General features: G+C 43.9%; 2 protein-coding genes and 1 long non-coding RNA gene across 8 annotated transcripts; 2 read left to right on the forward strand and 1 right to left on the reverse strand.

Annotated features, from left to right (window-relative positions):
• The first annotated feature begins 8,742 nt into the window (after positions 1 to 8,742).
• Positions 8,743 to 76,270, forward strand: CREB1 (cAMP responsive element binding protein 1). 4 transcript variants are annotated; one of them, XM_084818769.1, is made up of 10 exons: positions 8,743 to 8,996; positions 30,687 to 30,855; positions 31,013 to 31,067; positions 33,782 to 33,903; positions 35,764 to 35,910; positions 46,364 to 46,464; positions 49,861 to 50,003; positions 52,502 to 52,684; positions 62,154 to 62,304; positions 69,760 to 76,270. In XM_084818769.1, exons 4-10 carry the CDS (start codon positions 33,790 to 33,792, stop codon positions 69,902 to 69,904), a joined length of 984 nt encoding a protein of 327 aa, XP_084674895.1. In that variant the 5' UTR covers positions 8,743 to 8,996; positions 30,687 to 30,855; positions 31,013 to 31,067; positions 33,782 to 33,789; the 3' UTR covers positions 69,905 to 76,270. The 4 variants fall into 4 exon arrangements, with proteins under 4 accessions (XP_084674895.1, XP_084674885.1, XP_084674867.1 ...); XM_084818741.1 differs by lacking the exon at positions 30,687 to 30,855 and adding an exon at positions 50,835 to 50,885 and having other exon boundaries at positions 8,816 to 8,996; XM_084818749.1 differs by lacking the exon at positions 8,743 to 8,996 and adding an exon at positions 50,835 to 50,885 and having other exon boundaries at positions 30,783 to 30,855.
• METTL21A (methyltransferase 21A, HSPA lysine) lies at positions 75,917 to 89,138 on the reverse strand. 2 transcript variants are annotated; one of them, XM_084818784.1, is made up of 5 exons: positions 89,050 to 89,138; positions 86,039 to 86,335; positions 82,653 to 82,764; positions 80,671 to 81,664; positions 75,917 to 78,831 (listed from the first exon to the last, which is right to left on the reverse strand). In XM_084818784.1, the coding sequence occupies exons 2-4, from the start codon at positions 86,183 to 86,185 to the stop codon at positions 81,267 to 81,269; spliced, it is 657 nt and encodes a 218-aa protein (XP_084674910.1). In that variant the 5' UTR covers positions 86,186 to 86,335; positions 89,050 to 89,138; the 3' UTR covers positions 75,917 to 78,831; positions 80,671 to 81,266. The 2 variants fall into 2 exon arrangements, with proteins under 2 accessions (XP_084674910.1, XP_084674919.1); XM_084818793.1 differs by lacking the exon at positions 75,917 to 78,831 and adding an exon at positions 79,667 to 79,806 and having other exon boundaries at positions 81,339 to 81,664.
• Positions 88,962 to 114,288, forward strand: LOC146358739 (uncharacterized). Of its 2 annotated transcripts, XR_014785581.1 has the most exons (5): positions 89,003 to 89,225; positions 91,226 to 91,375; positions 92,130 to 92,256; positions 112,447 to 112,541; positions 113,059 to 114,288. It is a non-coding gene; the product is annotated as an uncharacterized LOC146358739 (long non-coding RNA). The 2 variants fall into 2 exon arrangements; XR_014785582.1 differs by lacking the exon at positions 91,226 to 91,375 and having other exon boundaries at positions 88,962 to 89,225.
• Positions 114,289 to 120,753: the final 6,465 nt, after the last annotated feature.

The raw sequence follows: 120,753 nt of genomic DNA on the forward strand, positions 1-120,753 counted from the left end.
GGAACGAATGGCTGACAAGCAGCTGCATGGCCAGGTGTGGCCCATTTCCTGGGTGCCCCATGACCAATCAAGCAGATGAAAGGCCTGGAGGTGGTTCTGAGTGTTACATTTGCCTTTGGTAGCTGTTCACTGGAAGCCGCAACATGAGGTCCAGAGAGGTGTCCATGCGAGTGAAGGAGGCCATCATTAGGCTGAGGAAACAAAATAAACCCATCAGAGAGACAGCAAAAACACTGGGAGTGGCCAACACAACAGTTTGGAACATCCTGAAAAAGAAGGAATTAACTGGCAAGCTCAGCAACAGCAAAAGGCCTGGAAGACCACGGAAAACAACTAAAGTGGATGACTGCAGAATGCTGCTCATGGTGAAGAGGAACCCTTTCACAACATCTAGCCAGGTCAAGAATGCTCTCGAGGAGGTAGGCATGTCATTGTCAACATCTACAGTCAAGAGATGGCTTTATGAATGTAAATACAGAGGCGTCACAACAAGGTGCAAACCACTGGTAACGCTCAAGAGCAGAAAGGTGAGATTAGCCTTTGCCAGCAAACACCTAAAAAAGCCTGCCCAGTTCTGGAATAAGATTCTTTGGACTGATGAAACCAAGATTACCTTGTACCAGAATGATGGGAAGAGAAGAGTATGGAGAAGGAAAGGAACAGCTCATGATCCAAAGCATACCACATCATCTGTCAAACATGGTGGAGGCAGTGTTATGGCATGGGCATGTATGGCTGTCAACAGAACCGGGTCACTGGTGTTTATTGATGACCTGACTGCTGATACAAGCAGCAGGATGAATTCTGAAGTGTATAGGGCTCTACTTTCTGCTCAGATTCAGCCGAATGCTGCCAAACCGATAGGACACCACTTCATATTGCAGATGGATAATGACCCAAAACATACAGCAAAAGCTACGCAAGAGTTTCTGAAGGCAAAGAAGTGGGATGTTCTTCAATGGCCAAGTCAGTCACCTGCTCTCAACCCAATAGAGCATGCTTTTCACTTCCTGAAGACAAGACTGAAGGCAGAAAGACCCACAAACAAGCAGCAGCTGAAGGCAGCTGCAGTAAAGGCCTGGCAAAGCATCTCGAGGGAAGAAACTCAGCATTTGGTCATGTCAATGGGTTCCAGACTTCAGGCAGTCATTGACTGCAAAGGATTTTCATCCAGGTATTAAAGGCGATCCTTAAGTTTGAAATGACGTTGGTTTGTTCCATTACTTATGAGCCACCAACGATGGGTGTGTGTGTATGCCACTGGCTGTCCTTCCTGAATGGTTAGTGCCCCACTTTGGTCAAACCCTTGAATTACAGCTGAAAGTCCTGACTTCGCTCCCATCTGGGTGTGTTTCCTTTCAACTTCAATGTGGTGGTGTGCAGAGGCCAACTGCCAAAACAGTTACCCTTGTTCCAATATTTCTGGCCCTGACTGTATAGGTGGTATTGAAAAATATGCACTTTAGAGGTAATAGAGAACCCCAGGTGCCAGCTCCCTACCACCACCATCACCACATTAGGGAATCAGATTCTGACTAATCAAATGGCCAGTGATGGCACAGTGCCAGGAGTTTAGAAGCTCCAGAAAGGGAACACAACTCGCATATCAAAATGAATGGCCTGAGGCTGCAGCCCTCTGCCCCCATGTCAATAGAATTATCAATATCTGAGAGCAGAAGTGGGAATTCCATGATGAATAACTTGGATGGAAGGATATTCTGTATTGTTTGTATAGCACCTGACCTTCTCCTTTTTTATTTCTTAGATATTCTCTTTGTTCCCTGTAAAGGCACGGAAAACATTTATGGTTTCATTGGTTCTGACCCAGTGGGCTTTGGTTATTCGCACAATTGCAATTTCTGAACAATTTCTGTTGTTATCTTATTTTTCAAAATCCGTAAGTTCAAAAAAAACACCTTTGTCACGTGACAAGCCATAAAACCTGCAGCAGGTGCACAAAGATTGAGGCCTGAAGAACACACCTTCGAAGGATCACCAAGGAGTCCACAGTTAAGGTCAGTGGTGCAGTTAGGTAATTTTAGACTCTAGACTTAATGTTCTTACAGGGGTCCTGCTCTATAGATGCTAATATGTGTTAATTCACTTATTTCAAAATGCGATAAGCAGCCTGCTGTGTTTGGAGACCCTGCTCATTCTGCTGAGTGGAGTCCTGGGCTAAAGTAAAATATGAACTTAGGTGTCCACAGTTCTAACATTCTGGGTTGCATAATTCTCACCCTACCAATACTGTACCACAGTGGTGTATTGCTATAATTAAGCAAAATGATTACTTTTTGAAACTACATACAATTTGCTGTGGGAGATATAAAAATTCCAATGTGCCATATCTTGGTATACACTGCCATCTGGTGATAATACATTATACATTTGTTAAGAAAAAGTCAGCATTGCATTTAAAATTTATCCTCTGACAGCATGCAACAAATAAATTAAAAAGAAATGGGTTTCTATTGAGCTCATAGGTAATTTAGACATTTTTTATCATGATCAGTGGGTGTCCCATGTATGTGCTATCCTTGGTTCAATTATTCCTGAAAATCTTGATCCAGCTATAATAGCGTACAATATCTCCTCTGCGCTCAGGAGGCAAGGGGAGAACCTTGATACAGGAGGGTAGCCTGGCTGCTGTTTGCTTCCAAATGTTCATTTGCCTGGGAGGATGACTGATCTAATATAAGTGTATAAGGGGCATCCTTCTCCAAAGAGATTTAAAATATTTTAAAATAGGATAGAATAAAGGTAACGGTTTACAAAATGATGGGATAGGAAGGAAGAAGAATAGTTTTGCTGTTCTGTAATACACACACTTGCAACAAAATGTTGAAGTATATCCCAGGTTGTTAAGAGGAAGTGATCCTGTCTAGGGATCCAGTCAGCTTGGAACAGGAACCTTATATACTTCAGGGATCATGAGGGGGAACTGGGAGGAGGGAAGGAAAAAAGATACCCATTTTCTTATCCTCTTGAAATCTTCTCCCACTGTGCCATATAATGGTAAAGGGCTCAAATTTAAGAATACCTACCAACCCCAAACCTAAACTCTTTAGTGCTATATAGCAGGAAGAAATTTCTGTAGAGAGGGAAAGGAAAAAAAACCTGTCCCTTTTACTTTCCTATTCTCCTGAAACTTCCCTGTATACCACATGAGGGGAGTTTTAACCTCACCATACACAGACACTCATCTCTTATTTCCATTTCCGTGATAGGGACTTGAGTAGGCCAGTTCCTGCTCCCATTTTCCTTCCTTCCCCAGTTCAAACCCTCAACATTCCATGTCTCTTCAAGGCCACTGAGCATGAACAATTCTGGTCACACCGTCTGTTGCTGTTTTTCATTTTAATTAATTTACAAATGAATTCTACACACCTGGAGCATCCCAAATATGTAGAAACTACTAGTCTTTGAGGGGGACCATTTTGCTACCAAACTGAAAGGTATGGGATTAGAAGGAACAAACGGGGAACTGCAACAAAATGTCACAGGATATCCCCAGTCCCTAACAGGAGTACTCCTGTTCAGGGTTCCAGCCAGCTTGGAACAGGACCCTTGTGCTGTTGGAGCAAAGGACACCTTTTTCCTTCCCATCTTCCAGAAACTTTCTCCTGCTGTGGTATATAATGCTAGAGGCTCAGAATCAGGATTATTACCCACTGAACCCAAGCATTTTATTGCTCTGTATCTGGGGCAGAGTAAAGCTTGGGGGGAATTTTTAGCCTCATAATACACATCCCTCCAACTCTAATGTTCACTTCCAGGATACTATAGGTTTTTAGGAGCTCAAGCAGGTAAATTCCCTTTCTCTCCCTCCAGTTTCCATATTTTTTCTTCCAACCAAGACCTTCAGTATTCTATGGCTCAACTGCCCTCGGCTGTAGACCTAATTTCTAGACTCACACAATCTGCCTGACTTCTAGTTGCTTTAGACCGAATGTCTCCAACATGGTCCCATGGGCTCCAGTGTGTCTACAGACACCTCTCTTGGCACCCACCAGGTTCCCTGCCCCTCCAGTTTTTTATTTTATGTCTTAAGATTTTTTTAATTAAAAAAATTAACTGGGATGTTGGCATGCTGCAAAATAAAGTGCTGCCCTCCAGTCCCATTTTTATCTAGATTCAGAAGAGTGGTTTTGTGTTTTGGCACTCAGACTCCTCCTTTACCTTATACATAGGTTCTTGGATTCTTTTAGTCTCATCAATTTGCCTTCTGGGAAATAAATGTTTTGTGACTGGCCATGCCTGCCACGGCAGCCATTTTAGGAATGAGCAAACCACCTGGCATCAATTTTGTGAGAGCACCCACAAAACTCTCAACATTCCAAATGTGCCCAACACCAACCCAAAAATGTTGGGTACCCCTGGATTAGACCTTTTTCCTCCTCCCCATGACATGTGAGAGCTGCCCATAGAAAACAATGGAGAAATACAGAAGTTTAGCATAGCTGAGATTGGGCAGCAGCAGCATGCCCCCTCGACCCCCACACAAAAAAGTATTTAGTGTTCAGTGTGAACCCAGAAGTTGCCCCTCTGCACAACTGAGATGATTTATTCTAAATTTCCTAGGGCACAATCCTATGGGGATAGTTGGCCACCTCCGAATTCAGAGTCAACCAACTATCCAATGCAGGGTGGGCAGAGCGCAGAGGAGATCTTCTCCTCCGCGCTCCAGACGCCCTGCATTTGCAGCTAGACGGCTTATTTTGGCTATCTAGCTGGAGCGCCTCGGAGAGTGGGGGGGAGGCCAGACGGTGCATAGGAAGCGTCGTAATGGCGCTTCCGTCGTCCTATCCCTGCCCGCCCCCAGGAATGCCCCCTTTTCCCTGCTCCATGCTGCTCTTCCGAGTGTGAAGCCAGGGACAAAACGTTCCGCCTATGAGGCGGTGGGGGAGGGGGCAGGGAGGCATTTTTCTGGGAACCAAAGCTCAGAGCACTGGCTCTGAGCTCAGTTCCCAGAAAACAAAAAATCCTATGGCTGTGAAGCAGCTTTCTAGCAGCCATAAGATTGCACCCTTAATCTCTATGCCTTCAACATTCTGTAGGCCCCAGGCAGTTTCTGTAGGGGAATGTTAAAAAGACATTTTGTTTATTAGGGCACAATCCTATGCAGATAGGCAGTCGCCTCTGAACTTGGAGGCAAACACCTATCCAATGCAGGGCAGGAGAAGCACGGAGGAGATCATTCCCTCTGCGCTTCTCCTGCCCTCCATTTTTTGCTAGATGGCTGATTGCGGCTGTCTAGCCGAGGGAGGGAAAAGCGGGGGAGGAGGCTGCCGTATGACACATTGGATGTGTCATACAGGCATTTCCACCCTCCCTGCCCCAGGACGCCCTCCAGGAACGCCCCATTTCAGCCACTCCACACTCCTCTTGCAAGCGCGGAGCATGGGGCTGTTCCGTGCTGCCTCGGAGGCAGCACGGAAGTGGGGGAGGTTGGTTTTCATAGAATCATAGAATAGTAGGGTTGGAAGGGGCCTACAAGGCCATCAAGTCCAACCCCCTGCTCAATGCAGGAATCCAAGTCAGAGCATCCCTGACAGATGGCTGTCCAGCCTCGTCTTGAATGCCTCAAGTGTGGGAGAGCCCACCACCTCCCTAGGTAATTGGTTCCATTGTCGTATTGCTCTAACAGTCAGGAAGTTTTTCCTGATGTTCAGCCGGAATCTGGCTTCCTGTAACTTGAGCCCATTATTCCGTGTCCTCAAGCGCGGGCTCTGAGGTCGGTGCCCGGAAAACCAGATATCCTATGGCCGTCAAGCCGCTGACTAGTGGCCATAGGATTGCTCCCTCCACTTACTAATTAATAGATACTCATACATACAAGGACGAGTGATTCAGCACTGGGGTTGCATAATGGAAGACTAGACAAATACTGAAGAATTTTAATTAAAGCAAACAATAGATGTTGAGAAAATTGTGCAGGCATGGTGGTAGGGGAGGAGTTCTGTTCCTTGGGGTTTGAGTTCAAAATGTTTGAGAAACGCTTTCATAGAAGATGGAGAAGATGCTTCTACACGAAGGCTCCTAGTGCTATCAAAAGGCAATGTGGAGTTATTCAGTCTTTTCTTAACTGATTTTTTCTGAAAAGAAAAAAAGATGGCAAAAGCAGTGGGAAAACATGGGAGGGCAACAAACTGATAATCATGTCTGGACTCCCAGGTAAATTCCGTGATTGAAGCAGTGCAACTGCACAATAGAAGCCTCATCTGCATGCAGCAGACACCCATGGCACGGAGATCCATAGGATTGCACTCCCCTTAGAAGGAAGCCTCTGATTCTGGAGACTTCAAGATATGCAATGCCCTGCTGGGCTGCTGCTGGCAGGGCAGGAGGAGCAACTGAGGCGATCTTCACCTCTCCATCCTCCTGTTACAACTAGAGCTGTGCACAAATGGCCTCTTGAAATTCCCCACCCTATTTGTGGGCAGAGAAATTGGCACACGGGGGAGTGGGTTCACCAAATTTCTCCAGGGAGAGGAGACATTCTCAACAGTTTCTCACAGGTAGGGCTCACCACTGGCAGGGATTTGTTGCACAGCTTCTTTCTTTTTGTGTAAGGGATTTGTTTTTTTTGTCCCGCCAGTGCAAGAGGCAACAGCATCAACTGTGTTGGCAGGCTGGCCTCCCATTTTGCAACTACTACAATGCAGGTGTGAAGGAGGCGGTATTGTATCTAGCTCTAGGGAAGAAGTGGAGCTAGCGCTGTGCCTGTGAGATCATCCTCTAATTCCCCTAAAGTTTTCTTCCCCTGGAAAGAGGCTTCTCTTTTTCTGCTTCTTTCTCAAGGTGCTTTCTAATTTATTTTGGGGGTGTTATCTAATAACTGTGAGGTGGCAAGGATACTGTGTGTGTTTTCTTTCTGTTACATGTTTCTTCATTGCTTTGCAGCCTCCCAGGCAGCCTGTGCTTCTGGATTTGAAAAAGCCCTATGGGATGTCTCCCCCCCCCTTTAATTGAAGTGTGGGAAGCCGAGGAGGCTACAGGCTGCCACAGAGATGACTGTACAATGAAAAACAGAACACGTGCACACGCCTCAGCCACCTCCTAAGTAAAGAACTCAATCCAACCCATGAGAATTTATCCAAAATTTTCTTCACTACTGAATTTCTTTTCAAAACCCATTTCTTTTCTATCACATTGAATTAGAATGGTCTAAAAATATGTGGGAGAAATTTTCGGGAGGGCTGGAGAGGCCATACATCTTTTTCATATCCTGGCCTCTCCCTTCCTCTCGCTTCCGCACCCACCCTCCCCCGGAACATGTTTTCTCTCCCTCTGGGGCTGCATTTGAAGCAACTGGTACGGTTCTTTTAGCAGCTGCTGTGAAGGAGAGGGAGAATTGGAAAAGAGAGCCCCCTCCCGAGGAGGTCTTAGCAGTGCCTACAGAGTTACTCTCTAAGTCCCTCTCCCTCTTTGAACCCCCTGCTGTGCTCACAATCACAGTAGCTAAAGGCAGGTATTTTTCCCTGCAGGATTTCAGCATGGTAACAGTGCTCTTGAAAAATGCCCCTTTAGCCAAAGAGAAACTTAGTTGGGCAGACCAGGTGGTGGAATTAGGAGCACTACCTTTTTTTGGGGGGGGGGAATCACCTGACCCTGGGCTTTTATTTTCTTTAACCAGAAATTTCCCTTTACTAAAAGCAAGTTCTCCTTTAAGTAGGAGGGGTGATTTCACAAACTAGTCTTTAAAAAAAAAATGGCGGTAAGAATCAGTGGTTCAGGTTTCATCCTGCTCCATCCTTATTCTCCATCCAGAGTCACTGTAAATCAAACGTTATTTTTGGTGGGAAGAAGCTGGGAAACGGAAGTGTGAAGATCAAGCTTGCCTGTGGCCTATGTGGCTGCGTTGTGCCCGGATTCTTGCCATGCCACCCAGTGGCTGGGCCATTCTCTGTCATACTAATAAACTGGAAGTAGGCACCATCAAGGATCAGCACGAGGACCCCTAATATCATATATTGTTTGTGGTTCCTGAATGCGGATATTCGCGTACGTGTGTGTGTGTGACCGTGTGTATACGTACGATTCCTGGTCGTTGTCTAGAGAGAAGGGGACCAGCTGTGGCGCAACAGCCCGTGCGCGTATGTGATCACAACTGGGCATCGAGGGAGCCCGAGGGCCCGCTCCTTCTGTTCCCGTCAAGACGCTTCCCGGAAGCCTCCGTCTTCCAGTCTCATCGTGCCCCGGCTTGCTTTTGCCACAGCGCCTCGGGCTTCCCGTCCCGTGCGGAGGCGGCCTCGGAGCTGCTTGCCTCCGCCCCCACCCCCGACAACTTCGGCCCTTTCCGTGAGGGAGAGGCGGCGGAAGAAGCGAGCGCCGCGCTATTTGCCTCGCCCCGTTTCTCGTTCTTCGATGCCGCCGTCGGTTTTGCTCGTTCACGTTCGGGCGTTTCCGCCGCTGGCTCTAAAACGGCCGTGGCCGTTGACAGGGAGGGGGAAGCGAGGTGTGTTTATATCCGCCGGGGAGGCATCCGTCGTTCGCTGGGTACACTTTCTCTCGCCCCGCTCTCTCGCGGTTGGCTGTTTTACCACTGCCGTGGATCTCTCGGCCTCCGGGCCGCTGAGCTGGGCGGCTCAGGCTGCCGCTCGGCTCGCGCCGTGTCCGCGTCGGGAGGCGCCGAGGCCCGTGGCGGCCCCCTCCCCTGCCGCTCGCCTGCCCCTTTCAGCCGCGGCCCCTCAGCCCCCTTCGGGCATTTCCGTGGGGGCCGTTCGGCTCTTTCCGTGCGTCGGAGAGAGGGAGGGAGGAGAGCCGAGGCATGCTCGGCGGCGCTTGCTCCCTGGCTGGCTCCTCTCTCTCCCTCTCAGTCGGCCGCTGCTGCTTGCCTGTCGCCGGGGCTGGGAGAGCCTGAGAGAGCGTGTGTGTGTTATGTGAGTGACGCGGCGGAGGTGTAGTTTGACGCGGTGTGTTACGTGGGGGAGAGAATAAAACTGCGGCGAGAGCCTAGGCGCGAACGAAAGCAGTGACGGAGCAGCCTGTAGCCGGTAAGAGGAGAAAAGCACAGAAAAGCACGGAGAGCGAGCAGGAGAGAGACAGACCAAGAGAAGAAAAACGGGGAGGGGCGGCGGCGGCAGGAGGGCCAGCAGCGGCGGCCGCTGAGGCGGGGTTGTTTGGCGGGCGGGTGGCGGGGAGAAGAAGGCGATCGAGGGGAGCGGGCGGTGGGAGATCCGGGCCTCGGCCTGGCGCCGCGCAGCAGGAGGGGCGCCGCTGCTGCTCCCCCGCCCCAGCTATTTTTGTTCCGTTTTTTTAATTTTAAGATGGAACCTCTTAATTTCTCTCCCTCCCCGCTCCCGCCCTTTCCCTCCCTCTCAGCCTCCTCGCTGCCGCCGCGCCGCCGCCGCCACCTCCTCCTAGCCGAACCCGGCCGCCGCCGCCGCGCCGCCGGCCCCGCGCAACGAACAAAGAATAATGGCGGATGGAGGCGGCGGCGGCCGGGCCAGGCAAAGCGAGGCAGGCGGCGGAGAGAACGGCGCTGCCGCCGCCGTTGTGCTTCCACCGCAGGGAGGGGGCGGCTCGGCTGATGTCCGCGGGGGGAGTGGTGGGGAACAACACACGACCCCCTCCCCTCTTCTGCTCCCCTCACGCCACTGAAAGAGGGAAATGGCCTCAGGAGGGCCTGCTCCAGTGCCCCCCCTTTCCCTCCACCTTCCTTCTAAAATGTGAGGCAGCCCTCCCCATCCCTTCTGTGGGGGTGAGGTGCTTGGCCGTAGTCGTGCTGTGTGAGGAACGCGCGCGACAATAAAAACGGATCCCCACCTACAACAGACGCTCCTTTTCTGCGGTGGTGTAATTGTGGAGCGCCTGTCTCGCTGCCCCATGGAAAGGAGGGAAACTCGTGCTTTCTTTCTCGCTCCCTTTAGTGTACAATATTCATCCCCCAAAAACCTCTTGTCCCTCCTCGGGACTCCCTGTGTGGAGAGTAGAGACTGATCTAGTGCCTCCCCTAACTGTGCCACCCCCCCCCCCGTGCTCTTTTCTCGGCCTCCACTTAGCCGCCCCACCCCAGAACACTGCGTTTTCCCGCCCCTCTAGCCAGGAAGATCCCTGGCACTGTCAGCAGGGACGAAGGGGCAGCCTAGCCGCTGCTGCTGGCAGAGCCTTGATGCTTGGACCTGCAGCCCCAGAACCTGCCACCTGGGTCTAATGCTCTTCACAGCCAGATACAGGGTCATTTGGAGGGCGGGTGTGTGTGTGTTTTAAGCAACTATTTTATTACAAAAGGCATGGCTTTAAAGTTGTGCTCGAAAAGTGCTTTGAGGTTGAAAGGCCTTCAAAGTTCCTTTTTAATAAAATATTTTGGATCAAAACTGTATTCTTGAACACTTTGTTTTCCTCTCAGCTCTGTGTCTGCATATTATGAAAGCCTGGGCCCATTGAAAGCAAAGTTGTATCATCTTCAGGAAGAACAGGTTTAATCCTCCAGGCTCCAGTTTCACTTTTTTCAGTTCATTTGTTCAGCGCTGTGATGCATGGCCACATGCTGAGGAGAGTTGCATTAAATGATACAATTCTGGCTTTATTTGTTTAATATGTAGAGTTTATTAGTATAGCATCAGTTTACATGGCACTGGCAAAGTAACATAACAGAATGGCCCCTTACAACCAAGGGTAGTAAATCTGGGGAGAGAGGAGAAATGGAATGAGTGCAAGCAAATATAGTTAGCACGTACTTAAACTTCATTTCAGTTGTGGATGGGGATGAGCACAGCAATCCTGAATGGGTTTGGGAGTTTTGTGGTGAGCAGTCTTCCACTTCCAAAGGTCTGCTAGCTCTCACCAGCCAAGGTGGGGGCGGTATTTTCATTTCTGTTTGCTGGCAGAGTGTTCTTTTTGTAAAATTTCACTCCCATTGAAACTAGTGGGAAGGACATTCCTTATGCTTAACGCTGGTGTAAGTGAGGTAGCCAATCCAAGGGGACATCTGTTTCAGGATTTACCACTGGTGAAAACATTGCTGGTGGTAATTCAGTGCCCATGGAGCTTTCTGGGCTGGATAGGCCAACTCACCAGCAGAGAGGCTGTCCTGCCTCATCCCAATCCCCCTCAGCCAACCTTCTGTACCGGTTAGGATTGCTCTCTAAAGGGGTTAAGCCAGAAGCATTTACGAAAGAGGTGGTTTTTGAGATGGGCGTTGAAGTTCTGGAATTTTTATTTGGTGTTCTATAACATAGGATAAGTTAACAGAGTAGGCCACGAAGTGAAATGACTAAATTTTGCAACGATAATGCATTTTATTAGCTTTCAGGGAAATTTACTTGATACTGAAAACACTGAGGCTGATACCACTTTATTTTTTCATTACATTTCTATACTGCCCAATAGCCAAAGCTCTCTTAATGAGAATGTTGGGGAGGTTTCATCAAACTTAAAATGCGAATTAGTTACCATTGTAGACAACATTCTGGAAATTCACTGCAAGTAGCGGATTTCATCGCATGGAATCTATGCCGCCCTGAGATCTTGATGTTACAGGGCGGGATGCAAATGTTATAAATAATAACTAATGAATACACAAAATTGGAAATCTCAGTCTACAACTCCCTCTGATGTTTGCAGCTCTTAAAGTTCTAGTAAGTTTTCAGCCAAACGTTAGACTTGTTTGTTTTTCTGGCATTTGCTTTTTTTGATTCTTCAGACTATACCGAAAATGCAACTATTTCCTGTATTTCTAGAAAGAATTTTTACTTGCTTATTAAAAAAATAAGGTTAGTTACTTTAAAGCAACCTCTGCAGAGGCTTGGTGGCACTTTAAAAACAAACAGATGGCAGCATATTTCTCATGGACTAAAGCCCATTTTTATTAGTTACTGTGGGCTGTATTCAGTGGTGGCTTTGCCTTCACAGAAAGCATTTCCGCTTGTGCAAGTTGCTATCCTCAGTGTTCACTCCTGCCCACTTCAGCCTCCCTTTCCCACTGAAAAGCTGCTCCTGAGAGTTGAGCAACCTTCTGGAATAGAATGGGGTCTGGCGCAGAGGGCTGCAGCAGGTTGGGACTGGTGAAATTTGGATGTCAAATCCAATAGTGTCAAAGGCAAATCACCACTGGATGCAACCCATGAAATGCTATCCTCAGTTGGCAACTATATACATTGGTATGGGGGGGGCCCTAAGTGGGCTAAAAGGTCGTGAAATGTAACATACAATTACTGACTTTAAAAAAAATTAAAATCCACAGGAAATACCTTTACTAGGGCCAACCAAAATGCCACTTTGTGGCATTTTGATTGGCCCTAATAAAGGTTCGCCTAACTGGATTTTGGATTTTCTTTCCCTCAAAGACCACCATGGCCACCTTTGTACTTTAAAAAAACCTTATTTTCACCTATTTAAAGATTCTACAACAGTTACTCAACTTCCTCCAAAATCACCTTCTCCAATAGCCATTTTAGGGTGCAATCCTATTGGGATAGGTGGCCGCCTCCAAACTCGGAGGCAACCGCCTATCCAATGCAGGGCAGGAGCAGTGCGGAGGGGATCGTCCCCTCAGCGCTTCAGCCACCCTGCATTTGCAGCTAGACACCTCTAGCCATGGGAAGTCTGAGCAGGGGCGGGGCGGACACTGGATGATGCATAGGAAGCATCGGAACGGCACTTTGGCCTGCTCCGAGGAACCAAAGTGCTTGTCCTCTTACAAGTGCAGGGCTGATCCGCACTGCCTATGAGGCAGCGTGGGAATTGATGGAGGTCGGTTCTCAGGAACCGATCTACGCTGTGGCCGCATAGCTGCTGACTAGAGGTCATAGGATTGCGCCCTTAGTCCCTTAACTCTTTGGAAGAAACTTGTCAGAGAAAAAAATATTTTAAAACCCTTTTAGATACCTAGTATAGTGGAAGGAGGAAACTGTCTAGACGTATCACTATAGTAATTGAAATCCCTGCAGTCTTGAACAGAGAGGAGGAGTTAGTTTGTCTGAGGGCCACATGTTTAGATCATTTGATTCTTCTGTCAAATAGATTTGTCATTTATCCATATCTTGGGGGTTATCTTCAATACTTTAGAGCTGTCATTTGCTTTGGTTAAGTTAGTGGCAAATGTTCATATCCCAAACACCATATACCTAGTATGCATTCAGTGATAGCTTTCTTCACACTGCGAATTCATTTGTTTTCAATTGTCTCTTGATTAGATACCTGGGGAAACTTGATAATGTGGTATATCTAATAAGTGTTTGACACGCCCCACCTCCCAGTTACCAACTGAAGGGCATTCAACTTATCAAATTTCAAATATCTTGATTGCCACTATGTTGTAGCTGAAGGTCTTTCACGTGACCTAATTCTGTATGGATCTCAACATGGGGAAAGAAGTTGTTGGAATCTTCCATCCTTTTGCTAAATGCAGATGTTTCTCATGAGGCAACATCCAGTGAATTAATTTCCATTGGATTGCCTATTTTGTAAGCCATCAGTTGCCTTCAGGCCACTTTTACTTAAGGGAAATGTCTGTGTAATGTAGGAACACAGACCACTGGCATTAAAAAGGCCTTGGAAGGATAAGGCATTTTTGGCAAGTTATATTCTGGAATATGGAGCACTAGTGCAGGAAACCTGAACCAGTGTTAGAGTGGTTTTCCCTAGTACCGCTGCAGGTCTGTAATGGACCATATGATTTTCTGGTCTTATAAAGGAATACAGTCCTTCCCTGATCTTACATTTATTTTCTGCAAACTTTGCCACTTTTATGGTTGACATTTCCGTGTTTTCTAGGCAATCTGCAGGTGTTTGAAATAATTATTAAATGTAGCACTTAAGTCATGCATAACAAACTAATATTGGAAAACCTGACCTACATACTTTTTAAAAGCCTGGTCCTCTTGTCTAATAGTCAAACTTTAACCCCTTACCATAGGATCTACTTTTTTAACTGTATATTTTCATCTTTCTCCTCGCAGCCCAAGATAACCCTCCAGAAAAGTAGTGTTGCTGGTGTGACCCACTTGTGGGTTGTTGACGATCAGTGTTACAGTCCAGTAGGTTTCAGACTTTTTGCCTTCTGGAAACCGTCGTCTTGGCCTGCTTGCCAAGATTCTGGGATATGCTAGAGGGTGCATAGAGTTGTAACCAGACTTGTTAGTCCCCATTGTTGCCCTAAATGAATTGACTCTAAAATAGGTGTTTCTCTAGTTTCCCCTCTTAATTTCTGCCTGCTCAAATCCACCCTCCCTCCATACCATCCATTCCATGACGTAGCATGCAGAGAATCTTGCATGCAGTGACATATATGCAGCCTTCTGCTTTAAGCAAAAATCTTTGTGGTGGTGGGCACGTCCAACACTTGTCACTGGAATAGGAAATAGAATGAAACGTCTCTGATCCCTCATAAAAGCACAAATGGAAACACCATTAGAACAAAGTAACACCTCTTCCCAAGTCAGGTTGGGATGATGGAAGGGGGAACAATCACCCTACAAATCCCGTGTGAATCAGTGAGTGTCTTTTGCTAAAGGGCATTCAACCCATCTTTGTCTTGGTGTCATCTGCTTCAGGATCTTATCACTCCACTGAAATGTGTACACTCTTTCCAGATGTCTTGCAGTGTTCGAATATTGCCTGTGACAATTTTGAGAACTACTGCCCCAGAAATACCCAGCACTTATACCTTCCCGATAAAAAGGAATATTGGTAATGCCGATAAGCTGTCTTTAAAAGAAGCTTATCTGCTATTGCTCATCTGTTGGGAAACCCCTAAAAATGCTAGGGTTTCCTGAAATACCAGTCACAACCACTGCTCTTGTTAATACATTTTAACAGGCGTTATGATTGTACTCCAATCAGGATGATCCAGCTGCATATCTAAGCCAGTAAACATGCATAATCACTTGGAAGTAAGTTTTTTGAGCTTCGTGAGACTTTGTGTAAATATCATAGGGTCATACATGTTCAACTAAAAGTGATTACACTTGTATACAAATAACTTTTAATTAGAATTGCATTCATAGTTGAACTAAATACAAACATTTTTATATCCATGGATGTCTTTATGGCAGTCTCTGGTTTAACTTGATGTAGACAGAGATACATGATTCCTTTAGTCCTATTTTAAAATATAGTGAATGTGAGCATCTTTTTGTTTGGTTTCTAATCCTTATCGATATACAGTACTGAGGTTTTCAGGTTTCTCTGCAGACATTTGAGCTAGCACTCTCCAATAAAATGAAAGCTGGAATTCTTATTGAGTCAGTTTCCTACATACTTGGAAAACGCCGCATTTTCCATTTGGCTCAAATTTCAGTAGCCTATAGTAGGTTTTCATATGTGGTGCTGGAAAAAGATACTTGCCCACTGGCAAGTTTTCTTTCTGTGGCTTCCCTAATAAACCTGTATATGTAGCATACATATTCACGTAGTTTTGTAAGTTGATTATTTTTCTTGCAATCTGAAACTGATAAGGAATTCAGTTTTAAGTTGTTTTTGTTCTTATTGGCTGTATTCAATTCTATCCCTGAAGAGATATAGTGATCAAGTTTTTCTCTCGTTTAGCTGATTTGGCAACTATATATATAATGAGAAAAATACTAAAGTAAAAAAAAAAGTGTTCTTATTCTTAAAACTTCAATTCTGAACCCATTTACTTGGAAATGTCATATTGATTGCAATGGAATATGGCGCCAAATAAGCATAATTTAGATTTCAGTCTTTAGACACATTTAGATGTTAAACTTCTTCCTTCTGCAAGTTATCTCAGCTTCCATCTCTGTTCTCGGACATATGAATATAACAGCATGTGAAGTATACGATCATGGTTTTTCTGCTGCACCAAGTAGCATGATTGTGGGTACATTCCTTCACCCTATTTAAGTTCATGGAAGTTGCTGTTTGCCAATAGCTTTGACTGCCCAGGTCCCACAATAGAGATGTGAACATGCTGATAGGCCAGCCACAATGTCACTTTTTTAAACTTTTATTCGTGTATATGAAAAGTATAGGCATATTAAAATCAGTGTCCCATGCCAGATTGATTGTAAAGTGACAAAGAAGATGTGGTGGATGGCACCCTAAAAAATAAGGCCATTATTAAGGTCACATATCACTGCATGGCAACGGCTAAGCTAGTTTCAGGAACTGTCACATCTCTGAAAATAATGAACTAATTTGGACATTAGTATTCCAAAACAGTATTCACCAAAATGAAGATAAGCAGCTACTAGAGTAGCAGTGGAAATCTATCTTTGGTGGGTAAGGTGCTATGAGGGCTCGAGTGATAAAAACACAGGAAATTACAGCTTTTGATTTTGCTGTACCATATTAACTATCCCACATAGCTATTTGAAGCCCATCACAGACTTGGTATTTAATCCATTCCCTATAGTTTATACGGAATGGCCATATCAGATTGATATTTAAAAAGTTATGACCATAAATAGAAGACACAGTTATACCACTTCATATACATCCAGGATATGAAAGACTTGAACTGGGAAGAAGTGTAACTCCTGATCAGGTCTTACTCTGTACCTGAAAAAGGGCACTTATTCAGAACATATTGTGAACATAAAACAAACTAGAGCACTGACATTTTGTATATTTTAATTGTATTAGGGATGTGCATTAGATTCGGCCAAAGTTCGAGCCAAATCGGGCACCTTCAGACCTTTTCTGGTGCTTCCTGAGGTGAAGTGGGCTTCCCTCTGAAGTGACCAGAACCAAACCTGGCCCCTGCACAAGGCTTTGTTTGCAATTTAGCTTTGGAAAGGCAGATGGTGTGTCTCCAAAAATAGAGTATTTTGCATTTGTTTCTCTAAACACTCATGGGGGCGAGGGGAGTGAGTGGTGATTGAGTGACTTACAGGTCCACCTTCTAATTGTAGGCACATTTTACCAGGGGCTCTCCAATCACCATGCTTTGGGGGAGGGCAAGGATACAGCCATGAGATGGTCATTCGTTGAATACTGTCAGGCTTCTCTATGAAAGTAAACTGATTTTCAATCATAATAGCTCCCTAGCCACTGCAGCTATTATTCTGAAACTTTGAAAGTTTCTTTCTGTATACACCTCTATAATGTGGGGCTTTTTCATACGAAATCCCCCCCATTGTGGGGAGGGAAGAGAAAGAGCATGACACACGCACTCAAATTTTGAGGACTCCTCTTCCACATAAACTGCTGCACCTATCCTTCTGAAACTTCGCAGTTTTACCTAGGACCACCTCTGTGCTGCTTGATTTTCAGAGGAATGGTCCACAAGATTTCTGAATCTCAACTTGGGTCCGCTATAGAGATGTAAAATTTCTGGAAATGTTGAGGCATAGGAAAAATTAATTTTTTTCCTCGAGGGTTTTAGAAAAATTGAAAAATGAGCAATACTTTTGTTAGCGCTCTTTACAGATCCTAAAGTCACTTTGTTGCTTTAAGACAGCCTTCCCCAACCAGATGCCCTCCAGATATTTGGGACTTCAGCTCCCATGAGCCTCAGGCAGCATAGCCAGTGGTCAGGAATGCTGGGCCTTGTAGTCCAAAACATCTGGAGGGCACCAAGTTGGGGAGGGCTGCTTTAGGAAGATAAAGCAGCCTTTCTATTCCTAAAGTTATTTTATGTTTGACTTACAATGATAATTTTATGAGCAAACTATTTTAAAACTTTTAAAAGTAAACTCAGTTACTTCAGACAACTAATTATTGTCTGAATAGATTAGAACTACATTAAGGGTGCAATCCTATGGGGATAGGCAGCCGCCTCTGAACTCGGAGGCGACGTCTATCCTATGCAGGGCAGGAGCAGCTCGGAGGGGATCATTCCCTCCATGCTTCTCCTGCCCTGCATTTGTGGCTAGACAGCCGATTTCAGTTGTCTAGCCGCGGGATGGCGGAGCAGGGGAGGAGGCTGCTGGGCAACACACAGGACATGTCATACCAGCATTTCCGCCTTCCCCGCCCCAGAACTCCCCATTTTGGCTGCTCCACGCTGCCTGTGAGGCAGCGTGGAAGGGGGGGAAGGTCGGTTCCCAGAAAACCACATATCCTATGGCCGTCTAGCCAGAAGGATTGCTCCCTCCATGACTGCTACAGCATCAGAAACACAGGACTCTATAGAACAAACCCAGGGTGTCAAGAATGCACATTTACTGTGAAGAATACCCAATGGTGACCCTACTCACATGCTGGGAAACTGAGCATAAATGTCTATCAGTAAAATACACTTTAGATCAATAATTTTAATAAGGAATTAAAGAACTAACTATGCTGGGAATCTTATAGAGAGGATTAAAATACTTTCCCCCATGGTTTCATTATTTCCAGACATTTTACATTTCTAGTCTTTCTATAAAAGTGCTCTTATTACATAGTTTTTAGAAATCATTTTGCGGGGAGTAAAGGCTGGATTACAATATATAAATACTTGTCTTAAATTCTAAAAGAAAATATTTCATAATCCAAAGCTGTTCAATTTGTGTGTGTGGAGGCAGGGGGGTCCTCAGGGGAAAAAAATGGGAATAACCTGGGTTTTCTGGGTTTTTTCCAGGCCTTCACATTTCTAATACAGTACCCAGGTCAAAAACCTTTGAATATGTACAAGTAGAATCAGGGCATTTTCTGAAGTGCGGAACGGGTCCAAGTCCTCTAGACTTGTATTTGGGATGTCACTTGTATGGGCACAGATATGAAGCTACAAGTAGTAGGTATTTAACATCGCAATATTGGCATCATGAAGAGAGCTCCCCGCCCCCCCCCCCCCGAATTCATGAAAACACTGTGAATGTTAGCATCGCTTTACCTAGTTTGTAATTCCTGTACAGATACATTATTGCCATCATATTTTTCTTTACTGCCTTTAAGGCTACAGCCTTCCAATAAAAGGAAAGCTGGAATACTTATCATTACAGTAGTCCATGGCCTGCAAGAAGTGTTATCAGGCTTGCATTGGTTGCTCACCCAAGTCTGTACATGTTTATGACCTCCAAGGGTGACTACTACTAGTTTCTCCAAGTTAAGCAAACAGCAGCCTTACGAAGTATGCTTGCGTGTTTCAATGAGAGTGAGAAGGCTTGTGTATTATTTGCTCCATATATGATGTACTAACCAGGAGGTAATTGCTAGGTTTATTCCTAAGTAACTGAAAGCCTACTTCTAAGCAGTGACTAGGTCTAATTCTGTAGAAGTGAGTAATCTCCCTCTAGTGCAGCCCAGGGAGATAGGAAGGTACTCTTGCATAAATGCAAAAAAGTACATGTATTTGCAGGGCAGAATGAAAATGCTGGTGAATTAATACTGTCAATGACCATTGTTAATCATCCTCTCTAGCAGTAGAATACATGAGGATAATTTTGCCCCTTGCTTTCTTGGAATGGTTCAGTATTAAATGTGCTATAGGGAGAGTCCTTCCTTTTGAGAAAGAAACTGCCTCACATCTGTCTTAAATGTGTTTTTGTTAACAGCAGCATCCTACCTTGCAAATACTGGATTGCCGAGGAAGAGCACCAAGAGTGCAATAATACCAACCATATATCTAAGAAGTGATTACCTGGTTTTCATGGCCTTTGAAATTATTAGTCTGCTTAAGCCTTTTAACTGTTGTGCACAGAACAAATAAAGCATTGAGGCAGCACTCATGATTTATAAGTATGTACACTGTCTGTTGCTGAATGTTTCAGTGTCTGGGATTTTCCTATTTATGTCTCCTTCCTGAAATTTTAACTCTGTTTTTAATTTGACCCTTTAACTTGTGACTCGGCATGTCACCCATATGTTGACCACACAGATGCTTCGCCAGTTTGCAAATGTTCAAGCTCTACTCTAACATACTACCTCTCCTTTGGTGCTTTGCAAACATGAGAGTTATATTAACTAATGTCTACAGGGCTCTTAATTACACACATGTTCTTATTTATGGGTCCATAAAATATGTAGGGTACAATGCAGCCAGTGGTAAGCACTTCATAGTCCTGTTGATTTAATTTAAATAGGATGACTAAACACATGTTTACATCCCTCCATTCTAGAAATGGGGGTCTTTAAAGTGCTTGCCTTTTAACTGCTTTGTACCCTGCACTGCTAGTAGGTAGGCATTTACATATACAAGGGTTGCATCCAATAAGAACAGCCAGTCCACTGATCTGTAGAAAACTGGTAAGAGGATGCATGCTGCTTATTCACTCTTTCCCCCCGAAACACTTCTCTAATTGGCAAGTTTGTCAAAGAGGGCGTGTCATCTCATATTGTGGTGCTTCAGTCATATTCAAGGAATGTTTTCCCATTGGCTCTGCACGCGCACTTTTAACTACAATCTGTTGATTTCTGAAGATTTGATGAAACAAAGTGTGATATCCTGACTGTACTATACTATTGGCTGACAATTTTTTTTTAAAATGGATACACCTACTCCCCTATATACTTTAAAGGTCTAGGCATACTTTTTGCTCAGAGCCCTACAAGTTCTTAAGAGGTACTGCCAAGCGCATCATAAAATGTTCAGCTTCCTGTGTGAAAGTGGAGGAGACAACAAATACATCAACAACTGCATTTTGGTGTGCTACCCATAGCATTTGTAAAATGTACATGCTTGCAATCATAATTGAGTACCACTAAGATTTATGTTCTTCCATAAATTTCACTTAGATAGCTGTGCCAGTATGAAAGGAAGATTCTAAGTTGTGTTTATACCAGCCAGTTCTTTTCTTGAAGGAGGAAGAAAAAGCTATCCTTTGTTCGCCTCGTCTGAGAACATTCTGCTCCGGGTCTTTGTAATTATACAATTTGCACCTGCAAAGACCAGGGTAAGAATGAATACTTACTTATGGAATACTCAGTCTTCCATAAGTAGGGGAAAAGTTGGGTGTTTATGCATTAGTATCTCCATTAGCAAGAAGGGTATCTGCTTGCTGATTAAATCAGTCTTCCAACGAATTGAAAAAAGGCTGCAGTTTCTTTCTTGATCCCATTTGGTGCTCAGCTGTCAATGGGTTGGGACTCTAGCCTGTCATTTCAAATGTTAAACTGGAGTTCTCCCTGCCAGCAGATCTGTTCATGAGCAAGCACCCCAGTTTGCCATATAAAATGTGTGTGCATGCTGGGATGCTTACTTAGAAGCAGACCCAATAATCCTTGTGATGATTGGACAGACTTCAAAGGAAGTGCAGTCCTCATTACCCAGGACCTCCTATAGCAGCCTTCTCTAATCTGGTGCCCTTCAGATGCTTTGGACTCCTATCATTCCCAGCCAGCATGGCCATTGGTTGTAGTCCCACACATCCGGAGGCCATCAGGTTAGGGAAGGCTGCCCTACAGTCAACTCCCAAAGTGGATCATTAAGTAGTGATTCCACCTAGGCTTTGATGCAAAGTGTAAAAGCTTTCCCTGGCCCACATCCCTGGGACAGAAACCGGAGCGAAAATGCCATAAGTGGAACAAGGAATGATGTTGCAAGATAAGGCTTGGGAACTACCACAACGGAATGTTTTTTCCTGTTGGAGGTAAAAGGAGCAATCCTGTAGCCACGAGACACTGTCTAGAGGGCCAAAGGCTTTTTCAGTTTCTGAGAGCTGAGGCTGGAGCCAGGGCTCTGATCACCATTCTGAGAAACCATGCTCCCTGTCCCCTCATAGCTGGCACGGTTCTCTCCACGTCGACTATGTCTCCATGTTTGGAAGCCAAGTGTAGAGGTGGCAAAAGGGGGGTGGAGGAGGGGAGGAGACCACAGAAGCCACTTTACGCAGCTTCCTATGCGCTGCGCAGCCTACTTCCTTCCCTGAAGCCGAAATCGGCCATCTAGCCAAAAATGCAGGGCCGACAGAGCATGGAGGCAGGGATCATTTCCATGCTACAGTCACCCTGCCTCGGATACTCGGCAGCCTCCAACTTAGGAGGCTGCCGACTATCTCAGTAGGATCGCGCCAAAGTTGCTTTAATTTGAGTCACATTTTTTAAAATAAATGGGACTATAACAATGTAGTTTTCCCTCATGCCATTAAAAAGCAGGTGCAAATAACTGCCATTTATCGATTTGAATTTCTGAAGTAAAATTACTGACAAAATGACATTCTGCTAATACACCATTTAAAAAAAAGCCCCACCCTCACAAAAACAAAAGTAGCAAACAAAAATGAAGAGGTTCTAGGCAGATTAAATCAATTTATTGTCATCTGGTGAAAATGAAATACCGACGTCTGGAAGGTAGAGTGTAAAAAATACTAACGTTAGAGAAATCATAAAAATGCTTCTTCATTTACATAGAAAAGCTTCCTTTAACTCAGTGTATCTAGCTGGGGAACACTGGGAATTGTAGGACTTTTGCTGTCTAAGCATGCATAGGATTGTGCCCTACGGCCGCAATCCTATACACACCTGGGAATATTCCCATTGAATTGTACAGAACTTTCCAATGAATTGGATTGCATTGTAACTAGGTCTAACATGCTTCTGTCCAGATTATTTAATATTGACCTCACTGCTATGTAAGAGGCATTTAGTATTTACATTAAGAATAATGTAATTTTTTAAAATCCTTACTATCCACCCTAACACTGTAGGTTTATTACTAGCTGATATGTCTGCAAACAGTTGAATATTGCATTCTGTCCATGGCCTTGCACCACTAGCATCTCTTCTTGTTTCTCCCTGCAGCCTATTTCATTATACATTAATATTGCTCATTAACACTGCATTGAAACAGCAGCTTACTTCATGGCCAGTATACAATGCTATCTTATGCATGCTTACTCAGATGTAAGTCCCACTGAGTTCAAAGGAGCTTACTCTCAAGTAAGTATGCATAGGATTGCAACCTTAGTGATGTTAATGTTAAACTGGAAGGTGAGGAAAAGGTACCAAAAGGAAGAGGTACATGCAAGGCTGGAGCTTTGGCACTACAGTGCCTGTTTTGGACTGTGCTACCTTTGCTGATCCTGCTAGACGCTTGTCTGCCATCTGGACTACAATGAACAGCACAGAGATCACTATATGGTTTATGGGTGTGCTTGACATTCAAAGAAGTCTCTGTCTGGAAGCAAGCTGAAAGAGTTTATCAGAGGAGGAATAGTGTGATGAAATACGCTTTGTTGCATAGTTTGTAATGCAGGGGTGGGGAACCTGTAGCCCTCCAGATGATGTTGTACTTTGACTCCCATCAGCCTCAGCAAGCATGGTCAATGGTCAGGGTTGATGGAAGTTGTAGTTCAATATCTGGAGAGCCACAGGTTTTCCATCCCTATGTGAAATTTCAGGTTTCTATAGGATAAGGAGGGGCAGGTTGCAATCACCACAGAGGCAAACAAAACAATATCTAACAATATTTACTTCAGAATGTTTGGAGAATAATAACATGAAGAAAACAATTAACGATGAACCAAATACATTCAACTCTTATTTCAATGCACAGTTTGCTGTGAAGAGCAGTGCGATTGTTGCTGGACCAACAACAGTTGCTTGTCCCAGTCCTCTAGTCCTTGGGTGCCTGTCCCTGTGTGGAGGTGCACTCTTCGTTGAGCTGCCGACTGTCTCCTCCACCACGCTGCTGGCTTCTCTGTCCCTTCTTCCCTTCTCCCCTCCTTCACCCCCTTTCCGCCTCTCCTGCCTCTCGGCCACCAGCCGCCCTTTTTCCTGTCAAACCCCTCCCTCCATTCCATGCCCCTCCCACTTTACTCAGCCCACATTCCAAGGCCCTTAGAGACAGACATTACACCTATTGTGTGTCACTGGTTGAGGATGGGAGACTGTTTTCCCTTTACCTATTCCAAACTCTGAATATAGAGATAAGGAAGATTAAAGACGTAGATAAAAAAATTGCTTTTATTACTTTTGTATAACCAGAAAAACTACCAGCTGCTCATCCGCCTTAGTATTCGATCATATGTATTCCCAGCCATGTTCAGTCATCATATGTATTCCCAGCCATGTTCAGTATGAATTGATACCCAATCAACATCAACATATATCAAAATGATTGCAGCACTTTAGGACTGAAAATCTGATTTACCTATATAGATTTAAAACCCAGTTCCCAACATTCTACCTTACTCTCCCAACATCTTGTCCCACTCTAATGTTTGCATCGAGGATGATGGTGTGCAGATAAGAGTATGTTTGATTCTTAATGGCTAGGGTTACCTAACGGTATCCCCGAGTGCACCCTTTACTGTCCCCCATATGATGGCTATCCTTCATTCCAGTGGAGAAAAAGTAAGCACCTGCCTTTAATGTTTTGTCACAGTTTATCACTTCTGAAGCTGGATAGTTCATCCACAACCAGCAGGAGCACAGTGATGGGGAGCAATGTCCCTTCTGAAGTTGTGAAGGAGGGGCAGTGTTTTAAAGACCTTCTTCCACTCTCCTCAACACCAAGAGACAAGTTTGGGCGGGGAAGAGGCAAAGTAAACACTGCTTCTTTCCTCACCCACATCCTAAACAGAGCTCCCAGTTGAGGTGGGGGGTAATTCCTTACTTCCTCTATGGAGGCCATGCTTGGTTTTGGGAGAATGGGATATAGGGCCAGGTTTAGTAGGGCTGGAATTCTTCATCCTTCTCTGATCTTCCTCCATCATATAGTAATACAGGAAACTGTCTTGTATCAGCTCATTAGACTATTAGTCCATCTAGACCCATTTTGTCTCCTCTGTTTGGCAGCAACTGTCCCAAGTTCTCCACAGAAGTCCTGCTCCCTGATTAACTAGAGATGCCAGGGATTGATCCTGGGATATTATGCATATGAACCTTGTGCTGTACCACTGAGCTGTTGTCCCTTCCCGAGGACCATTTGGGCTTACAGGGTTGTTGTGAGGACAAAATGGAGTGGAGGGGGATCATATACACTGCCTTGGACTCCTTGGAGGAAAGGCAGGATATAAATTAACAAATATTGCTAGTGTATATGTAAAAGCTGGCTTGGGGAGTTCCATCATTATCTTATGCAACTTTCCCCCAACCTGATGCCCTCCAGGTGTATTGTACTACAACTCCCAGCATTCCCCAGCCAGCCATGGAACCCAGGATGTGACCTGGATATATGAGGGGTTGGGGCTGTGCAGAATCAAGCTCAATTCCCAATGGTTTCATAGAGTACAATGGGATAAAATTACAATCTGGGACCAAGGTGTGAGGGACTATAAGGATAGCTGCCCTGAGAGTTCTGTGAACTGAAGGGTGACATAAATATTATAAATAAGCAGGCTTAGCCACCACAGCAATGTTACCCTGATTATACCCCCTTTTTCCTTATAATTAAATGTCTGCCATACTCTCCCATGGGAAGATGAAAACATAGCACTTGAGGTCAAGATTAGAGTGGGATCAAAAGCTGCCTCCAATCCCCAATACGGTAGGTCTGTCTCCACCAAGAATTCTATAAAGGATGCAAGGCTTCCCGAAGTCCAAAGTCGTAGTGATAACCTGTTTGGACAAAGATACCTTGGTATATACAACACATTGGTCAAGTGTAAAGATTTTGGTCATGCACAGCCAACCATGACCTAACATATGAATATAAAACCCAAGTATTACCAATCATCGGTTTTATCCATCGTTGACCTACTAGGAACATAGCAAAAGTTTTTCAAGTGATGGGGTATTTTTAGTATGCTAGAATTTACAGTATATCCAATGCTAGTCTTTTCAGCACATGTGGAATTACATGTGGAATTTGATACCTGATGTGTCTCCTGAGCCCTTTTCTATCCTTTGCCTAATGAAAAAGTATATACTCCTTTGCTGGCAAATACTTTTCAAAACTGCAGCTAGTGCCTGCCAAAGAGCTGAGTGTCCAAGAGATGGAGTTTCTCATACGTGTATGACTGTGAGCTGTCTTTAACTGTGATTAAGGGTTCAGGATTGAGATGTGGGATTGTATATCCCTCCTCCTGCCCTCAGCATCTCCCCTCTTAAATGCAAATTATCTCAGCTCTTTCCTTTCCTGCTCCCTGTAGCTAGCATCCAACCTTAGTTTCAAATCCTAGGTAAGGAGCAAATGTGATGGGGAAGTGAGGACACAATTCCATGATCCAGTCCCTGATAGACAAAAAAGGAAAAAGGAGAGGTGAACAACAAAGCTGATGGCAAAGGATAATTTTTAGAAATGCATTTCAACGAACGTCTTCATCAACTGTGCAACTGTAAACATCAGTAGACAAAAACTAATTCAATGTAACAACAGCAACACCATTCTGAAAAAGACACATCGATAATAGAAATGATTACAAAATGGATAGACCAGACATTATTTATTTTATTTGTGATAATTGTATACTGCTAAATCTAACAAAATCCCTAAGCAGTTCACATTATACAAAATTTAACTTTTGATTCAAACATTAGGAGGGCATCTGAAATCTTTTTAAAGGTACTATTAATAACAGATTTCTAAAACAGGTAATTATCAAATAACATGTGAATTCCATGTATATGTGGTATGTAAAAGTCTGATATTTCTGGACTAAATAGGTGTGCTGAAAATATTCAAGTCCACTAAACTCTATAAGCCAAAAGAAAGGGGGTGACTATATATAAAGCATGCTGTGCGAGGGCTAGCACAAAACATAAGAAGCTTCCTTAGATCAGATCAGACTCTTTGCCTGTGTAGCCCTGTATGGTCTATGCTGACTGGTAGCAGCTTACCAGGTCCTTTTCACTGGAGATGCCAGGGCTTGAACCTGGTATTTTTGGAACGAGAGTGTGTGCTCTGCCATTGAGTTCTGGGCCCTCTCCAAAGCTGAAGCAGAGTGAGACGTTCCTAGTCCATGATGTAAAATAAAAGTTAAAACAGGGTGAGCTCAAATTCCAAAATGTGACCAAAACATCCCTTTAATACTGTTTTAAAACCTTAAACCCATCAATTATCCATGCTTCTTTCCATCTGGCTGTGCCCAGCAAGAAGAAATTACAAATTCTACATGTCCATGTATGTTCAGAGTAAAGATTTTGAATTGAGAACCTTTGTACTCAAAGGTTCTCAATTTTGTAAGGAGAGTTGCATATAGTGGTTTTCATAATTTGTTCTGTTAATATAATTTTTGACTCTTGGTGATGTAGAATTTTCCTCTGCTTCAATAGAAAAATATTTTATGGTATGTTTGTGTCATGTCTCCTTTTGTAAAATCTTTGCTGATATAGTATGCGGCTAAAAAAGTGAATGTTACTAAGAATGGCAATATGCTGTATTATTTTTTAAGATGTTATTTCAGTTAACATAAGCTGGACACATATAAACAAGTAGTGGCATGTAATTCCACTGTTGTTGCAATGGGGTACAACGAGGGATTGGGGATTCCTGGAACCTCTAATGCACCCACTTTTTCCACTGGTGTCACAAGCCAGACAGATGTAATAGCTCTGTCTCATGAACCTTCCCAGCCCAGTACTCATCCCCACTCACTTCTCAAGTCCTGTGCTATGCTTGCTGCTCTGCTCAAACCAGCAAAGATACCCTGGAGCCATATCAGTGCCAGTGAGAAATACATGAGAGATACAATCTGAAATAAAGTGAGGTCAAGCACAGCATGAAGAGGCAGTAGCCCTGCAGACACCACAGCTGTCTGGTTGAGAGTATCAACAGAGGATCTTGAGCCAACTCTTGCCAGGAAGTATTACTTCAAAGTGCACAATATGGACAATTTTTATTGGCACAGTATTTGGGTTTTCTAGGCACAGAGTACTGCCACCACTTAAGCTGTAGTCAGCATTATGCTACTTCAGTGGCAATTGGAAAGTGTAGTCAGATTTGTTAAAGTAGGTATCTTTGTGCTTTGTCTAGTTGGAACAAAGTCATTTTAAGGAATGATGTTCATATGGGAGATCTAACATTTTTGAATGCTGATAAATCCTCATCTTAAAATGTGCAAGCTTTTTCCTAACCATATATTTTTCAGTTACAGTTTGAAGCAGCTTGCTTGCAAGTAGTTATATTTAAGCTAGTGAGGTTTTGTTTGTGGGTAATTAGTCCAAGCATGGTAATATTTTGGATAGTAAATACTCAAAACATAAGAATAAATGTGTTTTGTGTGTGTATGTGGCTTACATTGGGTTGTACTATTATTTCATTCAGTCAGTAGGAACTAAAACATCAATGTCTTGCTAAGTATACGTTCTTGAATCTGTTTGCCTTACCTCCAAGTTAATAAATTGAAACGTTGTGATTTATTTTGTGAGATCAACAATGCAACACTCTCCACATTTATTTTATATTGTAATGCGCTAGGGGATTGGTGGCAGGCTCTAACACCTTTTGGCTCAGCTGGGGCATGTCATGGAATGTTTAATAATATTCTGTCTGCTAAGGGAAGTTGTCAGCCACGGAATCTTTGTGTTCAGCTTTGTGAGTTGACAAAAAGGTCATTTTGCCTAAGAAAAATGCTTGCACCTGCTTAAAGGCAGAAGCAATATGGGCAAGCAAGCTCAGTGCTAAGAAGTCTCAGGAGGCAGACAAGCTATACGTATACCTTATTGCAATTAAGCCAAAGAACGTGTACCTGAAGAACTCCACTTCCCCCTTGCTTTGTTGTTTCCCTGTGTCTATTTTTGATAGTAAGCTCCTTGGGTAAGGACTTGTCATACCTGTTCTTTTTAAAGTGCAGTGTACATAGTTGGTGCTGTGTAAATAACAATATAGCTAAGGGTTCGATAACTCGTGGTAGCTGGAGAAAAGGGGTTAGGATAAACTAAAAGGTAGGGGACTGAGGGCCAAAGTAGACATTACTTTAATTACAGTGTTCGCAACCATGTCTAGCCTTTTTAAAAATAATTAATAGCGGGGTGGGGGAGGTTCACATTTTAATCACAAATGGGAGCTTTTTTTCCTAATGCGGATTACTGTGTGGGCAGTGCAGTTTTCTTCGGGGTTGTAGCTGTGGAGGGAAGGGTAAAACCTCTTCTCTGTGCATGTTACAGACAATCCTGATGAAAATCGGGATAACCCCTCCCTCCCCCCCTCCTTCCTGAAAAAAACCCCCAGGCATGGTTGCTAACCATGCTGTTTAAGTAGTTTGCCCTAAGAAAACAGTGCTATAGTTGAAAGAGGTAGCCAAGGAGAAAGTGGGTCTGAAGCAAACCTCACATAGGGCCTAGAAAAAAGTAAGACTGAGCTAATGGGAGGGGAGGGGAGGTGGAATATTGTGATTAATAGAGCCGGGGGGGGGTGTCATACATTTTCCAGGTCCACACCTTTTGGGGCTCCTGTACCTTCAAGAGTTGCATAGGGTGGAAAAGTCTGCCTGGGAGGGCTTTTGCTTATCACAGCAGAAAAACTATACTGTTGCAATTCTTTTATGCAACTATTATATGTACAGAGGCTTTTTCAGGGCATGGACCTTGAAACCCCAAAAGGGCAGCATTCCCCAGGAGGCCTGTGGGCTAAAGAAGCTGAGAGGAGAGGCAATTTCTGAACCAGGTGCTCTGGGCGGGCCCCCTCCACGAAACATGAAAAATGGGAATGTTGGGAGGCGGTAGTGGCACTGGGCCTTGTTTCATATCTCCCTCTTTCCCATTGACCCACCATGGCACTTGCAGTTTTGCCTTTTCATCTTGAAAAGTCAGAGCTGCTACCACAGCAGAAGGTGGTGGATGAGGCAAAGAGCAGTCCAGACATCAAATCCTTTATTTCTTTCATTCAGAGTTATAACACACACAGCCTTACATCTCTGCTGTTCTTAAAAGTTTCAAAGGTAGACTTGCTTTAATCTTTTAGAATGACCTTTGCACTCCACTGTTCAATAGTGCTCTAGGTTCTCCTGGAAATTTAGAGAAGTGGCTCCAAAATATGACAAAAAGGCTTTGCAGGAGCATCCCTTCAGTGGAGTTTCGCTCATGAGACGTTTCCACTGGCGGAAGGAAACTGGCAGTTTCTAGCAATTCCCCCTTCCTCCTGCAGCCCCCACAATCTGGAACAGCGTGGGAGATGGTGAAGGGGCTTGCAGAGGGGAGAGGGGTATCAGTGAAAACCATCTTCGCCCTCTATTCCTCCAGCAGGAATCTGCTCGATTGGAGTCCCTTCTGCATATGGAAGGAGCTCTTCAGCTCGCAGAGCATTACTTCAGTTCCAAGCCAGCATCTGTTAATGGTAGCAGCAGTCTTTTGTAGTCAAATACAAATTTGCACACTGACAATTAGTTTGTAAATAAACATTTTTAATTTGGATGTGTCCCAAATTGGATTCTGATCATGTACTTATTTTAGCATTGATATTTTGATCAGTAAGGATTTCAGTACTTATTAATCACAAAGTAATTTCCAGTGTTGAGATGTAAAATAAATAGTGACTGACCTTACAGTATTCCATTACCATTGAGTGAGGCTGCAGTCTTATGCACGCTTTCCTGGGAGTAAACCTAATTGAACACAGTAGAACTTAACCTCCAAGTAAAGATGCATAGGATTGTGCTGCAAATGACCCATCAAGCACAGTTGCCTTTTTCAAAAGATAATGCTCCCCTCTCCACATGCACATCCCTACTTCTGTTTTGGGTCTCCTTGCTTCCTTTGCAATTTTGGTTTAAGTGGACAATTTCTACATTCCTTCAATCAGCACTTTTTGTGTTTTTCCTGCTTTTTCAGCCTTTTATGGCCATTTGAGAAAGGGCTAGAACAGCATTTCCATCCTGTCAGACTGGGAAAAATGAAAGCAATATAATGCTTAACCAGTTATTTTCATTTATACTTTATATCAAAATTTGATTCTGAAATATTTGGGGCTGGTGCTTTTCAACTATTTAAAAGAAGAAATGAAGGAAGAAGATGCATAAAAACTATGTGATTTCTAGGGCTTTGTAGATTTCTCAGTCATGGAGTTATCAGCCTTGTTCATGCTTAAAGTACCAGCATCTCCAGCTCTTGGAGGCATCAAATCCCGTGACTCTTGTATAATGTCAACCCAGAAGTGTGAAACAAACTGAAATGAAGTGATAGCAACAATAGAAATTTCCTATAAAGGTGAGCATTTTCCTCCTTGATTATCTGATAACCTACCATCACTTAGAAACAGAAATAACATATATGCCAATGATTTGTTCTAGTATTAATGCACATTGTGCAATAAGAAGTGTGTTCAACATATTTCAGGGTTTCCTTTTCTCATTAACCTTTTTAGAACTTGCCTTGTCCAAGAATGTGTGGTTTCGAAATTCAGTTCTTGAGTTACAAAGGTAAGAACAATGAAGTATTTGATAAATATGTTTCTAAGCAATCAAGTAGTGATGCTGGGTTATGCTAACAGTCATACTGTACCAGAGGAAAAGATAATAATATTGATCTAAATAAAATTATCTTTAGCACCACAAAACTAAATCCTCACTTTCTAATTTTATTTGAACCTTTAATCTGTTCAAAATCTTTTCTAAAGCAATGCATGACTTGTCGTTAGTCTCTCAATCCAAGAGACTATTTCAGTTCAATCCATAAATGGCATTTACTACCAGTTTTCTTAAATTATCTTACAACATAAATATAAGAATTACAATATAATAAGTTAAAAATAAAGCAGTCACAAAAGACAATGAAAGAAGAGGCAGTCTTTAAAAACAGTGACTTCCAACCACCTGTAAGCCAAAAGTATATCTAAAAAGTGATTTTACTGCCTACCTCAAAGGTCCAATCAAGTGGATATTATTATTTCTAATGGGAGGAAATTCCCATCAAAGGCCCGCCATCAGAAAGGCCTTCTTCCAATAGTGGCCATTGTCCCCTCTGATGGTAGTGCCACCCACAAACAGGCTTCATTTCTGGATCTTAGAGCACTGGGAGATATAGACTGGAGAAGGCATTTCCTCAGTTATCCTGGACACATTAAATTTGGGCCCTGAAACTAACTGATAACCAGTGGGTTTCTTGCAGTACAGATTATATTTCTACCAGAGTGGTACTAAAGACACTGGCCTCGCCTCATTGTAGACTCTCCTTGTGTGGCTTCCATTTTCAGTTTACACTTTAGTGCAAACCGTAGTTTGCTATGGCATACAAATTGATTTATCAGTGCATTCATCATGACATGGACATCCTAGTTTGCACTAAACAGGAAATGAAAAGTGAAGCAGTGTGCAGGAGGAGGGAGCATACAAGGACACTGCTTACTTTCTGTCCTCCAAACCATGGCTTGGAGGATTGTGTGAAACTTTCCAGTGATGACTATTGCAAAAGTTGTAAGACAAGGATGTTAAGGTATAGAGACTTGATTAAAGGATACTGCAGGGCTGAAATGCTTTTTCTAAGTGTTCAAAGCAATAGAGACAGAGGGTCAGGTTACACAGAGAGAAGGGTGTGCACAGTCAGGAATACATCCTAGTTGTAATTTCATAATCCTTTGCAATCATGAGGCTGAAAATGTTTCCTAAATGAAACTTGGATTGAGATTTAAAGGAAGATCAAAGATTTCCTTAACCTGGTGGATCAGGTCCCCATTACAACTAGGTGGACTAGAGATGACCACCTGTTTGTGAGAGCAAATGGAAAAAGCCCACAGTGTTCAGGAAAGTAGTTAAATACCTTCATTTGGATATTAATACTTTTGAAACAATTGTCTTATTTTCATGTTTTGTGTTTAGTGCTAATATAGGCATGCAAAGTGAATTTTAAGTTACATAAAAAGCTGTTAAGGTTCTGTATATTAGCCCAAGAAATATATAAGAAAAACACAATGTCTTCTTACTATTTTATGGAAGCTGTTTTATTTTAAACTAGAGGGTCATGTGCTTCTTTGTTTACAAAGGTGGAGCTCACAGTCGGAGCCAAAACCAAGAGTAAGAAATAATATTGCCCCGCACAAAATGCATTCATTTAATGTATTTTTCAGTCAGTTTTCCTTGACACCTGAAATCTGAACATAGTTTCCCATGAATACTCAACAGTGAAATGTCCCCTGCTAACTGTTGCAGAAGTGTCTGCCACCAATTTCTCCCCCCTCCTCAAGTTTCATTGCTCTTTTTGTTTCAGGGGAAACACTCAGACATCTGATCATCTTTTCCCCTATGGCTAGTGGTGAAGTTCTGTTGGTTGTAGTGGGCTAGTATTTATTCCAGTGAGATATCACAAGGGTTCAGATTTCCTAAATATTAAACATTTCATTGAAACCAAATCCTTTCTAGCTCTCTGGTTCATAAATCATTCTGTTTAATTCTGATGTCGCATTAAGAGGAATGTTGTGAAAGGTAACATGTCGTTCCTTGGCATAGCCAACCAATCTTCTACAAGATCATAATTGAGCTTTTTTAGTTCATGCCAGAAATTGGTTGGCATTTTGTTGTAACTCTGACTTTGCAGATGCATTTTTGCCACCCAGGTTGTTAAGTAATTCTGGTTTTAATGTTACTTTGATATTTTATATGACTAGCCCTGTTGATCTTGTGTTTCTTGGATAAAATACATAACATGGGAAGCAAACTTAAACCCAATGGATTGTATCCAGACAAAAGCATATGAATGGAGCTGGTGGAAGCTGACGTGTGTGTCCCCCCCCCCCCAGTAGGAGCCCCTGCATCTCCCCAAAAGGCTCTCCCAAGGATCAGGGAGACTTGCTGAATGCAGGGGGCTTTAGTCTGGAGAGTGAGAGGGAAGGGGGGAATCCCCCAAAATCTTGTAGAGGCAACTTCTGAAAGCAGGTAGAGTTGTGCTTTTGGTGTGTGTACCTCTTGATTCATTTACAGTGTTATCTCTAATTTCCACCAGAACTGAAATAATTACTTTATACCAAGATCAGTAAATATGTAAACAAGAGTTCTAGAATAACATAAATTTTCTGGTAACTAGTTAATAGGACACTTGACATCCAATGCAAACTTTATAATTTAAACTTAAAAATTGAAATTACAAAGTTATCATGAAAGAGTTAAACTAGTAATAATAATGCAAATCATTATAATTGTAGATAACTAAATGACCATGGAATCTGGTGCAGAGAACCAACAGAGTGGAGACGCAGCTGTTACAGAAGCAGAAAACCAACAGATGACTGTACAGGCACAGCCACAAATTGCAACATTAGCCCAGGTACAAATGTGTTTGTACTGATTTGCTGTGTGTGCTATTTTCTCCATCCCCACATTCTCTAATTTTCCATTTCAAAACAGGCATTTTCCTTGACTTGTTTTTAAAAATGCGAAGAATCTGCCTGGTTGATCTGACAACCCAATCTCTTAAACGGCATCAACTCTGTTGCAGTTTCCCCAGCCCCATACTAATGCTCCACTCACGGAGAGTATTACTACCTAGGGCAGTGGTCAGGACCAGCTTTGCCAGAGTGCCAGTCCAGCACCAAATAGTGAGTTGATAGGCTGGACACACATGCCTGCGCACACTTTTTCCTAATCCCTCTTCTGGTGCTAGGCATGACCAGAGAAGCTTCTGGGGAAAGAATGTGAGAGCAGTACTCCCATCTGCCCTACTGCTGGCATGCTGCCACTTTCCAGCCACGTTTATTCTGAATGAGATAGTAATCAGTCAATTTCAGTGAATTATGTCATCATAAAACTGATTCAATATTGAAGCAAAACCCAGAAAAGTATTACAGTTGATTAATGTTAATAACAGTAACATTTCTTATGGAATCTGAAAAAGTTAAAGGCTGTAACTACATTAATTGCTACAAAATTAACTCATGTCTGAGCTGCCACAGCTGATTTCACAATGCTTGGGCCTGGTTCAGATGATTGTATCTTAGCTTATTAAGGTGATTTATGTACAAACCCTTTCCCGTGCACACCAGCTTTCCTCTCCTCCTTTCATGGTGCATAGCAAGAAACCTAGAAGTCTCTAATTAACCGTTGTTTCTCATTTCATCGGAACTGGGAATTTGCAGTTATGAGCTTTGAAACAAGCCAGGATCTTAAACCACAGTTTGAAGTTGGTTTAAGATCCTTTCTCGTTCCATAGTTGTAACCATAGTTTCCCAGTTCTGACAAAACGGGAAACTGTGGTTAATTGGAGACTTTCAGGTTTAATTGCACTGCAAAGGGAAGAGAGAAGGGGCTGTGTGTGCAAGCAAAATGTTTGTACACATCTCCGTTTATTAAACTGAGATATGGCCATCCAAGCATAGCCTTTGAGTAACAATCTTGTGATTGGACAAAAATAAACATTTTGTTAAAAAACACACACCAGTATTAATAAAATCTGCTTCACGAAATTCCAGTATGTGTGGTATTGGGCTAGTAAGGTTACTCTAATAGAGAAGTATTAAGAGCACTTTGTAGTGCTCACTCATTCTTGAGTAGATTAGACTGAGAGGTGGCAACTTGCTCAATAGTACATTTCATGGATGAGCAGGGATTTGAATTTGAGACTTCAGGATTCAAACCCAACACTCTGGCTGATGACTAGCTTGAATATGAAGCTGATACCAAAACTGTAGGAGGGAAGGTATATACATTTTCTTTGGCAGTTCTCCCCCAGAAACAGCCCTCTTCTGGTGCATGATGGGCTATATGCATTCACAAATTCTGCATGGGCCATGTGGGGTTCGTATGTGTAGGGTTCTTAGATGTCTAAGAAGGTTGTACACACTGAATGTTTGCCAACATTGACTTTTTAATTCTGCGGGCTATAGATCTACAGCAGACAAAACTCTTACTCTTATACTCATCTGTATTACTGGGAATACATAAACAATTTTAATGATATTTGTTTGTTGTATCAAAGTAAGGCATGTATAACTGTTTGCAACTATGTATTTTCATAGTGGCTTTTTTGCAAGAGTTATTTATTGCATGAAGGTCATTTTTGCTTGATAACAATTTCAAGGTTCCATCCAAATATAGCTAGCTATTGCAGTTGTCCTCCACAATGGGAAATTGCATTCTTCTAATGCTATAGCGTTTTTTTCAATAATGAGTCACTCTCTGTCTTTCCTAGGTATCTATGCCAGCAGCTCATGCAACATCTTCTGCTCCCACTGTGACCTTAGTACAATTGCCTAATGGGCAGACAGTTCAAGTCCATGGCGTTATTCAGGCTGCCCAGCCATCAGTTATTCAGTCTCCACAAGTCCAGACAGTTCAGGTACATGTAAAGGAATGTTTAAAACCATGTTATCTCATAAAGCATCAAAACACTGGCCAAATTGTTGTTTACAATTCATTAGTCAGCATGTACCTATGGCATGTCCATTTAACTTTTTGAAAGGAAATTCTTAACAGTCCCTTATAGTAACTCTCCTTTGCTGTTTCAAAGATAATAGGTAATTCGTGCTATGTAAGACGAAAAAGTGACTTCAAAACTGCATGTTCAGGACAGGTTGAACATCAGGAAAAACTTCCAGACTGATAGAGCAGTACGATAATGGAACCAATTACCTAGGGAGGTAGTGGGCTCTCCCACACTGGAGGCGTTCAAGACGAGGTTGGACAGCCATCTGTCAGGGATGCTCTGACTTGGATTCCTGCATTGAGCAGGGGCTTGGACTCGATGACCTTGTAGGCTCCTTCCAACCCTACTGTTCTATGATTCTAGGTCTGGAGGCAAGATTCCTCATAGCTCCTGCTAATTTTTTTAATCAATTTTTTATTATGAGTTTTAACAAAACAGACAGGCAAAAAAATAACAAAACCAAAAACATTAAAAATATAACAACATATTCTAAAATCCTCAGTGTCAAATATTACAATAGGGAGAGAAAAATGATAGAGATAATAGGTTACATGTTGTTGTTGTTCAGTCGTTAAGTCGTGTCCAACTCTTCGTGACCCCATGGACCATAGCACGCCAGGCCTTCCTGTCCTCCGCTCTCTCACATAAACTTCAGTAAAAGCAGACCCAATATCCACATATAAGTCCATTTGCAAGTTATGCCTGTATACCACTCTTTCAAACGTTGCTGGTGTTGTTAAGTCTTCAATCTATTGCATTATAGGCGGTGAACTTTTATCCTTCTAGTATTGTAGAATTAGTCTTTTAGCAACCAAAAAGTGCGAAAAATCAATTTACGCTGACCGTGTGTTACATTCCAACAAGCAGGTAAGCAATTTAAGAGAACATTTACATCAGTAAGTATTAAAAAGCTTTCCAACACAAAATTTATCCATGTAATAACTTCCTCCCAAAAGGAGGCAACTATTGGGCATTTCTAAAACACATGAATAAGAGAAGAGTTAACTTCATTACACCTCCAACAATTAGCCAAGTTTGACAAACCTTTATTAAAGAGACGTTGTGGCATCCAATAGTCCCGAAACAAAAGTTTTTGCTGAATAAGGCGTAGCCGAAGGTCTCTAGGGATATCCGATACAGATGCCAAAATGGTGGTCTGTTGATTAGACAAAACAGGACATTCCAATTGCCTGTTCCATTCCTGCTGTAGACCACTTGTATCATATTTATTCACTGATAATAAGTATTTGTAAATGTGAGTCGTAGGTCGATATATCTGGTCAGCTTCAATAAGTGTTTCCAATAGCAAGGGAGACTCCGAGGCAGTAAAAGTGGCAGGACCGAATCTAGATATTAACGCAAATACTGCCATTCTGTTGTAGCAGGCAAATCAAATTTATCTTGTGAAGTTGAAAAAAGCAAAAACTCATCATCAACACGCAACAGTTGATCCAGGGTAAAGATCATTTTATCTGTCCAGGTCCACCACAAATATATTTTCATTCCAGTTCTTAAATCTGGATTCCCCATAAAGTCAATTTAGCATGGCAAAATGGGTCAAACTATAATTGGCATGAGATTATACGCCACACATCTCTAACTGCCAAGATTGTGGGAGGAGCTCTATCTGCCTTAAAATGCTGACAACCTAATGCCATTCATTTAGAGAATGGCTCCAGACAAGAAGATTCCAACACTGATCAAGGTATAAAATCAAATCTGAGTGGAAAAGACCAAAATTTAGTACAGGTCAGCAAATAAGTCCCGATGGTATGTAGCAAGATCCGGAAAACCAAACCCGCCTTCATTAATTGGAAGTTGCATCCTTTTCAAAGATATTCTTGGTGGAAAGAAACCCCATAAAATTTTTTGAAACAAAGCATTAAGTTTTTGGAAATATTTGCCAGGTATAAATATGGGGATCCCATGTATAACATAAATGATTCAAGGTACATTATTCATTTTAAGTATATTCACCTTACCCCATAAACTCAACTTTAAAGATGCCCACCTATCTATATCTTGTGAAATATCATTAATCAACTTATATAAATTTAACCTAATCATTTGAGATATATCTCTAGAGATAATTATTCCCAAATAAGTAATAGACTCTGGGCACCTTCAAAATTGCCAATTGGCTAATACACTAGAGTATACCCTATCTCCTATTGGCATTATTTCCAACTTTGACCAGTGAATTAAATAGCCAGACAATTCACCAAAAGTATTAATCAGTTTCATCAAAGCTGGAACTGACGGCTAGAATTTCGAGATAAACAACAAAAGATAATCCGCATAAAGTCTAATTTTGATTTCTAAGCCAAAATGGACAAATCCATGAATACTACTATTTTGTCTAATAGCACACGCCAGGGGTTCCAAATATAAGTTGAATATTAATGGGGAAAGTGGGCAACATTGTTTGGTGCCCCGTCCAAGGGGGGGGGGGGGAGCCGAAAATAAAACATTAGTCATTATTCTTGCTCTTGGAGCCAAATATAAAATTTTAACCCATTTCAAAAATTCTATAGGAAAACCAAAATTAGTCAATGTGGTAAAAATAAATTTCCAATGAATTTTGTCAAAGGCCTTTTCTGCATCCAGGGAAATTATGGCTACCTGGTCAGTTCTTTCAGAGTTTAAAGCGACTAGATCAACAAATAATCTAAAATTATCAGCCCCCTGTCTATTTTTAATAAACCCCATGTTAATATTTTCATATCTATATTAATTAATGATGTAGGTTGATAGTTAACACGATAGGTATGATCCTTGCAGGCTTAGGAATCACAGTAATATAAGCATCATTTAACGATTAAGAGAGGGAGCCCACCTTGAAAATATGGTTATAGAGGCAGCACAACTTTGGAGCTAAAAAACTGGAGAACGTTTTATACCACTCAATTGGGAATCCATCCGGACTGGGTGGATTCCCAGTGTTCATTTTCATAATTGCATTCATAATTTCCTCTAAACGCAGAGGAGCTAAAAGGAGCCGTTGTTGTGAAGAATCTAAATGTGGAAGATTGATCTGAGAAAAAAAACCATTCATATCTTGCTCTGATATCTTGATACTGGTACTGTAAAGATCAGAATAAAACTTCAAAAATTGTGAATTTATGTCTATAGGAGAGGTATATATTTTGCCAATCTCATCTTTAATAGCTGAAATGACATTCTGATGTTGATGCTGTTTAAGATGATGTGCAAGAATCTTACTAGGACTTTCACCATTTTCCCAATATTTCTGCCGTAGAAAAGTCAGAACAAATTCCGCCTGCTGTGAAAGAATATTATTCAGCTCATGCTTAGTATTCTGTAGCTCTTGATAAAGTTGTGCAGTGGGGGAAATGGCAAACTGAGTTATAAGAGATTTTAGCTTCTTATTTAAAAACATCTGTTGAGTTTTTTGAAGTGTTTTTTTTTATAAGAAGCATAAGAAATAATTTGGCTCCTTATAAAAGCTTTACTGGCCTCCCACTCAATGGCACACGAACCTGCCATACCCTCATTATTAAAATACTCTGTTAGTTCAGCTAACATCTGGGTTTTAAACTCCTCATCACTGAGAAGAGAAACGTTAAAGAGCTAAAAACCGGGAGCCCTAGGAGTGTCAGAAAATTGCAGTTCAAACATACTGGGGCATGATCTGACACTACCAGTGTGTCAATCTTGCAATCTTTAATTTGACATACTAAAGATGTAGAGATCAAAAAACAGTCTAATCTAAAGCAATTACGGTGAACTGGTGAAATAAAAGTATGCTCTCTATTGGCAGGAAGTAAAATTCTCCAAGCAGCAATTAATGTTCCATCATGTAAGCCTGGAGTGCTAGTCTCACAGCAGATTGGGTCTTAGGGGAAGGTGTACTCCTATCTACCAGAGGATCTAAGACCTCGTTAAAGTTCCCACCCACAATCAAATAATCATAAGCGATATCAATCAGATTAGTAAAACAATCATGAAACATAGCCAGAGAATCAATATTTGACCCATATACATTGATCATAGCAATTAAGTTACCCATATACTTCCATGCCAGAATCAAAAAACGCCCCTCAGTTTCAAGAATCACCTGTTGAACTGAAATAGAAAGTCGCTTATGAATTAAAATTGCAACCCCTTTACACCGTGTTGAAGTATCTGTGACATAAGCCTCACTAACCCCATCCTTTTGCAACATCTGTCCATCTGCAGCCATCAAATGGGTTTCTTATAAAAAAAAAAAAAGCCAGGTCAACATTCAGCTCTTTTAACTTGGAAAGAACTCTTTTCTGCTTGTTTACATTTTGCAGCCCCTTGACATTCTCTGAAGTCACATTAAGCATTGAAAAAGCAAAAGCAAATTATTTGTCCTTCTGCCCAAATAGATCTTTCCAAATTTACAAAGAATAACTAAATTTGTATAACATAAGTGGTATGACAACTACGCCGCAAATTTAACCAGCAAGAAATAATAATAATAATAATAAAAAGGAATAAAAAACAAATGGGTATTTTAAGTAATATTTTATCTGGAGATACACACACACACACATGCACATACACACACATACATAACCTTATTAAACTAAGTTTAATGTGATAGTTCTATATTGTTGTTGTTGTTCAGTCGTGTCCGACTCTTCGTGACCCCATGGACCATAGCACGCCAGGCCTTCCTGTCCTGTGCTCTCTCCCGGAGCGTGCTCAAGTTCATATTCATTGCATCGGTGATGCTATCTAGCCATCTCATCCTCTGCCGTCCCCTTCTCCTTTTGCCTTCAGTCGTTCCCAGCATCAGGGTCTTTTCCAGAGAGTTTTCTCTTTGCATTAGGTGGCCAAAATATTTGAGCTTCAGCTTCAGTATCTGTCCTTCCAATGAGCAGTCAGGGTTGATTTCCTTTAGGATTGACTGACTGGACCTCCTTGTAGTCCAGGGGACTCGTAAGAGTCTTCTCCAGCACCACAGTTCGAAAGCATCAATTCTTCAGCGCTCAGCCTTCCTTATAGTCCAGCTCTCACAGCCATACATTACTACTGGGAAAACCATAGCTTTGATTAGACGGACCTTTGTCAGCGAGGTGGTGTCTCTGCTTCTTATTGTGATGTCTAGATTTGCCATAGCTTTCCTCCCAAGGAGCAAGCGTCTTTTAATTTAATGGCTACAGTCACCGTCTGCGGTGATCTTGGAGCCCAAGAAAGTAAAATCTGTCACTGCTTCCATTTTTTCCCCTTCTATATGCCAGGAAGTGATAGGGCCAGATGCCATGATGTTCGTTTTTTGAATGCTGAGTTTCAAACCAGCTTTTGCACTCTTTCACCCTCAACAAGAGGCTCTTGAGATCCTCTTCACTTTCTGCCATTAGGGTGGTATCGTCTGCATATCGGAGGTTGTTGATAATTCTCCCAGCAATCTTAATTCCGACCTCTGATTTATCCAACTCGGCATTTCTCATGATGTACTCTGCATATAAGTTAAATAAGCAGGGTGACAATATGCAGCCTTGTCGTACTCCTTTCCCAATTTTGAACCACTCGGTTGTTCCATGTCTGGTTCTTACTGTTGCTTCTTGACCCTTGTACAGGTTTCTCAGGAGACAGGTAAGGTGGTCTGGTACTCCCATCACTTTAAGAATTTGCCACAGTTTGTTGTGATCCACACAATCAAAGGCTTTAGCGTAGTCAATGAAGCAGAAATAGACGTTTTTCTGGAATTCTCTTGCTTTCTCCATGATGCAGTGAATGTTGGCGATTTGATCTCTAGTTCCTCTGCCTCTTCTAAACCCAGCTTGTACTTCCGGTAGTTCTCAGTTCGCATACTTCTGAAGCCTAGCTTGTAGGATTTTGAGCATAACCTTGCTGACATGTGAAATGAGCGCAATTGTGCGGTAGTTTGAACACTCTTTGGCGTTGCCCTTCTTTGGAATTGGAATGTAAACTGAGCTTTTCCAGTCTTGCGGCCATTGTTGAGTGTTCCAAATTTGTTGGCATATTGAATGCAGCACTTTAACAGCATCACCTTTTAGGATTTTAAATACCTCAGCTGGAATGCTGTCATCTCCACCAGCTTTGTTGTTAGTAATGCTTCCTAAGGCCCACTTGACTTCACTCTCGAGGATGTCCGGCTCAAGTTCAGTGACCGCACTATCATGGCTATCAGGGACATTCAGATCTTTCCTGTATAGTTCTTCGGTGTATTCTTTCCACCTCTTCTTAATCTCATCTGCTTCTGTTAGGTCCCTGCCTACTTTGTCCTTTATCATGCCCGTCTTTGCACAAAACGTTCCCTTGAGATCTCCAATTTTCTTGAAGAGATCTCTAGTCTTTCCCATTCTGTTGTTTTCCTCGATTTCTTTGCATTGTTCATTTAAGAAGGCCTTCTGTCTCTCCTTGCTATTCTCTGGAACTCTGCATTCAGTTGGGTATATCTTCCCCTTTCTCCCTTGCTTTTCGCTTCCCTTCTTTCGTGAGCTACTTGTAAAGCCTCATCAGACAGCCACTTGGCTTTCTTGCATTTCTTTTTCTTTGGGATGGATTTCGTTGCTGCCTCCTGAACAATGTTACGGACCTCCGTCCATAGTTCCTCAGGCACTCTGTCTATCAGGTCTAATCCCTGAAATCTATTCCTCACCTCCACTGTATATTCATCAGGGATATGATTTAGGTCATACCTGAACGGTTTAGTGGTTTTCCCGACGTTCTTCAATTTAAGCCGAAATTTTGCAAGAAGCAGCTCATGATCTGAGCCACAGTCAGCTCCAGGTCTTGTTTTTACTGACTGTATGGAGCTTCTCCATCTTTGGCTGCACAGTACATAATCAATCTGATTTCAATATTGACCATCTGGTGATGTCCATGTGTAGAGTCGTCTCTTGTGCTGTTGGAAAAGAGTGTTTGCTATGATCAGCGTGATCAGCCCAGCCGCTTCACTCTTTCTGGCGCTACTTGGAAATACCCTCTGCTCTTCCCCAGTAGTATATTGGACACCTTCCGACCTGAGGGGCTCATCTTCCGGCGTCATCTCTTTTAGCCTTGTGATACGTTCCATGGGGTTTTCTTGGCAAGAATACTGGAGTGGGTTGCCATTTCCTTCTCCAGTGGACCACATTTTGTCAGAACTCTCTGCCATGACCTGTCCGTCTTGGGTGGCCCTGCACGGCATAGCTTATGGCTTCACTGAGTTACACAAGCCCCTTCGCCACAACAAGGCAATGATCCATGAAGGGGGATAGTTATATATAACCTATGTTTAATAAAAAATATGTAAATAGATACACTGAGGACCACAACTTACATATGCAAAAAGAAAAAAAGGGGGGGGGCGAGAATAAAAAGAGAAAAAGGAAGTAGAAAAAAAGGAAGAAGCAATAGAATGTGATGCAGTTAGGTCTGGCCTGTTGCCCAGAGTTGATATCAGAGAATGCCAGCGCAGAACCAAAACAAGAAATGAAAATACCAGCAACGCCCCCCCAAAAGTAGCTAAAGTCCAAACTCAGGTTGCTGAGGAAGACAGATCCTTAGTTTTAATTTAATGCCAGTGAGAAATGATTCTGCAGCATCAGAACTTAAAAACTTCTTTGTCCTTCAAAAAAATGCAAAATGTGGTAGGATAGTTGATGTGGTATTGCAAATTAATTTGCTTTGCCAGGTTTCTCGCCTTGGTAAATTGTCCTCTATCAGCAATTTCTTTAGTATAATCAGGAAAGAGCATAATCTTATAATTGGCTGGCCCCGACTGAAGCTCTCCTTTCTGTCTCGCTGTATGCAGCAGATATTCTTTCGTGGAGGCCCATAGAAAATGAACGATAACTGGCCCCGCATAGAACCAGGAACACGATAAGCACAGTCAATATCAAGTGGAAAATAGGAAGGCAAAGCCAATAACTCACGCAGAAATTTATTCATATACTCAGCAAGATGAAGATCTATAGCCAAATCTCTGAGGCCAAGAATACACAGATTAGCTCTCCAAATGAGGGCTTCTAATTGAGAAATTCAAGCAAAGAATACATTATGAGAGGCATCCATTGCAGTTTCATTAGCAGTGATTTGGTCTTCAAGTGCGTTTTGAAGACAAACATTCATCAAATCTACAGATCCTTGAAGAGTAGTGATGGAATCCTGAATCAGTTTCAACTGTTCGAGCTGCTTTGACTGAAAAGACAACTGCAAAGACATACTTTTTTATTAAAATAAGCAGCTCCTCTCCCTCCATCACTTCTTTAGAAACCTTTGCCAGGGGGCCGACTGGTGGTGTAGGCAGCATTCCCAAGCTTTTCTTTCCTTTTGGTGTTACCATGCCCCTGAACTCCAGAAGCACAACAAACAGATATAAATGCAGAAAACAAAAGACCAAAGCTTTTGGTAAATACTCAGATAACATGACAGTCTCAAAGAGGTACTTTTTAAAGCTAAAACTCGGGAGAGACGCAGCGAAGATCCGATCACTGTGCCATCTCCACTGGAAGCCATAGCTCCTGATAATTTAACTTGGCTGCACTCTCCATTTGTTCTTCCCCATCTCCATGGGGTATATCAACCAACATGAGGTTTCTAAGGGATATAGGCAGGATCTGGCTTGAGCCACAGAAATTTTTCTGGAGAAATGTACCGTGGCAAGAGGAGGCTGCTTGCAAAAGGAGACCTAGAAGCTGTTGGCTTGGCCTTGTACGGAGCTGTCAAAGTGTATGTATGGGGGAAAAGAGCACCCAGGGTGGAGTTCAAGATGATGGATTCCACAGAGCGGCCAGTCAGTCCAGTGTGTGAATGACAAGGGAACAAGGGGGAACTCTGGGTTAGCCAGAGAGTGATGCAAGGCCCAGTGCCTAGGCAGTGGAGCAGCTGTGGCAACAGCAGCAAGCATGACAGAGATTGGAGCTGCAGCCTCATCTCTTATGATCCTGTGTGTCTCCCAAATTGACAAGACCCAGTTGTCTTGTGGGGGGGGGGGAGTGTGCGCAGCCTGACAGGCATCAGCCAAGGAGGATTCCCCTGTGGCTCTGGATTGAGGCCTAGGATCAAGGGTACTAGCTTGATAACCCCCTCCCTTTTATTTCTGAAACCTTCAGGGGAGGAAGAAGTAGGTGGAAGACAGGCACTCTCACATTTGCATTCTGGAGCAGCCCACCACAAGAAAGGAGTAGCCTTTTCCTCAGTTCCTGGTGAAAGGGGGCATGTGGTTATATGACTGAAAGATTTGTATGGAAGAGATGTTGTGTGAAAGACACGATGCATTTGCCTGTGCATTTTGAGGTGTAACGCTCTAGCCATTTTAAAATAGGTACTGTAGTCCCTGGATCACAAAACAGTTCTCACCTTTGGGTTAGATTTAAAAGGCTTCAGTAATCCATGGTACTTTTAAAGTCTGGGTGCTTGATATGGTTCTTTTCCTAAGCAGGTTCCGAAATACTCTCAAATTCCATTGCTATTTAACATTAAAACAAACTATTTCGATTGCCCTTATGTGGGTGTCCTAGAAGCACCGGTTGGCCACTCTTAGAAATGGGATGTTGGGCTAAAGAAACCTTGGGTCTAATTCAGGAGGGCTCTTTATATGTGAGATAAATTTCATAACTTATTTTTCTGCTATTGAGAACCAACAATCATCAAATAAACATTTTCTTCTGTCTGTACTTCCAGTCACTAAAACTAGAATTCAGATTTATATTCTTTGACATGTGAAACCCACCAGATTTCAGATGGCATGCAGGAATTTCTAACTACAGTGAAACAAGATAAGAGGAAGATAACAAAATTGTTTGGAATTTAGAAGGGACAGATTAAAGGCAAGAATGCAGTAGGAATGTTGAAATATAAAGCCAAATGTTTCACAATCCTTCATGGTTATACTGTATATTGTGTAAAACCTGAACTGTAGTTTAGAACCTGTAGTTCTTGAGCTATTTATGTCTCACAGATTAAGGCAACTGATGTTGTCATTGTCTATACAGATGGGCTTTTTTCAATTTAAAAATAACATCATTTTGTTTTGTTTTTTAGTAAGCAGATTTTGCCACAGTTTTTCTATACAGTGTTTCATATTTAGCAATCATCAACATGAGCGAATGCTAGCCAGACTGGACCTGATAAGAGTCCCATATCTGCCATCTGCTTCAAAGCACATCTCTTGTTTTTAACACCCCCTTGATGTCCCAGAGGCTAGAGTTTATAGACTTGCATATTCCCTGAGCCCCTGTGAAACAAGCCTCCATGTTTCAGAATGTCCAGAAGTTATAGGAGATCATAATTTCTTAGACCTGCAGACTTTTAATGTATAGCGAATGATGTTTTGATGCCAGTTTGATCATATTCTCGCCTTTAAATGTGCCCCTTGTTAAATATGTTTAAAATGGTAACGTTACTGTGCTCTACTGTGATCTAGATCTCCACTATTGCAGAAAGTGAAGATTCACAGGAATCTGTGGACAGTGTCACAGACTCCCAGAAACGTAGAGAAATTCTTTCCAGGCGACCTTCCTACAGGTAGGAATTTAATTTCTGTTACCTACATGCAGCAGAACAGCATATGAAGGATTTGCTCATTACCCTTAGGGATGCCTTCCTATAATTAGCATCTGGTGACATGCCAACCAGAAGTCATTTGAGTAAGGTTTTTTATTTTATTTTATTAACAACTGGTTTCTTTGTTGTTCTACAAAGTCCAGTACAGAATTTACTGTGTCATACTCAGAGTGTTTGTAAAATGCTTGTTAATGGTAAACATCTGTCTGCTTAGAGGAGGGAAATGTGACAGACTAGGGTATGACAGCACAGACCCTTTTCTGGGTAACCAGTTTGTGAAGAAAATACATATAAGAGCAGAAGATTATTAGCATTACCATGCTAATACCAAGTTACCATAACTTGTTTTATTTTATGCAGTCTAGCATTCACAATAAAGTAGAACAAGTCTCAAAACAAGTCCCTGACACCTCACATTTTTGGCCCATCTGTTGGTGGAGTTGCACCAGCAGTGGGGAAATTTATTTACCTTATTTATTTATTACATTTTTATACTGCCCAATAGCTGAAGTTCTCTGGGTGGTTCACAACAATTAAAACTATAAAATATAAGACAATATGCCAGTGTATCCCTGATATTAGCCTGGTAATGCCATATCTCCAAAGTCTACCTGGGCAAGAAACCAAATCTTAAAGCTTTCTGACCACTATAATGTTAGCACAAGTTGTTTCCTCAACCTCTTACTTCTCTTTATTACCCTAGCTGGCTCCTTCTTTTTGCCTGAAATTCTGACCACATCTTTCCCATCTTTCTTTATCTTCACAGGTTCTCATATCCCTTCCACATTCAATAGAACAGCCATCCCCAGGCTGGCGCCCTCCAAATTATTGGACTGCAACTCCCAGCATGGCTGGCTGGGGGATGCTGGGAGTTGCAGTCCAACACATCTGGAGGGCACCAGGTTGGGTAAGGCTGTGCTAGAAGCTTGCCTTGTCTTAGAAATTCCTTCAGTTTATTGTAACTCTGTAATATCCATCCTCTCTTTGGCCTCTTAATAATCTTCCTAGTTCCCTTCACTCTATGGTACCTAACCTACTTGCTCAAACTCATCTTTTCTTGGTCCTTTCTTGTACCAATCCATTCTTCCCCTGAATATTCTCACGTTTTATTCTGCTGCTTCTCTTTTCAAAAAACTTCTCAAAACATGTATTTTCTTTTGTCTTGAGTTGATGTCTAGGCTCAGCACATTCAGCACCTCTCTACTTTTTATTTCTGCTTCTCTTCTACTCCTCATGATCTGCTTGTGTCTTATCTGATTTAGATTTTGAGCTACCTTGTAGAGCACCTAGCCTTTTCAGTGCTTAAAAAATACTTGTTGCTGTTGTTACTGCTGCTGCTAGTACTATTGTCTATACCTATTTAAGGTGGAGATTCCTGCATCTTCTAAACATTAGTGAAGACAGGTACCAGATCCAACTATTGGGTACCAGATCCAACTATTCAGAGACACCTTTGCTCTCACTGACCAGATTCACATGATTGCCGTGGCTTGTTGTGGCACATTTAGGTTATGACAAGCCATGCTGCTCAGAGGCACCATCCTAAATATTCAAACTGTGGCTTGTCGTGACATCCAAACCTGGGGACTGTGGGTTATGCGAGGGTTGAACGACCCTCACAAAACCCCTGGTCCGTTTTAGGGTTACGTGAGGGTTGTTTAACTCCATATGATCTGCTTGTGTCTTATCTGATTTAGATTTTGAGCTTACCTTGTAGAGTACCTAGCCTTTTCAATGCATAATAAATATTTGTTGTTGTTATTGTTACTGTTGCTGCTGTTTAACCCTTGCATAACCCACAGTTCTCGGGTTCGGAAGACACGACAAGCCACCTGCTTGTCCACATGTATATTCCAAGTGGCTGCCCACTCATGCTGCAACCCACCATGGTTTAAATAAAGCCATGATGGGCTGTTTGATCATATGAACCGCCCATTGATTATACACTTTTCATATTATTATACTGATGGAATCTAAACTGACCTAGCACTCACAAACCAGGAAAGATCTGGAGTCATTTCATTTCATTTATTATATTTCTATAATGCCCTATAGCTGAAGCTCTCTGGGCGGTTCACAAAATTAAAAACCATTAAAACACATTATACAAAGTACAAAAAAGCATTTACATAAAAACCATATGAACAGATAGCACATACACAGACAACATATATCTAAAAACAATTTGTTAAACTATCAGTCAAAGTTGTCCAGGGCCTAATTAAAATTCATTATATGCTGCTAAATGCCTGAGAGAAAAGGACAGTTTTAACCTGGTACTGAAAGGATAAACATGTTGATGCCAGGTGGGCCTCATCAGGGAGATCATTCCATAATTAAGGGGACCACCACCAAGAAGGCCCTTTCTCATTGCCATGCTCTGAGCCGCCCTCAGAGGAGGGACCCGGAGGAGGGCCTTGGATGCTGAATGTAGTGTACTGATCGGTTCATGCCAGGAGAGGTGCTCCATCGGGTATTGTGCATATTCCATTAAAACATCAATTCAGTGTGCAGTAGCAGTGAAAAAGCATAGAAAATTCTATGCTAGAGATTGTTAGGAAAGGGGACTGAAAATAAACCTGCCAGTATTCTAATGACCGTACAGAAATCTACATTACAGTAGCTTTTGGAATACAGTGTATTGTTCACGTCCTTCCATCTCAAAAAGAATATTGTAGACCTGGGGAAAGTACAGAAAGGGGCAACCATATGATTGAGAAGTTGGAGCAACTTTCCTATGAGGAAAGGCTAAAGCATTCAGGACTTCTTCACTTAGGAAAAAAAGACAACTAAGAGAAGACATGATAGAAATTTATATGATTGTGCATAGTGATGAGAAAGAGGATCAATTTTTTCTTCTTATTATCAATAGGACTCAGGATCACCCAATTAAATTTATGAGCAATAGATTCAGGACGAACAAAAGAAAGTGGTTCTTCACACACTAAATCATTGACCTTTGGAATTCCCTGCCACAAGATGTGGTGATGGCCACTGGCTTAAATGGCTGTAAAAGAAGATTAGACTAATTCATGGAGGATCGTTCTATCTATAGTTATTAGCCATGGGGCTAAATGGAACTTGCAGATTCAGCATCCACATAAATCTGAATACCAGTTGCTGTAGGGGTAAACAGCAGGAGAGGGCTCTTGCCTTCATCGGTAACCACTATTGGAAATGATTCTCATTCTCAGACCCTTGATCTGAGCCACCAGAATTCTTCTTCTGTTGTTATTCAACTTAACTCCAGTTCTCTTCCCTACATGTTGCTACATGATTTGGTGCACATTGTGCTTGCCCAGAAGCATGGTCACTACTAGAATTGGGTAAACTTTCCCCACTATTTTTCCCTTTTAGAAAAATCTTGAATGACTTGTCCTCAGATGCCCCAGGTGTGCCAAGGATTGAAGAAGAAAAATCTGAAGAGGAGGCAGCAGCACCTGCCATCACTACTGTCACAGTGCCAACTCCAATTTATCAAACCAGCAGTGGGCAATACAGTATGTAGTTTGTGTTTTCCATTCCGTAATTGGGGAGGAAGAGCACATCAAAGTTTCAATTTAAAAAATAAAGGATGCCTAGGATTTATATTATGAATTTTACCGAAGTGCACAAAAATGTCTAAAGCCCCATGTTTGCCACTGTCAGGATTTAAAATGTCATGTCAGGGATGCTGAAAATGCATAATCAGGAAATGTATGGAAAGAGGCCAAAAGACAGTAGCAGTCCAGTCCCGCGAGCACTGCAGCAGAATAAAAATATGCGTAATTTTGGTTACAAGGATTCCACCTGCTGAAGGCCAGGTCCAGTCCCAATTCCTTTGGTGAAGAAATGGGGTGGTAGTAGCACATGAGGGGACTTGAGCAGCACCTGAAGAAGGGAGCAGGGCCAATGAAACCTGTTAATACACTCTCCTGAAGGCATTTTTTCTGGGCAAACGTTTCTCAGAAGGTTAGCACAGCCCCTTCACCTCTCCCAGCTGAAGGTATGCTACCAAGGGAAGTGGGGTGCCCGTACATAGGACAGAGAAATGCCACTTTGGGAAGCTCTGTTAGCAGGTGCCATCCTGACAGTAAGGGCCAGTTGACGCAAGCAGTTGAAATGATAGTTTATCAAGTGATAGCTGACCCTGGTTCTGTGATCATTGCTCTGCAGTAGCTATGGCATGCAAGCACGCTTTCTTGTTCTTGTTGAGATGATCATGGGAGGTGCGTTGCCATGTGGATCATCCTTACCTGGTGAACTTTCAAGGCTGGGTGGGAGGATTGAGGGCATAGTGCTTGTGATTATTATTTGTCCTGGTCCCCAGTGTGGTCCTGATTTTCTTTTAGGGACTGGTGTTGCTGATATCCACCATCAATATGGCAATGCTGTGCATGCAGGTATTGTCTGCATGAATGGATTGGTGTATATGTGGCGGAGCTGAAGAGTCTATGCTAGAAGCATTGAATGAGGGACCATGTATGAACGGTATTCCTGCTGCAGTCTGAATGAGATGTAGCAGACTGAAGAACTTCATGAAAGAGGATAGACTGTAACGAAACAGAAAGGAAAGAGGAGAATCTGTGGGCCTGTTTGCATGTAACGGTGGCAATTTCTGGGGTAATGAACGATTTGCTGGGTTTGGGGCTGCGCGCAAGCTTTTTCCAGTTTGAATATGCAGACCCAAATTAGCCTGATTGTAGGTTGCCTTGTGACACGCGAACCCAGACACGATGGGTTATTCATGGGTTAAACAACCCAAAGTTAACCTAAGAACTAATTGTAGATTAAGTATGGGTTGTTTAATCTACAAATAATCCATAGGGTAGTATCCAATGGTAGTCCTGCCCAGATTAGGCCCATTCACTTCAATGGGTCTATTCTGTGTAGGATACCATTGGATACTGCTCATAGAATCCAGGTTCTCATTGGGCTGATCGGAGGTTGCTTATTTAAATTGAAAGCAGCTTTGCTGCTGTTACATGCAAACTGGGCCAGTATATGAGCAACAAAAAGAAACTGAGATGAAGAGGCAGTGGAGGGAATAATTGAATGGAGATCTGTCTGAGAAAAAGGTGTAAATAGAAGAGCAGAACACATAAGCATGTAGGGTAGAGATGAGAAGAGAGTAAAATAAACAGTTCTTAACCATTGGAATGAACAGAGCTTGCCATAGGCATGTCAGAAGTAAATTGTTAATTCTGATGGTGTTTGATTAGTTATGTGAGTGAATATTTGTAACTAATTTTCTGTTGCTAATTGTGCATTTTTTTGCATTATTTGAAAAGGAGTCATACAGTAAATACTTAATTAGTAAAGATCAGTATTTGAAGTATTGTTGAACTGTTAAAATACAAATGTGAGCATGCAATATCAGTTTGCAAGGTAAATACACATATCAAATTACACTTTTCTACATGTTGAACAGAACTGAAAATATGGTTTTTCCAAAACTATATTAGTGACAGAATTTGTTTGCGTGTTTCTATGAATGCTGTCAAATGTATTTCAGGTCTGTCAAATGTATTTCTTTTGCCCATCAAGTAGCTGCTTTCATACTGCAGAAAGACAACCTATCTAAAGCTGCGATGCTATACACACTTTTCTTGGGAGTAAAGTCCCATAAAACTCAATGGTGCTTACTTCTGGGTAGACATGTATAGGATTGTACTGTAAATGAGGGTTTTAAAAAAATGCACGGGAAGTCTCAGCCGCAACACTGCTGCAAGAAACACAAACACAGCAGTGGCAAAATGGTGAGAGAGTCTTTAACACTGCCTTATGTAGTGATTTCTGTCAACTGCTGGGTTTGCTGTACCAGGACAGTGTCTGCCTTTATTGACAGCTGCAGTGGATGTAATTACGCAAAGAACCCCAGTGTCATATACTGAATAGGGCATGAAGCCCAGGGTCTTAAAACAGTCTTACTTTCAAACAATGTATGTGACAACAGTTGTGTGTGTGTCATTGAGGAGGTTAGCATTCCAAGTGCTGACTTGCGCCTGCCTGCTTTCAGTTGCTATCACCCAGGGAGGTGCAATCCAATTAGCCAACAATGGCACAGATGGAGTACAGGGCCTGCAGACTCTAACCATGACCAATGCAGCTGCAACCCAGCCTGGTACCACCATTTTACAGTATGCACAGACCACTGATGGACAACAGATTCTTGTACCCAGCAATCAAGTTGTTGTACAAGGTAAGAGAATTCTTAAGTGATTTGTGCATGATTTGCATTAGGTACATTTCTTTTGTGAAATTATTTTTTCCACAGAGAAACCTCACACGCATAGGTAACAACAGCCTGTTATTTCAAAAAAACATTTGTCCTTCAAGGTTTGGTTTCTGGTGCTGCCAAGTAGTTGTCAGAAGCGCCCTAGCTGCCTCTTGCAGTCCCCACCAACAGCTAACTCAGGACACAGACAACGAGGAATTCTTTCCAAGACTTTATTCCTTTATTACTTTATGGCTCTTTTAGAATACTAGTCGCTAGCGCCAAAGCAAGGAACAGCACTGGGGAAAGATAGCAGAGTAGCCTAAGCTTCAGGTAAGGCAGTTGGTCCCCGTTTGAAGGAGAATCACAGGAAGACCCTGAACTTATGGGCTATGGAGAGATCCTCCCTCTTTCCCTTGGGTCCTCAGGACATGACCGTTGTATGCGCTCGGTCTGACTGTCCGTCTGTGGATGGTGGATGGAGGAAAGGCGGAGTGTCACATGGAGAAGCCCAAGTAGCTCCCTCCAGAAATGGGCAGTGAAGTGGGCTCCCCTATCCGAAATGAGACCCTCAGGCCATCTGTGGAGCCGGAAAACATGCACCAAAAAAAGCTCCGCCATCTCCCTGGCTGTGGGCAACCCAGAGCAGGGGATGAAATGGGCCATCTTAGAAAACAAATCCTCCACCACCAGAATAGTGGTCTTACCGTGTGAGCGAGGCAAGTCAGTGATGACGTCAAAGGAGAGCAGTTTCCAAGGTCCTGAGGGGGTAGGCAGGGTGTGAACCAAGCCTGTGGGCTTGCGTGAGGGGGCCTTCGCTCGCTGGCAGGTTGGGCAGGAGGTGACATAGGTTTTGACGTCCCAACACACACGAGGCCACCAAAAATCCCGTGTCACTCTGTGCAGGGTCTTGGCGAAGCCAAAATGCCCAGCTGTGGGGGAGTTATGGCACTGATGGAGGACCTTCTCGTGGAGGGGTCTAGAAGGCACATAGATCCAGCCAGAATGGTAAAGCAGGCCACTTCGCAAAGAGAAGGGGATAGAGTGGGGGAGGCCAGAGGCTAGCCCCAATTCCTCCACTTTTGTGCAGACAAAAGCATCCTGAGCCTGTTCAGAGTGAATAAGTTCCTCCCAAGACTGAGGCACCGCAGCTGCCGCCAGGCTCTGGGGGGGAAGTATCAAGGGAGGGGGATTTCCCTCACCCCCTGGCTGGAGGTCCAGCTTACGAGAAAGAGCATCTGCTTGTAGGTTGTCGGAGGCCTTCACATGGCAAATCTTAAGGAACCGGGGGGGGGGGGGCGGGGAGCAACCACCTAATCTGCCACTGGTTTAAGGCACGGGCTGTCTGAAGATGTTCCAGGTTGCGATGGTCTGTTCTAACTTCAAGTACTTGAAAGGTTGTCACAGAGAAGAAGGCCAGGATCTCTTCTTGATCATCCCAGAGTGCAGGACACGGAATAATGGGCTCAAGTTACAGGAAGCCAGATTCCGGCTGAAGATCAGGAAAAACTTCCTGACTGTAAGAGCAATACGACAATGGAACCAATTACCTGGGGAGGTGATGGGCTCTCCCACACTGGAGGCATTCAAGACGAGGCTGGACAGCCATTTGTCAGGGATGCTCTGACTTGGATTCCTGCACTGAGCAGGGGGTTGGACTCGATGGCCTTGTAGGCCCCTTCCAACCCTACTATTCTATGATTCTATTCTGAAACTTCAACTGGGTGCTGTGCCCCCTCCAGAAGATGACACCTGGTCTCCAAAGCGGACTTGATGGGCAACAGTTCCTTCTCCCAGATGGTATAATTCCTCTCAGACATGTTCAGCTTCCTGGAGTGGTAGGCGCAGGTTGCAACCCACTGCCCCCCCGATCTGGCTGAAAAAGCACTGCCCCCACCACAAAGTCAGAGGCATCAGTTTGCACTACAAAAGGCTTCCTCGGGTCGGGATGTAACAGGATCGGCTCAGAACTAAAAAGCTTCTTAAGTTCCTCAAAAGCCTGTTGGGCAGATGCCGTCCAATGAAAAGGAGATTTCCTGCCCTTAAGGAGGTCCGTGAGAGGAGATATCAGCCGAGCAAAGCTGGGCAGGAACTTTCTGTAAAAATTAGCAAACCCCAGAAAACGTTGCAAGTCCTTCTTGGTGGATGGAGCCTGCCAGGAGAGGACAGCCTGGACCTCTGCAGGATCCATCCTGATACCGTCAGCTGAGATAATGTAACCAAGACAGTCCAAAGAGGTTAGGTCAAACGCACATTTCTCCAGCTTGGCATAAAGATGGTGCTCATGGAGGCGCTGGAGGATGGCGGAGACATGGTGCTGATGGGAGTGGGGGTCCTCAGAAAATATAAGTAAATCATCGAGATACACAATGAGGGAAGTGTTCAAGTAGTCCCGGAAGATGGCATTCATAAAACACGAAAACGTGGGGGGGGGGGGGCTCAGGCGAGCCCAAACGGCATCACTAGGTATTCATACGCTCCGTACCGGGTGCCGAAACAGGTCTTCCACTCATCCCCCTCCTGGATGTGAATCAGATTGTAGGCGCCACACAGGTCCAACTTTGTGAAAATCTTGGCTCGCCCCAGGCGCTCCAGCATCTCTGGTATGAGGGGGAGGGGGTACTTGCCGGGGATCGAGACCAAATTCAAAGCTCTGAAATCGTGCACCGGGCAGAGTTCACCTGATTTCTTGTGCACAAACATGGTAGGGGCACAGGTGGGGGAGGAGGAGGGGCGAATGAAGCCACGTCTGAGGTTTGTGTCCAAAACCTCTCGCAGAGCTTGAAGCTCTGGCTCCGACATCGAATACAGCCGGCCAGCGGGGATGGTCGCCCCAGGAATGAGATTAATAGCACAGTCAAAAGTGTGGTGGGAGGGGAGCTGGTTGGCCTCCTTTTCGAAAACATCCTGAAAAGCAGCATACTTCTCTGGGAGGATCACGGTAGCTGAAGAACTGCCAGAAGCAGACGAGGAGGGGGAGGAAAGGGTTAAGGCCTGGACTGGGACTGGCACCTTGGTTGGGAGGCAATGCTCCCAGCAGAAGGGAGACGCAAACTCCACTTGCTGAAGCCCCCAAGAAATCTGAGGATTATGCTTAGAGAGCCAGGAAACACCTAGCACCATTGGGTATTGGGGAACCTTGGCCAAGTGAAACTGAATCTGCTCAACGTGGGACTGGGCGCGCAGAGTGAGTGGAGCTGTAATCTGGGTCACCGCGCCCGAAGAAAGAGGATGCCCATCGATGGTCTCCACTGCCAAGGGGGCAGGAAGAGGCAGGGTAGGAATCTTGTGGAAGAGAGTGAACGTTTCATCCATGAAACTGGTCGTAGCCCCAGAGTCCACTAAAGCTAGGGCCTCCACCCCACCCCACTGGGAGGAGCAGAGGTGAATGTGCAATAGCAGATGGGAGGGTGGGGGGGGTTGCGGAAGGCACCCACCTGGTGGGGAACCGACCCCCACACTGGAGACCCCCAACAGGCTTGGGGGGCAGCCTAGTCAGGCCTGAGGAGGAGGAGGAAGGAGAGGAGGGGGAGGCAGTGGGGCTGCGGGTCTAGCATGGCAGGTTTTGGCGAAATGTCCCAGCTTTCCACACTGAAAGCATCAGCGCTCCGCACGCTGCCGCTCTAGTTCCTCCGGCAGCAGCGGGGCTCGGGTAGCTCCCAGCTGCATTGGGGTCTCCTCTGCCCCCACCACAGGGGTGGGGGAGGGGGCAGGAAATGTGGGGGAATGGGAGGAGGGAAATCCCGGCCCCGGCGCCCCATCGGGTCTGCCGGCGCCCCTCCAGCCGACTATCTATCTGGAGGCAGGTCTGAATGAGGTCCTCCAAAGTAGGCGGGCTAGGCGTGCGTGCCAACTCATCCAAGATCTCGTCGTTCAAACCGTCCAAAAACTGAGCCACCAGCGCGGCGTCATTCCACTGTAAATCCTGCATCAGCAAGCGAAAAGTTGTCGTGTAGCTGGAAAGGGAGTTCTTGCCCTGCCTGTGGCGGCGAATCTCCCGAGAAGCCGTCTGCGTGCGCAGGGGGTCATCAAAAAAACTGGCCATCGCTGTCATGAAACCTTGATAGTCCCCGAGCAGGGGGTCATTAGCGAGAAGATGTCTCGAAGCCCATTTAGCTGCCACACCTGAAAGTAGGTTAATGATGAAGCCCACACGAACCTGTTCTGTCAGGAAATCCTCAGGTCGTAGGCGCATGTACAGCTCCAATTGGGCCCAGAAAATCTGAAAAAGTCCTTTCTCACCAGAAAACTTCTCTGGCAGAGCCACCGGGCACTTGCAGTGGGGGGGAATCTGAGGTGGTGGGGGTTGAACTGCAGCTTGCAAACTCTGTACGGCAGTCGTCAGTTGAGCCACTTGATCATAAAGAGCCTGGTTCTCTTGCGCGAGAATTTGCACCGCCGGGTCCATGCAGCCTCCAGAGGCAGTAGGAGCAGAGAGGGGAAAAAAAGAGGAACAAGGACCAAGCTGTCAGGAGTGCCCTAGCTGCCTCTTGCAGTCCCCACCAATAGCCAACTCAGGACACAGACGACGAGGAATTCTTTCCAAGACACTATTCCTTTATTACTTTATGACTCTTTCAGAATACTAGTCGCTAGTGCCAAAGCAAGAAACAGCACTGGGGAAAGATAGCTGAGTAGCCTAAGCTCCAGGTAAGGCAGTTGGTCCCCATTTGAAGGAGAATCACTGGAAGACCCTGAACTTATGGGCTAGGGAGAGATCCTCCCTCTTTCCCTTGGGTCCTCGGGATGCAACCGTTGTATGCGCGCAAAACGACAGCTACGCCACCTTTCAGCGCCCTCCGTCTGTTGTCGCTCCTGGCGTCTGCACTGAGCGTCCAGCAAGCCCCCCTCCAGCGCTCTCTCACTGCCAGGGTCACTATCTATCCCAGGAATGCTGGCAGGAGGAATCTCTGCTAGCTGCTGTGCTTGTGAGAGATGAGTGAGCTCCTCTCCCACGGATTGCTGTTCCTCCTCAGAATCAGAAGTGTTCTGGGGCTCTATTGGCTCTGTTTCCACCCTGACAGTAGTCTTCAGCAACAGTGACCTATTAGCGGTGGGAACATTCTTTACTTTTGGAGCAAAGAGTTATTTAAAAGCGAATTTAATAGTAGAGGGTGTCCAAACTGGAGCTTACTTGTTCTGCTCTTGTGGCTCCTGGAAAAACCCAGTAATTAATTTAAGTGGAATTGAATGTGCCCATTCACTAACAAAAAACATATGCATCAGCCAAATTGGGCAGGGGGGTGGGGGACGGGAAGAGTCAATAGCTTTGGAGAATAGTATGCAGAAAATTCCCCTTCATGGATCACTGCCTTGTTGTGGCGAAGGGGCTTGCGTAACTCAGTGAAGCCATAAGCTATGCCGAGCAGGGCCACCCAAGATGGACAGGTCATGGCGGAGAGTTCTGACAAAATGTGGTCCACTGGAGAAGGAAATGGCAACCCACTCCAGTATTCTTGCCAAGAAAACGCCATGGTGCGTATCACAAGGCTAAAAGATATGACGCTGGAAGATGAGCCCCTCAGGTCGGAAGGTGTCCAATATACTACTGGGGAAGAGCGGAGGGTATTTCCAAGTAGCGCCAGAAAGAGTGAAGCTGCTGGGCCAAAGCCGAAAGGACATTCAGCTGTGGATGTGTCTGGTGGAGAAAAGAAAATCTGATGCTGTAAAGAACTATATTGTTTAGGAACCTGGAATGTCAGATCAATGAATCAAGGTAAGCTGGAGGTGGTAAAACATGAGATGGCAAGATTGAACATTGACATCTTGGGAATCAGCGAACTAAAATGGACAGGCATGGGCGAATTTAATTCAGGTGACCATTATATCTACTACTGTGGGCAAGAATCTCTTAGCAGAAATGGAGTAGCACTCATAGTCAAGAAAAGGGTGGGAAAAGCAGTACTGGGGTACAATCTTAAAAACGATAGAATGATCTCAGTACGAATCCAAGGCAAACCATTCAACATCACAGTAATTCAAGTCTATGCCTCTTCCACTGAGGCCGAAGAAGCTGAGGTTGATCGGTTCTATGAAGACCTACAACACCTTCTAGAACTAACACCAAAAAAAGATGTCCTTTTCATCATAGGGGATTGGAATGCCAAAGTAGGAAGTCAAGAACCGGGATAACAGGCAGGCATGGCCTTGGTGTACAAAATGAAGCAGGACAAAAGCTAATAGAGTTTTGCCAAGAGAACACGCTGATCATAGCAAACACTCTTTTCCAACAGCACAAGAGACAACTCTGCACATGGACATCACCAGATGGTCAATATCGAAATCAGATTGATTATGTACTTTGCAGCCAAAGATGGAGAAGCTCTATACCGTCAGTAAAAACAAGACCTGGAGCTGACTGTGGCTCAGATCATGAGCTTCTTATTGCAAAATTTCGGCTGAAATTGAAGAATGTAGGGAAAACCACTAAACCATTCAGGTATGACCTAAATCATATCCCTGATGAATATACAGTGGAGGTGAGGAATAGATTTCAGGGATTAGACCTGATAGACAGAGTGCCTGAGGAACTATGGACAGAGGTCCGTAACATTGTTCAGGAGGCAGCAACTCAATCCATCCCAAAGAAAAAGAAATGCAAGAAAGCCAAGTGGCTTTCTGATGCGGCTTTACAAGTAGCTGAGGAAAGAAGGGAAGCGAAAAGCAAGGGAGAAAGGGGAAGATATATCCAACTGAATGCAGAGTTCCAGAGAATAGCAAGGAGAGACAAGAAGGCCTTTTTAAATGAACAATGCAAAGAAATCGAGGAAAACAGTAGAATGGGAAAGACTAGAGATCTTTTCAAGAAAATCGGAGATCTCAAGGGAACGTTTTGTGCAAAGACGGGCATGATAAAGGACAAAGAAGGCAGGGACCTAACAGAAGTAAATGAGATTAAGAAGAGGTGGAAAGAATACACAGAAGAACTATACAGGAAAGATCTGAATTTCCCTGATAGCCATGGTAGTGCGGTCACTGAACTTGAGCCGGACATCCTCGAGAGTGAAGTCAAGTGGGCCTTAGGAAGCATTACTAACAACAAAGCTGGTGGAGATGACAATATTCCAGCTGAGCTATTTAAAATCCTAAAAGATGATGCTGTAGAAGTGCTGCACTCAATATGCCAACAAATTTGGAACACTTAACAGTGGCCACAAGACCATTACATTCCAATGCCAAAGAAGGGCAATGCCAAAGAGTGTTCAAACTACCGTACAATTGCACTCATTTCACATGCCAGCAAGGTGATGCTCAAAATCCTACAAGCTAGGCTTCAGCAGTATGTGAACCAAGAACTCCCGGAAGTACAAGCTGGGTTTCGAAGAGGCAGAGGAACTAGAGATCAAATCGCCAACATTCGCTGGATCATGGAGAAAACAAGAGAATTCCAGAAAAATGTCTATTTCTGCTTCATTGACTACGCTAAATCCTTTGGTTGTGTGGATCACAACAAACTGTGGCAAATTGTTAAAGAGATGGGAGTACCAGACCACCTTACCTGTCTCCTAAGAAACCTGTACGAGGGTCAAGAAGCAACAGTAAGAACCAGACATGGAACAACCGATTGGTTCAAAATTGGGAAAGGAGTATGACAAGGCTGCGTATAGTCACCCTGCTTATTTAACTTATATGCAGAGTACATCATGAGAAACGCTGGGTTGGATGACTCACAGGTCGGAATTAAGATTGCTGGGAGAATTATCAACAACCTCAGATACGCAGACAATACCACCCTAATGGCAGAAAGCAAAGAGGATCTAAAGAGCCTCTTGTTGAGGGTGAAAGAGGAGAGTGCAAAAGCTGGTTTGAAACTCAGCATTAAAAAAACGAAGATCATGGCATCTGGCCCCATCACTTCCTGGGATATTTATTTATTTATTATTATTATTATTATTATTATTATTAAATTTATTAATCGCCCATCTGGCTGGTCACCCAGCCACTCTGGGCGATGCACAGCATACAATAAAACAATAAAATTCTACAATAAAAACATTTTCTAAAATACCCTAACCCACCCCAAATGCCTGCCTGAACAACCACGTTTTTAATGCACGATGGAAGCTCATTAAAGAGGGAATAAGGGGAAGAAATGGAAGCAGTGACAGATTGTATTTTCTTGGGCTCCAAGATCACCGCAGATGGTGACTGTAGCCATGAAATTAAAAGATGCTTGCTCCTTGGGAGGAAATCTATGGCAAACCTAGACAGCATAGTCAGAAGCAGAGACATCACCTTGCCGACAAATGTCCATATAATCAAAGCTAAGGTTTTCCCAGTAGTAATGTATGGCTGTGAGAGCTGGACTATAAGGAAGGCTGAGCGCCGAAGAATCGATGCTTTCGAACTGTGGTGCTGGAGAAGACTCTTACGAGTCCCCTGGACTGCAAGGAGGTCAGATCAGTCAATCCTAAAGGAAATCAACCCTGAGTGCTCATTGGAAGGACAGATACTGAAGCTGAAGCTCAAATATTTTGGCCACCTAATGCGAAGAGAAAACTCCCTGGAAAAGACCCTGATGCTGGGAAAGATTGAAGGAAAAAGGAAGAGGGGACGGCAGAGGATGAGATGGCTAGATAGCATCACCGATGCAATGAATATGAACTTGAGCACACTCCGGGAGAGAGTGGAGGACAGGAAGGCCTGGCATGCTATGGTGCATGGGGTCACGAAGAGTCAGACACGACTTAACCACTGAACAACAACAACAACAACAACATGCAGAAAATATGGAGACAGGCAAAGAGAATAGAGGATAACTAGCTTGACAGCAGTAGTATATAATGTGATAAGGGTGTTGGAACAGGCAGGAGAAAGAACAGCAATGGCTTCTGGCAAAGATTGGGGGATTGGGAAGAGGACCCGAGTGTGAAGGGGCAAGTAGAACTTGATGGAAGAAGCCAAGGAGATGAGGATATCCTTTGAATCACAGAAGGGATCTAGGTAGGAGATGTACCTAAGAACTTGGGCGGCGGGGGGGGGATTATTCAAAGTGGAGTCAGAAAGGCAAGAATAGGCAGGGATGGGCAAAGCAGCAACAAGAAGTAAGAAGGAGAAAGAGGCTGAGAAGGACTAAGAGGGCGGAGAGACAGGGGCAGGGGCTTCATTGGCATGTTACGTAAACCCATGGGCAGCCTTTATACATTTGCGGGGTGGCATGAGAGCCATATGGAGGGGGTATCTATCACACGTGTCACTTCAGGTAATGCAGGAATAGGTCTGCAGTCTGAATGAATAGTTGTTATTCAGGGTGCGATCCTATGCATGTATAGACAGAAAAAAGTCCTACAAGTCCCAGCATCCCTCCAGCCAGCCATGCTGGCTGGGGCATGCTAGGAATTGGACCACTTTTTAAACATGCATAGGATTGCACCCTCACACTGTTTTTTTAACAGTGTAGTCTACCAGAGCTGTCAAATCTAATGTTCTTTTCCCGGATGCTTTTTTTTCTTAGCTGCCTCAGGAGACGTCCAGACCTACCAGATTCGCACAGCACCTACAAGCACCATCGCACCTGGCGTTGTTATGGCATCCTCCCCAGCACTTCCCACCCAGCCAGCAGAGGAAGCAGCACGAAAGAGAGAAGTTCGTCTAATGAAGAACAGGTTTGTGTTCTGTGCAGGGCCACCTGGAGACATATTTCTGCCTGAGGCAAGCCAGCACATCCCTACCCCACCCTACCCCAAAATCCTACAAAAGGATTTATTACAAGATGGAAGTGAGGGTGTGGTAGAAATGTGGCTGTGACTGAAAAATACATGCAAAATGAAACTGTTAAAGGCAGCTTCAACACATTCCAGTCTGTAGCCTTCACAATCAAATGCAAGGAAGTTGAAGTCTATAGTACCTTCCTCCTCTAACCACACCCACAAATTACCTTGCCAAAAAGTCAATCAAAAAAGGAGAACACATATTCTCGGAGAACATTGCCAACAATTTGAGTTTAAGCTAGAGTCTATGCAAAAAGGAAAAACAGATCAACTGGAAGTCATCTGTACAAAATATATATCATCAAATTGATTTCAGGCCAGACAGCAGAATGGTTTACATGGAATTACCCAACTTTGCCTCAAAACAAGCCTGACCGGTAGGTTTGGCCAAGGAATAGTGACCTGCCATGAGGGAGAGAAGAAGAGCCATTTCCCCCTAGTACTAAAGAAATAGCTAAACAATAACCAAAACTGCCTTGGAGTAATTTAGCGTTTCACTCACTATCTGACAATGTAACATTATTGGAGCTTCACAGGAATGTTGTCTTCCTTTGGGTAGAGTAAGCCCCAGTGGGATTTTCTCCTAGATAAACATGCATAGGATTGGGCAACATATCAAATCTGTGGCCAGAGAAACACCACCTGCTGAAATTCTCCCTTTTGTGCAGTGGTGGGTACAATCCTATGTGGAGAGGCGGTCGCCTCTGAACTCTGAGGTGACCACCTATCCAATGCAGGGCTGGCAGAGCATGGAAGAGATCTTCTGCAATCTGGCTGCCCTGCACTCATGGCTAGATGGCCAATTTCAGCTGTATAGCCATGGGACCTCAGAGCCAGGGGGCGGGGGGGTGGACAATGCATAGTAAGCATCATACCAGCACGTCCACACGCCCTGCCTCTCTCTGTCCCCGGGAATGCCCCCTTGTGCCCCACTCCATGCTGCTCTTGTAAGGGGCGAACCGCGCCTCTTACAGTATGGCGGGGGAGGGAGTGGGGAGGCAGTTGTCTGGGAACTGGCCAGTCCTATGGCCGTCTAGCAGCCATAAGATTGTGCCCTAAGGTTGCAATCTGAAACATGCTGACTAGCTACTAAAACCCATTGAAGACTGTGAGGCTTATTTCTCGGTATACATGCATAGAATTGCACTCTTAAATACCCAGTGCAGAATAATAATTTAACATGGCTGTGTTTGAAAAAGCTGCACCCCTTATTAATAGGTTTATTTGCAGGAGTATCCAAACAGCATGGGGTCAGAATGAAGTGGAACCCTGTGGCTGTTCTAGCTGGTCATGTTGGCCTGAATCCAGTATACCTTCCAGCAGTCAATTCTTTAGAGCAGCGGTCTCCAAACATTGTTGATCGCGTGCCCCTATCAGGGAAAAAATGTTGATCACGCACCCCCAGTATATGTATATTTACTTTATAAATTATATACATGTACTACTGTACTAATATATTGTGTACATTATAAAACATACACAAAAAATAAAAATGAAACAGGATGAGATAAAGATGAAATAAAATTTAAAAAATACATTTTAAAAAATTGTTTACTAACGGTACAACCCCCGTTTTTGATCTCACTTTAAAAAATATTATTTTTAGTGGGAGCAATGTGATTGAATATGCCTCATTATTTTTTTAAAATCTTGGTTTAACACTTTCTTTTCTTTTTCCACCTTGCAAATCTGATTTATTGCTTTATAAGGGGCACACTAAACAAACTGCATCTTACAAAATGGAAAAGCATTTTGCTCTCAGAATTTAAAGTAAGCAACCAAGGTTTGCTTTCTTTCTTTTTTTGAAAATACTTTTTATTCTATTTTTTATCTTTATAAATGAAATAAACAATACCAACAACCTAATCAATAACTACAATTTCCCAACAATACAATATTCTTAGGAGGACACAGCAATAACGAAAGAGGAAAAGGTGGCGGGGGGGAGAAAGAAAAAACATTGGCAATATTACAATTCAATACAGTATAAATAATCAACCTTACATTTCAATACCATATCATCAGTCTTATAGCAAGGAAGCAGGCCTACAATTCATTTCCAGTAACCATATATTGCCCTTCAGCTAACATATAATATTAAAGCTTTAACAATTTAACCAGCCAAAAATCTTACTAACCAATAATAATAGTAATAATAATAAAAAGGAAGGAGATTTAAAAGGATTAATAATAATACTAACAAATCACTAATAAATTTTATAATATTATATGATAATCTTAAAATCAACCTTACAACAATCACTAATATATTTTGTACTAGATATATAAATGAGTGTGCACATTTCTATACACCCATTTCTATACATCCATTTTAAAAAGAAAGGATTTAAAGAAAAAAGAGAAAAAAGAAAAAAATGAGAGAGGATAAACAAAAAGAACGGATATATATATGAGCAGTTATCTCTGGCCTAGCTTGATTCTTCCAGACTAAACATAACCAATTAGCAAAACATGTTTGTAGATTCTAGTTCATGGTGGTGAAGCAGAAATCTCACGCAATTTTCCATTTAGCCACGCCTCCGCCATTTCATGATTTAGAAACTTCTTCATCTGGCCTTCAGAAAAAATGCAAAATGTAGCAGGATTTAAATGATATTGTAAGTTCATTCGTTTTGCCAGATTTTTCGCCTTGGTAAATTGCCTTCTTTTATCAGCAACCTCTTTGGTGTAATCTGGAAATAACATAACTTTATCTTGTTTCCAAAAAAGGTTTCCACCCTCTCTTGCCAAACGCAGGATATAATTATTTATGGAGATTCTTGCAAATTGAACTATAATCGTATAACCAGTCCCTTTGGCATTTGACACACGGAATGCCTGCTCAATATCAAATGAATAATCAGATGGCACAGGGAAAATCTCATGCAGGAACTTATCTACAAAAGTAGACAAATTTGCATCAGTAGGTAAATTTTTAATACCAATGATACGTACATTTGTCCTTCGTACAGAAGCCTCCAGTTGAGAGATTCTGACAGATTGTTGAAAAAAGCTTGTGATGTTGTTTCATTCCCTGCCACCTGATCTTGCAGCTCATTAATCTTCACCTCCATTTTTTGCCAAGAAGTGTTGATTAAATCCACAGCCCCTTGCAGGGTGGTGATGGAATTTTGAATAGTATCCAGTCTCTTAGCCTGTTCGGCAAATTGCAAGGACATAGTTTTTATCAAAGCAAGTAACTCCCCTGTATTTTCGCTTCTCGGAGCCTTTGCCAAGGAAGGTGTGTGTGGGGGGGGGGTAGGCGGAGAACCTTTTTTTCACCTTAATGTAGTCATCCTTCTCTTCAAACAAATCTTGCAGGTCCTCAAATGTTGTTGATATATCTTAATCCATTCCTCAAATGTTGTTGGTGTTTCTTAATCCATAAACTACAATGGAGCACCTCAGCCCTATTTTCTCCTATTTAAATAGGAGGTTCAAAACAACTTTGAGCAATGATTAAGCTCTGGCAGACTAGCTCTGGAGTGCAGCCCCCCTGCTAATACGCAGAGATAGCTAATCTTCCGAAACTCAATCCAAAGCTGCTCCTGCCCCCCCCCCCTTTCCATTCCAGGGGAGAGATTAAAAGGTTTTTCAACCTTTTAAAAAGCTGTTTGAGATAGCGTCCCACGGAAGCTCCGCGGCATGCTGCAAGGGCGACATTGTTTAACAGTTTAACAGTTTAACACTTTCTGATGCAGCAATTCGAAGGTCTGGTTCTGTTCTTCTAAGATACCTGTCCATTTTGTGAGGGTTAGTTTAGTTAAAATGAGACAATCTATAAATCCACGAGGGCACCACTTTCAACATGCAAGGATGGGAAAAGTCACCTTGCAAGGAGGGGAAAGGCGTGCTTGACCGGGCTCCTGTCTGCGCCAGAGCTGGGAGTCCTGGTCACCAGCCCCGCACACACCCTGCACAGAGTCCCCACTCCTTGGCTGACTGGTGGCTTGGCCTGGTCTGTTAACCCTTCCCACTCTCCTTTGGCAGGATGGAAGCTGAGAGGAAAGTGCCTGCTTTCTTCTTGGCTTCATTCTGCGAAAGGAGAGTGGGAAGGGTTGCTCTCCTTCCCGCTTTCCTTCAGCAGGAGGGCACCACGGCCCCGAGCAGTTGCTCTGGGGGTGTGTGACAGGATCCACAGGGGTGCGTGAGCTGCCTGATGCCTACGAGGTGGAGGGCGGTGGCAGGATGGGATGGGAGCCGAGGGGGAAGCTTAGTGACTAGCCCAGGAGCTCCTGCTGTTGCCGTTGCCACCTCCAACCCATGGCAAAGTGCAGGAGCCACATTGAGCAAAGCAGCCGCCGCCGCCGCCCGGGCTTTGCTTGCCACTTGGTCAAATAACCTGCTGCTGCTGGTTTGTTTCTGCACCTTTCAGCTTTCGCAAGGGGGAGAAGCTGCTCTGGCTGCCCAAAGAAGGGCCCCATGCTGCATCCAGCTCCTTTGTCTGCGCCTGAGGAAAAAGAGGCTTCCCGGTGACTAGAGCCGCCCCGCCAGCTCCTTCCCTCCTCGCCTTTTCCCCTCCCTTCGCCTGAGCGGCTCAGCCTTGACAAACGAGACAGCGAGCGGCTCCTCCTCCGCCACCACCTCCTCTCCCCTCGCGCACACAAAGGAAGTGGAGGAGAGGAGGGTATGCTGCAGCCCCCGGGATTACTGAGGGGCAGAGCAGGGCTTAAGCGCAGAACCCAGGGCGGGAGACGAAGGTGGCGCTGAGAAGCGAGCGGCCAGACTTCTGTCCCTGTGGCCGCAGCTCCCTCCGCTTGCTGGTATCAGTGGGGCTGGCACAGCAAGTGCAGCTTCTTGCATGTGCCAGTGCTGGCTCAGCATTGGAAAGCGGAGCTGGTCGCGCCGCCTCCTGTGGGGTGGGGGAGGTGAGCTTGAGGAGGTGCTTCCCCCAAGCTGCCTGAGGGTGCAGCTCATGCCTGTTGAATTTTTCGGCTGCCGAGCAGCAGGGAATATGCCCACTCTGCTAAGGAATGGGACTGTGCTTATGCCTTGCTTCATAGTTACTAATTTGAGTCTTCCTTGACGTCCCCCTCCCACTCATTCCCATAACCCCCTTTAAGGATACTTTAAAACAAGTATAGTGCCAGTGTTTTCCACAAAACATTTTTTAATGTTATCCCCCTCTTTCTCCATTGATTGCTACAAAACTACGCCACCAGAGGCCACCTGAAACAGCCTTTTTGTGTTATTCTTTCACTTATGGGAGGGTGAGGCTCTGTCTCCTCAGGGGTCTTCAGCAAGGCTGGCCCAAGATGTTTTGCTGCCTGAGGCAAAGCATAGGATCCCCCTACCCCCACTCCACACACACACATTCCAGGCACAGAATCTGACTGGATTACCAGTGGAAGCTTACTGCAACACTGGTGATGGGACAATGTCCGCTGCTGCACGTGAGAGCAGCAGAGTAGATAAGAGCAGTGGGTAGGCAACATGGTGCCTGTGGGCGCCAGTGTGCCGCCCCCCACCCCATACCTTTCTTGGCATCTCATTTTTTAAAAATAAAAATCACACGTTTTCTTACTGTGAAATGGAGCTTTATTGGTTTTTTTAAAAACGGCAACTGTGGGTTCAAATAAGTTGTTTGGTATGCTGGGGCTCAGACCCCACCTCTGCCTTGTACTCGGTATTTGGGGCAGGTTACTTGTCCTTTGCCATGGCAGCCAATTTGATATCAGGGAAGATGAAAATTTACTAGCTGAATTTCAACAAAAACCTTTGCTTAATTGGTGGATGGGATTGAAAAAGTGAGTATCATGATTTAGTAAGTGCAGCCAATGATGCACTTCTTCCATTTGGATCTACGTATCTTTGTGAGATGTCTTTTTCAGCTATGACAGCCATTAAAACCAAGTATCGAAATAAACTGAACTTAGAACCAGACCTTTGAATCGCTGTATCACAACATGTTAAACCAAGGTTTTCAAAAATAATGAAGCATATTCAATCATATTGCTCTCACTAAAAATATTATTATTAATATCTTTTTAAGTGAGAGCAAAAAGGGGGGTTGTGTAACGTGATAAAACAATATTTTAAAAAAAGTTTTATTTTATTTCATCTTTATCTCATCCTGTTTATTTTTGTGTATGTTTTATAATGTACATAATATATTAGTACAGTGTTACATGTATATAACTTATAAATAAATATACATATATTGGGGGTGTATGCTCAAAAAAATTTTACTGATAGGGGTGCGCGATCAAAAAAGTTTGGAGACCGCTGCTTTAGAGGAAGGGTTTCAAAATATTTTTGGTAGACTCTTGGCTGGCATCCCCCAAGAGAAGGAGCAAAAGTTGGTAATGTCAGACGCACACAGCAGTTCGTGCCATATGTCTTCCTTCTGCCAGTGCTGCCCCGCCAGACAAACATGATAGTAGGAATGATGGCTGGGTATCTGTTGCTATTGCTTCTTCTTCCACCACAAGGCAGGCAGAGAAAGGCCAGCAACAAGCAGTGTGTGTGTGTGTGTGTGTGTGTGTGTGTTGCATGCGCGTGTGTTGCTGCTGTTGCCCAGCTTAAAGGAACAGGCCAGGGATCCAAGTTTCCCACCACGAGCTCTGAGGGGTGATGCCATCACTGTGGCTCTGAAGTAAAGGCTGGAGCTCTGTCCCCGCTCCACTCTAAGCCTGCTGAACACCAGCAGGCCTGCACAACACAGACCAGGAGGTTGGTGGCTGGCGCACTTGGACCCAAGCACTGCTTGGACCACACTGCCAAGCTCAGAGAGGGGAGGCGTGCGAACCATCTGCTGTCTTCGGTGGCTGCCTCACCTTGGCCAGCAATAGGGCCAGCTCTGGTGCTGTGTTAATTTGGATTGTGTCTTCGTGCCTAGAATGTTACTGATTTGTAAATGCATTTGTAGTTGAGGAAGTGGGATTTATGGCTGCTTGTTCAAGTGGATCTTCACTCTCTCTTCCTCCACTCTGTAGAAAGTTGTCTGAACTGCATCATTTAAAAAAAGTATATACATAGTCACTAACCTTTGAGCAGCATCTCATTTGTAGAATTAGGCTTCTTACAGCTCTCATTTGGCAAGAGATTTAGTCTTTAATAGCATGTGTTATTGTATTCCACTGGCCTCCCACTGCTTCCTTACTCAGCCCTGATTGATTCCAAGCACCTTCACTATTACTCATTCAAGAGGCCTTTTACTTACATTTTTTGTTTAACCCAGCAGAAATGTTGAACTCCGTAAATGATATCGCTTACCTGTCTGGAAAGGAGATGTTTGCTCTAGCCCCCAAATTGTTATGCCATTCAGTTCAACCTGTGTTACCACTATTTAAAATTGGTGAACCATATTTGCATATTGACCTGAATCTGAATGTCCTGTTTTGCCTGCAGGGAGGCAGCACGTGAGTGCCGCAGGAAGAAAAAGGAGTATGTCAAATGTCTAGAAAACAGAGTGGCTGTGCTTGAAAACCAAAACAAGACACTGATTGAAGAGCTAAAAGCACTTAAGGACCTTTATTGCCACAAATCGGATTAATTTTAGATCCCCATTTTTGGTTTGTTAAAGTGGGAGAAAGACTGGTTTGGTGACAGCCAGAAAGACAAAGTGAACTTTTTATTTTCTAAACATTTCTTTTTTTTCTACGCGCAAAACTGCCTGAAAGCAACTGCAGAATTTAATTCGTCTGTGCTTTGCATTAAACTGTGAATGTTGGAACAACTGCCTCCACTTCTCCCCCCTCCCTCCCTGGCCCCAAGTTATTTTCATCACAGTGCATCCCGAGAGTGAAGAAAAAGAACAGACTCCTTCATCTCCCATCCTCTCCAAGGAATAACAATGCTCGTTTGTGAAGTTATTGAGGGTGGGGGTATTTCATAATGGTTTCAAGAGTTAGTTCTGAGCTCATCTGAATGCCTTAGAGACAGTCACCCCAGCCTCTGCCCTGATGTATTCGGTGGGCCACATGCATAACCAAGGTATGATGCACTGAGGAAGCTATGGTTGCCAAATTGTTGCATGGTTTCAAACATCCATTATCAAACTGTACAGTTACAGCTATGTGGTGGGATGATGCCAAAGGACATGTACTTCAGGTGTATAGGTATGCAGTAGTAGGAATTAAATGAACATATAGAGAAGAGTTAGGGAGAGAGTAGATAGCTCACCTGTACATTCTATCTGGTTTTTTGAAGCTTTTCTATACTGTAAAGATAATAACATTGATTTTCTGGCATTGTTTCATGTATGCAGTCTTATGAATGCACATGAAGAAATCACCAAATACCTTTGATATTCTGATGGGACACGAACTCCTGGTAGAATAGGAACAGTAAAGTTTACAGCTGAAGTTTAGAAGATAGTGACACTAGTATAAAGATTCATTCATTAAAGTGCTACTCTTTTGTTTTGCTCTGTCCAGAGGAGAAATTATCCAACCATTAGCAGAAGCATAGCTGACACAGTATACGCTGGGCGAAGAAAGAAAAACTTACAGCCATCCTAATTATATCATTGAGACACTAGTTCATAAAATTGCCTCTCTCAATACTTTCCAACTTTTCTGTCATGCTTAAAATCTCAATGTGATAGTCTCACAAAGGAGTAAACGTTAACGCTTTTGAGTGCAGATGACACGGTAAAGAAAAATCTTTGTTAAAGGTTCACCTATTGTGTACTTCAACAGTGTGAAAAACACCCAGTGAACTGACTTCTCAGACACTGATAACCCAGGCATGCCAAGTGATTTGAGTAGGACTCTGTGATTTAGGGATCTTCAAAATTTTAGATCAGACCGTGCAAGTTCAAAAAGAAAGCAGCTACCCTTTCCCTAAAATGCTGTGCAAGAATCTTAAGGATAACATAATTGTAGCAACCCCTCAGATAAATGATAGAATTTCCATTGTTTATCAAAATGTATATGATTGCTGGAGAAAAGTTGGCCCTACAGAGTCAGAACGGGATCATTTGGGCTAGAGGACATAATTTATTTTGAATCTCTTATCTCAGTCATTTTGATCTTCGTGTATACAAGCAATTACTTATACAAGCCTAGACATAAAATAAATCTATTCCTGCTAGAGTATTAATGACTAGATCTTCTGAAACGTGATTTTAAAAAACAAGGCATATTTGGGAGATTTTATCAGGTGAGTTGAAGATCTGTAACAACATTAGAAACTAGTTTTATTTAAGAGAACATTCCATGAAAATTAAGAGCAAAGTTTAAATTTAATCCTCACTGTTTTATATAGGGTCAGATAAATTAAAGTCAATTTCTGTTTATATGACATGTCACAAAGTAACATAATTCTTAGAACTGAAAAAGAATTTTTTTAAGCAGCCTTTAACAAGGCCTATTTTATTTGCTAGGCAAACTTGCTTTTCTTCCTACTATTGGTTTAGAGAACAAAGGCATGTGTGTAAACAAAGGCATCTTACACACATCTTTAACATGTGTGTAAGATTTTATGTCTAGATTGTAAGCCGTCTTCGGCAAATTGGATGAGGCAGAATAGAAATCTATAAATTAGGACTGCCATTCTGGAAACACTTTTAATAATCTTCTTTAAAAAATAAGGAGATTCTTGCAAAGATTTGGGAGGACAGATTATGGATAACTTAAATCCACAACATTTACCTGTTTTGAGAGATTGGTTCCCCCCCAACCCCCCAAAACACATTCTGATAAAATCATGAACTCTGTTAATTTTGCAGACATTCAAATATTGCCAGTCTCATTGAAAATCATTGTGTTCTTGGTTTAGGAATTTTTGGAAAAGTTTCTACATGAAGCTGGCTGTTTCTGTGTTAGATAATTTGTTTGAATTGTATCAAAATTATGCAATAATCTAATATTTCCTTAATATAGACAGCATTGGGCGGGGGGGGGATAACAACCGTACTGGAAAATCAACCGCCACTGTTTTGGCATCTGCTGTAATTATGTGAAGTATTTCAGCAGAGAGGCCGCCAGCAGAATGGGTTATTATGGCGCTGACCCTACCCTAGACGTGGCCTTTCCAGGGTTCAATTAGTCTATAAAGGAGGCTCAGTATAGATTGCTTGCTTGCAGTGTTACCTGTATCAGTTGTGATTGTTCTATAGGTAAATTCAGGGTTTTCATTCTGTAATCTTTCACCAGCAATAAGAATACATTTTAGTAAAGTTTTACTTCTACAATACTGAGATATTTGGGCAACTGGCATTCCTTATGTAATATGAATTATGTTTCATTAACCCAAGTACAGAACTGGCACTAGTTTATTGATATGTGATTTACAATTCTAAAAGCCAAAAGAAACAGAAGACAATGCAGAAAACCCCTGATTTTGTATATTGCTAATTTATTGAGTTAAGAGCAAGTCTCTGTTATTCAGCTGTTATACATTTGGCCCCATTGCTGCATAACATAAATTTTGCTAAAAGACAAATTGACAGGCTTAACTGAAAAAGAGGCCTAGAAAGGGCTAGCTCCATTATAGTCATCATACATACAATTGGTTTTAAGTACAGTTTCTATATTTTACACACACACAAAAGTACCATGCAGGCAGTTAAAATATTGCCCAAGGTGCTCTTCTTACAGATATTCTTGGAAAACGCTTATGTATAAAGTATGTACATATATAAAGTATATATACACAGTATATAATCTATAGCTCTGAGAGCTTCTAAGTCAGGAATGCTGAGTATTATAGTATATTGAGGTCAGAAAATAAGTTTTAGTGAGAGTGTGTGTGGTGTGTGTGTGTGTGTGTGTGCGCGCGCACACGCTCAAGGTTTCTTCTCTTCCCCCCCCTCCAGTAATTTGAGCTGCATTATTCTGGCGTTTATTCATATGTTGTATTGTTGTTCACTTATCCATTTTCAGTTATCTTATTTCACTGCAATTTGTATTTTCTTAAGCTGGTGAATTATGAAATGACATCAACTGTTTAAAGCTCCTCTCGTTCCCAAGTTCTTCACTTTGTGCTTTGTCTCTTTGGCAGCTATACACTTAAGGCAAAACCAATTGGAAAACATTTGGGTTATACGAAGGGAACGAATGAGCCCTTTTGCTTTTGTTGTTGTTCACATGTCAGAAAAGGGTTTGCTCAGTTTTTTAAAATTTTGTGTGGTTTTGTAACAGCTTACTCCAGACGTCAGCAATTGTCAGTAGCATTGATTGAATGTGAAAGCACACTTCTGTCCAGACAGGTTTGGTAGTTCTATAGTATCTCAATTTCAGAAACCACATTCTTATCTGAAACTAAATAATTATCAGAAAGGGGAGAACTCTTAGCATCAGCAAGATTGATTATGTCTAAGAGTTGAAACACATGATTTTACAGCTGGACTGTACCACTTCAGACTGCAGGTGGGGAATTGAATGATTGTTCCAACAGGTAAAAAAAATACTACATATACAAAAAAAAATCTGGCATGATGGGGAGAAGGTTCTAGTATAGCTTTCTCCCTCTGGCATCCTACTTTTTAATGTTGTGGGGGGGCTTTTCTACATAAAGGACAAAACATTCACTTCCTCACCTGTAGTCTGAAGTGCAGCCCAGCAGGAAATAGACTTCAGGGTATTAATCATGTGGCTTTGCTCATGCTTGTTGTGAACCTGTTATCTGTATGCATCCCATAACTAATCAACTGACTCTCAGGAGAATCCCCAAAGGAGGCTATTTCAGGGGGAACTGCACAAAGTAGTACCAAAGATTTAGATGTCTTTGTAAGTTAGGAGGATTCTATTCTTTCTAATGCCAGTGGAAATGTGATAGAGGTTAATAATTATAGGAACAATTGTAAGGCAAGAAAAAAAATTAAATGTCAGTGATATTAACTCCATTTTCTAGTTTGTGAATAGAATGGAATATTTCAGGAATTGAATCCTGAGGATAGAAAAGCAACGTATTTCGATTTTTTATGCCTAGTGATGGAGCTACATAACATAACCAGTTTTTTTTAAAGAACAACTGTTTCCCAGTAACAATTGAGATGATTTGACATTAGCTATCACGTTGCATCTTTTAATGTAAAATGGGTTTATTTATATGTAGCATAAACCAGTGGTTGCATATATTATCCCTATGGCCAGATTTTGTTGATCTTCTAAATATAAAAGACACCCCAGTGAGTTCTGAATACACTGAGAAGCACAGCCAGCGTGAGACTGTTGAATAAATAACTAAATGGTGCTGAAATATTAGCAGTCCGCTGCTTTGTGATACATTCAACTTCCATGTTGAACATGACTTCTTTACAAAAAGAGAAATCAGTAGAAAGTAGATCAGAAAGTAATCCCAAATATTTCGACCAGAAATGTATTTTTAAACAAGTATGCAAACTATAGTCCAGGATGAAGAGAGAAATTTTTTAGCACAAATGTATTTTTGGTACTGCACGTGCAGGTCCCTGCCAGCCTGAAGTAAACTTTCATGCCTTTTAAAAGCTTGTTTCTGCCATCAGGAATTCTTGGTTTGTTTTTTCAGAATTGTGATTGTGAATCATTGCACCTTGTTTACATCAGTAATGAATCTCATGGCATCTTCCTGCATGCCCTTGTTCACTTTCTCAGGGTTTGTGTACACGTAACAACATTTCACTGTTTCGTTTCTATATCAAGAGGTATGGAACATTGATTTCTGGGATGACAGGTTAATCTGTAAAGTGTCAGTCAGGGGGATCTGCAGCTTACCTCAGTATAATGAGAAGATAACTATGCTGGGAGAAAGCGAATTTATTTCTGGGTACATGGCTGCCAAAACAAAGTGTCACAGTCCTACGGTCATCATTCACTTCCAGAGTAGTCTGAATGTGATCCAGTAATTCAGACTACTCTGAATTACTGCATACCAACAGTAAGTCCTATAACCGCACAATGAGCCAAAGGCACATCAACACTCTACTTATCTGCAGGTTCTTCCCACTTTAATGCCTCCTCCTGATTGACCTGTAGATCATGTAAACAAATCAGAGATGGGTGAAAGCTTAAGAAGAGTTTGTTTCGAAATAACTGATTGTGAAAACAAGCATTTGCTGTCCTTAAGAGAATACCATACGAGAGTCAGTTGCTTGAGCCTCAGCCAGATGTTTTAATAGGAGGGACAATAGAATGAAACAGGAGAATAAAATAATTTGGGTTGTAATCAGAAAGGCCATGATGAATAATTGAAGGATAGTTTAAAAACGTTTTCTACAAGTTGTACTTTATCCAGGTGCCACTCCATAGTTGTGTAATACAATTATTCCTACTTTGAAATAAAAAGAAGCTGAATGTAACAGCCTCAAATGCATTTACAGTATGACTCCTTCATATATATCAACGTTCTGGTTTGAGGAGCAATGTAAGCATCTTCTTCTGTCAAGTTCCCCCCTGATGCATTTGGGTATAAGTTTTCACAGTAAGAATTTGCAGTGCAGAATTGCTTTAGAATAATGTGGGAAGTTTCTGGAGCGGGGATGGCTATGTTATTTTCATTTAATGAAATTCACCTCCCCACATTTTGGATTCTTTACCCAAAACAATCAGCACAAAACAGGGTATTGAACTTTTTTAAAAAGTTTTCTCTTCAAATTAAATTACTAAGCAGAGAAATATGGACTAGACATGGATTAAGTTAATTTGAGAATTCCCTATTTCCTTGAAACATCCCTGTTTTAATTTCGTAATTTATCCTTTTGTGCTTTGTTTTTAATGTACTGAGTTATACTGCATTTTATTAACGTTATGTACATACTAACTGCTTTGTGTTTCAGAATGCTAGTAATTGCTTTGTATATTAAAGTGATCCTTGTGAATTTGTGAATTATTGTCATAAAAGTGCTTTTTCTTACTGTAAAATTTGTGGTATAAACTGTCATAACACCCTTTTTACACATTTATGTGCAGACACATAAACATGCTTTTAAAATCTTTTTGAAGTCTCTTTTTTAAGAGAGGGAGTAATTTATTTGGATGTCTTGGCTTTAGCAAAAGTTGCCAAGTAGTCAAGTTAGGAGTAAAATACAAACATAAAAGCACTTTTGATCAGGTAACTATGTACATATTGTTCCTATTTTGCTAATGGAAAACTGAGACTGAGTTTCACATGAACTTTGTGGAAACCATAGCCATGGCCATTTTCTTCCTAGCCTCCCAGTGCCAAAGACATTTTGAGCACCATTACTGAAATGTACAGTCATATAATAGTGTTTATAAGGATTGCTCTCAGTTGACACAAAGAAGTAAGACTCAACAGTGAATAGACTCTCCAGTGCAGCTCAAACCAAGCACATGCCTTAGGTTGTGCTCCACCACGTACAGATTTGGGTGGAATGGATTCTTCTTAAGGCTAGAGAAATGGAACGCAGAATGAGTGAATTGACTGAGGTCTAAAGTACAACGAGACCCTTTCAAAACCTGTCGTTTTAAACAGTTACTCTTGATACTGGCTATTGTGTTCACCATAGAAAGCAATATATGACCACCTTTGAATATTTGTTAACCATGGTTACATGTACAGAGGTTTTCCTGGCAAAATATAAATTTGATTTCAAGTAGTGCTTTCCTGTCTAGAAAAATTTTGTGGAATCCCAAAGCACCCTGCTGGGCAGGGAAGTGTCTCCCACCGAGGTAAGGAATGTTGTATACCTCTTGCTAGAACCTTGTATGAGAAATTGTACATTTCCAGCTAGCAGCTACATATGGATATTTGCAAATCACCCAAAAGAAGATTAAGAAGTCAATGGAGTAAATTTGTATAGTTCCATCTTTCTGATAATAGATCCATTGAATGGGATATTCATCAAGCATATATTTTCAAAATATTTCTGTACAGGCTGGACAAATTCCTGCTCTGATGGCATTGTGGGCATCCTCTTTAAATATAAGCACAACCTCTTGGTCTATTGTTTCCTCATGAAGACCTAGGATGAAAGTGAGAAGTTGTTCTTTTAGACCAGTTCTATTGATGTAGGGATCTCCAAATCCAACATCTGTAAGGGAAATACCAAGGAAAAACTAAGGTGCATCTGTACTCATTGGTTGTAATATGCATACGTATTCATCAATCCTAGAGGGAAACGGGCTTACTGATACGTCTTAATTTGGTGGTAGGGGAAGATAGATTCTTCTGTTGTAAAATAGTTGTTTATTGAAAATCTTTCAAAATCTTGAAAGTGGATAGGGGAGGAAAGGGGTTTGGGGGGGGCTGTGCAATTTCGCTTCCTCACAAGATTTTTCAACTGTTTTCAGGGGTGTGTTTTTCCCACAGGGAAAGAGGTGTGTTTATTGCCTCTGGTTATAACAGGTACTAAAATTCTATGTTCTTTTACTCAGGAAAAAATTGGGCAAATGGTAACAGGTAATTTATTACGAGACTTTTATGATTTACAAAGTAAATTTGACTGTCTTCCTTTATTGTATAAGCCTATACGGTATGACATTGTTGGACTAAACTCATAAAGATGCCCAAGTTCTCATTAACTGTAGTAATTTATTGATGGAATTAGTATCCTGCCTTTTACCACAAACCTCCAGGCAGCTTATACAAGAAATAAAACAGTAACATGGTGTCAAAAAAAAGTAAAAACACAGAAAACTTTAAAAAGCTAAAATAATTAAAAGGACCTCAAATACTATTAGATGCATGAGAGAACAGGTGGAACCTCTCCTGGCACGTCAAAGATAACAGATGGCACCAGGCGAATATATACCTAGGGGGCGAGTTCTAGAATTTCTATAAAAGCCCTTCTGGTCACCTGCCTGACCTTAGAAGGGAGAGGTACATCCAGAAGAGTCTCAAATGAAAATGGTAGGTTCACATGGAAGAAGGTAGTTTAGGTAGCCCAGACCCTGGCTATTTAGGGCTTCAACAGCACTGTGAATTGAGCTTGGATGAAGAACCAGTGAAGCCTTGAGTGCCATTGTTTGGTAGAAAGGCAGGGTACAAATCAAATAAGGGGGTAATCCTATGGGGATAGGAAGCTGCCTCCAAACTTGGAGTCAACTACATATTCCATGCAGGGTGGTCAGAGCACGGAGGGGATCTTTGCTTCCGTACTCTGGCCACCCTGCATTTGTGGCTAGATGGCCGGGGGGCGGGGGGGAGGCACATAGGAAGCGCTGTACTGGGCCTCCTGAGGTCCCTGCCCCTGGGAATGCCCCCTTCCCATTCTGCACTGCTCTTACGAGCGCGAAGCCTAGGATGGTCTGTGCCACCTATGAGGCAGCGGGGGTGGGGAGGCACATAGGAAGCGCTGTACTGGGCCTCCTGAGGTCCCTGCCCCTGGGAATGCCCCCTTCCCATTCTGCACTGCTCTTACGAGCGCGAAGCCTAGGATGGTCTGTGCCACCTATGAGGCAGCGGGGGTGGGGAGGCAGCTCTCGGGGAGGCAACCTCAGAGTCTGGGCTCCAAGGTCGGTTCCCAAAAACTAACTAATCCTATGGCCATCTAGCCACTGTCTAGCAGCCATAGGATTGCACCCTAAATAAGACCTTTTAGCATGCTCACAGCAGTCTGCCAGTTAATGATCTGCACCAGCTGAAGTTTCCGATTGCTTTTAAAAGGCAGCCTCGCATACAACACATTACAGTAATCAAGCCTCAATGTTTCTAGAGCATGGATAACTGAACCCAGGTCATTTTTTTTCCAAGAAGTCGGGCAGGTGGCACATCCACCACAGGCTTTTCATCCATATTTGGATTGGTTTCCTGCTCCACTGGCCCTGTTAGAATTCATCAAACTGGATTGTGTGAATGAATTTGGTTTAAGGGAACAGTAAGAAGACCTGTTCAGGCAGAATCAAGCCACTGCTAAATAATGGGCGAGAAGGAAAACTTCTCATCATTCCCAGCCTGGGCTTTCTGCCTCTGTTCTGACTCAGTCCTTGGAGGAGCCTCACCTTCCCCTTTCTCCAGCCTCTGACTTTTCATTCCAAAAAGAAATGCAATACAACGCATGCCATACAACTTTTAAAATGTTACACAGATTTCCCGCCTTTTCACGATTTAACATCTAGAATTTCTGGTTGCAGAGTTGGAAACCTTTCTGTAAAGAATTCCAGGTACCTTCATGATAAATGTCAAAGGTTTCCACCTTCTATGTATATACGTGCCCCTGTAACTGGATCCAGAGAGAGCCGAGTAGGACACTGAGCAGTGTTTGTCCATATAGCTTAATTAAAAATGTATTTTTTCTTTCCAGCAAACCCTACTTCCAAGTCTTTAGGATACATAATACCACCGAAAAAATATTAAGTTGTTCTGAAGCCTCGCAATCTGAACTAGACACAGAGAAAGATTTAAAAGAATTAATTAGAGCCAACTCCCTACCTATTCCAATCCCGTGTCTCTTACCCAAGGGAGCTTCCCCCACTACTCCGTCCTGCCACTAGTCTTCCAAATGTTCTCCCTTTTTCATGCCGTCTTCTCACACCAAGCAAGCGCCCTTTTGACATCACCTGTAGAGAACTGAGGATATCACATCAGTGTTGGGCTGAAGACTACTGACAGAAATAAAGCAAAGGAACAATTCCAATAATCAGTCAACCCAACCTAGTGTCCTCCAGATGTGTTGGACTACAAGTCCCATCACCCCATCACCATGGCCAATGGTCATGCTGGCTATGGATGATGAGAGGTGTAGTCCAGCACACGTGGAGGGCACCAGGTTGGGGAAGGGTGGGTTTAACCATTTATGTGGCACTAGCAATAGAATCACAGTTTTGCATTGTTGCTTCTAACCCCCCCCCCCCCCACTAATCTAGGCACAATCCTATCTGGATATTTGCCAGCCTCCGAAATCCGAGGCTGCTGTGAAGTATGGAGGAGATCCTCTCCTCTATTCTCTGGCCGCCCGGTATTTTTGCCTAGATGGGTGATTTTGCCTAGACAGGGAGGGGGAGGGAAGGGGCCTGGAGTCCCAATAGGAAGCTGCGTAAAGCAGCTTCTGAAGTCCCCTCCCCGCCCACAGAACTGCCTCCCTTTTCCTGTCTCCATGCTACATTTCCAGGCCTGGAGATGTAGCCGGTGTGGAAAGAACCGTGCTGTAATACAAGCGGGAGGAGCGGGGGGGCGGGTTCCCAGAAACCAAACAATCCTATGGCCCTCAGTGTCTAGTGGCCATAGGGTTGCTCCCTCCAGTATTCTGGGTTTACTGTTCCTTAGTAGCTCGCCTACAATGATTGTCTTGACCAATCTTTTAAATGGATTAGGACTATACCAAAAGTTGTTTTTTTTCCTTCACTGTCAACACTTGAGGATTTCTTCAATTATTGTACCAGTTAGCCAAGTAGAAAGCTGACCAGCTAATTCATTGTCTCCAAGCAAGCAAGCAAGCAAAGTGGTTTGTTCTCCATAATCTAATAAAAAATGTCCTTAGTGACTATCACAATCTTTTTCCTTTCATTTACAGAGCAATTCTGATTTGCTGTTTCTCTGTGGGGATGGTAAACTGAAGTGCCTCATCTTGAGATGTTCTGAAACCCATCCTTCAAACAGTATAATGCATTTAATGCCAGTGGGAAACAGAAGCAAAATGTCAGTACTCTGAATCTAATTGGATTTTTCACTTACATGGAGCCAAAATGTCTGGTGCTTCCTCAACTGCAGCTCTAGCCATGATTTTCCTTACTAATTATTCAGGGTTATAATTTGTATGGTCTCGGTTACCACCATCAGAATGATTAAAATAAGCAGGAGGGGCTGGTGGAAAGATTGAGGGTGCAATCCTATGCATGTTTAGATGGGAAAAAGCCCTATGACTCTCAGCATGCACCAGCCAGCTATGGCTGGCTGGGTCACGCTGGGAGCTGTAGCCCTTTATTCCATCTAAACATGCATTGGATTGCACCTTAAGGTAAATTCTTCTGTCCACATATACCATTGGGGGAGCGGGGACACAAGCTGTCAAGCATTCACAATGAAACAAATCACAGATCTCCCTTCTGGACTTTCCGCTGTGCTTTGAAGATATGCACATCATTATTAGCATCATAGAACACCTCCTGGACTGAAAAAAGCCCTCTCAGCATCGTCAAGAAGTTCTGGTCCCGCTGATACCGGAGGCGGCACGACAGCAGAATCACAGTCTTGTCAGAGCAGAGATGGTCCAGCGTTTGAAGAAGATCCGCAAACGTTTCTTCCAGGTAAACAATGTCTGCGCCCAAGATAAAGTCATAACTTCCTGGAGAGAAGCTTGCCAAATCTCGTCCCCAAGTCAATTCCTTGACCGCTGCTCTTGGCTGGAGGTCAGCAGGTAAATTCGCTTGTACATTTGACTCGAGTAATGCCAAGGCGGCCTTCCTGTCTGTAATTGTAACATGAGCACCTAGCCCAAAGGAAGAGAGAAGGGTGTAAAGGCAAATTGCTGCTATCTAGCACAAATTGCATGATGCACAGCTGATTTTCCAAATGTATAAAACCATTTTCAGTATCAATTCATTTGTAAGCTGGAATTTGGAATCATTCTTAAAGTATTATTTATGGTCATTGCCCGGCCATGTCATTCAGCCAAACTGTAGAAAGCAAAAACTGTTCTAATATATTCAAGCAAAAGTAAGGTCCACTTAAAATTTTGAGAAAAATTTAGAATTAAATACAGCAGAAAGGAAATCTAGATCTGTGACATGCCCAACAGACAGATATTACTGTTGTATTAAATGTTACAGTGTTTATTATAAGCCTTTAAACTGGGAACCACAATGGGTGGAGTAACCAAGTTGTGAGGGGTTTGTTTATTCCAAGCTCAGTCAAAGGATAAGCCAACCATCCTCTGCAAAGCCTTGGAAGGATTTGCATCATGAAAGGCAGGATATAAATAATTATAGTACATTAAGAAAATACTCTCAAGACTTAAGCATGGAAGACCACTGTAAAATTATTAAATATTACTTAAAAGCTGAGGACAATAAATTGAACACTGACTTTTTAGAATATACCTACTGGAAGACTGAAAAGGTTAAATACTATAAAAACTGGAGCCTTGGTAAGGCTGGAAAATAAACATGCCTGCTATGGCCCTATGCGCCCACCTGCTAATAATTAAAGTGATTAAAGGCCCAATCCTATACAGGTTTATATAGAAAAAAGTCCTACAACTCCCAGCATGCCCCAACCAGCCATGTTGACTGCAGCATGCTGGGAGCTGTAGGACTTTTTTCCTGTCAAAACATGCATAGGATCTGGCCCTAATGCTCTGTAATGAACACACACACACACACACACACACACCTCAAAGCAGTGCAAATCAGAATCACTGTCAGAGAGTGAAATGAACTTAACAGGCCACATTCGCCTGTTTCTAAAGAGAAACTTACCAAGTAAGGCAGCTACAATTCCCAGCAAGCCTGTTCCAGCTCCTAACTCAATCACCAAGCGTCCTTGTAGATCGATACTTCCCATCTCTAAGAAAGTGCACAAGACCACAGCCTGGGCCAGGAGGTGCGGGGGGGAAAGAATCTGTTTTAAAAGAATGCTGATTTGGGTAACACCAGACTACAGTCTTATTCACATAGGTCACATGAGAAGATTGCAACAAAAGAAAAAAAGTAAAGGACTTCGATGAGATGCCATTAACACGCATGCAAGCCAGAATTTTATTGAGACCTGTCTGTGGCATTTCTAAACGCACACACACTCAGGGAGGTTGTTTGGGGTTTTGTTATTAAAAGTGGAAATCAAGATGTTCCCAACTGAAATGAGAATTCAGTTGCAATTTCTTTTAATTTCTGACTCACATTAGACAACAACCCACTGATAGTCTAACTAAAACTAGAGAAAATACATACTGAAGAACAGAATCTAGTCTCCTTAGTACAAAAGGATTACTAAGGAGCACAAATGTTTGGCTTCTCATAAATTTCTCTTCGTCAGGAAGGTTAGCTGCCAAGTTAGAAGTCAAATCTAGATAATAAAGGAGCACATCCAATGCAATTTTGTATCCCTGAATAGATAGCTCCAAGATTGCACTTTGATATAGCATGCTTAAATGTCGGCAAGTTTGAAAGATTACCTTATTTCAATAAGTTTCAAGAAAGACTTTCCTGTGTTTAGATTCAAGCCAACAGCTGTCCTGGACAGTGACTCTGCAAAATTCCACATCACTTGCAACACTGCATCTGTGGAAATTGTTTAACCAGTATCTATGATTGCCTTCTGACACAACATATAAGGGGTGGGGTCTGGAGGCTTTTAAAAATCATGAATATTGGTCCAGTTCTCTTTTACCACCAAAAACGACAGACATTTTCTTTGCCAACAAGTAATTTGGAGATGACAAGGAAAGTAGTTTCTTTGACACGCACCATAGGCAAGAATTTCCAGTGGGTAGCCGTGTTAGTCTATTGCAGCAAAAACAAAAACAAGTACAGTTCATACAAATCTGTTGAAGTGACATATCCTTGATATTGTATTACACTGCTGTTGGTGCCTGGAAGTTACTTACTATTTTGAAAAAAAAATGCAGTTTTGATCTGAATCATAAAGATTATTGTTATGGCTGAAGGCCAAAGCAAATATGTTATCTAAGATTATTATGTATATTGGGCCATCACTGAGCATTTGTCCTTCACTGTTCTGGTACAAGTGTCCTTGTGCTTCCCATACATAATACTTGTTTCTCCTGAAATTGCAAGTTCAGAGGTGTGTCAACCCCCTTAATAAGCGATTAATTTATACAGTTGTCATGTGGGTATGCATTCTGAAACATGTTATATGGTTTGCAAATTTAAAAAGGCGGGATAACTTTAAGACAGGACCATGTTTAGCTTCTGCTAAAATAAATTAGCAGAGGAAATTAACAGAATAGCCCAATGGATGAACAAGCGCAACGGCACAAACTAACCTTTTTTAAAAAGGAAAAAAAAAGGGAAAAAAGCCCAATAATAAAGAAGGCATGAGAATGACCAGGAAGAGGGGGAGCACAAGACTTCTGTCCAAACCAATCACAGGAAGATTTGGCAACTTTTTAATGAGTTAGGAGCTTTTATTTTTATGTATTTATTTATTTAGTACATTTCTATACCACCCAATACCAAAGCCCTCTGGGCAGTTCACAATTAAAACCATAAAATACAAGACAATATTTTTGAAAAACAAAACACAATGAGGAATAACAATAGTACCACCTTAACATTTGTATAGCACTTTGAAATGCTGAAAGTGTTTCACGTGCATTATCTAGTTGCAGTCCTCACAACGACCCTGTAATGCAATCTTCCCCAACCTTGTGCCCTCCAGATATTTTGGATTAAAACTCCCATCATCACTGACCATTGGCTATGCAGGCTGGGGCTGATGGGAGTTGCAATCCAAAACACCTGGAGGGCACCATATTGGGGAAGGATGCTGTAAGGTAAGTCACCATTATCCCTTATATTACAGTTGGGGAAAGGGGTACTGAAGCTGAGAGATAGTGGCTTGCCTAAGGCTAACTAGTGAGTTCATGGCAGAGGTGAGATCTGAACCAAGTTCTTTGAGCCACTGCACCAGGCCAGCTCAGGAACTGGAATGCAAACTCTAGCAGAAACATAGGGTATCCCACCCTGCATGGGATACTCAGCAGCCCCTGAGTTCAGAGGCTGCCGACTATCTGGATAGGAGTGCGCCCTTAGAATGGGGTATGCTGGCTTATGTCAAGGCAACTTTTTAAAAAAGGTGGTAAAGGCAAAAACTCAGGCCCAAACGTTTAAGATTGCAGTGCAAGGTAGATATTAAATATGTGGAGCATTTCCTTACAAATTTGCAAAATGGCTGGGTTTCAACCTCAGCGTACAATACCAGTCTCTCAAAACGACTATCTTTGAAGATCATCAATTCAGCATGCAGAGAACATCAGTAGAGGATTTTATCAGTTTCTCTCATATCCAAAGAATAGTTTAAGCAAGACCATCACAAATACACATGAAAATATTTCATAAGGCTGCAGTCCTAAACATACTAGGGAGAACACAGCGCTTTTCAGACAAAAAAAATAAAATAACATTTTATACGTAAATTACGTGGGAGGAAAGACCAGTGAACTCGGTGAACCTTGCTTTTGAGTAAACATGCACAGGATCAAGTTACAACAGTGTTGAAGAACTGCCAGGATAGGATGGGAGGGGCTGAAGGGGGTTATATCAGGCTGGGGATGATGGGAATTGCCGTCCAACCCATCTCAAGGCCACCAGGTTGAGGAAGGCAGGTTTATACTGAGAAAACATTCCCAAGTCCTCTATCTAGATGACTTGCGTGAGCAGGATGCTATCATTCTGGCAGTTTGGATATGAATTTGGTGTCTTCTTTCTTTTCAATTGAGGGCAATAATTCACCTAGTTAAGGCTAAGGGGGCACCAAAGACAGAGTGGGTCCTTGTTCTTGAAGGGTCTTGCCCAATGGGCAAGTGGCTCCAATGTCAGTGGGCCATGAAGCTGCTCTGGGTTTCAGTCAGAGCCGGTCAGAATTCTAAAGGACATATCCAAGGTGCTGAACCTTTTGGGGAGTTCAGCACCTTGGACAGATCCTTTAGTTTTCTAACTGGTTCTGATTGAAACCTGGTGGGGATTCACCACCCCACTGACATTGGAGCCACCAGCCCCCACCGATCTTGTCCAGCTTCCTTCTCAGTGAGGCCTGGCAACTGCCTCCACCTTGCTGCTGTCTGGAGCTATTGATGGTCCCAGGCTCAATTCGGCTCAAAGGAAGAAATGAACATGATACACACCGCATCCCATACCACAGCAGCTACGCCCATTTGATTCCAATTCTGCTTGATCTGGATGGTGCGGTTGGCAAAGCTGTACGTAGAAGAAGATTTATGTAACTTCTGCATCCCCCATAGAGCAGTTTCGTCGTAAGGAACCAAGGCCATCTCCTTGCCTATCAAGGGTTGCGTACAGGGTTAAAGAGGAGGTCTATGGGAAATTCCAGCCACGAGAGCCAACTCAAGCTTCGCCCACTCTCCACAGGTCACTTATTCCGATTTCTAGCTTGCTCCATCCCAAAGGCCTCAGGTTGGTGACTGAAATGCAAAATATTCACACTGAGAATCTATCTTTCAATTTGACCTCAGATATGAAAGCCAGGCTAAATACAAAAAAAAAATGGTGCTTCATAAAGATACTCAGCTTTGGCAACTGTCCAGAAGACACTTTTCCCAGTACGGGCCGAGTCTCTGGTTTTGAGTGGTATTTGGCACCCTGTGGACATTGTGCAAAGCTACACAGCCTGCACCAGGAAGAACAGCTGTTCTTCCATCATGGGCTGAGTCCCTGCCATCTACATCCCCACTATTATCACCAATCTCAGATTGGAGAGAACAGTGGGAATGCCCTGGTGGGAGGGATCCCCCAGGGGCAGGGCTTGGAGGCTGAACCCCATCACTAGAAAAACCCCAGGATGGTCCGCAGGTGGGACTGGAGAAGCTGGCAGTCCAGGTGAGGTCCATATGCCAGAGGTTCTGCACCATTGTAGTACAGGAATACAGCTATACAGGGATGGTATTTAGGGGCTCTGTAATGACCCCAATGCTTCTTGCATTAAGAACATAAGACAAACTCTGCTAGTGGTGTTGTTAAGCCTAAAATCATGCATTTGTGAAACCTGGCACACATACATTGACTGATACTAAACATTCTTTTTTAATATATGGATCCCAGTAAGCAATGCTCCCTGGGAGGCCGGAGACTGACACACGTGCTGCTCTGTCTTCTAGTCCAAAAGCCAGGACGTTTCCTATCATGTGCCACATGTTCGCAACCTCAGCCCTTGGCCAATCTCTGTGGGCCCATGGAATCACTTTTCCCAGCCACCCAGATGACCAGCCATCAGCTGGGTAGTGGGGAGCAGATTGCTGTTTCAGTGGGGAAGCAGCCAGGGTGGGATGAAGAGGTTTCAGCCTCGCCACTCCTACCCAGTGATTCTGACAAAGACAGCTGTTTCCCCATTATTAGCAGCAAGGAAACAGAGACCTTGATCTTGCGGGGAGAAAGACTGCTAGGGTGGGGAAGAGGGTGCCTGTGTATGTCTATAGGAGTGTATGTATGTACATATGGCTGTGTGCACATCAGTATGTTTGTGTATGTGCATGCATGTGACAAACTGGTATGCCTGCATCTCCACCCCTATAAGGTAGGACAGGTTGCAAGACACTCTTTGTCTATTTTTCTCAGAAGCAGCCTGCCACCACCCACATATTAACAGCCCTGACTGAATATTAATCTTCAATAACTCATAAACCAGGATATATGGGATACGGAGATGGGCCCATTTTTCAGAGCCTCCTTTAACCTCCTTAACAACCAGGTTAGCGTGTTTGCCAAGCAGCCCAGTGCAGGGATAGTCCAACTTTCAGGCTAGGCAAGAGAATCAAATCAACTCCAGTTTCCAATTCAATATAGTTATTAAATACCTAGGCAAAGAGAAGTTAAGAAATAGTCTGTTGCTTTAAAAATAAAATGAAACCTCAAACTAGCTCACTAGCACTCATTTATCAGGATTCTAACAGTAACTTACCCAAATCCTTCACAAGTAGGGGAAGGGATGAGACCCACACCTAGGATTCCTGGCATAGCTAGGCTGATGTTGCCTCTTTGCTTTCCACACAAAGACAAAAGAAAATCTCAAAGACCCAAAGTAATATTATGTGACTGGACAGTTCCCAGGGAAGGAAATTCAAACTGACTAATAAATAGCCTAGGAGGATCTGGTCATGTATCCTCCAGGTGATTTCTACAGGTGATTCCTCCTTAACATAAGCTGAGTCAGCCTGGAAGGAATATACAAGTACAGTTCTTGGGATCTATCACATGCCTGGTATGTTCTTTGTTCAAAAATATTTTCAGGAAGGGGGGGTAGGTTTGGTTTGTCATAGCATGTGTACATGGGCATACAGGGTGCAACCCTCAAGTAGAGCACCTGCTTTGCATGTAGAAGGTCCCGAGTTCAATCCCTGGCATCTCCAAGGAGGACTGGAAAAACTCCTGCCTGAAACTCTGGGGAGCCACTGCCAGTCCGTGTTGACAGTACCGGACTAGATGGACCATGGGTTGACTCTGTGTAAGGCAGTTTCTTATGTTCCTCTTTCGCCCACTCCTGCCATATATGATTCATAATGCTGGATGTGGATTTTTAGCACAGTCTACACCCAGAGATATGGGAAATAGGCTTATATAGCCCTGCAGAAATCACACGGTTTTGCACGTAATCAGTTTATATAAATCCTATCCAGGGCCAGCCCTGCCATGTAGCTTAACGCAGCACCTGCAAGTGATGGCAGGGCTAGGGGGAACTTGCCTAATCCCCATGCAAAGCCCTCTAAACTAGTGGCCATAGCACCTTGTGCCAGAAAATCCCGTAAGTTAGCTATGCGCTGTGTGTGGACTTATGGAACCCCCTGTCACAGGAAGGGGTGAGTGGTCTCTCATTGTTCTTATTTCTTTCTTGCCTCTAGCTTATATGTTGGCACAACAACCCAGTGAGGTAGGTGGTCAGAACTGCAATGCAACAGACAGGGGCGCTAGAGAAGGAGCTTCCGCCGTCTCTTGCTCTCCGCACCAGGATTGGACATAGAGGGCGGACGTGCGCTGGTGTGGTCCAATGGCAGCGGCGGGCTCGTCTCCCCCCCCCCCGTTTTTCCCCTCGACCCCGCCTTTTCTCTGGTTAATCCTTGAGATTCCTTCGCGACCTTCATGCAGGGGCACCTGCTCCTCTCCCTCCCCCCCCTTGCCAGGTTACCAAGGGGCGGCGCTCCTCCCCCTCTTCGCTCAGCGGCGCTGCGTCGGGGAAGACCCTTCTCTCCTCTCGGGAACCAAACTTCCCCTGGCACGTGAGCGCGGAAGCTCCGCGCGGAAGCCGGCGCAGCAGGACGATAGAGATAGAAAATGTAGAGCGGTACCCAGTCTAAACTTCCGGTAAGACGTGAAAGGGGGGTGGTGGTGGTGGTGGTGGGGAGCAAAGCCTCCGTTATTCTTTATGGATGTCGGATGGAGTCGCTCTCCTCTGACCTCTCTAAGGTTTTTTTGTTTTTATGAAAACGATCCCTTCGCTTTTGCCTGGGAAGTAGGAAGCCAGTTCACTGTCAGACGGCAAGTGTCATCAGGCGTTGAGGATGGGTGACTCTGCTTAGTAGGACTGCAGCTCCAATCAACAATAGTCCCGTGCGACGCTTTCTTAGGGCTCAATCGTACATGTGTTTAGACAGGGGGGAAAAAGTCCTACAACTCCCAGTATGCCCCAGTCAGTCAGCATGGCTGACTGGGGCATCCTGGGAGTTGCAGGACTTTTTTTTTCTGTCTTAACATGCATAGGCACTGAAAATTCTGCATTGCAGATTCTTCAGATGCCCATCCCAGGAAATGTGCAGCCTTCCACAGAAAGAACAAAATAGCCAAAGGAAGGGAGGAGGGAGACACCCCTCCACCCCAAAACCAAGCGGTTTCATCTACGCAGGGGGAAGAAAGCCATATCTGTGGAGAATGGGGCAAACACAGAACTGTGGGGATGCTGCAGAGCCCGACAAGTCTTGCCCCAGGAATATATGGCACCAAAGACTGAAGAGAAGATGGTGTCAAGGAGTGGGTCCATCTCTCCAAATAAGGCGTCCAGGTGGGAACTCATTGGTTGCGATGACCGACATTGCAACAAACCTAGTAGGTGCCAGTCTGCGGGTGAGGAGATGCCCAGAGCTCTTGGAGAATTGTTTGAGGAGGGGGATGGAGGATCTCTAAGGTTCTCAGGCATCCGTGGTCTCTACAAATTAGGAGGCTTCAGAGAGAAAAAGCTCAGTCTCTTTTTCGAGAAGGAAGCAGATATTATTATATCTATTGTGAAGGTAGGAAGGGGGGGTACCCTAACTCCCAGCAGTGTAGCCAGGGACAAATGGCTGCTTGGACTGAACACCACCCTGGCAAGGTAGGCTGCCACCACCCCTTAAGTTCAACTCAAGACTGAGCCAGGGCACCCTCAGCCCTTACAGGACACTCTTAAGGCTTATGAAACAAGGGCCCAAGTAAGCAACCTCTATTTCAAAGTACTAAGCCCGAAACCTTAAAGGAACAACCATGAGGAAAGCTCTGGACTTAGTACCAAGGCTTAGTTGGAATGAAGCACATACATTCAGTTATGATAGGTGGTCAGTTTATTTACAAAAAGGGAAAGGGAATAATATACAAAAGAAACAGCAAGGTTTGGAAACCATACTTACAGGGCAAAACAGTGACACCAGCTAAGGGTACAATCCTGTGCATGTTTAGACAGAAAAAAGTCCTATAACCCCCAGCATTCCACTGCCTATATGTACCAACGGCACAGTTCTTCAATAGAACAAGACCTCAGAAAGCCAGCAATCCAAAGCAGATCATGGAAAGGGCAAAATAAAACCAGACAAAGACAAAAGCATCTTCCCCCTCCCTTTAGGTTTTATACCCAAAAGGCTTTAGCAAACCTGAGGCGATCCCTATTAACCAGTCCTGAGCTAGCTGGGAACAATCTGCCCACCAACAGTTCCCACCAACACTCAGGTGAACTTGTTCAGTCCAATTAGTAAGGGTTCTACTCTGGCCTGTACAGCCTAAAAGTTATGAGGGGGGCACCAAAAAAGTAGGAGGGCAGTTCATCTGGTTTGCAAGCATTTTAAAGACAAAATTGTAAATGTTTTTGATTGTTTGTAAAAAAAAATTAGGGGGCAGAGAAAATTTAAGGGGGAAAGACCCCCTTAGCACCCCCTGGCTACAGGCCTGGTTCTGATGTGGACTTGAAGCTTGGGATGGCCAAGATAATGCCCCCAGGTGGCTGAACAAGTACATGCAGGTTCAACCTTATGGAATGGAACTTTACAGGCTGCTAAGACACAGACAAAAAAATGGATTTCTTGACCTCTATACATTCTCCAAGTCCTCTTCCCATCATCCAGGTTCAGCATCGAGCAGCAAGGATTGCTCCAAATCTACATCTACCACAGTTGGATTAGAGACCGAACAACACTGAACAAGATGATGAGCCAATCAACATCATCTTCAGGCATATGAATAATGAAGAGATGGTACAAAACCTCTCAGTACAGGTGCTTCCCCCACAGGTTGCTTCCACACCACTGTTAAAATCCTTGGTCTGGGCACTCATCTGCAATGTATATCCATGTACTGGGAATGAGCCCTTCAGGAACAACAGATGTCTGGGGGAATTCAGTTGGGTGCTAGGGAAAACTGTCCCTATATTACAAGAGTTGGGGCTTTAGTTACTAGTTGCCTCTTTGCAGCTGGAGCAATTGTTCATTGATTCTTCTTTTCTTTTATAAATCACAATTGCACAATTATGACCATAAAAAAGAAAAATGAACAGCTACTTTGGCTGCAATGTAGAAACGGTTAATGAAAGTCTCGCCCCCTTGCAGGGAACAGGAACCGGCTGATTCCAGAAGTGCTGATTTAGCAAACAAGGAAATAATTAATGCGGCAGATGCTGGGAAGCAGAAGCCACTTGGAAAGGAAGAGGCAAGGCAGAAAACTGAATAACTGGTGCTTGGTCAGTTATTGGCAACATTGTCCGATCCAGATTAAATGGTTAGAGTAGACGCATCCACAGAACCCATGACAATTTTCATTGTGGTTGTTTGTCCCGTGGGGCCCCATAGGACCCCATTTTGCTTCCATAACGTGTGTGGTTATGTAGTCCTTCTTTACACAGTACAGTGCCAGGTAGGGAGGGCACCGCAGTTCCACTCCCATTCAGTGTCACTGTGGGAATGACGCAGGGGCATGTCAGGCAAGGCATAGAAATATTCTCCCCTATCAGCCTGACTCTCTCATAACTTCCAGATCAACAGGATGAGAATGAGGACATTCGTTTCTTTCCATCACCACTTTTACTATGGTGACCCAGAAGACTGCCCAGGAGAAACTGGACCTCCCCGTCTCCAAAGCTGAATTGATGGAGGCAGTAGTGGTGAGATGCAACACTAGAAATTTATTTATTTGTTTAATTTCTATACCACCCAAAAGCTGAAGCTCTCTGGGTGGTTCACAAAAATTAAAACCACAAAGTATAGCATAAAACAATATAAAATATGAAAGCTTAAAACTACAATATAAAAGTACAACCAGAATAAAACCTAGTAGCCATGCAGAGATTTAAAACATAGATTTAAAACAGCAGAGCTAAAAGAGTGCTAAAATGCTTGGGGGGTGGGGAGATCTTCACTTGGCACCAGAAGGAATACAATGTAGGTGCCCAGCAAACCTCCTTAGGGAGCTCATTCCACAGCCGGGGTGCTACAGCAGAAAAGGCCCTCTTCCTGGTAGCCACCCGCCTCACTTCCTTTGGCAGGGGCTCATGGAGAAGGGCCTCTGAAGATGATCTTAGGGTCTGAGCAGGGACATATGGAGAAGGCGATCCTTCAGATAACTTGGCCCCAAGACGTTTAGGGCTTTGAATATTAATACCAGCACTTTGAATCGGGCCCGGACATGGACTGGCAGCTGGTGCAGCTGGAAAAATACTGGCATAATGTGATCTCATTGGCCAGTCCCCATGGACATTTGGTGGAACGGTGGCAGCTAGACAATGAGTGGAAACTCTAAGGGTTGATTTTGGGAGCATTCTGTGGAAGTAAAGCCTGTGGGTGTGGAAGAAAGAAGGCCTATGCACTCTTTGGAACGGGATTGCCAAATCCAGTTAAAAACACCCATGATCATTTGGAGTTATAATTCCTTTTCCAAAGGTTTATGCTGAGAGCTTCTTACAATGCTTGCTTAAGACATACGGCTCTATATTTGCCTGAAACATATTTCCATGTTCCAAGAATAAGCCCTTCAGGAAAAACAGATGGCTGGGGAAATATCATCCCTCTGCAACCCTCAGCTCTAGTCCTCCCAGAGGACAGGCTGTTGTCAGTCCAATAGGGCAGAATCAGAAACTAGCACGTTTTGTCAAATGAAAAGCAGCACAGTGTGGGAAATGTGAGGTCTTTGGTCTGGATAGTGAATCATCCCTATGAGCTTCCCAGGTAGGAAAATCGAACGGGGACTTTGGAACTTAATCTAGAAAATGAGCTTTTATGAAAGGGGTAATAATAGACAAAATCACAGTCAAGTCCCTGTGGCTATCCCAGAGGGGAGGATGGAAAAGTGGGGGAACTACAGCGAAATGAAAGCTGGGAGGGAGGGGGGGAGGAGAGAGAGAGAGAAAGAAAGAGAGAGAGAGAGAGAAAGAAAGAAAGAAAGAAAGAAAGAAAGAAAGAAAGAAAGAAAGGTTGATTCAGAAAGAGAGGTCAGGCTTCCCAGGGTGCCCATCAGGGCAGGGTCAAAAGGAATTCAGGGGGTTCCAGCATTCCCAGGCTACAGAACATGTCCTGCTGGGCAGAAATGCGGAGAAATAAAATGTGAAATGGCATGTCTCGGGGTGAACTTTAAGAGAGTGAGTCATGAGCAGCATGTCTGCCAGTAACATCCTTCTAAATAAAAAATAAAATAGCTTAGCTTAAGAGGTCCAAGGGCAGTTACAGTCTTAGAAAACATACCAGGGAGTCTACTGAAAAAGATTTTCTAGGGAAACAAGAGGAGTGGAGATCCTAGGCCACTCTTGGAAAGGGGGTGTTTTATATTTGATGAGTGTTTTTGGTTCTAGGTAGGTGGTTACAAAGGAACACAGAGTCCCTTTGTGACCAGTCAGGGGCAGGGTGCTGCCTTGACTGAATTAGGATGCAGGGGATTTGGGCCTGGCATATACATGGGTTCCACAGTCCAGGGCATTTAAGATTCGAATGCTGCCTTATCCATGTCAATAGAGAGTGGTGGCCAGTCGTGATTATGCTTATCCTGGGTTGCTAGCCCTCACCATCTGGGGAGCTATGGGCAAGATGGAGACTGTGGCTCTCTTCACACCTGGCACTGTATCCCATTACAAACCGGTCCTTTTGATTCCAGATCCTTTCCGGGATTTACACTGGCCCTGTATACAGGCATCTCTCATAGCACATCCCTCCACATTGTATCTTTTCATGGCTGAGCAGAGCTGCATGAGACAATCAGGACACAAGGGGGCTGCTGGCTCCGTACCCCCTCCCCTGATCATTGGTTCCTGTAACACGATTAAGGGCTCTGCCCCATCCCTCCACTCCACAGCAGGAGAGAAGTCAGAAGCACTTCTAGTGGCTTGGCTAGGGGGCTACGGGAGCTGGTACCCTCCTTCCTCTGAGGGAGAGTCTTCTCAGTGGCTTACCCCGAGGTTGCTGGCGCTGCTAGTCCTTCTCTGCTAAATATGTCAGTGTGTGATCGAATTAAATGCAGTATATTGCTTGCAGTACTGACTTTGAGGGGTATACCAATTTCCAGGTTCCCAACTACAGAAGTAAGAAATCCACAAATGGACTTGTATGCAGTCAGTGCACCAAGCTATCCCTAGCAGCCTCCCCTCCCCCAGGCAACCACTTCACGGGGGACACCTTCTTCATTAGACCCGACTTGCTTCCCCTGCCTCCCCGCCTCGTGCTGTTGTTGCTCTTCCCCCTAATTCTGGCTTCCCAACAACCCTGCAAGGTGAGCTAGGAGAAGAGATAGTGGCTGGCTAGGTAGGAGGGAGTACTATGAAAAACCACCTCAGCATTACTGCCTTATCTAAAACAACTCCACACCCCAAAAGGAAACTATTAAAAATGACCATTCCAAGCTCTGCATGATGAATTTATTCAGGGGAGGAGAAAAGACACTTTTAATACCCATTGAAATCCTAACTGTCAAAGCTTTCTCCTGCGTGGCCGAGAAGGGAGACTCCCCCATCCACCTTGGGAGGGAAAAAGCCCATCAGTCTTGTGAGCAAAAGGGAGAAGAAGCAGTTAGTGAAGTCAATGGGAGGGGGAGGTTCCAAGTACATGAATTGAAGGGGATGGGAGACCTTAAGACTGCTACTCTAAGTAGACTTACAATGCACTCCTATGCATGCCTACTCAGAAGCAAGCCACACAGATTTCAATGGCACTAACTCCCAGGAAAGGAAAGCCTTACAGCCAGTGAGTTTACTCAGAAGTAAACATTACTGTGCTCAAGGGGATCCCGGAGAAGCATTTGGGATGGTTAACCGCTTTACAGTTCAAGCGCCCACCCCTGTAGTGGAATGGGAGAGAGGCGGAAACCCCCATTCTCCCACTGATTTGTTGTGATTTGTTGTCATGACAATGTTATTCAAGACCGCCCAGCAACACCCTCTAGCACACACCCACACAAAGCGGGACAAAGCGCTAAAGGGGAAATACACAGGGGGGAAGTGGCAATTTCAATTGCAAGCACAGGAAATGCTGGGTTTTCCCCATTCTCAGATAACCAGTGAGATCTGGTGTGGTGTAATGGCTAGAGTGCTGGACTGGGAGTCAGTACATTCGACTTCTAGTCTGCACTTGGCCATGGAAGCTCACTGGGTGACTTTGGGCCAATGTCACAGACTCTCAGCCCAACCCACCTCGCAGGGTTGTTGTTGTGAGGATAAAATGGAGGAGGAGGATTATGTACGCTGCCTAGGGTTCCTTAAGGAGGAAAAAAGGCGGGATATAAATGTAATAATAAATAAAAATAAACACAGAAAGAGGGAGGGGAAATTGTCAGATAGCAGCAGGAGAGCAGCGGAGTCATCTAAAGCTCCCACGAAAACCAGTGATTAAAGAAGAATGAGCCTGCTAAAAAACCAAGATGTGAAGAGAGCCTTAGAACGCCCAGTTACGATGGAGGAAATAACTATGTAATTAGGAAGCTGAAGAGTCATAAATCACCGGGAAAAGATAGATTTATCCTGGAACTCTACAAAACTTATAAAGAAATACTTAGCCCATACCTGTTAAATTTATTTAACACTATTCAAGGCGGTGCACATTAACCATCAGCCTGGCACCAATCCAGAATAGTTTTGTTATTAAAACCAAATAAAGATCCAGAGAAGCCAGATTCTTACCGACCTATGTCACTTCTTAATGTAGACTATAAAATGTTTGCTTCCATTTGGGCTAATAGACTAAAGAAAATTTTAATGAAGGTGATTCATCCTGATCAGTGTGGCTTCCTACCATGTCAGTATATAGTTGATTCTGTAAGAAGATTTAATATAATAGAATACAGTAAAAAAAACCCACCTCATTCTCATTTAGGAATCATGGCACTTGATTTATATAAAGCCTTTGATAGCGTAAATTTAAATTTTTTATTTCACGAAGCAACAACATATAAATCTGCCCCCTTGCCCCATTTTCAGCATGTATTAAAAATTATCTATGTACCCTCCATGGCTACCATTCGGTTTAGTAACTTTGAATCACAACCTTTTCGGATTGCATCAGGAACAAAGCAAGGGCGTCCACTCTCACCATTACTTATTGCTATGGTAATAGAATTTTTGGCTGATAGATGAAGGCATAATGTGCAAATAAAAGGAGTAAAAATACAGGGACAAGAACAGGTCATTAACCTATATGCAGATGACATGATTTTAATGTTAACAGATCCAAAAACTGCATCAGGTGAATTACAAGCTGACTTACAACAGTTTTATTTAGTATCTGGGCTGAGAGTCAACTTTGATAAATCAGACCTTCTTTGTTTAACTCTAAATCCTAATGATCCGCTATATATATCTAAAAAGTAAGGAATTCCCTTAGTGCAACGTTCTTTTAGGTATTTAGGGGTTCAAGTTACAAGAAAATTTTCCATATTCTTTAGTTATAATTATGGCGAACTATGAAAAAAAGTTAAGAAAGATCTGAATAATTGGAGTAAAAAGCCATTCTCACTTTCAAGCAGAATTTCTTTAATAAAAATGATGGTACTGCCAAAATTTACATACTTAATTTACTTACTTCCTATTGAAATCCTGCAACAATGGTTCAAAATTTGGCAACAAAAATTGGAGGTTTTTTTTATTTTTAAGAAGAAGAACCCCCGAACAATTAAGCCTTTTCACTATAGATTTGTCAGAGAGGGAGGTTGGGGGATTCCATGTTTAAAGCTTTATTATGAAGAATTTCAGATCCATCATGTGATCTCAATAATGGCGGTTAGGAAAGAAGACACAAAACAATGGGTAAGAATAAAGCAATCTTGGTTACAAAAGGAAAATCTTTATACTATACCATATATAAAAAAAACAGATAAAACAGAGTATGCAAATTCCTCATTCGACGTGATAACCAGGTTGGAAAATACGGAGATTTCAGAAGGAAAAATTAATCCCTGGGATTCCTTCTCTTATCCCCATTAGTGGACACCCAGATTTTCACTCCAATGATAGACTAATAAAGAAATTTTAGAAGAGGTAAATTTTGGGAAATTACAAGACTGTTATGTAAACAGACATCCTATCTCCTGGGATCACTGGAGGAATAATTTACAGAACAGTAAGATAACTTGGATGATGTGGTATCAGCTTAGTTCCTTTATTAGACGAGAAAATATAAAACGGCAAGGATGTAGGGAACTAACCAGTTTTGAAAAATTAATGCAGAATATCTTAGGAGAGAAAGTAGGTCTGGTTTCACAATTATATAAAATATTAATCGAGATCAATATGGGATCTAAAACAAATTTTAAAGGAATATGGGAAATGGAATGGAATGTAGATATTGAGGATGAACAGTGGAATACTATGTGGGATAAATTTTCTTATAGCTCAATTTCAATCAAGTTTAGGGAGACAACTCTAAAAATAATACAGAGATGGTACCTGATCCTGGTCAGGATAGCCTATATAAACAAATCATTCTCCATTAATTGTTGGAGGGGATGTGGTCAGAAGGGTACCTTTGTGCATTGTGCACAGTCCTGGTGGGACTGTGAGAAAGTTGCAAAATTTTAGATGTTATTTCATGAAATATCACTTATTTGGAGAAAAGAGATTTCCAAAACACCTGAGTAGGCTTTACTCAACCTATACTATAGGGAAAGTAAAAATTGATTTAATATAAAATTGGTGGGGGGGTTGTTAGCTGCAGCAAGATTGCTGATAGCCAGGAAATGGAAAGATGCAAAGGGTTTAACTATTGGAAGTTGATATAACATAACATGGGGAATTGCCCTCTCAAAAAATCTCACAGAAAAATTGAGAATTATAAAGGGTGTAAAGGATTCCTTCCTAAAAGAAGGAATCATTTCATGTGGACTGGTGACCTTTTATTATACATACAAACACATCGGCAACAAGGACTAAACTACCCAGTGCATTCGAAATGCTTTAGGGGAGTTGAGGAAATAAGTTTATGAAATTTATGTATCAGTTGTATATTAGTTTTCATTGAGGACACTATATGTTTATATTTAAGGACTCACCTTGCTGATTGGATTTGATAAAAAAAATTCCCAGCGAGTTGTTGTGGGGGATGGGGGAGGGTTATTGCTATTTTTCTTTTTTGTCTGTATTGTTTTGTTTGTTGTAAGCAAAAATAAAAAATAAAAGGGGGGAAATGTGGCCTCAGGGCCCAAGGATCTAGCTCTTCTATTCTCCTTCAGCCCTCAGTGGGGAATCCCTCACTATGCCTCCTTGGCGTTTGGAGCCTGAAGGTCTGTGCTTCTCAAGGCAGGGGTTTTGCAAATTCCAGGCCTCCTATTGGTGGGTGCATCAATTACTTTCTATTCTACCCCCCTTTGTGGTACATAATCTAATACTTTCCTCTCCACCCTGGCCCTAAAATCAAGCCTCCACTTGACCTGGAGCTGGAATTATGCGTTTTATGCTTGGCTCTACAAGGCGTAATTGGCATGGACATCAGGAACGACAGTGTCAGCGACCAAGTAAAATCTTATTAAACTCATTGGTAGTGTTGCAAATACGTCCCCACGGCCGGTGGTATTCAAGTCCTGGTCATATTTGAATCCCTGAGACACAGTCCATCAGGGACGCAGGGTACCCCAGGCAAGACAGGAGGACACTAGGGAGAGGCTATTGGTTATAGTTCATAAGTTCTAGAGTCCTGGCACCACTTTCCCAAGGCAGCCTCGCGTGCAAACAGCTGAAAGGGGCTCGCATTGAGCCCCCACCTTGTCCACCGCCTCCCCGTTTCCTTGTCTCGAAGGCCAAGAACTTACCTTAGTGTCAAAGCAGTGGGGGCAGCCCCAGGGCCCCGCCGGAGCATGTTTTCCTGCCCACCACCTCCACTGCCATTCCCAGAGTCCCCAGAGATCAAATCATATGAATAGTGTTTCCGCCATGGAGGGGGCCCTTTGAGAGCAGCCTCCGGTGCAGCATGTGACCTGACAGGCAGGCTAAGCTGTTGCTGGAGCCAGCATTTGCATTGATCAGAATGGAGAGAGCTATAACTGGCTGGGAATCATGAGAAGAAGCAAGTTTTATATTAGTAACGTTAACTTCAATTGTCTGCAGAATGAGGATTCAGAGAGACTCTCTCTTTGAATGGTACGACTCTGAAAAATAACATTTGCATAGGGTGGATTATATCAAGTTCATATTGAGATGAGGTAATGGCAGATATCTTAAAACAGGGTGTGTGTGTTTTCTGTGTTATCAAGAAAGAAAAGTGAGAAAACCAGTGGGAGCTACATTGAACCTCATTACACACTGGGATGCACTGAATCTCTGTTTACATTGCCAGAAAGTGAGAGGAAATATGCCCTTTGTACGGACCGTGGAATTCTCTTTTAAAACAAATATGAAGCTCTTCATAGTAAGTGCATGTGCAGATCTAGCCTGAATCAAAGCAAACATATGTCATAGTAAAAGGCTGAACACGGATTAAAGGCCACCCCAAGAACAGTGGCAGTGAAGAGCAGCATGCCCATGGCTGCTTGGTTGCTAAGGCCACTGTGAGAGGCCGAGCCCCCCCCCCCCATGACACGTGACTCACCTGGTTCAGAGGCCAGATGGGCAGAAATGCTCTTGGAGAGAGAGGGATGAATGTGTTTCTCTCACATTTTGTTAGCACTTGTGGGATTATGCTATTGAGAGAGAAGTGCAAGGAGGGAAAGAATGTATGTAGAATTTCTCAGCAGCTTCTCCATCCTGGTCTGGTCATCATCCAGCTCATTCTGAGGGGGTTCCTTCCTCCACAGTCAAGGCAGGGTTCCCTTCAGAAGGTTACACTCACGACTGGTTTAATGCTTCAGTAACTTGTGGGGAGAGGGACATCTGCAGAACTCTGCCCATCAACCTGTGATCAATACCGCAGATTCTCTTAGCCTCCCTGCTATCGGGAGCAGAGAGGCGAAAAGTAAAAGGTACCCCCAGGATGCCATGTTTTGCAAATGAACACTGTTTCTAGGCCAGTGGAAGGGGGTTGATAACCCATCACACTGGGGTACTGCTGCCATCTGTACTCTCCTTGGGCCCCATGGCCTGTATTCTGAAGCTCTGCCCCTGTGTTAGGCACTTGGCAGTCTTAAAGCTGTGCTATTCTGAGGATGCAAAAAACAGGAGAAACTTATGATAAGCAAAAATACCAGAGCATTTCATGTTCAAGCAGGAAGATAATGAAAATCTTCTTATGATATGATGATAGAGGTAGATGATATGAGGAGGGCTCTGGATAGGGGTGAATGCTCCTTCCTTGTTCTCCTCGACCTCTCAGCGGCTTTCGATACCGTTGACCACGCCTGGAGGGGTTGGGCATTGGGGACACCGTATTGCGGTGGTTCCGGTCCTTCCTCTCCGGCAGGTACCAGAGGGTAGCACTGGGAGAGGAGGTTTCGGACCCGTGGCCACTTACTTGTGGGATGCCACAGGGTTCCATCCTCTCCCCGATGCTATTTAACATCTATGTGAAGCCGCTGGGGGCTATCATCAGGAGGTTTGGGGTGCAGTGTCATCAATATGCGGATGACACGCAGCTCTACCTCTCGTTTAAATCTTCACCAAGGTTGGCCGTAGAATCCCTGTCCAAATGTCTGGAGACGGTGAGTGGCTGGATGGGGAGGAATAGGCTGAAGCTGAACCCTGACAAGACCGAGGTACTTTTGGTGGGAGACAAGAGGAGGCTGGGGGATGTTGACCTGGTGTTGAATGGGGTACGGCTACCCTTGAAAGACCAGGTCCGCAGCCTGGGGGTCATTTTGGACTCCCAGCTGTCCATGGAGGCTCAGGTGTCAGCTGTGAGCCGGACAGCGCTGTATCAACTCCATCTGATACGGCGGCTGCGCCCCTTCCTTCCCGACCATCTGCTCCCATCGGTAGTACATGCCCTGGTCTCCTCTCGTTTAGACTACTGTAATGCGCTCTACGTGGGGTTACCCTTGAAGATGGTTCGGAAGCTGCAGCTGGTACAGCACGCGGCGGCTCGCCTGATTAAAGGCAGCCGCCAGCGAGATCACATCACTCCAGTGCTGAAGGAGTTGCACTGGTTACCAGTTGTTTTCCGGGCCAAATTCAAGGTGTTGGTTTTGACCTTTAAAACCCTATATGGTTCCAGCCCAGCCTATCTTAAGGAGCGCCTCCAGCAGCACCAGACAGGCCGCTTAACAAGATCAGCCTTGGATGGCCTTCTCTCTGTCCCATCAACCAGGACAGCTAGACTGGTGGGGACGAGGGAGAGGGCCTTTTCTGTGGTGGCCCCCACTCTGTGGAACTCCCTCCCTAGGGAACTCCGTCATGCCCCCTCTTTAATGAGCTTCCGTCGTGCATTAAAAACGTTGTTGTTCAGGCAGGCATTTGGGGTGGGTTAGGGTATTTTAGAAAATGTTTTTATTGTAGAATTTTATTGTTTTAAACTGTTTTTATTGTATGTTGTACATCGCCCAGAGTGGCTGGGTGACCAGCCAGATGGGCGATTAATAAATTTAATAATAAAAATAAAATAAAAAATCATTTCAAGGAGAATTATTTCATTCCAGAGCAAGGGCAAACCCCAAGAGGTATACACAAGAGGCTGTGCTGAGTCCGCAAAAAGAAATAATGCCTGGATAACAATAAGGCAGTCTGAAGGGGAGGCGTTTGGATCATGGAACTAGAACCCATTTCTGTCCTTGAGTGTGAGGAAACCATCCCTTTCTGTGTAGAGCAGGGCTGGGCAACCATTTTGTCCCCCAGGGCCAGGTGCCCACACATATAGACCCAAAGACCCAGATCCAAAGACACATACACATGCTCTCTTTCCAGCTCAGTGTGCAGAGATGGGAGGATTATTTCATTTTTTGAATATTTCTGATCTGCCTATATAAAACCTCACAGGGCAGGGATACAATCAGTGAAAACAATGTGACATAAAATCGTGAAGCCACAGCAAATACCCACAAGTCAAACCAAGCCATGGTCAATTAAGTGGTTTACGCCCCTCCCCCTTGCATGCTGAGACCTCACTGAAGCTCTCCCTCACCCCCACCGCACAGCTGATTTGTGCTGGAAACAGCTTTTCCCAGTACTTACCTGGTGGGCAAGGGGAGGGAGGTCCATGATTGAAACTGGGAGGACCAGACAGTGCACGGATATGACTTGTCCTGTGCGCTGCCCTTCCCATTGAAATCATACTCCCCACAGCCTGCCAAATGGCACAGAGAGCCCAGCACAGCCGAGATGCTAAATAACCAGTAATCTATGCCCAAGCTCTTCACAATAAGCTCATTATTCATCTACTACACTGAATTCAGCAAAGGGAAAGCTTTCTGTGCCCTCTTCGGTGGACATACGCTATGTGGCAACAAGCAAGAGAGGCTTCTCTATGGTGCCCCCCCCCCGAATTGCGGAATACCTTCCCCATAGAAGCATGACTGGCTCTAGTATTACAATCGTTGCAGCTCCAGGCCAAACCGGTTTTTGTTTTGCCCAGGCATTTTAAGTGTGGTTATGTTGGTTAATCTATTGTTTTAGCTGCCTTTAAACTGTTTGTGAAGCTTTTATTTATTCTTTTATTGTATTTTTATCTTGGTAGGATTAAGTTTAATTATGCCCACTGTACATTGCCCTGGCATCTGTGAGGATGAAGGGCCATCTAAACATATTTTTAATCAATAATAAGAAATGAATCTATATAAAGCCTCAAGAGTGAAGTAGCCTAAGCACTGAAGTAGTCTAGGCACTGAATTTCGGTGAGGAGGACTCTGCAAGCCACATTTCTCATCTTCTCCTAAGCTGTAAAAGCTGCAAAGCTTCCTTCCGAAAAGGAAACCAAATTCTCCTACCGGCACAAGCAAAGGAGACTGTCCTGAAGGCACCATCAAGTGCCCATCGGAGGTGCTGGTGTTTAAAGAAGTTCTTTTCAAGGAACAAGATCTGCCCCCTGACAGGACACACAAACACAAAATGGTACCATCTGTGCAGGCGCAAAATCTCTGTCTCCAAAAACATTGGCACATCTCAGGGGTGCCCCAGGGAAGCCGTTATTCCTGAGGAGCCAAGAAACATCATTCTAAATTATATGAAGGATGGAGAGAAGGTAAAAAAAAAAAACCCTCAGCGCAGATGCTTCCCTCATATCTTTCTTCTACACTAGGGATTTTTAGAGTTGTGGAGGCATTGCTTTTAACAATCAGATGGAAATTAGTGAAATTCAGACAGGGATACTTATTATACCTCTATATTCCCCAGAAAAATCCAGCAAAGTATGTCCCCATGGAATAAGAGCCTACTCACTGCATGTTTACTCAGAAGTAACTCCTATTCACCAACTGCCCCGTTACTTAATATTTTCCCCCTTGTTTCTTTTAAGTTCGCTTCTGCTTCTTGGTTTCTGACACTTTAAATAGTTGCTTCCTGTTCAGCCATGTGTCCCTGAATTTAATTAATTGTTGATTTTCAGCCAAAAGAATTCCTCTGTAATCGTTTTTCTGTATAATCACAATTCTGAAATTATGATAATAAAAAAAAAATGTATGAACACCTGCTTTGTAAAGAAAAAAATGGTAATTAAAGCTTCCCCCCTGCAGAGAATACAAACTGACTAATTCAGGGGCATGAGAGTGAACAGGAAACAACAAAGTGACAAATGTTGAGAAACTGAAGCCACTTTAGAAGAAGGGGCAAAGAAGAAAATTGAACAAATAGTGTTTTGTCAGTTGTTGGCAATGATGTCTGGGATTCCTCAGTAAAAACGGAGTGGATGAATGATGCCCAATCCAGGCTAAATTACTAGTGTGGAAGCAGATCCTAGGACAGTTTCCATAATGGTTGTTTAGCCCATGAGCATCCCTTTTGATTCCATCACTATTCCAGTTCTCTGCACATTTTCCTCTGTGCAGGACTAGAGTGTAATGTCCAGTTCCGCAGTTCCACTCCCATTCAGAGCCATTGTAGGAAAGGTGCCAGGGGCATATCAGGCAACAAAAGGTCTTGGGGCAACCTTGCTTCAATGCACTTATGCACAGGGGGTGGCCAGAAAAGCAAATACCTCATGGAAAAGAAGAGGCTGTCCCTCAGTATTATCAACACAAATAGTATTTGAGGAAAGAACTGGGAGGTCTTTGCTCTGGGAGGAGCCAGAGAGGAGCTTTTGACTCCCCTAGCAAGCGCCCACAAGTCTTAGCAGCATTTGCCTCGTGTTACCTTGGGAAACACGGCCTGAGAGCCTGAGGATCTAGCCCTGTTCTCCTTCCACACAGTGTGGTGTTTTGAGCCTGAAGGGCAGTTCTTCTCTAGGCCCAAGAGGAGCGCCCCTGCAGAGTTTTTGCACCTTCCAGGCAGACTATTGGTGGGTGCATCAATGACCTTGTGACAACCTAGATGACCAGCCCTTCCTCAAGGTGCATCTTCTGATACTTTCTCCTCCACCCTGCCCCTGCCAGCACAATCAAGCCTCCTGTTGAAGCAGAGCTGGAGTCATCTGCCTTGCGTCTTGCCCTACATGGGGTCATTAGTATGGATGTCGGGAACAATGCCAGCCAGCAGGTAAATTCTTTTTTCAGCTCATCAGACCAGTGAAAATACACATCAGTGCCTGCAGGAATTGATTCCTTGGCTTACTTGAATCTCGGAAACACTTTCAGGCTTGGAATGCAGTGGGCAAACCTGTGTGGCCCAGAGAAGGCAGGAGGAGGCTAGGAAGAGGTTACCAGTTAGAGAGTTCACAAGCCCACCTTATTGTCCAGAATCCACAGAGCCACTTCTGGGAGGAGTGTCGCGCTTTCAGAGCACCTTAACACTGGCTTGTCTGTTCACAGGAATGCGTTGCAAAGGAGGAAATGTACCAAGCATGATATGGCATTCTCTTTCACTTCCAAGCTCTGTTCAGAACATCAGCAGCCCTCAAAATTATGTTGAGGTCACTGCTGGAGGAGGACCCGACAGCTCAACATCTGTCCTGAATCCTAGACACAAGTGCATTGAAGCAAGGTTGCCCCAAGATCTTTTGTTGCCTAAGGCGGAGGACAAGATGGCAACCTGTCCTCAGGGCATGTACAGAAGCGGATCTCAACAATGGCGATGGGAAAGCATCCTCCACCAAACCACAGGCAGCTGGCTAGTTTGGAGGCCCTGGACAGGTTGCGTGGCATGCTCTGCTCTGTCCTTCCAAAGACTGGAACAGCCAGAGGACTTCTGAGAATCCCTGAGAGGCTGCCACCACGGTCCCTGACCCCAGCAGCTTCCACCTGAGGCAGTTGCCTCACTCGGCCTAAAGTTTTCCACACAAAGCCAGTTTAGCCCTTCTCAGAAGAAAGTGGTGGTGGACTCTTCCACTTCAGGGTACAGAATCATAGAATAGTAGGGTTGGAAGGGGCCTACAAGGCCATCGAGTCCAATCCCCTGCTCAGTGCAGGAATCCAAGTCAGAACATCCCTGACAGATGGCTGTCCAGCCTCGTCTTGAACGCCTCCAGTATGGGAGAGCCCACCACCTCCCTAGGTAATTGGTTCCATTGTCATATTGCTCTAACAGTCAGGAAGTTTTTCCTGACGTTCAGCCGGAATCTGGCTTCCTGCAACTTGAGCCGATTATTCTGTGTCCTGCACTCTGGGCTGATTGAGAAGAGATCCTGGCCTTCCTCTCTGTGACAACCTTTCAAGTACTTGAAGAGCACTATCATATCTCCCCTCAGTCTTCTCTTCTCAAGGCTAAACATGCCCAGTTCTTTCAATCTCTCTTCATAGGGCTTTGTTTCCAGTCCCCTGATCATCTCTGTTGCCCTCCTCTGAACCCTCTCCAGTTTGTCTGCATCCTTATTAAAATGTGGTGCCCAGAACTGGACACAATACTCTAGGTGAGGCCTAACCAGTGCTGAGTAGAGGGGAACTAGTACTTCCCGGGATTTGGAAGCTATGCTTCTATGAATGCAGCCCAAAAGAGTGTTGGCCTTTTTGGCAGCCACATCACATTGTTGGCTCATATTCAGCTTGTGATCGACAACAACTCCAAGATCCTTCTCACTTGTAGTGTTGTTGAGCCATGTATCCCCCATCTTGTAACTGTGCATTTGGTTTCTTTTTCCTAGGTGCAGAACTTGGCATTTATCCCTATTAAATGTCATTCTGTTGTTTTCTGCCCAGCGCTCTAGTCTATCAAGATCACTTTGAATTTTGTTTCTGTCTTCCAAAGTATTAGCTATCCCGCCCAATTTTGTGTCATCTGCAAATTTGATCAGCATTCCCTCCTCCAAGTCATTAATAAAAATGTTGAAGAGCACTGGGCCCAGGACTGAGCCCTGCGGTACCCCACTCGTTACCTCTCCCCAGTTTGAGAAGGTCCCATTGATAAGCACTCTTTGAGTCCAATTCTGTAGCCAACTGTGGATCCACCGGATCATTGTTTCATCTAGCCCACTTTGAGCTAGTTTGCTCATCAGGATATCATGAGGCACTTTGTCAAAAGCTTTGCTGAAGTTGAGGTATATTATGTCTACAGCATTCCCACGGTCCACAAGGGAGGTTACTTGATCAAAAAATGAGATCAGATTCGTCTGGCAGGATTTGTTCTTGACAAATCCATGTTGGCTTCGAGTAATCGCTGCATTGTTTTCAAGGTGCTTACAGATGGATTGCTTTATCATTTGCTCCAGAATTTTCCCAGGGATTGATGTCAGACTGACTGGTCTGTAATTTCCAGGTTCCTCCTTTTTACCCTTTTTGAAGATAGGGACCACATTAGCCCTCCTCCAGTCATCTGGCACTTCACCCGTCCTCCATGATTTCTCAAAGAGAATAGACTGCAGTTCTGAGAGTTCTTCTGCCAGTTCCTTTATTGCTCTAGGATGCAGTTCATCTGGCCCTGGAGATTTGAACTCATTCAAAGTAATTAGGTGTTCCTTGACCATATGCCTATCGATCTCAAGCTGCAGTCCTGCCCCTTCAGCCTGTACTTTGCCTTTGCCAGGGGGGTCATAGACCCTCTTTTGGGAGAAGACTGAGCCAAAGTAGGAATTGAGCACCTCTGCCTTTTCTTTGTCATCTGTTATCGTTTTGCCATCCTTATTTAATAGCTGAACCACCATTTCTTTCCTCTGTCTTTTACTATGCATGTAGCTGAAGAAAGCCTTTTTGTTGTTTTTAGCATCCCTCGCTAACCTCAGCTCGTTCTCAGCTTTAGCCTTCCTGACGCCATCCCTCCAATTCTGTGCTACCTGCCTGTACTCTTCTGTTGTTGCTTGTCCTTCCTTCCACTTCCTGTATGTGTCCTTTTTTGTTTTCAGGTCATCTCTAAGCTTTTTGTGAAGCCACATTGGCTTCTTCTGTTGTCTTCCAACTTTTCTTCTTGTTGGAATTGTTTGTGATTGTGCCTTGAGAATTTCCTTTTTTAAAAGCTCCCACCCATCTTGGACTCCTTTTCTCGTGAGAGTCGCTTGCCATGGGACCTTACTGATCATTGTTCTGAGTATATTAAAATCAGCTTTCCTAAAATCCAGGGTACGCGTTTGACTACACGCGGCTTTTGTTTCCCTTAGAACCAAGAACAAGAGAACATGTCTCCATCCATGCTAGGATTTAGGGAGGCCAGGAGCAGCCTGACAGCCTATTTAGCTTGATGGGGCAATTTAGACACCCAGTCGGTAGCCCAAGAAGAGCAGAGCTCACGTAGGATTGTTTGGGATATGCGACTAAGACTGTAGGCCGAGGAGCACATTCATTTGGGGGCACACGGCTGCCATTTGGAGGACAAGGTTACAAGTGTCACAGGTTAGCCCAGTGCAATGTTTCTGAGGTGCCGCTTCCCCTTACAGCACATCCATTTCTGGCTGCACTCCAAAGACCCCATGCAGAGTCCGGGCCATCAAAAACAGCGCTTCCCTGCTCTGCTGCACTGATGCCAGATTTCGATGCAAGTAGCCCACAAGCTCCAGTGTGGTGGAGCCAATGTGGTGCCTCCAGTGTGGTGCCAATGGGCATCCACTTGCCTGCGGACACCTCTCTTGGTGCCTGCCAGGCTCCCTCCCCCTCCTGCTTTTTAATTCATTTCTTACAATATTTTTTTGTATTGTTCTTTTATTGGAAGGCCGGCATGCTGCAACATGAAGTACTGCTCTCTGACACCATCTTGTTTAGGTTCAGAAGCGTGCCATTGTGTTTGGGAGTTCAGAGCCCATCTCTGTTGATGTTACTTTTCTTTTGGTCACACCCATTTGCCTGCTGGGAAATGAGTGTTTAGAGATTGGCCATGTCTGTCAAGGTAGCCATTTTAAGAATGGGCAAGCCACTCCATGGCAGCCATTTTGCTGAGAGCACCCATGACGCATTCTCAGAATTCCATGTGTGTCCACTAACCCAAAATATGTGGGGAACCCAGCTTTAGGCATATGGTGGGCTTTTTATGCATGTTATTTTGATTATGATCTCTACTGATTTTTAATTGCTTCTTTATGTTTTGTTTTTCATGGAAATTGTTTTTAACTATTTTATATTTTGTATGTTTAATCATTTTTGTTGTAAGTTGTCTTGGGTCTTTTTAAAGGGAGTGATGAGTAAGGAATAATATTGGAGAGTGAACCTGAGAGTGGAACAGTTTGGCTTTAACTGGCCTTCTGATTCATCCCAGCCTCTGCAGCTGTTGCATACTGGGAATTGTGCGCCCCTCCGCTCCCGGAGACATCTATTTGAGGGAGTTGGACAGGGGAAAACCAATAATCAGGGGAGGGGGCTGCTGGGATGGACTTTGCCTGCTGCAAGAGGTGAGTGTCCTCCTCTTGTATCCCTTTTGGTGCTGCCTCGACTAGCCTCTCCCCAGGCCATCCTCGTTGGCTCTGCTCCCGTCCACCCTGCCACGTACCATCTGGCACCCCTCGCTCAGTAGGTGCCTTGGGACTCCTCAGAGCAGAAGCGATACAGTCCAGAGCTGCCTCCTTCACCTTGCACTGTGAGGGGCTCGCTCTTCTGCCGATACACTTTTAGGCTGCCTATGCTCATCCTGTCAGAGTCCTCCCGTAACCCCCACCGTCCAAAGGCAGGCAAAAGGGTATATTCTCTCAGAGATTTCCGACTAGGACTGTTCACTTTGGGAAGGGAGAAGGTTACTGAGAGTTCCTGAGGCGCTCAGTGTAGGTTACAGCCCCTGTGCTCCTGCCCTCTAGAACCCCTGGGAAATCCCACATGTGGGGCACCATGTTGCAGAGCTCTCCCTTTGTATTAGTGACCCCAAGACACTGATGAGTTACTCCTGCACCAGAAAGGCAAGTAAGCGGGAAACAATGCAACAGCAGCTCCTTGTTGAAACCAGGACCAGCCCCCAGGGTAAACATGGCTGGACACCTGCCAAGGGCCCACACTTCAGCAGGGGCCCTCTGACAAGAGCCCCTGGAACTGCCCCTCCTCTTCACCCTTGCCACCTGCGTGTTCGCCTGCCTCTCGCCCTGCCCAGACAGCCTTGGCGGTCAGGAGGAGGAGCGGCAGTGGATGCCGCTGCCTGCGTGCTCCCTGGCTCTCGGCCTGTCCAGCAAGCCAGCGGAGCCATGCTGAGGGAGAGGAGGAGGAGGAGCAAGAGAAGCCGGGGACAATGGTGGGGAGAAGGCAGGCTCACTGGCGGAGGGGCCCACTGAGGGAGTCTTGCCCAGGGGCCCTCCGAAACCCGGAGCTGGCACTTGTGGGAATGTCCTGCGCTCTGCTGGATGCCCGAGTTCCACGTGCCAAGTGAAATAAGATGACAACCTCTGGCCGCAGCTCCTCGTATGTATCCCCTCAGCAGATTCTTCAGTAAGCCTGTGTTCTCCACCAAGCTGACTCTACTAGAGAGAGACTACCGTCTCATTCAGCTTTTCTCCATTTCTGAGGACTGGCCCAAGACATTCTGCTGCCCGAGGCAGAGCAGTGAATCCTGCCCCTCCGCACACACACAACTCGGAAACGTGCAGGCAGCCAGGGCAATCAGACCAGAATCGGTATCATATGCTCAGGCCCCCGGTCCCTGCTCTCAATCTGGCTGCTGCATTTTGCACAAGCTGCAGCTCCTGAACTCTCCTTAAGGGCAGCTCCATGTACCGCATGTTGCAGTACTCTAGCTTTGAGGTTACTGGAGCCAGGTTATTCCTGCCTAGATAGGGACATAGCTGGACCACCAGCCATAGCTGGTACAAGGCACTCTGTGCAACTGAGGCCATCTGAACCTCAAGTGACAATGATGGCTCCAGGAGAACGAAAGGAGCAGGCTATCAACCTGCTCCTTCAGGGGGCATGCAACCCCATCCAAAACAGGATGAACACCCTCCACCTGGTCAGAAGAACCACCCACTTAAGAACATCTCACAGTCTTCTTGTGTGGATTGAGCTTCATTGCATTACCCTCATGCAGTCCATTGTCACAGCCAGGCACAATCTAGCACATCCATCTGATGAGGACGAAAGGGAGAAACAGAGCTGCATGTCAGCAGCACAGTGATGGCAACGCACTCCAAAGCTCTGGATAGCCTCACTCGATGGATTCATGTAGATTTTAAACTTTATGGGGGACAGAACTGCCCCCTGCAGAACCCGGTACTGGAGAATCCATGGGGCTGAGCTATATCCCCCAAGCACCACCTTCTGGAGCCAGCCAGCCAAGGAGGCACAAAACCACTGCAGTGCAATGTCCCCCGCTCCCGTCTCAGACAGCAGCCCCAGAAGGATATCATGGTTGATGATATCTAAAGCCACCGAGATATCAAGGAGAATCAACAGGGTCCCACTCCCCATGTCTTTCTCCTGGCATGGGTCATCATACATGGAAACCACGTCTGTTTCTGTGCCAAAACCTGGCCTGAACCCTGGCTGAAATGGTCGCTCAGCACTGACCCAAGCCATTTTTCTGCCTGAGGTGGAGCAGCTAATGATGTGATCCCCACCAGCCCATACACATCAAGGTGCATAGTGCCAAGCCAAGGCCAGCCAAGCTATTGGGGCACCTGAGGCAGAAAATCCCACAAACGCCTCTCCTGTTCCTTCTTAGTAAAAATACAAGGATAACAAACTAAAGAACTAATAATCTGCTGGCCTTTCATCACACTCAGAGCCTGCTGCCTGAGGCATCTGCCTTACTCTTTGTAATGGTAGGGCCAGCCCTGCCCTTCTCCAATAGCCCCCACCTTTTGAAATGTCCCCTGTTGCATGGCATTTATAGCTGGTATCCTAGGAACTCATGAGTTTGCTTCAGATACAGAAACAGTCTGTTATTTGCTGTCAGACCTGGACATGAGAACTACCTATACAATATTGATGTTTGCACTATCAGCAAAGAAAATCAGAACAAACTTTGCTGGTACATTGGAGGATCCTGAAGCATAGGGTCCACACTGTTAGTATATGTGTGTTTCACTTCTTCATTTGTTATTTTCCAGTTATTTGTATTTTTGATGTGATTTTCCTTTGGTCATGGCCTTCATCTTGTTCAAAAAATGTGTGATTCATAGGCCCTGTCCCAAGAGCAATCACAGAGGTAGGAAATAAGCCTGCAATGGCATTCCAGGTTCGCTGTTATAAGGCAGACGTGAACCTTCCTTTCTTCAGTCTTGCCTCAGACCTCTGCTACAGTTAGACAGGAGAGGTGTCCGAGAAATCCTCTTAAGAGTTAAATCACAGCCCCCTGCAGACAGAGCAGTTATCACCCAAAGGGAACAGAAGACCCCCAGCCATGATGTGAGAAAGACCCTAGATCACGAGTGGGCAACCTGGGGCCATCCAGATCTCATTGGACTGCAACTCCCATCATCCCTCAGCCTGGACTATGCTGGGGCTGTAGCCCAACAACACCTGGGCGGCCACATGTTCCCCACCGCTGCCCTAGATTATCATGTTCAGAGCAACGAAGCTTTAACATCTGGTGTCTCCCTGTCAGGAGTAAGCAGGACTGATGCCAAAGACCTCTGGTGCAGAGAACATCAACGGGAAAAGAAGATGCTGTCGTATGTCAACACAATGAGAGTTGGAGAGGTAAGCATGTCCCTCTGTGGCACTCTTGGGTGCCAGACACCCCCATTCCCTGCCAAATTTCTCCAGTAGATTTCCTGCTCCATGGGAGCAGTGAGGGACAGACTGTTGTTGATGCATTTGTTTCCATTTGGGAACCACTCAGTTCAGAAGTGTCTGCACAGTGGCATGGACAAATCCATGGGGCCAGAGAACTGCAGTACAAGGCAGTTCCTGCAAATACCACTTCCCCCTACCTTAGTAGCATGACTGCTTGTGATGAGGAGGAGGATTTTAACTGCTGTTATTTACATGGTATTATCAGTGCACATGGTCCTTCACAGACTAACATGGGCAGAAGGGACAGGTCCCTGCCCCAAGGAACTTACAGTCTGTGACTGTGCAAGACATAACGGAGAGATGCAAGAGAGAAAGGGAGAAGCTGGGATTATGGGATGAACATATGCAAGTCTGCTTAGACATCTTTTGGCTTCATTTTGGTCGGGGGACTAAGTGAGGTTTATTGTTGGTTCATTTTTAGGTGTTTGGGAAAATCTTCAATGAGCAGCAAAGGAGATCCTTCCTGAGAACAGCGTTGCTCACTGTTTATGATCCCCTGCTCAGAGAGAGAGAGAAACTGGAATCCTCCTCATGTATTCCCTTCTTGGGAATGGAGAACGCATGGGGAAGAAGGTGAACTACTGGGTTAAGCTTACTGGGGTGGGGAGGAGGCATACTTTAAAGTGCCAGCCCTGTCCAGGAGTGTAAAAAAAAGGCTTCTGTTTTGGGGAATTTTTTTTCCACCTCTCCAGGAAAAGGAAGTGCAGAAAAAAAATAGGGTATCAACTTTACAAATTCCACATCTGCAAAGAGCTGCCTGTAGCAGTGCAAAGCCTCTGTGCATGCAAAGGTAATGTCTGCTTCCAAGGGAGATCTTCACAACAACCTTTTGAGAATGCTCTCAGCTTTTCTGTGCTTTTTAATGATTTTCACTTTGCTCCATAAGGGGACACATTGTGCTAAAAGAAGCAGACTATCCCACACCCAAGCCTGGGGTTTTCACAGGTCACATGGCACCCTAATTTGTATTATTTGGAGATGGCTTGGGTGGAGTCCCAGCAGCACAGATGCACGTCATCATCCAGAGAGCCTTGTCCCACCCCCTCTGCTTCCTGAAGGCAATGCAGGGTAATGGGTAAGAGGCCACCAGAGAAGGTATCCAATGGCCAATACCACACCCAAAACCTTGGTGTAAAACGTAGTGCCAGCAGGATATTTTCCTTTGTGGAAAAGCTGGGACTTTTTTGCATAAACATTGAAATATCGAAATAAACATTGTATCGATATAACATAGAACTCCTAATGCGCAAAAGCGCGATTTCGTTTTGGCAATACTGTGAATGTAAGTGGTAGTTGCTGTGTAGTTCTGGATTGAAATCAGGACTGTACCAGAACTGATTAATTTGTACACTTGCCTCCTGTGGTGATTCTGCTTTTCCTATTCATAAAACCGCTGCTGAGTCGGGGGAGGGGGGGAGCTAAATGTCATCAACCCCTGCTCTGCCACTGTGGAAATGAGAGGGGCTTGTTTCCCACCCCTGGTTCCCTCCCTGCTCCTGCACTCTTTATGAAGGGGCTAATTACTGACTCTTTCTAAAGCAGTACCTGTGCGATTTCAAAGGAGAGTAAAATCGATACCTCGCATTTATGAATGGCTGTCAGAAATGACATAATTACTGAAGTTTAATCAATAAAACTGTTTTTGGTAACCATTTCTGTCATATATGTACTTCCATGAAGGGTATGGGGAGGGGTGGGGCAGAGGGGGGGAGGTCTTCTCCCACAGGTGAACACTCATCAACACTCCAAGAGTGAAGCCAATACCTTCAGCTTGTTCATGGGCTGAGGAGTTATGATGACGACTGATTATAAAAAGGACTTTTAACAACAACCAAACCCACAATGCTTCGCTCAGCTTTCAGGCCCTCAGTAGGCAGCTGCACTGGAGAGCCGCAAGGGAGGAAGTCCTGGCCACCATCCCTCAGCCACCTCCTTACACTGAAGCACACTGAGAAATTTCTCAAATTCTCCCCCCTTCCCACAATTTATGAGTGCAATTTCTTTTTGCCCCTCCCTCAGAGAATGGTAAAAAACAAATAGATCATTTGGCCCAGTGCTAAGCAGAAGTGAAAGACAATGGCCTCTTCTAAAGGGAAAAACGAAATCAAGGAAAACTGCTTTCTCCTCCCTATAACAACAAAAAAGCACTGAAAGGTGTTATTGTTTATTGCAAATTTTTAAATTGGAAAAAGAATCAGTCATCTCTTTCCCAAAAATATTAGAAGCCTACTGGCTTAATCTATGGGGAACTTCTCCTGTGCAAGCCCATGGAAAAGCATAGGGGTTGCATGAGAGCACCGCCACAGACTGCCAAAGGTTCCATGAAGCTTACATGAGAAAACGTCACAGTGGGTTTGAACCTGTGTGAACAATAAGGTGTGCAATAGAGCTACAGTAGGCTGTGGCTCAGTGGTAGAGCACATGATTTGTGGGCAGAAGGTCCCAGTCTGATCCCATCCCTGCATCTCCAGAGCTGCGAAGGCCTCATGTCCGAACCCTGGAGAGCCTCGGCCAGTCAATGTAGAGAATACTGAGTTAGATGGACCAATGGGATGACACTGTGTTCCTCATACTGTGAAGAATGTGAAATGATTGACTCCTCACAAATAGTTTGCCCACCGTTTAGAACCACATGAATGCTTTTCAGCTGCCCACTGCCTTTAAATCATTCCTGATTTTCTGCTGCAATGTTTTATTATTTAATTGTATTTCAAGCACTTGTGAGCCATCCTGAGTATACCTTGTTATAAAAGTGCAGGATATAATTGACAGAAATAAATGAAAAATGTCTGCAGAAGTGTTTGTTTTTAGCACACGCACAAAATCTGATCTGACACTCCTTTTAATTGTTTAAAAGTGTTATGGGTAGAATCTGATTTCCACACTTCTGATAAACAGAGAACTTAGTGAGTATGAGTATCAGTCCTACATTTTCTGCTTCTTTGGAATGTGGATCATATGCAGCAGTTGGTACCAATGATTCCCTGGGAATCCAGTGTGCATGAGTACTTCTGATTTGCAGCACTGTTTCAGGGGCTGTATGTGCAAGTTACGCATGCAGTCGTTACCAGAAGCACACCTGTGTCTACAAGTCTGGCACACCCGTACTCTCAGCAGAAGCCATCAAGAGCACAACAGGGCCAGGCTGGCTGACAGCCCTGGGATGAAATATGTTGCCCTGGGAATGAACCCAAAGCCTGAGACTTTGCCAGCCCGACTGGGTTGATCCTGGCTAGTTCATGATGCCTTAAAACAGGGGTGCCGAACCTCTTTCTGCCCAAGGGCCAAATTCCATTTTGGAGAACCTCTCAGGGGTTGCATTCCAGTGGCGGGTGGGACCAAAGGCAGAAGGGGCGGGGCCAAATACCAAAAATACCAGCATATTTTCACTTAAAAGCTCTTCCTGCCAGTGTCAGCTTCTCGTGATAAATGACTGAGGGTGGTTATTATTATTATTATTTATTGCATTTCTATACCGCCCCACAGCAGAAGCTCTCTGGGCAGTTTACAGCGATTAAATTCTTTTCTTCTCTACATCCAATTTTATTTTTTAAAACGTTTTGATTGTTTCACTTAGCTAAAAGCTCTTCCTGCCTTAGGGGAGCCATTTCAGCCTTTTAGAACTGGGAAAAAAACTGCACAAAAGGCAGGAAACTACCAGACGGTCTGCTGCTGAGGGAAAGGGAGTGCTGTCTGGGGAAGAAGGTGTGGGCTTCTGGGGAACCCCAGCAGTCCAGACTGGGACTCCTGGAAGGCCGGACTTGGCCTCCGCCCTGCGATTCTGCATCTCTGCCTTAAAACCTGGCAAAGGCAATGGTTTAGCTTTCTCTATAGAGGCTGGAATAGCAGCCTCCATGTGGTGCCAACCGTCCTGTCACATCCCATCTAGCTGCCCCTTCAGATACACAAAGCCATCTGGCAGGAAACGATTAGCCCTTCCTCCACTTCTCACCTACCCAAGGCAAGTGCTGGCACTGCCTGGCCTCTTCCTTGAGCCCTCCTCCATACGTGACCCAGTGCACATCGGCCAATTCGATCACTGCTGTCAATAAATGCCACCCCAAGCCAAATACCATAACACCTAGCAAAATGCCCTCTTTGAATTGTTCCTTTCTTGCCCCTAATGAAGATTTGAGGCCTACAAATGCAAAAGAAAAAAAAGTCAGGCTTAGAGGCCTGGAGTTTTCTGTTGGGAGGGAATAACCCTGAGGAGTTTCATTTCTCAGGTTAAGTGTCAGTTTCATTTCTCCACTTGAGTTTAATTTTAATACATATAAAGAAGGGGAGAGAGCTAGTTAATGAGAGAAAAGACGAGGCTGCACCCAGAGCAAGAGTGAGTCAGGAAGGGCAGAGTCTCAAGAGTGAGCAGGCAAAGGCAGCCTAGAAAAATCTAAGGACAGCTAGGGTAAAGGAATTTGTGTTTTGCAATTTTTATTTTCTTTTAATGCCTTTTGGATCACTCAGCTCTATTGTGTAGATAACTTTAGTTATAATTTGTTTGCTTTAAATCTACTAGTAAACTGTTGTGGTTAAACCCTATGGCTAGAGTGGCAGTCACCCCACGTCTACAGCCCAAACCCCACGTTACTGGGAAGGGGAAGTTTAAAGAAGGAAGGTGGGACTCTTAAGGAGGCAAGAGATCATGAAGGGGTTGGTCAGGGAGTCTAGGTCATAAGGGGAACCTTGACACCCCTCTTCAACCATCTTGCATCCAGATTCCATTGGATGCCTAAGGGACCCTGATGTAAGTCTATTGCTATGGTAGCTTAACCAAGCCAGTGTTCTAGTATAGGACTTTATTTTTCTTATATTACTGTGCATACTTACTACTTCATCCACTATCCTGCTTTTATATTTAATCAGCTTTACTTAATTGGAATGGGCTTGATTCCTGTGTTTACTGCTTCAGATTGCAGGTTTGTTCACACACACACCCTGTCTAGGCTAGGGGTGGGCAACACCTCAGCTTGGGTTAACTAGGAGCAGCGGTGGCAGAAAGAGAGGTGGGGGCGGATGGTGCATCTCCGGAGAGCTACTCTGGAGGGCTGGCCCTCACTGGGCTACCTGCCATCTACAGCAAGCAGTGGCAACCCTTCAGTAGGACCATGCTACACATACTCATGACATACGTATATGCTCTCTCATGTTGGACTTGAAACCCACTCTTTACAGAACAAGCCAGAGAGCCTTACATTTCATCAACTGGATCCAACTGACTTTGAAATGAAGTGTAAAAATGTAATGCAGGCAAATTCTAATCAGGCCCATACGCTTCAGGGCTTTTTCCTCCCAACAAGTTTAGCTGTTTGCTTCCTGCCCTCTGTTCTTCTCTTTGGGAGCTTTTGTGATTAATCGAAGAGACAAGATTTTCAAGATGTTCTTTAGAACCAAATTCTGACAGCAGCCTCTGGATTATAGGCTTTGGGTGGGTCCATATGGACAGTTTGCCCTCCGAATATTTTTCTGTGCTATTTCATTCCTGTTTAATCCAAATGCACCATTTCAATTCAAGTGTACTTACTAGGGAGCAAGTCTCACTGGATACAGTAGGACTTACTTCTGTGTAAACATGCATAGAATTGTACTGTCAGTGTTAAGTAATTACTTATATTTTGTATTGTTACAGTGCTTCTTCCATGTTGTCTAGGTTTGTGCCTTCCACTGATTTCATATTTATTACCTTTAATCCTATCACTCCTCCAAGGAGATCAAGGCAGTGTTTTAATATAACAGTGTAAATAATATTAGTGACAATCCCAGGCTCCATCTTAGAGTGCAATCCTATTTATGATTACTTAGAAGAGTCCCAGTGTGTTCTGCATCCCCAGATGCCTTTAGCTTACAACTCCCAGCTCAACTCCCCCTCTTTGCCCAGTGCCTCCCTTTCTCTGTCTTCAAAGCTGCAGTCCCCTCCAGCTTAGATCACCCCCTCCCCTCAGATAAGGGGCCTCATCTTCTCCAAGCTAACGTGCTCCACACTTCAAAACGTTCCAGAGAGATTCTGGTATGGAGAAACCATCATTTAACTATCAGTTCCCATAAAGAGAGGGGCCACGGTGGCTTAGTGGTTAAGACGCTGAATTGCAGACCCGAAGGTCAGCAGGACAGCAGTTCAAGACCCGAGTGCTGCGTGACGGAGTAAGCTCCCGTCTTCAGTCCCAGCTTCTGCCAACCTAGCAGTTCGAAAGCAAGAAATTGCAAGTAGATAAATAGGTACCGCCTCGGCAGGAAAGGTAACAGCATTCCGTGCACCTCGGTGTTCAGTCATGCCGGCCACATGACCACGGAAGCATCTTCGGACAGCGCTGGCTCTTCGGCTTAGAAATGGAGATGAGCACCACACCCTAGAGTCAGACACGACTGGCTGGGGACACCTTTACCTTTCCCATAAAGAGACTTTTCCCTGACCATTTACAGGTATTTTGTCTCATAAAGGATATGGCCAGGCCAGCATCTATAACAAGTAGGGGCAACTTGTGGTCCTCAAGATGTTTTGGGCTACAGCTCCCATTAGCTCTAGCCAATGGTGAGGAATGATGGGAGTTGTAGGTGAAAACATATGGAGGGCAACAGGTCGCCCACCCTGATTTGTATTTTCCTTATGCGTACATACACTTGCTGGTTTGTAGATTATGATGTTTTGGTTCTTCCAGATGAGGTGTTCACTGTGCCTCATTCACTGCATTTTATGGGCAATCCAAACAACATAGTCTTCCATTTGTAACCCTGCCATATTTTCCCACCTCTTCTTCCATCTTTTTTTTTACCACAAAAAAACTGTTAAGGAGGGAAAAATGGAATAGTGGCACAAGGTCTTTTGATTGGTAGCACTAGAAGCCCTCTATCTGGAAGCACCCTCGGTGCCTTCAGAGAAAGACAGTTGATGTTTCTTATGGTATATAGATTCTCATCATGTTTCTCAGAGGAAGAAGATGCCCTAGGACAGATTAAGGATGCAGTCATCAAGGAAGCAGAAGACTGCCTGAGTGGATGCTGCATAAGGGCTTTTCTACAGGAGGCTTTTAACGCACCATTTTTCTGAGGCTTCTGCTTCCAGATTTTTTGCTTCCAGGATTAAGATCGGCTCCTTTACATGTTTATTCTGCAGGGTTTTCTTTCTCTGCCTTTCTATATGTTCCATTACACAACCACTAGGTGGCACTGTCATATAGCAGAATTGCACAAATACACGAGCCTTACATGCCGCCATTCACAGAAATACCATTTTTCTCATTAAAAAACAACACTATAATGGTCACAAAAAATGGAGGGTGCCAACACTGTGTGAAGCACCCACAAACTACTGTCAGTTAGGAATCTGGAGTGCACAATAAATGCCTTGTATAGAAAGGCTCTAAGAACAGAATGCAGGGGTGATGATCTTAACCACCTCTCAGCAAATTTACCATACAGCAGCCCTCATTATTGAGAGGAGGGTGGATGGTTCCTTGCCCTCCTTAGAGACTCGAATATTTTCCTAAGTAGACAAAAAACACAAGTCAGGTTGGTCCAGTAAAAAAAATCCATACAAGAATAATAAGGTAAAACTGTAATGATACCAAAAATCACAAGATAAGTAAGGTACATGCTTTTGATCTCACTGAAACCATTTCAGGACAGATGGTAAGGCACATGATTTTAATTTATTAGGGTGCAACCCTATACATGTTTAGACAAAAAAGTTGTAAGGGTCCAGGCTGGCTGAACTTTTTTCTGTCTAAGCATGCAAAGAATTGTGCCTTTAACTTTTTAAATTATCCAGGTGTTTTCATGTTCTTGTTTTCTACTGTGTTAACAGTTTTATTGTTTTAAATTGCTGTGCACTGCCTTGATGGCTTTTTTTGTTTTTGTTTTTAGCAAATGAGCTGTTATATAAATGTCAATAAATAAATAAATAAGCAAGCAAGCAAAAAGAAGAGTGGGTATAAGAGAAAAAGTTATACCCGAGACTCCAATTATACTTCGCAGCATCTTCCCCCACTCCCTATTTTGTTTTGCTTTTTTTGCTAGAAGATTTCTGCTCAACACAAAAGTTCGCACACCGCTTGGTAACTTTTGTTTGGCCCTCCTAATATAACGGGGTCGTTTTTACGACCCTCGCTCATTCCCCGCGGCA

The sequence above is a fragment of the Heloderma suspectum genome, chromosome 1 (assembly GCF_057233095.1).
Source record: "Heloderma suspectum isolate Gila_16-S chromosome 1, 16-S_ref, whole genome shotgun sequence".
Classification (NCBI taxonomy): domain Eukaryota; kingdom Metazoa; phylum Chordata; class Lepidosauria; order Squamata; family Helodermatidae; genus Heloderma; species Heloderma suspectum.

Coding starts and splice junctions, on each gene's coding strand:
- METTL21A (XM_084818784.1), bottom strand. CDS start 86,185: ATGGCCTTGGTTCCTTACGACGAAACTGCTCTATGGGGGATGCAGAAG. Junction 82,765..86,038: donor CTGCTGTGGTATGGGATGCG/GTGTGTATCATG, acceptor CTCCTGGCCCAG/GCTGTGGTCTTGTGCACTTT. Junction 81,665..82,652: donor AATTGTAGCTGCCTTACTTG/GTAAGTTTCTCT, acceptor CCTTTGGGCTAG/GTGCTCATGTTACAATTACA.
- CREB1 (XM_084818741.1), top strand. CDS start 33,790: ATGACCATGGAATCTGGTGCAGAGAACCAACAGAGTGGAGACGCAGCT. Junction 35,911..46,363: donor CACAAGTCCAGACAGTTCAG/GTACATGTAAAG, acceptor ACTGTGATCTAG/ATCTCCACTATTGCAGAAAG. Junction 50,004..50,834: donor AACCAGCAGTGGGCAATACA/GTATGTAGTTTG, acceptor ATTTTCTTTTAG/GGACTGGTGTTGCTGATATC.